The 121,896-nt window shown below is 36.4% G+C and overlaps 4 protein-coding genes and 3 long non-coding RNA genes across 10 annotated transcripts; 3 read left to right on the forward strand and 4 right to left on the reverse strand.

Annotated features, from left to right (window-relative positions):
* Window positions 1-52,356: 52,356 nt before the first annotated feature.
* LOC123877905 lies at window positions 52,357-54,411 on the reverse strand. The gene has a single exon (XM_045924855.1). It carries the CDS (start codon window positions 54,104-54,106, stop codon window positions 53,330-53,332), a length of 777 nt encoding a protein of 258 aa, XP_045780811.1. The 5' UTR covers window positions 54,107-54,411; the 3' UTR covers window positions 52,357-53,329.
* A 2,162-nt stretch (window positions 54,412-56,573) lies between these two features.
* Window positions 56,574-58,239, forward strand: LOC123877906. Its single transcript, XM_045924856.1, has 3 exons — window positions 56,574-57,085; window positions 57,172-57,582; window positions 58,035-58,239. Exons 1-3 carry the CDS (start codon window positions 56,876-56,878, stop codon window positions 58,167-58,169), a joined length of 756 nt encoding a protein of 251 aa, XP_045780812.1. The 5' UTR covers window positions 56,574-56,875; the 3' UTR covers window positions 58,170-58,239.
* Window positions 58,240-61,188: 2,949 nt separating this feature from the next.
* Window positions 61,189-73,230, reverse strand: LOC123877916. Its single transcript, XR_006798701.1, has 3 exons — window positions 73,220-73,230; window positions 67,062-67,071; window positions 61,189-61,270 (listed from the first exon to the last, which is right to left on the reverse strand). It is a non-coding gene; the product is annotated as an uncharacterized LOC123877916 (long non-coding RNA).
* LOC123877903 lies at window positions 65,344-66,793 on the forward strand. The gene is made up of 3 exons (XM_045924853.1): window positions 65,344-65,794; window positions 65,880-66,068; window positions 66,420-66,793. Exons 1-3 carry the CDS (start codon window positions 65,398-65,400, stop codon window positions 66,704-66,706), a joined length of 873 nt encoding a protein of 290 aa, XP_045780809.1. The 5' UTR covers window positions 65,344-65,397; the 3' UTR covers window positions 66,707-66,793.
* On the forward strand, window positions 66,818-88,563 carry LOC123877917. Its single transcript, XR_006798702.1, has 4 exons — window positions 66,818-66,830; window positions 77,715-77,717; window positions 82,755-83,006; window positions 88,553-88,563. It is a non-coding gene; the product is annotated as an uncharacterized LOC123877917 (long non-coding RNA).
* Window positions 74,284-76,578, reverse strand: LOC123877914. Its single transcript, XR_006798699.1, has 2 exons — window positions 74,746-76,578; window positions 74,284-74,550 (listed from the first exon to the last, which is right to left on the reverse strand). It is a non-coding gene; the product is annotated as an uncharacterized LOC123877914 (long non-coding RNA).
* LOC123877884 (equilibrative nucleoside transporter 1) lies at window positions 77,356-119,491 on the reverse strand. Of its 4 annotated transcripts, XM_045924828.1 has the most exons (10): window positions 119,316-119,491; window positions 116,670-116,803; window positions 94,466-94,579; window positions 85,799-86,039; window positions 85,257-85,402; window positions 83,563-83,795; window positions 82,360-82,558; window positions 81,069-81,184; window positions 79,860-80,062; window positions 77,356-78,768 (listed from the first exon to the last, which is right to left on the reverse strand). In XM_045924828.1, the coding sequence occupies exons 2-10, from the start codon at window positions 116,767-116,769 to the stop codon at window positions 78,633-78,635; spliced, it is 1,488 nt and encodes a 495-aa protein (XP_045780784.1). In that variant the 5' UTR covers window positions 116,770-116,803; window positions 119,316-119,491; the 3' UTR covers window positions 77,356-78,632. The 4 variants fall into 4 exon arrangements, with proteins under 4 accessions (XP_045780784.1, XP_045780783.1, XP_045780786.1 ...); XM_045924827.1 differs by lacking the exons at window positions 116,670-116,803; window positions 119,316-119,491 and adding an exon at window positions 96,653-96,840; XM_045924830.1 differs by lacking the exons at window positions 116,670-116,803; window positions 119,316-119,491 and adding an exon at window positions 96,082-96,154.
* Between the last annotated feature and the right edge of the window lie 2,405 nt (window positions 119,492-121,896).

The raw sequence follows: 121,896 nt of genomic DNA on the forward strand, positions 1-121,896 counted from the left end.
CACCGACCGAGGGTTCGTTGACCGGACATATTTTATTTCATCGCGCGCTTCCACGTACACACACAGGCGCGCACACACGTACACGTAGATGAAAGCACGCACACTAGCGTGGCAGATCTCCGCGTGTTTGCACCCAGTTTCGCAAAAACACAGCGCTCATTTGTATTATGAATGTTATCGTTAAATTCGTTACAATTAATTTTATTCGAGACATTATGACCCTTGAAGATTAATTACTATTTGACTGGACGCTTAGAATAACCACCCTGGACGATTTTCAATAGAAAAGTCTCTAATGAGTTAGTTAAAAGGGTATTACATTTTTTTTTTAATTTTATTAGACAATCTAAACCCTTGCTAATAGATTGAGCGTTAGGGTTATGGATTAGTAAATCTGCCATACCCCTTACAGTTTAAACTGTTTTTTAGGCATCATCAATTCAGATGAGATCGCAATCAAAGATGTAGGTACTAGGTAGGTACCTACCTACGTGTTTTCGTTTAAAAAAGTGTGTCAACTATTTTGCCCCGCGACACTTATTTCATAAGCTTCCTTGTTATAATTGTTGTGCTTTATTATATGCGTGAATTCCAAATTTCATAACGAGTCCACGGCCGAGTGTCATAAGACCTCTTCCAAGTTCCAGTTGAACAAAACGTAATGCTACCAGAGCTGGTGGAAAATTTTCAGAAGGCAGTGACTCTGAAAAAAGCCACATGTTTCAGAGTTCTCCGTAATGTTCTCAAAGCCGTATAAAGTCTTGGCCAGAGTTGTTGAACAAAATGTAATGTTCCAAGAGATGATGGAAAATTATCAGAAGTAAAACGACCGCGAGGAAAGCTTGCCTGAGAGTTCTCCATAAAGTTCTCAAAGGTGTGAAATGTTCACAAAGGTGTGTAAAGTCTTGCTTAGTGTGGTGGCGTATGGCCAAAACCCTTCTCCGAGAGGAGACCTAAGAATATTCACATAATGCCAATGAAAACGATAGCTTCTTCATTTATATTATGCACTGTCTATTTGTCAAATGCCAGTTACAGTATTACGATCGCAATCCACCCTGGCTGGCACGCTCTCTGGCCACAATGCATTTTTACACCAATTATACCAATGACATTATACTATAGAGATTAAAAGTTCTCATTACACGGCGTATAACATTCGTATTTGGTGATGAGTAAGACAGAAAATGCATGAGAGAAGAAAAGATAGCGCTCTATAAATGTGACCCAAGTGTCACAATTTTTAAGTATTCACTTTGGATACACTTGTAACATAATATCTACTTTCTTTTTTACATATACCTATAATGTCATTGATAGAGTACCATTAATTCAGCCAATCACAATCGAAATTGTAGCAATGACATTCGCATTCGGCCAGCCGATTTCATGTCCCTCTCAAAATTAACCACCAACTCCTAGCCTTTAGTGCCCTGTTTGCCGAAATATACCAGTTCAACAACCCGGCGGACGCCCGATCGGGAGTTCAAAATAGACGTGGACGCTCCTCGGCGCTTGGGCGACATTCAAAATTCACCTCGTCGCTCTTTACTTTGACTTCAAATACACAGATTAAAATTCACGTGCATTATTCTGTGGTAATATTCCACTGGCTTGGTAGGTAGATATGCATTTATTATGGATGTGGGTTACGATAATTTTTCTTTGGCTCTAGACACTTATTCGATTACGCCTACATTTTTATCCAAAACACGTTTTCTTGCTCGACATTTTAGAACTCATTATTAAATTAAAAATATAATTATATGTGCACATTTTAGTACAACTTTACAATAATTTTCGAATACTTAGGTACATTTTTTTAAATAAATCACGTCTAATTTCCATTAAGTAGGCAAGTATCTAAAAAAAACGAACTTGTATGACTATATTTTTAAATTTAGAACCATTTATTATTCTTGGCATTAATTTAAAATGAGCACATAGTACCACTTAATCTATGTCTCCACAGACTGTCTACATCCTACATTTTAATTTTAGAACACATTTTCGAACACAAGTTTAAAAATAAAATATTATTTTTCAATTTATTTATGCGCTCGCCATGTTGTGACTTGTGATTTGATTTAAGTAAATTCTGTTTTGGATTTTTTGTGCGGTGGCGATGAATCAGGGGCATGATAAGATTCGCACATGGCCAGCGATATTTCGGGTGACCTTCCTTGACCCCGCGCGGAGGTTCCAAATACTTCCAATGCAGTGTGGCCTGTTTTTGGGATTACGTCATCATAGGCCACTACCTCCCTAGCCAAACTTTGCAGCCGATTTTAAAAAGAGTGTTTTTTTAGTCAGGATAGAAAATAAAAAACCTACTATGAATACTTTTGTTAAAAATAATCGTCCTTACCCTAATGTTTAACTGCATCAAAGCTAAAATTTTAATAGATTTACGGCTGAAATTAATTATAATAATCAATCCTATCTGTAATGTGTCGATAAATTACTTAGCAACATTGTTATTTGTCAAATAGAGCATAATTTTTTTGACAAATAACCATATTGCTAAGTAATTGGTTATAGACAGATTAGGTATAGATTGGTTATTAATTTCGGCCGTAAGCTGTTATTATTGATTAATTACTGGAAAATTGCAGCATTTTTTGTCTATGTATCTAACAGTTGTTGAAAAAAAGAGTTAAATAAAACATTTTTAGTAATTTAAGGGCTGATTTTTCACTGGTCAAATAACTTTTATCTGAGGACTTTTGACAGATTTCCTATCGAAAAATGTTAAAACCTCTTTATTCGTCAGATAATAGTTATTTGACGATTGAAAAATCAGCCCTAACTAACCAGATTACCTATAATTTGCGTAGGACAGAGGATGGAGGTTACAGAAAACTGATTTAATGAATATTGCAAGCGCAGCGAGAGCGTAATTTTTTCTTCGTATGTTTCTATTTAAGCACTAACGTATCTTGCATCACAATCGCGCGTCGCGTCGCGTGCTCCAAAATATCATAACATGGAAGCCAGATTTGCTTTTTTAAATGATATTAAAAGATTGCGTCATCGTAGGTCACTACCTTCCTAGCCATATTTTTTTGCTCATAAAGATATGCCGCACACGTGGCCTCTCTTCCTTTGTTAGACTATTTAAACTCATGCCAGGTATTTCGGCAACTTTAGGCGTCGAACCTACTGCTAATGGTCTAGAGTTCTGAGTTCAGAGTTCTTATTCCGCGTTCAAACGGAAATTTCTAATGGAAATCTTCATATTATCTGCATCTGCCTCTATTGAATAGAGCGTGACAATTCTAAGGTAGGTTGCAGTACCTGTTTTGATATTTCGAACAAAACTGTTTATTGGCTGCAATTCGTTTTTGCTTACAACAGCCCTACAATGGCTCCAATGTTATTACTAATTTTGACAGTTTCACAGAACACGATTTTTTTAAATAAATAGCTCTTTTATCGGTTCTAATTTACTTCATTGGTAGAATCCAATCATTTACGAGAAGTTTAGAACTTTGAACTCTGAACTCTGACCGTCGGATATGTGATCATAGCCTCAGCTCATTTAAACTCATACCAGCTATTTCGGTGACTTAATATGGCTAAGACGGGCTGTGTCGTAACTTAATGTGGCGTAATTTGATTGTGATAACACCAGCTACGCTTTTATCTTTACTTACCTTGTTAGGTTTTGTTTAGTTCACGTCTGGATTCTTCTATCTATGTTGTTCTAGGGAAATACTTTACTTTATGTAGGTAAGTTGAAGAGAAAATCATTTCAAACCATCACTGGCTCATGAGCGCGGGTCTCAGAATGAAAAAGGCTTTTGATACCGGAAAATCATCATGCTTTCAATACGGAAAATCGAAAAAAATCCGCAGGATTGTTAAGGCTCCATACGTCTAACCAATTTTGACGTATACAGAAATAGCTTGTATTCCGGAGACAAATATAGGCTCCTTTTATTCCGGAAAATCAAAGAAATCCCACGAGATTTTAAAAAACCTACATCCACGCGGAACAATTCGTGGGAGTCATAGGAGTTTTTAATAAACATGAAAAATTCAATTTGTAAATAAGTTTAAAGTTAGTACCTATAATATAACTACTTATCTTGAAGTTAACGTCTCTCAACTGTGCCGATACCATATTTTATTAAAAAAGAATAAGTATTTCAGATGAATTTATAGCAAAATTTTATAATAGGACATGTCTAAAGACGGCTGATATAATATGCCATTTGTCCGCTATGCAAATAAGCACTTAAAACTTATTACCAAAGCGTCCGTAACAATATAATAATCGTTGCATTTTTTGCTTTGCGTGCAAAAAGCATTCATGAATTGATGTTGAAAATATGCATTTTTTTTTCGCCGATGCAAAATACAACATGTCGTATACAAAGGTGCAATACAAGGTCGGGGGACAGCTGTAGAGGCTAATTAAAGGTTTTTTTATGCTTAAATAATTAAACACTAGGCATAGCGCCGGCAGGTGTACGCTACTTAACGTGAAATAAAATCATTATTTAAGATAATACCGAATTACGTGAATTAATATCTTAATTCTTAACATTGTTCAACGATAAACTATTCGACAGCGGTTAGTTGCTATTTATGTTGGCTCTCCAATGGAATCGACGACGTTTCAGCCGTAATTAATAATTAATTAATTAATCAATTTATTAACCCCCGGCCCAAAAAGTATATAAGTAGGGTATTATAAGTTTGACGTTGTGTATCTGTGTATATGTCTGTGTATCGTAGCTCTTAAACTAATGAACCGATTTTAATTTAGTTTTTTTGTTTGAAAGGTGGCTTGATCGAGAGTGTTCTTAGCTATAATCCAAAAAAATCGGTTCAACCGTTGGATAGTTATCAGCTCTTTTCTAGTTACTGTAACCTTCACTTGTCGGGGGTGTTATAAATTTTTAATTTACACATGTTGACAAATAACAACGCTAAGTAACTTATGGACAAAATAGTTAGGGTTGAACATTTTTTTTTTTAAATCATTCAATCAATCAAGTCGATTTAGCTTCATTAGTTTAACGGTCATGGGGTGTACTTAAACTGAAAAGATCGTGAGCAAATGCAATTTAGTTGCAATATATTAGGTACCTATTCCTAGCACAAGGTTATTTATTGTTAATTTTCTTTTTAAAAACAATCCTTGATATAATTTATCATTCAATCAAATTGGATTATGTGTGCGAAACGTTGACAATACCTTCAGTACGCTTATGAAACTTTTTTGTTAAGCATTTACTACACTCCCGTATATCGAGCATTGAAGCTTGCTCGTCGAGCTTGTACTCGTATATGCGTAGAGATGTAAACCTAGCTTAACAGGGCTCTCTCAATCATTTACTCCATACAATCGTAGCCCCAATTTCATTTGAATATTAAGCAACCAAAGTCCATGAAATTTTGCAAACATATTCTAGAGACTAATATCTGTGCCTGTGGTGTTTTAGATTTTTCTAAAAATATGTAGTTTTAAAATTATAGAGGTTCAAAGATTTGTATGTAAATTTTTAAGACCGCGTAACTTTGAAACCGACTATTTTAACTGGAAAACTACAGCCATAGATATTAGTTCCCGGAAAGTTTCTACAAAATTCAATTGAGTATGATTGGTTAGTATTCCAATTAGAGACGAACTACGTTTATATGGAGCGAGTGACGGAGAGACCCCTCTTAAGTTGAAATTTTTTTATCGTTATTTGATGTTTTTTTTATACTATATCAGGATCATTTCATTTACATTGTACCAAATATTCTTTGTAAATAATATATTCGGCATTTAATCCTCAGCCCTACTTTATTACATTGGCAACTGCAGGATATTTATGCCGCCCTAGTATGTACTTACATTTTCTTACAAGACTTTGTGCCTTTAGGAGGTTGCCTTAACTTACAAGTGATTTTTTTTATTAAATTTTTCTACTTTGTTTTCAATAATATAAAAAATTTCACATTGAATTAAAGTTTTACCTAAACGATTTTTATTAATGTTATGTTTAACAGATAATAAAAAACTATGTGATTATTTACATTGTTCTTGCAACATAATTTTTAATAATTATTTTTTTTAATCTATAAACATTTATATTTTATGGACTTCACAATTTATAGTAACAAAAAATCTACTACATATTTTTTGTTGTGAAATTTTGTTGCGTTCAAATAGAAAATAATGATAAAATTCGTTAAATACATTTTTTAAATTATATTCTTTTTTAGATAACAATTATTATTGTATTAAACTACATAGGTATTAAGTATTATTTGTTTGTATAAATGACGTATCTAAAATATAAATTTTTAACGAAGAAATATTTACAACGATATAATCTTTCGTCGAGAAATATTTTCAAGGAGTCAACAAACCTTAGTCAAGGAACTGGTTTTTTATTAGTTTGAACTCAAATATTTTATTTGACTATTCTAATGTAATCGAACACAAACAGCGATGGCTGTTTTTGGAGTTCAATAATACTATAATTACTTTTTTTGCCTCTATTTCACTAATGATTAAGATAAATATCACAAGAATCTATTAACTCCTTATAAAGTGAAGATTGTCGTAATTTTCTTCTTGAAATAACTTTTTGGTCCGGATTTTTTTGCGGTTTTAATTATTCTAATATAGCTCTATCTACCTAAAAAACTTCAATAGCTCAATATTATCATCTCGCGCGTGCTGTCTTATTTTGCATATTAAATTGCTTGATAGAGTTATAACAAAAGGAAAGTAAATATTGATGTGGTGAAAATGCCCAATCAAATTTTAGTATCATTTTATTCATTAGGTATTTAAGAAATCTAAATTCATATGGCACTTTTACCATAGTTGACTCTGAGCTTTCTTATGAGGTCTATTTTTAGGGTTTTTATCATTGACCCCATATTCGAGTAAAATGTCATTGGAACACGAGCGAAGTAATGCCCGGTACACGGTGGTCGATAATAAACTTGATTTAAATGCACCTAGTACGTAATTCACGTGTATTCATCGATATTGCTTTGTAAAAGGTCTTAACCTCTTGCTCTTTTCATGTTGTACTGGCATACGATAAATATAATTTATATCGAAATTAAATGAAGCAAATCTTAACCAAGTCGTTAAATATAAGTACTGAATGCCATGCGGGCCATGCCACTAATTAACATAATATGTAACTACTATTAATTAACAAAATGATACTGTAATGATAACGTTTGACCTTTTTTATCGCAATCATCATCATCATGCTTAATTCATCGCCGGCCAACTACTGAACATGGATTTTTTCTTTTTTTTATTCTTGATTTTTGGGAGTTTTTTCCGTTTGGAAAATGCCAAATGAAATGGAAGACTGGGAAATCAGCTATTTGCATATCTCCCATCTCTACGCCTCGTTCCGCACACATTCCACCAATAAATAGTGTACGTCCTCCGGTAACATGGATTATGGACTATCAGAATGAGAAAGGTTTAAGCCATAGTCCGCCTCGCTCACCCAGTGCGGATTGGTAGACTTCACACAGCTTTGAAAACATTATGGAGAACTCTGGGATATGAAGGTTTTCTCACATGTTTTCTTTCGCCGTAGGTACCTTAACTTCGAGTATTTAGAGGTACATGCTTGGGATCGAACCCACGATCTGTCGAAGAGGCACCCACGAGGCTACCGTCGTTAAATAGGCGATGCATAAATCGAAATTGCAGATGCATAAAGTAGGTATTATGAAATGTAGTTTCCCAACTTGACCGTTCGAGAATCGAAACGTGGAGTATTCGAGACATCAAATAAAGGCCGAATGCAGTTAGTGGGTCAGTCCGGACGCAGACTAAGCATTACATATATTTTATCAACAACCTTGCTTATGCCAATCCAAGTTTAGTTGCATAAGTCACTTGCATAACACTTGTTGCCGTAACACAGCGCGATGTCGACTGTGCTTTTTCACTCTACAATGTATTTACATTTTAATTACCACATTTTATCGATTTCGACTCTATAAAGAACCTACCGATATATCGACTTATTGAATAATCCTTGACAATTAAAATACCTCGGGCAATTTTCGAGGGCAAAAAATACAATTTTGGTAATTGCTATCGCTATAAAAATATGTATTGTACGTAAATGACGTAACTTCATCGGGTCGCTTTGCATTTTCATTATTGTATGTGTTTAAAATACAAAAAATCTATCCATATTATATTATAAATGCGGAAGTGTGTCTGTCTGTCTATCTGTCTGTCTGTCTGTCTGCTACCTTTTCACGGCCTAACAGTTTAACCGATTCTGACGAAATTTGGTACAGGGTTAGCTTATATCCCGGGGACGGACATAGGCTACTTTTTATCCCGGAAAATCAAAGAGTTCCCGCGGGATTCCTAAAGATCCATCCACTTAACCGATTTGTATGAAATTTGGTACCGAAGTAGCTTGCGTCCCTGTAATTGAAATTATAGGCAACTTTTTATCCCGGAAAATCAAACAGTTCCCACGGGATCTATAGAAATTGAACGAATACATGCACGCGGACGAAGTCACGGGCATCCTCTAGTTGTTAATAAATCACAAGTTTATCTTTTCTGATAGATCAACGCAATAATCGCACACAAAATTGACTTTAAAAAAACATGCGACGGGACAAAAGAAGAAATGAATAACTGACTTTTACTGAAAATATGTAAAGTTATTTTTTCAAATTTGGAATTCATATTGAATCGAAAAATAAAAAACGTATCACGTGTGAAATATTACCAACTTCATACAAGTTAAAAAGTTTGTGTTCGTTCACGGAGTAAACATTTCCACTCTTATCGGTTATGCGCATGGTTATTTGTATTCATGAGAATTTTATTGGTCGCGGTTACTTGTAAACTTACTCCTTGTTTGAAAATTGTTAAATTTTAGCATTCTTTCCTTTATGTAATTATGGGATAATTTAGTGTTATTGTTTTTAAATATATTATTATCAGTTACATACATTATTATTAAATACCTTTTTGCAGAATCTGAATGTTATTCCATTTTGAAATAAATATGTAAAATTACGAAAAAATTTGACTATACCTACGCAATGAGTTCACTTTTATATCATTACGTCCGATTTTTTTCTGGTTTAGGATAAACTTCTCACAATTTTTTAAACTCTGCCTTTATTTGACGGGGATATTATAAAAGTTAAGAGTATAAAAAGTAATGATTTAAATTGGAACTTATAAATTACGAAACAAGATACATCAGTCAAAGTAGGTATTCCTTACTCTATCGCCTATCTAGTATGTAAAGAATCAATCTATCGATTCGTCATCTAAGTCATTGACACCGCTGCACCAGCGTTACCGGGAGATGATGAGCTAGAAGAGGTTCAATCAACTCTGCATCTCTAATCAGAGTAATTCACCCATGCGGACCGTCGCGCGCTTCCCGGAAGCGGAAAAAAATAATTGGAATAAAAATCACTAAATATAATGCGTAAAATGTGCATGCATAAATTATTATATTCAAATTTGCAAAAACACTTTTACAATGAGATGTTAAGTAGGTACATACAGTGTTTTCCAATAGAAATACTTTACCTTACATAACCAGACATGCTATTTAGAGGTAGCTCAATAGTGTCTCCCGTATTGATTAATGGCTGAAAGTAATAAATAACCAATCCTAGCTGTCGATATAATATATGGATAAGTTACTTAGCAACGTCGTTATTTGTCAAAAATTGAATAGTCCAATATGTACCCAAGTAACTTAACGACAGATCACAGATAGGATAGCCAACTGCTTGCCATAGGCAAACAAAAGTTTTTTATTCAGAGAAACAGATTCAGAAAATGTAATTTCCATTTCAATTTATAAAAATACAAAAAGTGTAGGAAGATACTTATTGATTACATAACTAATAGCCAATAAATAATTAATTAGTGAAATAAAATCACCAAAATCATTTGTTGAAAGTATTCAAATTAATATAAAATGTGTTTATCGACTAAAATCTATAATAGCGTCGACAGTTTTATATTGATTTTATCATTTGCGGTGACTTTTAACATATCTATTAAACGCTACGCTACCTATTATTACCTACGTACCTACCTATATTTTCTAAAAACTGGAAAATTAGATATTAGGCATAAGAATTAAAGTTGCCTTATCTGGTAACTAAAGGACTGGCTTATTAGCCGACTACGGCAAAGCCGAAAGGAAGGGTGTGATTTTAGCAGTCTATGTGATATGTATTTACCATAAAGAGTCAGTCAGTACGGATAAGCTGCCAGTATTTTCGGCACCATTCCACATGAGCATGATTTGTACACTGAATTAAGCTAACTATCAGTTTTATTGTAACATTTTTAAAGTATAAAATAATTTGATTATTGTCATCATACTATGTCTAACATAATAATAATTAATAATGTATGAGTTCTTTTGTGTTCAGTTCCTTCTAACCTTTGCTCTCCTAGTACATGAAACACAGTTACGACTCACTAGCAAAATATCAAACACAAGTTTCGCATGTGAGTCCGTAACTCCCTTCGAACACATGCGAAACTCACCGACTCACAACAACGTGGTGAGAGTTTTGACTCGTATTTTCAGGGTCTTTGTGTACGTGAAGAAAATGTTTTCTCATAGTATCTATGAACCTGACAGTCGTAGTACAGCTAATATGTTAGTGGTAGTATCTCATAGCAATGGAACGTGTGTTAATAGCGACGCTGTTTCCGCATAGGCAGTTCTGAGAGGCAACGAACACGTTAAGCGTGCCCCCGTGTGAGCATGAGATCGTCAACCTTACAAATTAGAAAAAAGTCACCCAACACCACTCGTATGACGTATCTACACTTATCAAATTAAATAGGTAATAATGCTTATCAATGCACAGTACCTAATGGTTTTTTATGCGAATACATAAAAATGACATGTAGATAGTCTTATCGAAGCAGATTATATATAGCCCAGTAAAGGACAAAAAGTGTTGTGATGAAAATGGAATGCGTCAAAATGTCGTCAGTGGCTGTGATTGTGACGCGCCTACACGCGCTCACGCACACCTCCGTCTGCCCTCACAGATACACTCCTCCACTGTATATGATTACATTGAAACTAAGTACGTCATAAGCTGGCCTCCCGCGATATCTGCCAGCCTGGTACCTCGTCTCCCCGTAATAAGCTGAAGATAACTTGCTTTTCTTGATCTGCTAAAGGAATGGCATTATTTCTGTTGTACTTCCGCGTATCTTTTCGCCTTCAACGCTCTTATGTCTACAAGCATTAGATTTTATATAAAAGTTTTAGGATTCAACTGTTTCGCTATGATGGATTTACAAATAATTTTATATAAAATGGAGTTAATTGTGTATATCAATGTTTATTACATAATTCTATTGTTTTATAATGAAATGGACTAGATTGACAGGTCAAGGAAACCTGCCACTCATTTTAATGCATTTACATGATTACTCTCATTCACTGTCGTTAGTCCGGCTTCTCTAGCTCGAGTCGAATTAAACTTCACGCTATCTCTGATCCCCTGGTACAAAGTGTTCTAGTTGACGATCGTGCGGATCGTCGAGAAAAGGAAGGGATGCAAGAGATGATCATGAGAAGAATTAAAAAGTCGCTAATGATCAAAATTACAATAAAGCGTGAATATATCTCACGGTCCAATATCGTTAAAGCTGAAATATTGCGAGGTGCCTGCTGCATGGAATTTGAAAAGCGGATTAACGTGTAGCGCCATCTGTTGTCGAATGGCGGACAAATATTTATTTATGGATGTTTCATGTTTGAGCTGTAAAAATAAGAAAAACCGGCCAAGTGCGAGTCAGACTCGCGCAATGAGGGTTCTTGCTCGGGTATTTTTTCCAACATTTTGTACGTTAAATCAAAAAATATTATGCAGAAAAATAAATAAAAATCTGTTTTAGAATGTACAGGTAAAGTCCTTTCATATGATATCCCACTTGGTATGGTTATCTTACTTTGAAAATTGAAACACATTATAAAATTTTAAATGATGTAACCACAAATTCACGGTTTTTGGATTTATTCCTTTACTTGTGCTATAAGACCTACCTACCTGCCAAAGTTCATGATTCTAGATCAACGGGAAAGTACCCTATAGGTTTTCATAACAGACACGGACGGACGGACAGACAGACAGACAACAAAGTGATCCTATAAGGGTTCCGTTTTTCCTTTTGAGGTACGAAATTCTAAAAATATATTGTTATGCGGTTATTTCGAGGGATAATATATATTTAAGGCACATGTCGCGTAGTTTAATTGAACAGTGACAGGTGCAGGGAGCCTGCGCAAGCCAAGGATGACCACAGGCGGGTGCGCTCTGGGGCAAGCGGCGTGTGCTAGCAGGTTTTTGCCTGGGGATACGCTGCGCTTCTATTATAATTAGTGTCTTTATCAGACGATTGTAATTACTGACCTAATGATAGGAAAATACCTTCCAATACAGATACCGAGCAGATAACTAATTATATACGCCTTCTTCATAGTGTCCTGCCTTGTGCTCTTTATATAAGACATAATAATATTTTCCTTAGTAACTGCGAAGAATACGTGTCCTATCTAGTATCACTTTGGATATCATATTGCGTTTTAATTAATCTAATTTATTTGGAACTAGAAAATATTATATTAAATAACATACAAGAATGCAGTTACAACATTATTAATATCAACCCACGCAGTAATTTAATTTTTAAAGCGTTAAATATACATATAAAATTACTATAAGATGCCCGCAACTTCGTCTGCGTGGATTTACGTTTTTAAATATCCACTGGGGACACTGATTTTCAACTCAGAAATAATGTAGCTTTCTATTGGTGAAAGAATTTTCGAAGTCAGTTCATTAGTTTCAGAGATTACCTCTTACAAACAAACTTACAAAGTTTACCTCTTTATAATATTAGTGCAGATTAAATAAATTGTGTTTACTTATTAGTTATTACAGTCGTAAGTTCTAACTTGTAACAACATAAATATGTCATCGGGCGAACAAGAGCGTTACAACTTACAAGTTACAACTTCCAACATAAAAACCGGTTAAGTGCGAGTCGGACTCGCACACAAAGGGTTCCGTACCCTCGCACAAGAAAAATAACACTTTAATTTTTTTTTGTAATATTACCACAAATTCACGGTTTTTAAATTTTTCCTTTTATATTACTTGTGTTATAAGACTTTCCTACCTGCAAAAATTCATTATTCTAAATCTAGGTCAACGGGAAGTACCCTATAGGTTTTGTTTCTCTTGATAGATCTTAACAAAAACGACAGACAGACAACGAAGTGACACCACAAGAGTCCCTTTTTTCCTTTTAACCTTAAAAGGTAAAAAGGGACTCTTGTGGTGTGGAGGTCTTGTCTTGTGGTGGTGGTGACGGAACCCTAAAAAATAAGACGAGTTTTTTAATTACCCCATAGCTATTCCATAACATCGTCGCTTTAAACATACCGCATTCTAAAAACAACAATAGGCATATCCATTTAGGAACAATTGACTTGCGCAAACAGAAAAGGTATCTATTTTTGTTTCAAACAAAATGTACACTTTTTGCAACTAAAAAAAAGTTTGCAGAAAAAGTTTCTACGCATAATAAAATAATTAAAAAGGCTCGCATTAGATAGGTTTCTTTTTAGGTGGTCGCTTTTTGACGCAAATATTTTTTTTTTTTTTGGGAATAACGTGTCTTATTGTTTCGTTAGCAAAAAAAGACTCCGAGACAAAGCTGCAAATTTGAACAATGTAGAATTGCACATTCTAAAAATATTATACTTTTAACAATAAATGTTAGAGTCAAGCGCCTAAGTTAAAAAAATCTAATAAGTAGGTAATATTTTATAAGCATTTACCTACAATTTATTTATTACAATCCGGGTATTTTTAAACAAGAGTGAATACGCTGGTTCTAGGTAAACGCGTCCCATCTTAGGCCACAGCATCACTTTCCATCAGGTGTGATTGTGATCAAGCGCTTGCCCATAATAATTAATAAAATAAATAAAAATTATCGACAAGTGCATAATTAATTATGCATAATTGCTTAATTATTCACAATTATTATAACACCTATTACTATGACAAAAATGTCGTAAGTCGTAACCAAATGTCTAACACGCATTGAAAAACAATATTTTTATAACTATGTATACCTACCCAACTATACTATATAACTATGTTATAAGTCAATAATAAACACGTTTATAAAAATATGCATGTGCAAAAATAATTTAGATAGAAACAATGCGTTTAATATTCAGAATTATTGACGTTAAAAAATGTTAGAAGTCAGCCTTGAGCCTGGTAACACCTAATACAGTGTAAACTTTTAATATTTAATTATTAATAACTACACTTAATATGAACATATTATTAAAGTACACATGTCTAGAAAAAATTGTGCTTAAAAATATTTGCAGCTTAAGTAGAGCATGTTATTAAGGTCAGATAAAAAAACGAAATATGCAAACTCCAAGTGACCACCTGACGCGCATTGCAGGCGATTATTGACCAATGTAAAACCGGTCAAGTTTAGACCGAGTATTATCTTACATCACGTATTATTTAAGGCAATATGTTCGGCAAACAAGTCCCTTCAATGTGTCAACAAGCATGAATGTATCGTAGGCCATTATGAGTTATAAGTCAATAAAAATGATACATGTTTCTACAGTAAATATTATAAAGCATAGTTCTATAATAATAATTATTAAATATTTAAGTTTCAGTATTTTTTAAGTTATTAACTTTTAGTTTTTTAACTTAAATAGGTACGACCTACATCTGAGTTCATTGGATTGAACACAGACAAGATCCCATTGTTTTAATTTTTAACCGACTTCCAAAAAAGGAGGAGGTTCTCAATTCGTCGGAATCTTTTTTTTCCGTTTAAAGCATGTTTGCATTTCATATAAATTGTCAAACTGTATGAATGCTACAATAACTATATATTATATCTTTATATAAAGAAAACAAGGCGTTGCAAGGTTATTGACATGTTTGTTTACTTAAACTATGAGTTATTTTTTTGCGCCGATAATAATTAATATATTATCATAATCATTTATATCTTGATCATCTTAATAACTATCATCGTAAATCATGAAGAATATCTCAGATTCCTGTTGGAAATTCCCTGATTTCTATTGTTTTTTTTATTACTGTGATGAAATCATTAATTTTTGTTTCTTTTTTTTTCAGGTAATTGCAAGTCGTTCGCTCCGCACATCGAGCTTTCCAGTTTCGCCAACTCTTTAACTTTGGACCCCATTTTTATATTCAATACTCACTAGATGTTAAGTTGCTATTCGACTGAATAAATATTTTTCTCGAGAACTTACATATCTTTCATGCATTTGTATTTTAATTGTATTTAAAAAATAATTTAATTGTAGTTGATGCGGCTTTGTTGGCAGATTTGAATTGGATTGTTCTAGATTAAGCAGTATATATATTTTTTTTAATTTTGATTGGTTAAAATAGCATAGAATAGATGTAATAATTAATACAGATTATAAAATAAAACATGCAATCTTTTTCGTGTCAATAAAGTAGCATCGAATTATAGAGTAAGAAAAATCTAAGGACAAGCAAAAAGAGGCAAAGGGTTTTTTGAACGGTTTTCTTTTTCTGACTGTACATTTTATGAGAAACCTTCAAAATTTACCGTATTTATAAATTTAGAGATTTTTTATATGTTTTAGGTCTAAGTGTATCTTTTAATATCAGCTAATTTTATTTTTAATTTTCTGCATAATTCGAGTTACCAATTTGACTTTGCTTGAAGAAAATGTAAATAAAATAATGCATCTTTTGCCACTGCTATCTACTCTTGTTTTATTTTTTACTTGTGTATGAATAAATTATATCTAATAAGACTGCGTTTGGCCGTCTTAATAAATTTTGATTCAGTGTTGCCATTTAAGACTGAATAAAAATTATATTATGTAGTTTAACTAAAACCCAAGGATGTCCGTCGCCTTTTTTTATTTAAAAAAATCCAGAAGGGATCCCACCCTAGTGTAAACAAATTATATATTTGTAATTAACTACTATTGCATAGATTTACTGACTTAATAAAGATGTTTATATTACATGTAATATGGTATTTTTTACTTCCGATATCCTTATGAAAAATTTCCCTAACGCACTCCCCAGTGCTCCCCTGTAAGGCGGGATCTAAATGAAACACGGGACGTTCGATAAAATACTGTCTTTATTCTAATGATTACACGCCTTATATACTTACACTCTACATCTCCCATCCTTTTATAAAAAAAATTTGTATGTAAACATAATTTTTTTTTCGATATACAGATTGGTTAAATACATTATTAGCTTAATAATAAAACTTACTCACTAGGATTGAATAATTTTGTACGATTCTTATGAACTATATCTAATTTACCATTTTTATTAATCTGCACATTTGGTGGCATGTCTTTGACCACTTTGTAAGGGCCTAAATAAACACTATCCATTTTGCTACAATTTTCGTTTTTTATTAGAATTAAATCTCCTGGATTGTATACTATAGGATTAATACATTTATCATAAACAGATTTTCTACATTCTTTGCTTTTGATTAAATTTTCCCTTGCTTCTTCTCTGAAGAACTCTGAATCGCTACTTGATACTTTGCCTTTCTTAATATCGCTTGATATTTGAGATATATAATCAGTATATCTTATAAAAATATTATTTGCTTCACTTAATTTTTTACTCAGTAAACTCTCAGTTCTACGACTTGGACCTACCTTAATCAAGTATACTCTTACTTCTTTAATTTCATTACATAATAATTCTAAAGTAGATGCCATAACTTATAATAACAATAACATAAAATACGCAGTTTATCTCTATCGAATACATTTTATTAATTCTACACTTAAGTATCCATACCGTAATTTGATGCGTGATTGTCTCTTCAGTTCAATGCACTTATAGAATAATAGTGTCTGAAGTTATTAGTTAATTATACTCGCAATAGTTCTACACACGTTTACGTTATTGGAATAATGTTATTGTACCTCTGTCACTTTTTGCACAAATTTTGCACTATTTCACTTTTAAACTTCTGCGCTGACCCTAGGTGCGGAATTGCACGCAGGAACGAACGCCGCAGGGTGTGATGGTGGAACTGCTGGTCTATCCACTCAAGATGACATTTCTTATAGAGTCTGTACACTGCATACAATACACCCAACAGCATTATTAACAACATAATCATTAAAATAATATTTGTAGTGTTAATATGCATCCTTAATTCTTCTACGGATGCCTCATTTGAACTGCCGCCGGCCGCGTTTTGGGCAATTACAATCTCTTCTTTGGAACTGCCTGCCCCCATTTTTCCTTCTAACTCTTCAACAGTCTTTTAACTTGTATTTAGCGTCGCCGTCCGCAGCATGATAATACAACTATTATAACGAGTATTATAATTAATGCAACACTTAGAAAAATTGTAGCCCAGTCTTTAAAAAAATTATCAATGTCCAATAGAACTTTTTTGCTTGATTCACACATGATGATGATGGTAGGTACTGCGCGGATGGCCCGGCTGCCGTTTAAGGCAGCCGGGCACCCCAATCCCCATACAAATAAGTTTGATTCACATTTTACACTAACCCATGCCCATTTACATCAATAAGTAGTTCAATAATATGAAATATACTCTATCATTTGCGCTTGACCTTTAAAATAAGAACAAAATCCAGAAATAAAAAACCTATAATTTTATCAGATACAATTTTCGATTTCGTTTCGTTAAGATTTTACCAGAAGTTTTAAAGAAATTAGCAAAAAGCTGAACTATCTATTTAGGTCTACTTGCGGTTAAAGTTACTTTTCGGTTTGTTAATTTTGGATCAATATTTTAACTTTAATCTTAATCATGGGAGGTATGCATTCTAATTTGTGCAACCCATTTTGCTTTTTAATGGTGGTCACAGTTTAATTTACCATAACTGCAATCTAACTTTAACCGCCTGTCATACAAATAAACCAAGGTCTAATATACTTTAGTTTTCCTTACCTGACTTAGGGCCGGTATCACCAACGTAGAATAAGTCTTACCCGAGAGAGTAAATTTGATATTTATACAGGTTACCAATACAAGAATTGTCATTAGGCACAATTGATTCCTCGGTTAAACGTCACTCGATGTTGGTGAAATCGGCACTTGAAAGATAAACAAATCGCAGAAAACTTCATGGATAAACGTGTAAGCGACGTGATATGCCCAGCGCATTAGACTTTGGCGGCAAGCCATTGCTGGTAGGGAGGTAACTAGCCACAGCCGGAGCCTTCCACTAGACCAGACCGCAGATTTAGAAATTATAAAATTCCAAACCCCTGCCGGGAATCGAACCCGGAACCTTCCACTAAAAAGACAACTGCGCCATGGAGGTAATTCTAAATAAGCTACTACAAAGTATTTTTACTTAACCTAAGTTCATTAAAAACGTCTGCTTATCTACATAGTACCTACCTACTAGTGAAGAAAAATCGAAGAAATATAGTTCTACACAATACATTGAATGAAGATTATGGTTAGGACGTCCGTAGATCATCATTCATCCTAACAGAGGATTAAGAATGATCGATCGTTATTGCATCGAGCATCATCTATGATATCCCATGTATCTATTACAACCTAACATACAACTTTGATCTATATTACATAGGTAAATCATCAATAAGGTAGAATATACCTGTATTAGTTTTATTTTATTTTTTTAGTATTTTTTGAAAATTCTTTTTTTTTTCTCTCTCGTCTGGCTTTACAAAGATTAGCCAATGTCAAGTTTGTAGTTATTTGTAACAAGTTAGTTAAACTATACAAGTGTGGACCCGTCTGTGCCGGCGCTCGCCGACATACGCACGGCACCCCTTAGAGCGCTTTCCAGTCAGTTTTAACAAAAAAAACACTCCAAAAAGGCAGAGCACGACCGCCAGCTAACACCAACACAGACGAAGTCTTGAAAATTCTTTCTTAATGGAGAGCTTTTATGTTGTAGAGAAAATCTGAAACTACGCGGTTTGAGTTGTACCTATACGTTGTTAAAACAGTCAGTCAGAGTATTCTTTTATATGCAATCATATCATCATCATGATCAATCTATCGCCGGCCCACTACTGAGCACGATTTCCTTTCAGAATAAGAAGGGTTTGGCCAACGCCTACCACGCTGGCCAATGGAATGGCAGACTTCACACACCTTTGAGAACATTATGGAGAACTCTCAGGCATGCAGGTTTTCTCACGATATTTTCCTTCACCGTTAAAGCAAGTGATATTTAAAATGTTTAAAAGGCACATAACTCCAAAAGTAAGTTAAAGTTATAGAGGTGCATGGCCGGAATCGAACCCTGGACTTCCCGACACGAGGAGGTCGACGTCAATAAAACTACCATATTGCTTCCACGTTGGCTGCTTCCATCTTAGACTGCATGATCACTAATTACAACCAAGTGAGATCATAATATACCGAGTACGAACTAATATACCTGCTTCGTACTTACCGCAATTTACTTCCCCCCTTTAACAACATAAGTACCAGTTACCACTATCTTCTGATTTCTGACTCGCCTTACCAAATACAAGTATCAAACTGTCCCTAACAGGCTAAGAGTAAATAAATCTAACAGAGAGAACACCTTTAAAGGTACGTCGTACCGTTATTACCTACATACCGAACCGATATGGTATAATCGCGACCACTTACGCGTAGATTTAATATTACCGAAGTACTAACATTTGATGTATTGCCTAGCGGTATCTATGTGGCTAGTCTATGTAGGGCTGCGGGCCCGTTAATAGCTGCCTAGTGATGGGAACACCGCCTCACGCCGATATATCGATTTTCTTCTTTCAAAATCGTTTCACAAAATTTAACACATGAAAGTGTAAGAATTTGTCAGTGATGCTCTCAAATTGTTGTAGTTTTAGGTTTATAACTAGACTAATTTTAATTTAGATTGTACCGATGGGGATAGCATATGACACCTATTAAAGTCCCTTAAAAATATTGGAACAAAAAAAAATTGTAACAGTATAATAAGTTAGTTTTAATCCATAATATGTAATTGTTTACTGTCCTAAATAAATAAAAATAAAATAAAAACTATTCTTCATTTTTAACACGTTCTTCTTGTCGATCTGTTTGTTTATTTAGTCATTTGTTTGACTCTTCGATATTTTTCCAATAGATATAAAACTAACTTCCCGATAAACTACACGCTTGAAATTTTAAATGTATGTAGGTTGAGGCTGGATAACAATGTAATATTATCTTGGTTTCTTGTTTTAACATGTTTTTAATATTTTACTCGATTTTATGTAAAAAATCGAGTAAAATATTAACTTTTTCGACGTTTATGTAAAAAAAAGTTTCAATCAATAAATTAACATGTAATAAATGCGAAAGTGTGTTTTTTGTTGGTTTACTGGTTTGTCCTTCAATAACGTGACAACGGAGCACCGGATCAACGTGATTTGACCCCAACATCTATCGGTTTTTCAAATTGTGTCCTGCCCATTGCCACTTCAGCTTTGCAATCCGTCGAACAATTACTCTAGTTCCCCTACGGATTTCCTCATTTCTCATTTAATCACGTACAAAAACTCCAAGAGTAGCTCTCTCCATCGCCCGCTGCGTGAGCTTTCTGATTAAGCCCATAGTTCGCGACCACGTATTGGATCCATATGTCATGGCAAAATTTTGGACGAGAATATTATTTGGACGATGTAATTTTTTTTAAATAGAGATAATATTTATTTTTCTAGTAAGTAGCTTATTGTTATAAATATTTTGTGATTAAATAAAGTGGAACAAAACACCTGGAACGAGAAGACTTTGCAATAATTTAAAGTATGCAACGTAACCTTCATAATTTTTTAACAACAAAATTATTTTCTCATAATACAAGAATTCGGGAGCCTTAATTCGTACACTACTTAATTAAAGCAGGTATTGAATGCCACGAATAGTATCACTTGATCACCTTTTGAAAGTTAATTTGGTAAGAATGCAAGGTTTTATCTGTTTACAAGTCACATGTATCGCTTGCACAATGTCAAAACTTACCCTGTAATGCCCGTTGTAGACTTCTGCCATGAAACCGTAGCAGCGAAATCGCTGAAGTTTCGCCCTCCCTTGTCAACGGAAGCGAAAATGTCTGTTCTGACGCAGAGTTTTGATTATAAGCCCTTTCTTTCTTGATTTCAGTACTCTGTCTAGACTCACTAACCAAAAAACCCATTAATGACCTAAACGTGTTAAACATGTGCTCATTCTTCCATGTTAAATATTGTATGCACTGCTCCAAAATAATAATACCTATCTGAGTACCTACTCGTAATTAATTCTGAATATCATTAAAATTTCGCTGGACTCCTTGTAACTTTACAACCAGAACCTCTAAAACTTTACTATAGCGATTCCTAAAGTGAATTCCGCAAAGCCATTGGATTCACTTTAAGAATCGTTGCCCTAGAACATCTCCACCACGATATATTATTATAGGGACATCATGCTAGGTACTCTTGATGCTTAGCGAAACTCAATCGCATGGGAACAAGATGGATTCTAAGGCTGAGATCTATAGAGCGTACTTTGACTTTGCTTCAGTTAAAACGAGACGGTTTTATGTCAGCAGTATAGCGCTGTCTCGTTTTAAGTGTCTTAAGTCTAAGCAAAGTCAAATTGCGCTTTATAGATCTCAACCTAAGTCAAATATTGACATTAGAACGGGTAGTTTCGCTGGTGTTACGCAATTCGTACACCACAAGTCATTGCGGAACTTCAGTGGTTTCGCATTCATGATTTCGCGGAAGTGTGTTAAAGGCTTAAGGGCTCACCGCCACCTGGCGAATAAATTGGATGTCATAGACTACGTTATACATGATCCCTGTATCAGAATATCCCGCCGTCTAGGTATTTTATCGTTGAGCGACGATGGCAAAATGAAAAAGATATTTCGACAGGACTCAGCCAGGTGTATTTTGAACATCTGTTTTTTTAAACAAATTAGTACTAAAATAGCGCTGGTCGAGTTAATTTGAATGATTTTCAGCGAACAAAGTAAAGATATTAAGAAAAATAAGGCCAATTATTTTATGATAGACATGATGATAACGTAAAAATATTGGTAGCAAAATTTCTGTGCAAGGATGGGATATTATATGACAGTTCCTTTAAAATTGATGTGTTCCTAATGGTCCCTTCTGTATTTTTTAGTTGTAAATTAAACTTAATCACATAATTTTTCACAGACAGACGCAGCACCATCAAACGAGTTACAGGGAGCCGCTGGATTCAGGCGCAAGGATAATATGGCGTGTGGAAATTCCAACAAGAGACCTATGCCCAGCAGTGGACGTCAATCGGTTGATAGTGATGATGATAATGACATAATTTTTAAATATCTAGGAGCACTTTACAGGTGCATCAGATAATGATAGTAGGTAATTCAAGACCCTATGTTATGGGATTTCACACATTTTCCTACAGCATAATAACCGAAATCGGTTTCGGAGATGGAACTGCGGGTAATTCAGTGATCATCACTAAATGTCAGCCATCGAGCTCGTTTGACATTGTTTGTTTCTATATTGTTGCTTCACTGAGTCATGTGAAACATTCAGTGGATTAAAAATAAATGTCAAATGAGCTTGGTGGCTTTCATTCAGTGATGATCACAGAGTTAGCGAATTATTCCCCCGATCGTGTTGTACAATATTTAATTTAAAATACATAATCTTAACGTATACCTACCATAGTTTTGGCATGAGAGCAATACTTTGTACCAGGTGAATATGTAATATTGCCTTAATTGGTCCATATTTTTATCTTTAACCTGAATGAAATATATCGTCATGGAAAGTACCTACTTTAGGCAAATAACTTGCTGCCTTATTAGGTAGACAAGGCAGTTTACATTATTTAAATAAGTTAACTTATATTAAAGAAATGCTGTTAATTTTTTCATAATATATTACTGAGGTCAGCCCGCAAATATATCTTTACACATATTTTTCAATTAAAAACTGGATTGAAATTGGAACTAGGTATTTCCTTAACAATGCAAAAATTCTTCAGCAATGTTAATGTTATACTTTCTTATACTTTAAACGCTAGGTGATTATATAAAAGTGCGTGTATAATGTATATGTAATAAAAATTTAATAAGCATCTACATAGTACATGCTTTTCCAAAAGATATTGGTAAAACATGATAAGGAGACTAATAAACAACTCAAATAGGCACTCTTTGGGCAGCCGCTGTACCTATCATGATATCAAGAGAAGGTATAACTTCTTATATTCAAAATTTGTGTCACAAAACCATAGAACTTTTTTTGTATAATTCACTGAACAGCACATTATCGTCTACCATGAAATTCGGGACATGAATGAATGTATGAATATATTTTTATCGTGCAACATAAAATTAGTACAGAAAAAACACATGCAAATCAAAACAAAAATATAGGCAAATACAGTTACAGAGATATAGGCAGATAGGCAGATACAATTTGGGCCGCCAAATTGTATACTGCCTATATTTTTGGTTTGTCTATATTATCGCCAATGGTGTCCCTACAATCGAAATTAATTTAAAATTAATTTAATATATACTTTATCGATAGTATAATATTGTCGCACCATTTTGTCTAAGTATACACATAAGAAACATATAATGAACTAGCTTATACCTGCGAATTCATCCGCATGGACTGAACAAATTTCAAATCTCCCCCCCCCCCCCCCTATTTTACCCCCTTAGGGTTGAAATTAGGGGCTTAGCGGATATCAACGTCATATCTGCATACCAAATCTCAGCCCAATAGTCAGAGCGTTAGTTTTGTCGATAGTCGCTAGTCCAGTATAACACGGTTAAGTTTGCACCTCGCTGGAATGCGTCACCTCTTCCCCTTCCCCGCGCACCTCCCCGCGGTCGTCTTGTCGCGTCAGTACGGTTCGCATACCGTACCTAAACGTCAGTGTGACGTAATCGACGCGAGATGCAAACTAGCTTGACCGTAGATATCGAGTATCGACTATCGATAGATCTCGCGCGGCGCATCCCGCAGCAGGATCAGGGATACGCGGGCAGTGGCGCAGTGGGTCGCCGGCCGCAGGAATGCGGAAACCATCCGTCGCTACACACCGGACCACACTGGGATTTGACTGCGGACTTATCTTCAGATTTTTATCAAATTTAGATCCCAACATAATAATATTATTAAGTCGTATATCTAGCTGATGTAACGTGATTTTTCAGATGGGCACAGTTATAGACCTGGAAAATGATATAGTGATATAGGCTACTTTTTATCCCGGAAAATCAAAGAGTTACTAGTAGACGGATCAGGATGAAATTCGGCATGCAGACATACTATGACGTAGACATCCGCTAAGATTTTTTTTTGAAAATTCAACCAAAGGAGTGAAATAGGACTGAAATAAATATTTAAAATAGGACGGGCATAAGCTTGTTACCATATAATATACGAGCACAACAAAAAATCAAATAAAAACTGACCAACAATTTATAAAAATGGAATAAAAACTAATAGGTAAATCCAGAAATCTTAAGATAAATCTCCCTGACCGCACGACCGTGTGTATCCCTTTTTAACGGGACCCATATAACAAAAATCAGGCGTTAGAATACTCGATAAAAAATGGAGCCCTCCACAAAAAAAACCTTAAGGTCCTGTTAGGGGTACTGACCTTAAGGGGTGGATGACCTATTTAGTTTGAATGAGCTCATTATCTAAGGCGATATTTCAAACGAGGGGATCCTATTGTGTTTTCTCTATCTTATATTACTCTGTGGTTTGTTTTGATAGGTCGTTAATCGTTAGAGATTTTCTATAGGTAGGTATTTCTATGAAATATATTTTTTATCTGCTACATCTAAACGCACATAAAGTTATACGCCTATAAGTGTCTAAACAGCTCTAAACGCACATAAAATGAAATACTAACTGTTGCCCGCGACTTCGTCTGTGTGGATTTAAGTTTTTGAAATCTCGTGACAACTCCGTAATTTTCCGGAAAAAAGTAGCCTATCTCCCTTTCCAAGTCTTTATTTATATCCATGCAAAAATCACGCCGATCGTGATTGTAGGACAAACCAAAGAACCAATAAACCAACAACCAACACATTTTCGCATTTATAATAGGTATGGGTAGTGATTATATTATGTAGGTAGGAACTTATTTAAAAAAAAAGAACAATGTTTTAAAACTAAAAATGGCGAATTATTTGGCAAATCTTCAAATTGGTACTTTGCCAAATAAAAAACAGATACCTAAGTAATACCAGTCACCACAAAGCTCTCTTAATCTAAAAATATAGGGTAGTAGAGGATGCCCGCGACTTCGTCCGCGTGGATATAGTTTTTTAAAGATCCCGTGGGAACTGTTTGATTTTCCTCCTGGATAAAATCCCTATGTCAATTACAGGGACGCAAGCAACCTCGGTACCAAATTTCATACAAATCGGTTAAGCGGATGGGTTTTTAGGAATCCCGTGGGAACTCTACTTCCGGGATAAAAAGTGGCCTATGTCCTTCCTCGGGATATAAGCTAACTCTGTACCAAATTTCGTCAGAATTGGTTAAACTATTGGGCCGTGAAAAGGTAGCAGACAGACAGACACACTTTCGCATTTATAATATTAGTAATAGATTTAAAAACCGCTCAAGTGCGAGTCGGACTCGCACACAGAGGGTTCCGTAACATCGTACAAGATATTATACTTAACTACTTTTAAATTGAGTTTTATTATGTGAGGTTATAGTGGCAATAGAAATACACACTGGCAATTCCTAACAAAAATATGAGACCCCTATTTTACCGCCTTAAAGGTTGAATTTTAAAAAATGCTGTTTTGCAAAATGCTGTAGTCTATGTATATTAGCCATCTGCATGACAAACAGCCCGATCTTCCATTAGTTTGAGCTGTGTGTACAGATCAGTCTGTCAGTACTCAGTCGCACACGTAGGCCATTTAAATAGATATTTAGATTATAATAAAATTAAAATAAAATATACAAAAATTTAACCCCAGCGAAGCGGGGGCGGCCAGCCAGTATAAAAACATTTCAATTACGTAACTTACAAGGCAATTCTAGATAGACTGGATCGCTAGATAGCTAGGTATCAAATATTTTTACTTATCATTTGGCATTGAAGTACCTAATATGCGTGTAATGAAACCTAAGTAACAAGGTCTAGATTTTAACATTTTAATAAAGAGCTAGTTTCGCACATAGCTAGACATTTAGTATTTAGGTCAATCCAGTTCCTAGGCTATCATTTAGTCCATTTGAAACCTAACCTTAGATTTTATATCTATAATTATTATCAATGAAATCATTGATGATTTATGCTTTTATTTTATTTATTTACAATACGGCACTGGATATGGTTTCTAAGTCTAATTAATACACACGATATATATCAATTGCAGCAGCACAGAATGCAATCGCAAAGCTATGAAGAAAATCGATTTTTCAACTTGATCGAATAGACAAAAGGTTCTGCATACGAGTAGGTACGTAGTATTTTGTTTGTAATATTAGTCTACAGATATTAAGATTACTTCTTATTTTAATCTATATCTATATACATATATAGAAGGAAAACCTGACTGACTAACTGACTGACTGTTCTATCAACGCGTAGCTCAAACTATTGGACGGATCGGGCTGAAATTTGGCATGCAGATACCTAGTTATTATGATGTTAGACATCCGCTAAGAAAGGATTTTTAAAAATTCAATCCCTATTTAGTTGGTTAATATAAGTAAATTAAGGTTTCAAATTATAGTCCACAGTAGATAAAGTCGTGGTCAGTTTAAGTAACCCTCCTGGAGAATGACATAGGCTACATTTTATCTCGTGAAAACAAACGGTTTCTGCAGGACGGCACGTCTTTTTTCACGTATGTGTCAGAGTGAGCTACAGTGAAGATGGAGTGAAAGAACTCTCGGTTCAATCCTGAATATGCCAAATATTAGGCTATTAATGTGGATCATGGGCAATCACGACAGTTGTGATTGTAACAATGTACTTGGATATTTTATTTGCGAGGCATTATCAGGGCTTGTGTTTATCGAGCGGAAGCAAAGCCTTGAAGGACGGTCAAACTCATTTTGTAGTTTTAAATAGATATTATACGTTTGCGATAATAATAAATTTTATGGTCGAACTTAACGTCATGGATGGAGCAAACCGAAATAACTTCAATTGAACGCCGCATCGCTAGTTCAATCAAAGAGTTAAGTCCTTCACCGGCGCCATAAAAACTCCTATTAATTGCGTAAGCGTTAGTAATAAACTTTTGGATTGCTTAAAAATAACCAGGCGAACGCACCACCTCGCAGGCACAGAGTATAAATTCTTAAAAAACATAAACTTCACCGACTAAGCACAGTATTAAAACGCCTTAAAAAATTTAAAAAATAATTTGAATTTCGAACAAATCCTAATTCTTGTAAGAGTCAAATTGGAATTGGCGGCGAAACTGACGTGTGACGTTTTCGTTCGGAAATCATTACTAAATATCTATGATTAGAAGTAGATTCTAAGACACAAAAAATAAAGTTTAATATAGACGCTGGGCGTTGTTGCGGTTCGATCTTTACTCCATGGCTCGATTCCGGCTAGGATATAGGTCATTGCTCCCCTAAACCTGCGGAGTAGTCAGGGCAGTTCTTAAGTACTTCCATGTTTAAATTGCCCAACTCGTGTGTACACTCTGTACAGGATACTCGGACGTTGCGTAGGTACCTACGAGTACGTACTGACAGGCGCCGACAAAATAACCATCCTGCCACGACACCGCGGACGGGTTTTTGAACGATTCTTCTGGGACCAATGACTATCATTACATGGAAGACCGATAACATTTATTTTTGAACGATCGTCTATAATTTGTAACAAAATATCGATAGTCAAATATTTTTGTGGTAAAGTCTTAATTACTTAGTTTATCACCTAATTTATATTTAAACAGGCATTATAAAAATTAAATAATAAAAATGTGATTAAAATAGAGTCTCGAGCAACAAGTGTAAATTAAAAATTCATAACACCCCCCACAAGTGAAGGTTACAGTAATAACTAGAAAAGAGTTGATAACTTTCAACTGCTGAACCGATTTTCATGGATTATAGCTAAGAACACTCTCGATCAAGCCACCTTTCAAACAAAAACTAAATTAAAATGGGTTCATTAGTTTAGGAGCTACGAGGCCACAAACAGATACACACGTCAAACTTATTACACCCCTCTTTTTGGGTCGGGGGTTAAAAATAGAGTTTCGTGCAAGAATAAGTTTAATGCAAAATCATTGACTATCAACATTTATGCGAGTAATAAATAGCCCTATCATTTATGTGACAAAGAAATAGGCATATCGTAATGTAATTTGTCTACCGAGCTACCTTGAAATGTCATTTTCCAAGCAAGCAATTTCCATTTTCAAAAAATTAGCTACATAGTGCCCCTCCACGTAAGTGATTTCCATTTTCAAAAGAATACCTATTGCTTTTTGACGTGACAACGTCTTATAATTCGATAAGACACGCACGAAAAAACATGACTCATGCGGCGTTACCGAGGTAACGCCGCATGAGTCATCCTTCAGCCTTACATGGAACGCCTCAGAGCGAGCTCTGAGGCGTTCCATGTAAGGCTTGAAGTGCAAGCGAGAGCGCGGAACGAGCGACAAAGAAGCACAATCGGCCTTTGTTGTCACGTTCAACTATCGTCAGTAAACCGACTTTACAGACAACCAACTTTTTCAAACAAACAATTTCCATTTTTCACCAATTTCATCTCTCAACGTGCTCTTTCTAAGCAAGAAATTTCCATTTTCCAAACATTTTCTATTGTCATTGCTTCTAAAATTTCAAAAAATTTAATTATCTAAGTGCCTTTTCCAAGCAAGCAATTATTTCCATTTTCAACGTGCCCTGTAAGAGCAAGCACGCAATTTTCATTTTTCTATTGTCCTTGTGGGTTATTTCTATATCATTTTCATAAAATGCGCCTGCATTCATACCATACACCTTTAAAAACAATTTTCGACACTTGCTTATATCAAGCACGATTAATCGAACATAGCATTTAACGCGTGAGGAGATCAGAGCCAAAGACAAACATCAAACGGCTCGTTTGCTTTTTTTCACTCCCTATACACTCATGCTCATGACATATTGCATTTTAAACTTGGAACAAAAATATTCAACCTGGCGGGGATAAAAAACCCACCACGCAATATGGAACTTTCCTGCGCAGATTATTAAGCATAAAAATATTTGGTTTTGGCAAAAAAAGACATTCAAGTCCGAATAAAACTTTGGTGTTAAAGGTTCCGTGGGTATCCTTATACCATATCTGACATGTCTATAAGAAAAGTAAGATTTAATTTACCTATTTGTAATAGGTACTAAGGTATAATATGGTGTTTTGTAAATGCAGTTTCAAGATTATAGGTCAGGAACAGAATTCAACTTTTTGATTTTTGTCGATCGTATCTAGAATGCCTAAAAAGCATGCATTTACTATGCCCCTTTGGTTTCTACACGTCATCGTACCGGAACGTTAAATCGCTTGGCGGTAAAACTGTAACTCACCCACAGTCAAAGCCTTCCACCAGACCAGGCCAGAGGAAAAAAAATTATAAAATTCCAATTTTCCTCTGCCAGGAATCGAACCCGGGACATCCCTCTGACAAGAGCACATTTTCCCCGTTTTGTGAAAAAGATTTGGGCTGCAGAACCCTAAGAAGCGACGTATTTCCGGGTGTGAAATGTGCCCCATCCATTTCGTTTTGGATGCATTTGGAGTCTCGAAAAAAAGTTTCGTAACACCGTACGTTTCCGTGTAGTTTGGCTTAGCGGTATATTTTGTTTTTGCTTTGAAATTTCACATGTTTATAGTCTGTGGGGAATCGTGAGAACTGGGAACAGGAGTATCTATGCATCTTGTATTCTAATAAGGAGTGAACGAGAATATATAAATGTGTAAATGTTTTATTAGTCGTAGAGAGGAAAAACATATAGACCACGAGATAAGGACTATTTGTCCACTTTTTAGTTTTCCCTGTAGAGTCAATTTTAGCTTCAACTAAATAAATATTATAGTATGTATTCAGAAAGTTTAGAAAGAAGCCAAGTTAGAAACTTATGTCAGTATGTCTCATAATAAAATCAATGGTAGTATATCGGCAGAAATTGCTTCCAATACGTTGTTCCGCATTGTATCTAAGGTTTGCATTATATCCTCTCTCTTAAAAAAAATTTTTGTCCACTTAAAAAATCTTTTGTCTGCCTAAAAACAATAAGAGTCTTATACAGGGAGTTTGGTAATTAGTATGTAATGACGACACGTACCTATGCTACTTTGATCTGATAAACACAATGCTGAAGTATAATAACGAAATAAAATTATAAAAATTTCCATACAAAATTTTTAAAAAAATTATGTCAAAGTTTTCATGACCCTAACGTGCCCTAACTCACTGAGATCGTTGGCCATCTTTAGATAGGCTGAGTCCAACGATCTCAGTGAGTTAGGGCACATTAGGGCCATGAAAACTTGGTCATAAAAATAAATTAAAATTTTGTATGGAAATTTTTATAAATTTATTTCGTCATTTTACTTCAGCATTGTATTTATCAGATCTAAGTAGCATGGCTACGTGTCGTCATTATATACTAACTACCAAACACACTGTATAAACGCTTATAAGATTTTGTTCACTCGATGGGCGATTTGATCGCACATAAAAGTAAAATCAACAGAAGAGCACGCGGTAACTCGTATTGCTTATTCAATACCTAGGGACTGTAAAATGCGTAGCTTGAGTTCGTCTCCTACAAGATCATCAAGATGGTCGTCTCTACCTTTTAGGTAAATCTCCATGGTTACGGGGCATGTCGAAGACTCTTGTCATAGAAACCGACATTCGTTATCTATATAGTAAATCGCATTTTATACATTCTGCCCGCGTAAAGTGTCGTCATACTGTGATGTAACAATATTGGATATATGCACAAATGCATGAGTTTTAAGTCGGCATAAATAGTATTTTCTAAGGTTGGGTACAGATGGTGTAGAAATGAGTGAACGAGTCGATGGTTGTAATAGGACTGACTTTTATTTCATGCCACATTGGTATACATGAATGTGCTTATAAACTATTGTTACACTGTACCTTAGAATTTAACGTAAAGCACGTCGTCTGTGTTAAAACTGTTAACACATTGTCCTTTTGTTCTCATTAGTTATACTTCGCAGCTATATATCTTAAAATTGTTATGTACTAATAATATGTGATCGGACATTTATATTATACAGGGTGTTTGGTAATTAGCATATAATGACAACACGCACCCATGCTACTTTGATTTGATAAATATCCTATCTAAAGATGGCCAACGATCTTAGTGAGTTAGGGCACGTTAGGGTCATGAAAACTTTGACATATTTTTTTTGTATGGAAATTTTTATTTATTTTTATTTCGTCGTTTATTTTATTTATCTTTGAGGACAGATGTTATACGAACATTCGCCACTTCTCCCTGCTGGCCGACAGCCTGGTACACTCTTGCAAGGGACCGCCTACAGCAAACTTAATTTGGTCGGTCCATCGCATGGGCGACCTTCCTCGCCCTCTGGTTTAGTGCTTTAGGCCTTTAGATAAATAATTAAAAGAAGAGAGAACCATTTAAAAAACAGTGCGACTAACAAACAGATGCCTACATTTGATAGATAATATTAAACAAGTGTAAATTAAAAATTTATAACACCCCTGACGAGTGAAGGTTACAGTAACTAGAAAAGAGCTGATAACTTTCAAACGGCTGAACCGATTTTCTTGGATTATAGCTAAGAACACTCTCGATCAAGCCACCTTTCAAACAAAAAAAAAGTAAATTAAAATCGGTTCATTAGTTTTAGCTACGATGCCACAGACAGATACACACATACAGACGTCAAACTTATAACACTCCTCTTTTTGGGTCGGGGGTTAAAAAAGAAAAGCTGACTGACCGATCAGTCAGCTTTCCTATTTTTGCATCGGGATTTTCTAGAAACTTAACCAGTTTGTGCATGATCAGGAGAGTCAGGTAGTGAGTAACAATCACTTTTTAAAAATATTGTTATAATTATATATATTACTAGCTGATACCCGCGACTTCGTTCGCGTGGAGTAGGTTTTTTTAAATTCCCGTGGGAACTCTTTGATTTTCCGGGATGAAAAGTAGCCTATGTGCTAATCCAGGGCATAATCTATCTCCATTCTAAATTTCAGCCCAATCCGTCAAGTAGTTTTTGCGTGAAGGAGTAACAAACATACACACACACACACACACACACACACATACAAACTTTCGCCTTTATAATATTAGTGTGATTATAATTTAGAAAAATAGTTAACAAAACAGATGATATTTGATAGATAATATTAATAAATCATCTAGCAACGGTTACGCAAGTTTATTCGCATCTGATACTATCTGTGCAGATGAGGTCTACTCTATAGGCTCAAAAAACTTATGATAAACGATTCAACGCAGGTGATACTTTATTGATTTTGTTTTTTTACCGGAACGTGCTCGCGTTTTTTATTGGGTATTTATGATAGACATAATATTTTACGAGTTTTTTTTAATTAATTGAGTTCGGACGAGAGTTTAAAGTTGTATGCAAGTTGTATGCATGGAACCAGTGCTACTTCACACTTCACACTAATATTATAAAGGCGAAAGTTTGTGTGTATGTGTGTATGTGTGTGTATGTTTGTTATTCCTTCACGCAACAACTACTGGACGAATTGAGCTGAAATTTAGAATGGAGATAGATTATACCCTGGATTAGCACATAGGCTACTTTTTATCCCGGAAAATCAAAGAGTTTCCACGGATTTTTGAAAAACGTACATCCACGCGAACGAAGTCGCGGACATCAGCTATAAGTATAAGTAAGCTATAGGACATCAGTTATAGTAGTACAATAGATGCAACATTCCTAAGCAGAGAGAAAGATACCAAGATGAGTGAAAATTGAAATAGATGTACCTACCTACTTGTCCTTCAGTTCGGGTTTCTACCAAGGATTTCTACAGAACACGGCCTACGCCGCTTGTTGCAGCGGATGCCAGAAACTCGCTGGTGATGGTCCATCTTCTTACGGTGTCTCCATTGCGTTATTGTTTGGAGTCTGGGCGGGTTTAACTAAAGTTCGGGAAACAGCAAACCTTCTGGTCAGTAGCCAGTGTAGCCACAACATTCTTGATTTAGCGAATGTTTTTGTCTAATCCGGCCGATTGAATGTGTTTTTAAAGAACTTAATTTTTATGAATAATACATGATAGTACAATAGATTACAGCAGGGTCATCATTTGACATCCCACTTGATACATAAAAAAAATTTGGAGATCCCCACTTCTTTTGATGTAACATCCGTTAAGTCTATTTTTTTCGCATAAAATATAGCCTGTCACCCGGACCACTCAACGAACCCAACGAATCAATTGACACCTCATCCATCAAAATCGGTCCAGTAGTTTAGGCGCTACGGTGGAACACACAGAATCTGGATACAAACATACATACATAGACTGCCAAAATCATAACCCTTTGCCACAGTCGGGTAAAATTGCAATTAGTTCATTAATTATGCAGCCCTCAAGTATTTTAACCCAGGGCCCCACCAACTCACGGTCCGTCCCTGGATGGCGCTAAACGAAGAAGAAGGTATAGCAATCTAAATGCGCTGAAACAAAGCCACGTACACAGGCCAAGTAAGTACATAATATAAAATTTTATCTGTTGCTTATTGATAAAGGAGTAAAAAACGTCAATTTATATGGTAATGTATGTACATGCGGCACAGGTACTTACATTCTGGAATAGATGGCGCGATTAAACACAAATACTCGGTAGCGACTCGATTTTTTTTTTTTACTAACAGGTGTAGGAAATCGACATTAATAGACTGATTTTGATGGGACAAGTGCATGAGAACAGGGGAAGGAATGGAGTAGAGGCTATCAAAAGTTTAACAAATATAATCCTTGGTTTTCGTAAGCTTTTCAATATTGATTTCATCTATTGTTATCACGTAGCTATGACAAAATATAATATTCGGGTTTCTATACCCAAAACATGTTTTATTTTTGACAAAGCTACTACGTTATCCGATAATATGTTATGATCATACAAAAGGTACTAAAAACTTGAAAGAGGCATGACAGTTATATTACTAACTGTATAGACCTCTGCAACCACTTTTGATTTTTAAGTTGTAGAAACCTTCATATCAGAATAACAAGAATAACTTCAGTCAATTTAATTTAGTGATAATGCTCTTAGCTTGCATCGTAGAGTCGGACATAGGCAACTTTTTAGTCTGGACAATCAAAGATTTCCCATGGGATTTTTAAAACCTAAACCCACGCGGACGAAATAGCGGGTATCAGTTAGTTTATATGTGTATGCATTAAAATAATAATAAACTGTAAAGTTTCGACCAATATCTTAAGAAACTGTCGCTTAACTGTTGGATCAAGGGTAAGATACAGAAGGCAGTGGTTCTTGAAACGGCACGCATAGTGAGGAGGTTCCTCACTCTGGAGCTCTGATCACTGGCGGCTTGGGTCCAACCCACCCCGCTGCTAGTGGGACCCATTTTACCAAATTTTTAACTAATGTTTTTTGTTTTTTTTTTTTTTGTTTCTGTTATTTTATTTTTTAAACATTTTTTAAAACACGGTAATAATGAGATAATAAATAAATGAGAGTAAACTGTAACAAAACATAGAGAGTATAGAGAGTATAGAGAGTATATAGAGAATAATTAATAGAAAAACTTTACAAGACATTCGACTCTACATATTTGAATAGCGCGTGCCACAGAGCATGTGCTAAATAATTGTACTGCATGTGTCAGTACGTACGACGCTTTTTTACCTTCAACCTTATTGCCGATCAATAGAGGCTAATTCATCCAGAATGAAAATGAATTGGAATGGTTTTATGTGATGGCGATTCACCTGTGCCAATTACGAGCAATATGTGTCTTCTATCCAATGCTTCTCAACCTTTAACAGGAACCGGCTTATGTCCGAAATTAATATAATCCGTTATCAAATTGAGCTGGAATTTAAATAATGTCTAACGGCCGAAATTAATAATAATCAATCCTATCCGTAATCCGTCGATAAGTTACTGCAACAAGCAAGAAAAAATAAAAGACGAGAGATATCCTTCTATACTCGTAGAAGAATATCTCTCGTCTCTCTTTCTTTTTGAAGAAACAAAAAGAACAAATTTCGTGATAGTTATCTAATGGTATTATTTACGGTATGTACCTTGATATCTAAGAGAGACGCGTTTAGATATAACACTGGAATTCATAGTCAAGATAGGAACTTCTTTATGGGACTGCACTGTTCAGACAGCATATTATTGTGTCATTTGCGAGTTCCAATTTTAATACATTGCATAAAGATTGAATATGACACATCATCTGAATGATCCCTTGAAGAACACTCATTCACTCTGTTTAGGCCCCTATCACACTAATATTATAAAGGCGAAAGTTTGTATGTGTGTGTGTGTGTGTGTGTGTGTATGTTTGTTACTCCTTCACGCAAAAACTACTGGACGGATTGGGCTGAAATTTAGAATGGAGATAGATTATACCATAGATTAGCACATAGGCTACTTTTTATCCCGGAAAATCAAAGAGTTCCCACGGGAATTTTAAAAAACTTACATCCACGCGAACGAAGTCGCGGGCATCAGCTAGTTTGACTATGAATTCCAGTGTGAGTACTAAATTCGAACTTTGGAAACCGATGTCCAATACATTAGCATGAACCTGTATCAAAAATGTTTTACAATTTTTTTCATACAAAAACTAGGTAGCCAAGCTATTCGTTGCGTGCACGCAGTAAAGAGGAAGTCCTCTAATTATAATACCGTGGTTTCACATGCACACATTCTTTGATAACTATTTATATAAAACGTCCATTGTCTTTGTAAACTAGAGCTCTGTCTGCTTATATTCCTCATTGCTGACGGTCGTGACCCTTTTCCATCACACTAATATTATAAAGGAGAAAGTTTGTATGTGTGTGTGTGTATGTGTGTGTGTGTGTGTGTATGTTTGTTACTCCTTCACGCAAAAACTACTGGACGGATTGGGTTGAAATTTAGAATGGAGATAGATTATACCCTGGATTAGCACATAGGCTACTTTTTATCCCGGAAAATCAAAGAGTTCCCACGGGAATTTTAAAAAACCTACATCCACGCGAACGAAGTTGCGGGCATCACCTAGTTTATCATATAGTGGCAGGAGTGTTTACTTGAGATGGCCATGCGGTGAGCTCTCTGGTCTTTCCGCATATGACTCGCCTATTTCGACTCTAGGTTTCACGATTAGTTACCTGTTACCTCCCGGCCACATTAACGGCTAATAACGCGATGTTCAACGCCGTTTCATACATAGAATATGCACTCAAAATGCCGTTTGGCGTTAGACAATTTTAAGCCCAATTCAATTGGAATTAGACGTTAACCGTTCAAGTGTGGCCACTCAGTTTTAACTTTTAACGTTGTTTGTCGCGATTATTATGGCATTGTTGGGCACCTTAATTTGCTTGCAATTTATGAACTTGTGACTATGAAAATTCTCTGAAAAACATGCTCTCTCACAGCTTGGATCTACAAAATTCTCTGCAAAACACAAAATAGCTCATTTAATTTTATATATTAACTACTGAACAATCAAAATTTATTCTGCTTAAAGAAAAAATCGTTCCCAGATCCTTGGCGAAATTTTTCAAAGGCGTTAACCCATCGTCTCTTTCGACCCGATTCTAAGCATCTTCCTATATAAGGTAACGTTGGAAATTCCGTACCAGGTGATTAGAGTAACCAAATATCCAAGAAAATATTGAGGATTAAACTAAAGTAAATAAAGATTTTTTTTTAATGGTAGGTACGAGTCAAGTGTCGAGTGACTCGGTGTGTTTATTAGTATAAGGTATTAGTCATATACGTAAGCACACCTGTTCTAACAAAGGATAAGTCATTTTATTTTCACAATTATTTAATATTTCATTGTTAGCAATCCAGGTTAAAATTTAAAATTCATAAATAATACTTGCTGATGCTCGCCTAAATTTAGGCCCAAAAATCCTTTGTGAACTCTTTTCCGCAATAAGAAATAGCCTTTTTGCTCTCCAGATCTTAATTTACGAGTGGTTTGAAGAACAAACCAACACACAAACACACTTTTTATTTTACCAACAAAAATTTCATCGCCTCTGAATGTCGTATTTAGTACTTTTGAGATTTCTAATGTAAAACATACATCCATTCCATAGGCATAAAACTTCAAGATATGACGTACCTTGTATTAGTTATAGAAGAATGGAATTTCATCAGCATATTTATATTTTCACAATGACATTATTACTATACACACCTATTATTGTTACTCATTAATATTAAATGGCGTAAAGATATCTACGTATGTGATCCAAATGCAATTGTTTTAAATCTTCTCTTTAAAATTATTTGAGATATTTTAATGTAATTATGGGATACTCAAAAACTGAAAAGCATCACACAAATTGAAAGATCCCGGAATGTCATCAGATATGGCCACCTCAATCTCGCTACTGATTTTTCGCCGGCCGATCAATCGCTGATCGAATTTGATTCGAAGTATCGATTTTAAATACAATAGGATTATTTACAAGGTATCGGCTGTCAGAGATACGGAATAATTTGTAATTTCAGCTTTGTTATCTTTGATTGAATGTCATGGAAAGGAATCCTCCTCAAACCCAGTGGCTCAGTGATCTGCACTTTTTATGTCATTTTTTTTACTTGCTTACGCAGTGATAGCCAAGTGGTTAAGACGTCGTCGTCCTTCTCTTCGAGGGGTCCATAGTTCGATTCCGTTCAGGCGCCACTAGCTTGTCGACATGATGTGGGATTTAAGCAGTTAAATAATCGCTTTAACGGTGAAAGAAAACATCGCGAAAAACCCTGCATTCCTGAGTGTTCTCCATAATGTTTTCAAAGGTGTATGAAGTTTGCTTATCCGTACTTGATCAGAGTGGTGAATTATATGGCGCAAACACGGACGCAACCCTTTTTCTTTCTGAGAGGAGACATGTACCCATGGCCAGCAATGGGTTGAGATGACGATGATGATGATGATGATGAATATGCTTGCTTTAATTTCTGCTTTTATAGTGCCTACTTTATTTTGGGGAGGAAGCCATTTGGGCTACCTAAACTTTGGACGTGATGCGCGGTATATGAAATCTGGTGTACGAGTTAAACACGTGTTCGGAATTACGCTAGATCCATACTTAATATTAGAAGTAAATGCGAAAGTGTGTCTGTTTCACAGCCCAGCAGTTTAACCGATTCTGACGAAATTTGGTACACGGTTAGCTTATATCCCGGGGACGGACATAGGTTACTTTTTATCCTGGAAAAAAAGATTTCCCACGGGATTCCCAAAAACCCATCCGCTTAAGCCATTTGTATGAAATTTGGTACCGAGGTAGCTTGCGTCCCTGTAATTGACATAGGCAACTTTTTATCACGGAAAATCAAACAGTTCCCACGGGATCTTTAAAAACCTAAGTCCACGCGGACGAAGTCGCGGGCACCCTCTAGTTGTAAAATATTTAAACGTTGTAAGTATACGAAATTTTAAACCGCAGTTTTGCAATTGCTGGTGATAGAATTATCAGCTTGACTGTTCAGCGCAGAAATTCAGTCAATATTCTTAGCAGTTGGCACCATTCCATGAGAACATAAAGGTGCCCACGCACTCGAACTGAACTGCAGCTGAACCCCCTCACGATATTCTCTCCAGCCGCGACGCGCGTACCGCGTAGCGCGTCACTGCCGCGCGTCGCGGCTGGAGAGAATATCGTGCGGGGCGCTGCCGCGACGCGCAGTTCAGCTGCAGTTCAGTTCGAGTGCGTGGGCACCTTAAATTGTGCAGTAATTAAATAAGGCTAGCTTTCAGTTTTATTGTAACATGCGTGAACAAGATGCTGAGGAAAATTTTCGCAAACGTTTTTCTGATCGAGGAATTCCTCTAGCCTTTTAAGAATGCACGTCAGTACTGAGTACTTAAGTGCATTCGTATTGGTGCCAGATTTCTCAATATGTGACATCAAAACAGGTCAAATTAAGCTAAAAACAAGAGCACTTACTTCTTATGCCAGCAATGCCGTGGGATATCCCTTTCATCTCCGAATAAGGCAGTCGATAATAGAATTTACGTTGCGTGCCATAGTATGAAATTTCCACTATAAAAAGAACTATCGTAATCCCAACATGTGTATAAAATAAACTCTATTGCAAAATAATCAAGGTTCAAGTTTAAACAGCATATGTAATAAGAGAGGTAATGTGATAGTGGTAGAATGTGGATCGGTGGTTTTAATGACTTTTTGCTAAGTATTTGGGAAGGACATTTCTTCATACTTACATACCGAAGGCGTAATAATCCGGTTCGGTTTATAAATCGTCGACCAGTATTTCGCTGTGGTGAAAATAATGTGATGTATTGAAAAGAGAAGGGTGTCATTTACAACCGAATAATTGAAATGAAATGTGAGAGAATAAATTCACTCACTGAGAACCTTTCTCAGTGCGTGAATCTATCGTTTGAGTTTCTCGTCGTGGGATCAAAAACTCATTGACGCAAGAATCCTGCCAGTTCTGTAATTTTTGATAATGTATTTAAATTTTAAACAAGTCATAATTTAAAAAAATTAAAACCCGACTGTTACAAAACCCCAACTAAAAAGTAAACTCTACATGACACCATAAAGCATATTGAGTTTTTTTTTAAAATAATTATAGCCACTGTCACATAGGGATTCTTAGGCTACCCAATACTTTCAAATCTGTTCAGGCGTTTAGAAGTTATGGTGGAATAAAGAAACTCAAATACATATACACATGAACCCCGAAAACATTAGACTCCGTTTTTGGGCAGTCGTGTAAAAAATATTTTGTTTAATATACGTACCTTACTTAATAATATTTTTATCAATGTTCCACTATGAAGTTATTGAAATACATGCATCTGATTCTAAACATGTTCAAAAGGAACAGCCCTTAATATTTTGCTATGGCCAATGGCTTTTATCTAAATTAATGAGCCTCATTTGTTATATTCGTATCATGATAAAAAAAAAACAATTTCCTCCCAAAAAGAACCTATTTAACACATCAAACTATTAATATAATGACCTGAAAAGAAACTCTTTATCTCATATAATAGCGTAATTCAAACAGTCGCTCCATAACGGTTTATAAACTTTTTAAATCCATTGTTTACTGATGGGTCCGCCATTTTTTATCAAATCCTATCAAACCCTTTCTATTTGTGGACATCTGCTGAAATCGATTTTGCATTTTTTGGCGGTAAAAAACCCGCGGGTGCAAAAACTCAAAAAGGTTTTACGTAGTTTTTATGTCCAACCCTTTGATCAAATACGGTGTAATCAGATTTCGGCATGTGCTATCTTTTTTTTAAATAATTTTTCGGCATGTGCTCTTTTTTAGAGTTCCGTACCTCCAAGCCATTTACAAAAACCTAAAAGTCTTTCTTTGGTTGGTTGCTTGATTGGTCACACAACAAGACTGACCACGACGCAGGTAGAAGCAGTGTCGCGCGTGTGTTGCGCGTGTGTTTCGCGTGTGTGGCACGTGTGTTGCGTGTGTGTGGAGCGAGAATAATTTTCAATTAAAATACGTAATAACAAATGTTAAGGTTTCTTCATTAAATTTATGGGACGATAAACTATCTTAGCCCATGGAGCAAAGTTTTTTAAGAAACCCCTGCTTATACACAAGTAAATGGAAATCCCAAAAACAATTTTGTAGTTATATCACTTTATTTGCGATTAAACGCTTATATTTGCAGTTGGAGGTAATTTAAGCAAACAAAATAATTACACAAGTCTAAAAATTAACTAATCTTTTAAAGACTACGATATTTATCAGCTCTAGCACAGACTACGGTCTATTTGGCCTGAAAATTGCAAACACCAGTCTCAGTTTTCATCTAGTGCTTTGGTCTACAAAGTTTGGTGTAAAATGTTCACTTTTAATTAAGCCTAAATAAATAAATAAAAGTATCCTTCCAAGGTACGAAACCCTCCATACGCGAGTCTAACTTTGCGCTTGCTCGGTTTTTTTTTAATAATTTTTCGGCATGTGCTGTTTTTTTTAAGAAATCCGATAGTTCTTGAGTGGAGCGTGCCGTTCTTTGTGGCTGGATGATGTTTGCTTTCGCCTGCGTAGTCTTCCGCGTGAAAAAAAGCGCACGAGCCCTTTTGCTGTTTGTATTGTTGAAGTATTTGATAACATCTTTCGTTAGAAGGCTTATGCACCTTTTCGATGTCTCCACTTTTTGATTAATTGCCTTCTGATATATTTTTTAATAAATCCCTAATATTAATTAATTGTGTCTACTCAAGGCTTACATAAAAAGGTGGCGTAATTTGTATGGCGAACTAAAGATTTAAATTTAGACTCTGGAGGCGCCTTTTACTATCCCCATACATACATAACACCCCGTAAGAGAAAACTTGAGTAATGAGTTTATGATTACTTTATAAACATTGTAAACTGTTTAAATATTATTCTTGAATATTTTTTGGTGCACTATCTATAACTTCAATTAAATTTACTAAATATTTTAATTATTTACTAAATTTATTTTAAAATCCTTACATTTTAACCTAACCTAGCGTCTGCAACAATGAGATGCAGACTTTCACATTATGGTGACCCAAACTAATCTAATCTAACCTAACTAGAAACTGCGTCGAGGTTGCACCACATAGTTTTTACACCTTAACAAACATCTAATATTAAAATATATATCAGTCCCAATTAGTTGATAACGTATTACGACGAGGTGATATCTTGCTGACGGTGCGGAGGACTCCAGACCTAGTTAGTGCCTAGTTTTTTTTATTTGTAACAAGTTAGGGGAAACTATACAAGTATGGACCCCGCATGGACACGCACGGCACCCCCTTAGAGCGATTTCCAGTCAGTTTTAACAAAAAAAAAAAACACTCCAAAAAGGCAGAGCACGCCTGCCAGCTAACACCAACACAGACGAAGTCCAGTTAGTGCCTTAGCCTTCGAGGCTGGTTAAAGGAGGATTTCAACTATGTCGTTGGAATATGTAACACACTACATACCCAGATAGCCGTGAAAAACATAACCCCGTCTGCCGCAGTCGGGTAAACAATATCTGCAGACTCCGGGATCTCCAAAGAGCACACCCGGTGTGCAGAATAATCCTAAAATAGATCCTAAAAACAAAGAGTATTTGCAGTAGTCATTATAATCCTTTGGTAACCACTCACTAGTCACCTGCCAAAACAAGATGTCTACAGGTGGCCGGCCACCTGACTACACTGTCCATACTAAAAATATCGGCTCCTATGTAATGATCAAACTTTTTTCTCAACTATTACATGCTTGGTGTCTGGTGGAACTATAATGATTATTGTAATGTTGCCCAGTTGCGATGGCATGCACCTATTTACATGAGTAGGACTGGCCAAAAAAAGGAGTGTAATATTTACAGGATTCATGTATTTCCCGATTTCATGTAATTCATGTATTCTTGAAAAGGTTTGGATGTATGGATGTATCGTCCCGAGCGACACTGGCTATGAATTTTTTGGAAAAATTCAATATGGCACCTCTGTAATGTATGTATGCTTGGTGTCTGGTGGAACTATAATGATTATTGTAATGTGGCCCAGTTGCGATGACATGCATCTACTTACACGACTATGGACTGCCCAAAAAAGGAGTGTAATATTTACAGGATTCACGTATTTCCCGATTTCATGTAGTTCATGTATTCCTGAAAAGATTTGGATGTATGGGATATAATTAAAATCCTTACATCGTCCCGAATGAATGGCTATGATTTTTTTGGAAAAATTCAATATGGCACCTCTGTAATGTATGTAAACTTTTTTAACTATTACATGCTTTTTGTCTGGTGGAACTATAATGATTATTGTAATGTGGCCCAGTTGCGATGGCATGCACCTACTTACATGACTATGGACTGCCCAAAAAAGGAGTGTAATATTTACAGGATTCTTTCCCGATTTCATGTAATTCATGTATTCCTGAAAAGGTTTGGATGTATGGGGTATCACTAAAATCCTAACATCGTCCCGAGCGACACTGGCTATGAATATTTTGGAAAAATTCAATATGGCACCTCTGTAATGTATGTATGCTTGGTGTCTGGTGGAACTATAATGAATTATTATTGTAATGTGGCCTAGTTGCGATGATATGTAGCTATTTACACGACTAGAACTGACCAAAAAAAGGAGTGGAATGGAGTCGTGCAATATTTTCAGAATTCATGTATTTCCTGATTTCATGTACCTATTCCTGAAAAGATTTGGATGTATGGGATATTATTAAAATCCTTACATCGTCCCGAGTGACACTGGCTATGATTTTTTTTGGAAAAATTCAATATGGCACCTCTGTAAAGTATGTAAACTTTTTTAACTATTACATGCTTGGTGTCTGGTGGGACTATAATGATATTATTGTTGTAATGTCGCCTAGTTGTGATGATATGAAGCTATTTACACGACTAGAACTGCCCAAAGAAAGGAGTGGAGTCAATTTCAGGATTCATGTATTTCCTGATTACATATAGTTCATTGTATTCCTGAAAAGATTTGAATGTATGGGGTATCATTAAAATCTTTACATCATCCCGAGCGAAAGTGTAAGGCAATGATTTTTATCAAATGAAAGCGGAAAATTCATAAATATAAAATATACCCAAAGTACAATGTTAAAATACACTGAGCGACAGACAAATAATTTTACCATATCTATCGCTATCTGTTGGAGGTTGGCGGGTAGTAGTCCAGTTTTAGTGCTGTTTTCATCTTGTTAAACTTTATATTATGAAGTTTGCTCTCCAAGATGACCCTATCATGCAAAGTTGTCCGACAAAGTCGCCTTATAGTGAAGTGTGATTTAGTTTGGTGTAAGTACCAAACGATTGGCATTTGGCATCAATCTACCTACCTTCTAATACTGTGTAGGTAAAGTAAGGTATTTCAGAAATAAGCGTCCTATGTATTATTTATGAACACAGACCACGTAGCGTATATAGCACAGCCTGGAACACAATAGCCGTGTCTTTGGAATTCCTTCAAAATCTGGAAGGTTCATCAATATACCGGCAAAAAGCGGGACAAAAACCGCTCTCCCGATTTTTATTTGAAGGAATCCAAGCTCATAAGTATGAGAGCGTCCAACCATCGCGAGAAACCGTCAAACGGGCCGCGTCGGCAAAAATGTGCATAATTGGCCTCCGTCTTAAGAAAAAACCCTTCAAAAACCCGACCTCTAAATGTTTTGAAAAAGTGCACAGTACAGGGTGCTCCTACTTCTTCGTCGTCATTTTCGATTCAACTGATAAACGTCCGCTTGCAAACCGTATGTCTTGCAAGGATATTCGCCGAACACCATCTTGAGTACTTTCCAGTATAGGGTGACGTTCCATTACGGACGGAAGATCTTAATCAATTCGCTGGGAGCTTGGGCTCAATGGCAGACTCCAAGTTAATCCAGCATTAGGTATTGGTGTCTCCAAACGTTAGGAGACCTATACTTAGCGGTTCAGGGTTGTGTTTCCAACACTAGGGCCCACATCGTTTAACGTTCCTTCGAGCTTCCCTACCCATTAGGAAGGTCCTACTTTATTTACTTTAGTGATTAGTTTTGCTATGTTGAATAACTACTGATTTCTTCTACAGATCTCATATCTGATTTGATCACATACTTATAGATATAGTAAGTGCGTAAACTATGGTTGGCTTCTTGGTTCCCCGGGGACTATGGTACAGTACTACATCTGTTTGTAGTTTTTGGATGAATAAAGGATGTTTATTTATTTATTTCATCACCTACCATCATACTTTTCACACTTATACAAAATTGCGTACTAAAACTTTGTTATAAGAGCACCCTGGTACATGAACATATCCTAATATCATCTTATTAAAAAATTTGAAAGGATCTAAGTTCTAATCATCCTGTATAGTGGTGCATTTCTATAAAGGATTGATTTATTCAAATCAAAATCCCTTTGATTGTGGTCTCGGCCGCGGGCTCGAGGTATTTGTTTTTGAATAGCAATTATATTTTATTTTATTAAACGCATCGATTTCTTTCAAAATACCTAACGTTTCCTCGAATCCCGTCTGATACCACTAAACGCGTTATCTATAGGCCTACATATAAAAAGCAGTCTCGTCATGTCTGTATATTGACAAAAAGATAGCTAATGATTTTTTTTTGCCAAACTCTTTTTTTTTGAAGTCTGGATCAACCCTGATAACCGGCTGCCATTTTTGAAGTACGATCGTAGGTGTTAACCTGCGCTAATATCTATGTTGTCTACATACACAAGCCTACAAATTTGTCTTCATACTTATTTTAAAATACTTAAATGTATAACCTAGTTGCCCATTTGGAGTTTTATAGTATACTAGCTGATGCCCGCAGCTTCGCCCGCGTGGATTTAGGTATTTAAAACTCCCGCGGTAACTCTTTGATTTTCCGGGATAAAAAGTAGCCTATGTGCTAATCCAGGATTGACTTTATAATATTAGTGTGATTTGGTATGGATATAAAATATACATCAAAATGTAAACACCTTAGTATAATAATATTATAAAAGGAGCAGGTTCTTATATTTTCTATTCTTAACCATCTACCTAGTGGTGATAGCTATCAGAATCTGACCATTTTAGTTCGGGAGATTACCCCTATACATCGAAACTTACAAACTTGACCTCTTTATAATTAGCTCAGATAGGTATAGCTTTTGTCCTAAGGTTTTGTCTTTTTGTTATAATATGAAGTCGTTTTTCACGCGAACAAAGGCCGGTGCAAAGGCGAGTAAAAGTGTAAATTAAGTTAAAATAGCGTGCAACATTCCTTGCTGATAATAATTATATGATTATAATCCACGGTTAGCTGTTCCACGAAAATGGTTTCGACTTTCATTATCAAATGCCTCAGCGTATAATCCCACATTATAAAACTTCATACGTATTATAAGGTACCCATCTATGTTTCAGTGATGTGATTTTTTACAATTTTCGTTTTTGATCCCATTTTATACAGTTTAAAAATGCGCATATGCATGCAAACACCCATTTTTTAGCATGTGAGCTAGTTCAAGATATAAAATTTGTAGTTATGAGGTTTTGACCTTAAAATGTGTCTATTGAACTATTCTACACCCATCTTCGCCTTGATGAAAGACCGTGCCTTAAGCCACTCAAGTTTAACTGTATTCAGCCATAAGAGAAGTTTCATTAGCACTCCCCAGTGCTTCCCATACAAACGTAATTTAGTTCTCATTTAAATAATATGAATATTAAGCAACCAAAGTCCATGAAATTTTGCAGACATACTATAGGTATACTTAGTAGGTACATGATAGCTTCGTATCTTTAAATATTTAATTATCAAGGGTGATAGTAAACCTGTCAACGATAAAAAGAAAAACAAAAAATAGGAAGGTGCCTACACATAAAAAACTAAAAGATAAAAACTTAAATTAAAAGTAAAAACTACTTGTAACTCAATGTTATGCAAATTCAGCTCCACAATAAACTAAGTACCTTCATATAAATCGATCGGATAAAAAAAAGAAATATGCAAAACATCTGCGCCCACGAAAAAGCACCTACGAACAGAAAGCCCACTAAAAATCGCACTTTGTGAAAAAAATGTCATCTGCATACAACATCTGGTCACTATAAAAACGCTAAAGTGATGTTTATAAAAATTGAAAAAAAAAAATGGAAAAAAATGGTTGCTAAAAAGCTTACAGATCAAATAAAACTATAGGTTTTTTGTCGTGTCGATAGTTACGCGATCGCGGCATGTGCCAAACTTCCGCTAGCATATCGCATTTTTTTTTCTATTCTTCGTATGTTGTAAAAAGTTATGCATTTTTACTAAGTATATTAATATTTTATTTATAAGTTGTAATCACTAAGTCCAACTGTCCAAATGAAAAGAACTCAAACAGGTATATTATATTACCTACTTGAGATCTTTTCATTTGGACTCTTCATTTGGACCTTTCATTTGGACTTTGCATGAAAAGAACTCAAATAGGTGTATTACCTATTTGACCTGTTTGATTTGGACTCGATCATGAAGTAAAAAAATTATATTTTTAGTAGTTAATTTTTTTTAAATAGTAAGTTTGTGTTTTATTTTAGGGAAACATAATACAAAAGTTATGATAGTTTAATCTAGAATCGCAGAGATATTCTAAGCACTTTTCACCATCATCGTTTCGACCAATATGTGCCCGGCCTTCCAATGACCATTAATTACTCCTTCAATCTCGGAACACGTTGAGCTATGTATACTATCCTCCTCGGGCTCTCCTCGATCGGAAGAAGAGAAGATGGTTCGGAATGTCTTTCACCCGCTAAGCTAAGCTAAGTTAGATTGTACTCATTGTATTAGAAATACAGCTATTTTTTTTAATGCGGATAATTCCCTTGAGAGAAAAACATTTAAGTATTATTTATTTATTTAATGTAATCACAGTATTATTCTTAAATGATAGGTAATACAGATATTTAAAAACATGCTTGGAAAATCTCTACCATTCATCTCGAGTCTCGACATATTTTATTTCCACTGAAATCAAATGCCTACGAGACAACAGGAACCTAGGTTTTATTCACCCCATCTGCTGTTTCAATTCTTATTATTAGCCACATGTCGCTAAAAAAATAATTTCACTGCAATTTCGCTCAATAAAAGAAAAAAAAACTCTTATCATTTATTTCCGTGAAAAACGAGAGTAGCACGAGCCATTTTTTTTTCTTTTCATCTCAGACGTATGGTACTGAACAATTGCTGATCAAATTAAGAAAAAGTTGAACTCTGGGTTAGAACTGTGTGGATATGAATTTATTGGGTCTATTTCTATTGCGTTCGAGAAAATACCTAAGGTTACTTTATTATCATCACGATCACTGGCCCACTACCGACTATGGGTTCTCATTCTGAGAAGGGTTTAGGCCATAATCCGCCAGGCTAGCCTAGTGCGAATTGGTAGACTTCACACACCTTTGAGAACATTATGGAGCACTCTCCAGTATGCAGATTTCTTCACAATGTTTTCCTACGCCGTTTAAGCAAGTAAGTAACAACTATTTAATTGCTTAAAATGCATGTTAAACTCCGAAAATTGATTTCACTTACAATCGTTTGCTACACAATACATGACACATCTAACTCGCAGCGATGAGAATGTTCTCGTACGCACAATATTTAACGTCTGAAAAAAAATCGCAAGTGAATGTAAATTGATAAATTATTTTAAACTTTGTGAGATTCTACTTTGTGATTTTTCAGTTATTACCTGTGAAACAGCCCATCTTTATACAATAGTAATAGAGATCGATAGAAGGTCCATATTAATCTAAACATGTGCAGTAAACCGCGGAAGTGCCCGCAATATGCCGCCTCTTCCTGTCTTGTTTTGCCGAATTGCTTTTTTATCAGTTTTTTTTCTCAAAAACAATTAGGAACGTATGGCTCGTGCTATCCAGGCAGCTGCTCGGACATACTTTTGCTTTTTATCAATTTCGCGCTAAATAAAAATAAAACTAAGGTACATATAATGATTAATGAATTGTGCCTTTTAAACTCAAACATCAGGATTTTTTCACATAAATATACTATGTTGATACGTTCATTCGTTACCTCCAATTCAAGTAAACTTCAAGTAGGCCCTAGTTTTAATTTATAGTCCGTTGAATATCACTATAGGGCATATCCCTAGTTACATCAGCCAACAGTCCATGTTATTTGATTGCACTGGTTAAGCAACATTGACCCACGTCGGTAACTGGATAAGTGACTGACTTTGTGGTCGGTTGTTTTCAATGGCAATCGCTAAACCTAGTCGAAACTCTGAAACCCAGGAGTCGAAAATCTTAAATCCTTTACTTAGGTACTCTACTTGAACCGTTTGCAAAAGAATCTGGGAACCTAGACGTAGCGCCTTTTATCCCAAGAAAAATACTACCATTATCTAATTATTATTGGAAAGTGGTCATGTCCCTCGGCGAGCAATGAGGAAATACGACGCAAAGAAAGTTGAAGTTGAATATTATAATGAACACCCTCAACTCACACCAAGCGTAAACCTAAAATTAGATCAGTGCGAAAAGATATATAAAAGAATCTCTATTTTATTTATTTATTTAAAAATCTCTATTGCTTAGTATTTAGACTAATAACTATGGCTTAGTACTAATACAGAATATACTTAAAAACAAACGCGACGTTATCATTTTACTGTAAAAACTACAAATAAAACCATTGAAATTCCTTTTTTAACCCCCGACCCAAAAAGAGGAGTGTTATAAGTTTGACGTGTGTATCTGTGTATCTGTCTGTAGCATCGTAGCTCCTAAACTAATGAACCTAACGATCAATCCACCTTGGCTTGATCGAGAGTGTTCTTAGCTATAATCCAAGAAAATCGGTTCATCCGTTTGAAAGTTGTCAGCTCTTTTCTAGTTCCTGTAACCTTCACTTGTCGGGGGTGCCATAAATTTTAATTTACACTTGTCAACATTATTTCAAATTGAACCATGAAGAGAAATTATTTTTTTAACCCTGTAATGGGTTACCTTAATTAAAAAATATAAAAACGTCCTGTTTAAGTTATAAGCTGTTTTTGAAAGCAAAATGACCAATAAAGTAATATCGAGAGCTATTCCGCGTAGGTATTATATTTCTAATTTATAACATTATTCTAAAACACAAATCGGTTCTGCCAAATGGCGTGGAAGGGCCGAATTGGTAAAAAACGACGATCTCGTGCCAAGATAATTAAGGCTTTTGGGGAATCATTTTATTAAAAAAACGTTTTGCTTTACCTGACATATCAAAAAATGTGCTCGTATACAGGGGGATTGCTGTTTCTTGACTTTTTATAATATCTATTCTAATACTTTTATTATAATAATATCTTCTTCTTGTCTTCTATATCATCACACTTCACACTTAATATTATAAAAGCAAAAGTTTTTGTGTATGTGTGAATGTGTGTATGTTTGTTACTCTTTCACGCAAAAACTACTGGAAGGATTTGGCTGAAATTTGGAATGGAGATAGATTATAGCCTGAATAATACATAGGCTGCTATTTATCCCGGAAAATCATGAATTCTCTAGGAAGGATTTAAGAAGGATTTAAAAAAAACTGATATTCACGCGAACGAAGTCGCGGGCATCAGCTAGTAATATATAAGAGGAAAAGCTGTCTGACTGACTGATCTATGATTTGGCACTATGCCGGAATGCATCCGAATTCCGAACTAACAAAAGGAAAAAGTTTCAGATATATTTTGATTCAATATAATATTTTATATGGATTTTGTAGGACTGAGACTTAGTTTTACCTATTATAGAGACACATCATCAATAATAATTTAAGCAAAGAATTTTCCGTGCAAATCGTAATTTCAGTTAATTAACAGACGAACCACCCTATACAGTTAATCTACCAAACGCCATCGCACGTCGCAAAGTTACGCCGAATATACCGATATGTGATATGAAAGAACCATCACCCACTTTTTTACTCACCACCAAAAGAAACCCCGGTAAAAAATACCGATTTCGCAGATGTTGGTTTTATAAATTTCTTGCACGTGTTTTGGGAGATTTTTTTTGCAGCGGCTTGTGCGGTCCCCGCGAACGTTTGTGAAATTGTCTAAAATTGTTTAGTAGGCCTAATTAGGAATAAATTGCGGTCAAAGAATGCGAATATTAGATGCAGCTGCCAAGATGTAACGACTCTATAAAAGAAAATTGGTATTATGATAAATGGGCAAATCGGTGAGAGACGAAGACTTGGGAGCGAGTCCATATCATGTAGGTTCATTTGGTAAGGGAGACTATGAGAAATATCTCTTTGTATTTAAAGGTAAATGGGTACTTAAGTATGGAAACCATACCCGCTGCAGCGGACACAAACAAAATTAACAGCAGGTATGTATTCAAATACGGCTCTGATCTGCACTGACATAGGTCGCGTTGTTATGGGTCATAGGAATCACGAAAAAATTCAAATGATTTTTGTACCATGAAAGAAGCCCCTATTGTTTTTTCTCTTTTTAATGTTTAATTACTTTTTAAACTTTTTTCAATGTTTAATTAAAAGCCTAAATATAAAGAGCCATCTAGCGTGATCTCGTAAAACTATCTAACGAAACCGATATCGATCCTAGATCATTCGTTGTAAGTAATCCAATCAACAACAGATGGCGCTGGTAGCAGTAAATCTTTTACATTAAATTACTTTAAAATGTTTCGCTTACGCAGTCCGTTTCTTAAGATTTGCCGTTTAAGTTATAATATAACAAATTATAATAGACTACAAAAAATGATGCCCGCGACTTCGCCCGTGCGGATTAAGGTTTTTGAAAATTCCAATTAACTCTTGGATTTTCCGCGCCTAAGTTCATCCCCGGAATGCAACTTGCAAGTTATCTCTGTTCCAAATCGAAATCGATGCGTAGAGCCGTGAAAAACTAACAAACAGGCAGACTTCGCATTTATAACAACAGTATATGGATTATTATTGAAGTTTGACTCATCTTCTTATAAGAAATATTGCAGTCTGAGATAGAAATAGGCTAAGAAAGGTAATAATATACCAATTTCAGTGAAACTCATTACCTCGAATCGGTTTCTGCAGAGAATCGTACTGGAACGCAAAATCGCTTGGCGGTACGACTTTCCCGGTTCCCGGCATCGGGGCCGGGAGACCCACTTTAAGGAACCCTTAAAGTGATCCTTTAAGGGTTCCTTTTTACCTTTTGAAAGAAGAACCCTAAAAACAGAACTTTTATTTTAACCACGATATTGGACCTATCCATCACTAAAAAAACGCAATTGATTAGGTAAATAGGTACGCCAGGAACCAAATCCTTAACCTCATGTTTCAAGGAGAAATATCAGTCACCATTTCTGCTAGATAAGTAGTAAGACAGAATACTTATTAAGTCATTATAGGTACCTTAACCACCTACAATAGTATTATGACCAATGGAAGACCTTGACTTTTAATTCTATACCGTATACACTTACCTACATTTAGAGTAAAGTGATGAGAAAATGAAACAAAAAACAAAATCACTTTATTTAATTAAGTTGTTTTAAACTTACAGACTACCAAATATTTCTAAATCGACCTGAATTCTCAAATGATTTTGATAATTATTCATTGCGAAAATAAGGTAAACTAATATATTACCTATGTTACCGCTAAAATACAGAAGTTAATGTTGGGAATTTCTACACTTTAACTAGGTAATGCGCACTTTAACGTATACTAATCGCGGAGCATAGTTATAGTTAAGTAAAAATATTGTAGTAGTAGTAAAGAAATCAGACTCATTCATCGATTTCTTTCAAGGGTGTCAAGTTTTATGAATGTGCTACGCCAGAAAATTTGCTCCGTTGTCCCTTTATTGACTTTCACCTACTCAACTTGCATTCGCTACGAATAATGGAGACTTGCTACGCTGGCCACTTCCCCTCTCGCTCCATTCGGTTTCGTAGACTATAAGACAAAGCCTTCATTTCTGTTCAGTTGTAATCAGGGCTTCTTTTGCAAGCTACTGGCTCCACGCTTTACAAAAACACTTTAGGTGCAGGATAGACAAGGCTGTGTGGAATCGAAGTATTCAGATCTTGTTCTGGGCTACATTTGACCTAATTGTATGCATCACTTACGAAATAAATGATAATTTATTCTTAGACTACATTTTATAATTACATCGCACATTTCCTAGTGTGTGTTGTAAACAATCACTACTCTAAACTAGAATGAATGGTTTAAATATATTGTTATCCCTTTCATAATGCTCCCTGCGGAAAAAGATAGCAATAGATTTAGATCTGTCAATTTAATTTAGCTTAGAAATTGTGTACAATAGAATTAGCCAACATCTCACATTAACTAGTTAATCTGGGAAACGAAACAAGCTATCACACTTTAGCGGACTCAACCAAATAATCTGCGAATTAATAAGCTAATCTCAGTGCCAAGTGGTTTACGCACATTAGCGGTAACATTTACACTAAATACTAAATACATACTACTTAGCTATTTCCGTCTCGTCACTATTTATTGCGTCAGAGTTACTAATATCGTGAGTCGAGATACCAGAATCATAATTTAGCGAAGTGTCCTTAAAACTCACTGCGCCTGAGTCATCTGCGTTATTTGAGATGTTCCTCGTCAAATCCAGTTCGCTTCTCAACTGCTGCACAGACTGGATCACCTCATTTTGAAAATTCATATTCAACTTATACAACTGCTCTGAATGTTCTCTTTCCCTTCGCACTTCATTCCTCAAATGCGTATCCTTAAATTTATCGAATTCTGTCATTATCCTCACTTTAGATTCGTAAGCATGTTGAACCATCGACACTAATGTAAACATCTTCTCTATAACCTTTTCTTTGACCTCTTTGGAAATGTTCGGATCTGATTCGAGGTCCGATTTTGCGTCTAGTGCTAAATCATTAGCCGACGATGGAAAGCCTATTAAAGATTTCGAACTGTTTGCATTATTCGCTTTTGTGGATGGTGGATCAATTTTAGGTGATTTCTCCTTCTCATTTTTCTTAGAATTAAACGCACCATGAGCTACGACTTCAGTGAACACACCCGAACTCGGTTGCTTGGACTGATATTCCGCTGTTTTCTTATTAACTTTCTGGAGTAACTCGTTATTCTTTTCCCTCTGTATATCATGACTTGTCTTCTGTAGGACTTCTTCGTGCACTCTGCTTTCTTGTCCATCATTTTTGTCCTTACTGTATGGGCTTCCGGTTCTGTTGCTAAAATTTGTGACGGTTGGCTTAGACATGTCTCTTCCTTATAAGGGGATTGGAATGGATAAGAAAGTTCTTCAAATAGGCCACTGAACTGATTTTTCTTGCGATCACATAACTCTGTCCGCCCTGCCTGATGACGGTAGCAGAACTAAGTTAGTTTGCGTTGAATTATTACGATCGCCATATGAGTGTAGGTTTCGCTCCATAGTTTTGGTTTGTCAGCGCTTCCTAAGTGTGGCAATGAATTTCTGATTACGTTTGAGCTCAGAGCCAACACCGCGTAGGCTTCAATGCAGTTTGCATTGAATATTTGTTGACTGTGTAAGCGAGGTATTTAGTCAAGTGTTCGAACAACGAAATGAGCATGTTTGGATAGCGATACAGCATGACGTCATCGCAAAACCGGCTTAGTTGATGGCTGCACTAAATTGTGAATTCAGTAGATAACTGAGCTAATTAATTCTAGGTTAATTATTATTACATGATAGTAAAACAAAATGCACGCTCAGGTACAAAGTACGTATGTCTTAGGATTTTGCTTAGGCGTAGCACTGGGTATCCTGTGTAGTACCCCTAATTCGGCGTAGCACAGGGTATCCTATAGTACCCGTAGCCACCTCTTTATCCTGTGCGCTACGAGAATGAAAACGCTTCCGTCCCCACGGTAACCTCATTAGTCATTACTGCATAACTCTAATTAATATCCACTCTATTATTTTGCGTAGCGGGCCCAGAACTCTACAGAATACTAATGTTACAAGCTTCCATATTAATGGTGTGGTCGATTGTGATCGAACAGTTCCGCCATCGGAGAAAGTGATCGACTTTGGGCTTTAAACTTTAATTATGAGATATTTAACATGACTTTTGCAATTCTGCATATTCAGCGGTCCCCTTAGTAGTTAGCATTTACTTAGTTTGATAACCAGTGTGAAGAACGCAATCGCCTTTGATTAGCTTACACTCATTCAATGTAAAAAAGCGGCCAAGTGCGAGTCAGACTCGCGCACCGAGAGTTCCGTACTCGGGTAATTTTTTCGACATTTTGCGCGATAAATCAAAACCTATTATGTGTAAAAATAAATAAAAATCTGTTTAAGAATATACAGGTAAAGCCCTTTCATATGATACCCCATTTGGTATAATTATCTTACTTTGAAAATTTAACTCACTACTGAGCACGAGTCTGACTCCTCTCAGAATGAACGTGCTGATCTATCCATACTAATATTACTATAAATGCGATAGTGTGTCTGTCTGTTTGTCTGTCTGCCAGCTTTTGACGGCCCAACAGTTAAACCGATTTTGATCAAATTTGATATAGCTGTACCTATATATAGCATACATCCCGGAGACGGTCATAGGCTACTTTTTATCCCGGAAAATCGAAGAGTCCCCACGGGATTCTCGAAGACCCATCCGTTTAACCGATTTATATTAATTTTGGTACAAAGTAGCTTGCGTCCCGGAAATTGACATAGGCAACTTTTTATCCCGGAAAGCAGAGTTCTTATAGGTACGATTCTTTAAAAACCTATATCCACGCGTACGAAGTCGCGGGCATCATCTAGTGTTAAAAAGAGTGTTTTCAAAAAATCCCGCGGGAACTCTTTGATTTGCCGGGATGAAAAGTAGTTTAAATAAAATTTTTTTGTTAAATATAATGTAATATCCATAATATTATTATGTTCCAAGCAATGAACTATGAAATTATGAGTGTCTAGGTATTCTACAGAAACCTGTCGGGTAAAAAAATCTCAAATAAAGGTATGTCTCATTTCAAAGAAAATTAAAGCCTCTCCAGTATCTCCAGTAAAAGTTTATAATAAAATACCCATCCTTTAAATAATCTACCCCCGACCCAAAAAGAGAGGTGTTATAAGTTTGACATCGTAGCTCCTAAACTAATGAACCCATTTTAATTTAGTTTTATTTGTTTGAAAGCTGGCTTGATCGAGAGTATTCTTAGCTATAATCCAAGAAAATCGGTTCAGTCGTTTGAAAATTATCAGCCCTTTTCTAGTTACTGTAAACTTCACTTGTCGGGGATGTTATAAATTTTTAATTTACATTTGTTTTAAGTAAGTAATGTAAATATAATTGTATGGACGATGGCCTACTCAAAACTTATGAAGAGATGTGGACTTTGGTGGTTATACGGATAGATGTGGACCTAGACAATATTAAAAAAGTCTGAGGCTGTAATCCTACTTAAATCGTGCCCAAAACTAATACTGCAACAGATCTCATAAAACAATGAATATTACTTAGCAACTCAGATAAATGATATTATCTCTAGTGACAAGTTCAATGATATCAATTTAAGAACGATTACGTATTCAACCTGCGCGTGCGCTGCGTCTCCTCTTCCATATCAAACATACTGCTAATGCATACGTGATTTCTCTCTTTCTTTCCTCAACAACTTCCCCTCTGTTCGAAAGAGACAAAACAAATGGATCACGCCTTCGACGATTCAGGGTATGGTGTCACAAACAACAGAAAAGGCGCCTGATGTCGACGTTTCCAAAACGCCAGTATATCAAACAATGATGGTAGGACATAAGCCTTTTCAGATCCGGAACTGATTGGAGGATTCGTATCAAATAGCTTTCCCTTACACTTCCACTGCCAGCTGACAAAGATCGTAAGTACGCGTTTGAGGAGTACATACTAAGACAATCCGTACCGGAACTGAAGACTACGTGTTGAATTTGAAATAGCTGTATAAAAGCCAATGGGTCCTCGTGGAAACTATCACAACCTCACCGACCGTCCTCCAGTGAACACCAGGAGTCAATATGGCATCAATAACAGTGGTGTATCTAGTTTTCATATTTGGGGGTGCGATAGCCCAGCCCTCCAAACAAAGCTTCTTCAAGGGCACATCTTTGGAGAGCATGGTCGAGGAAATGAGATCAGGCTGCGTCGAAGGCTCGGATGCAACCGCCTGCATCAAGTACAAGGTCATGTCTTTACTGGACAGCATCTTTAAGCAGGACACTTTCCAGGTAAATTTCAAAGCTTTCACTAAAATTTCACTGAGATTTCGAACATTTGAGATATCGAAAGTTTTCTAATTGCGAATTTTCAACAGATCTCTGATGCAGTGGAAGTGACGAAGAATGGTGCAAGCAACGAAGCAACCGGTCGTTCTTCCGATGACTTCATGGACACTATTGAAAGCTACATCCAGTCTCACGACGTGACCTTCCAGATGCCTATTGCTGATACGAAAATCACTGTTAGCCCACGGAACTTGGACAATGATGAGCTTAGCTTGAATATCAAGTTCAATAAGGAAGGAGCTCGCTCGGTCGGAGAGGCGCGTAAAGCTAAGCTGAAGAAGATCATTGTCCCGATCCTGGTGTTCGTTCTCCTCAAGGCCATGACCCTCATTCCTCTGGCTATTGGAGTGCTTGGACTGAAGGCCTGGAACGCCCTGCAACTGTCTTTCTTCTCTTTCGTCGTGTCCGTCGCTCTGGCCATCTTCCAGCTGTGCAAAAAGGTGAGTCTTTAAAATTGTCCTAGAATGTTTAGGTTAGTCCACAATTTGCAGTTTCAGGTTTTCTTTCCAAGAAAATGTAAAACTTATTTGATCAAATATTTGCTTGCAATTGGTATAGTACTTTTGCAGTATAAAAATTTTGTACTTCATTCTGGAAATCCTATTTCAATCATGATCATAAAAGCTTGCCAAATAAACTGAGCAAGCACATTTAAAAATCCATCTCATACGGGTTTTATGAAAGAAACCAAGATAAGGAATAAAATCACATTTAGAAACCATGTATTTTGCACAAATCCTGCACCTAAAAATGTTAAAAAGAAACTTCTAGGTATACGCACTCTTTTCGCACCGATGTCAAGTAACTTTTTCTCGCACAACCCATTATAGGGCCTGCATCACACTAACCTGCTTTGTAATTCTACCCTCGAGTAACGTTATAGTTTACCCAGATTGCCGCGGACAACTCCCATCCGCAGATCTCCGCTCATGGACCCTGGGATGCTGCGTACGCCGCCACCCGCCACAGGAGAGAGGCTGAACCTCAGGACCTGGCTCAAGAGCTCGCGTACAACGCCTACCACTGAGAAAAATGACGACAATGCGAGAGTTTGTTCTAGTCCTACCATCCTTTGACTGTTCTAAACAAGCGCATAATCAAAGACCTAAAAATTACTGATATTAGATGATAGATAAGAAAAAAATGTATGGAGTTTGTCTTGAAATTCCAATCGGTAATTTAAATAAGAACTTTTAAAAAGTTTCGGAAAATTCATACGATTTTTCTGTGATCTGAGATATTGCGCTTGTTAAGGAATAGCTTTTATCAATTGTTTAAATGTATTTTATACTTAGTCCATTCAAAAACGTGGCGAACTCTCGTGGTATATTGAATAGGAAACGAAAACTGAGCGATTTAACCCTGAACCGTATGTATTGATTCATCAATCGAACGGGTAGAAACCAAATAGGTTTTTCGGAACCGAGTATGTAAATAGAGTGAATTGTACCTAATTATTTATTTAATTGTGTGAGTGTGTGTGCTTGAGACGCGTGATTGTTATTTATTGTTTAAATAAATCATATTTTAAAATATTATTGTTTGATTTCTTGAGTACTTTCAAGGGAATTACCTATGCATCTGACAAGTGCGCTTTCCATCAGGCATGATTGTCGTCAAGCGTCCAAAATAATTAAAGTAGCCTTCATTATTTATTTTCCACAAGGAATGTACGTACACATTTTTATAGTGCTTAGCTTTCTTTAACTTTTCCACCAATAAGCTAAAACAAGCTTTGCTGAAATGGAAAAGCTATGAAAATTAAGCGATACTTATGCCCAGTTTTACGCATATTCCTAGTGATCTATTAAATATTTGGTAGAAACGTAGCCCTAATCTGTTCCATTAAAATCTACTCAGGAAAATGTTTTTGTTTTTATCAAATCATGTCATTTAAAACAAAAATAAATCCATCATCTATTTAATTTTTGACTTTTGTATAAAAGAAAATCAGCAAAAATACAATAAATCAGTCTTTCATTTATTTTCCTCATTTCTTCCTGAAATAATTCTTCCTGTATGAAAAAGACAATCCTGATTAACAGCTGTTCCTGAAAATTGACGCTCACATTGATTTTTTTAAAGCAGGCTTTGACTACAGAACAGAATTCGAATAGGTATGTATTGGATTCAAAATCTGATTTTTTTTTCTACTCACATAACCTGACCTCATTAAAAATGAAATGTACCTATGAAAATGAATGCCATATTAAATTAATGAAGAGAAAATCAATAACCAGCAGGATGTTATTATTATGCGCACTGTACACCTCTGGCTGCGCATGAGTCGAATTATGTATGAAAAATAATTAAAAATCTCTCCGCACACTTTTGCACGCGACTTTCTCTATTGAAAACTTTGAAACTATATGTTTAGGTATTCTGTATGCTGCTCACATAAGGGTACTGCCACAGTGTAAATACATACAGTGAGAAAATACGCGATGTTTGCAGACTTTACGATCGTAGAGCATCTACGAGTAAACGTAAGTATGTACCTACCCGAACGACTGATCCGCTAGCAGCAAAAAAGTAAACACAACCCCACACATTGGTCCTGCAAAAAAAAAAACAAAAAAAAAACTCCAGTCGTTGGTTCTACCGACTTTACTGTTATTATTATAACAAGTGTAAATTAAAAATTTATAACACCCCCGACAAGTGAAGGTTACAGTAACTAGAACTTTCAAACGGCTGAACCGATTTTCTTAGATTATATCTAAGAACACTCTCGATCAAGCCACCTTTCAAACAAAAAAAAACTAAACTAAAGTCGGTTCATTAGTTTAGGAGCTACGATGCCACAGACAGATACACACGTCAAACTTATAACACCCCTCTTTTTGGGTCGGGGGTTAAAAAGGCTTTTCAAGTGATTTTTTCCACTTATACCTGCGTAATAGTCCATCTCTATTTAATTATAATCCTTGAAAGGGTAGGTAATTATATACAGATTTTTTTTTGTTCTGCTGACTCTCATCGATTGGTATAAATCCTCCTTCGTCTCGTCTCGACCCCTGAGACCTCGCAGAATTATTTTGTCTAGACGTCTCCATTGACCGACCGTATGAAGCGGTACGAGGCATCCTCTTCGGGCTGTTATACTACTGAGTACCTCGATTCAGGCTTGGATAAAGCGTGGCATATAAAACGTGGCAATAGCGACTCGCGTCAACAGCACCCCAGTAAAACTTTTTTTTATTTGATGACAATTAGCCCTTGAAAGTGATCTCACCTAAGTAAGTGATGATGCAGTATAAGATTGAAGCAAGCTAATCTGGAATAGATGGCAGTTTTTATTAAAACCACACCTCTATTTTTTTACATAGCATCTGCAAATTCAAATTCAAATTGTTTATATTCAATTAAACTTTTACAAGTGCTTTTGAATCGTCAAAAAAAAATTACCACTGGTTCGGAATGCCGTTCCTACCGAGAAGAACCAGCAAGAAACTCTGCAGCTCCGATGCAGCAAAAACACCATAACCATTATTGTCGATTTGTGATACAGCTGTTGAGTAGCTAACCACCCAGATTTCCTCGTGGGTTGGCGGTTTTCAAACACACTACCAAGAGATTTAAAATAAATCAGAAACACGAATGGTGCTCTAGAAAGGTTGAAAACATCATAAATAAATAGTGCTTCCTTAGCTAGGAACAAACCTAACTGACCCGCACCGGAAATCATCTTATAGTCCATACAAAATGACTTCTCACTTGCTTGTACTTAACTTACAATCATGGGTCAATAGTCATCAGTCATGTCAAAAGTACGGTCTTTATTTTTCTTTCTCTCGTCTGGCTTTACAAAGATTAGCCAATGTCAAGTTAGTAGTTATTTGTAACAAGTTAGTTAAACTATACAAGTATGGACCCCGTCTGTGCCGGCGCTCGCCGACATACGCACGGCACCCCCTTAGAGCGCTTTCCAGTCAGTTTTAACAAAAAAAAAACACTCCAAAAAGGCAGAGCACGGCAGCCAGCTAACACCAACACAGACGAAGTCCCAAAAGTACGGTTCACCTTTAAAAAAAGTACCTACGAAAATCGTACATTTGACATGCCATTTGACACATAAAGTCAAAATGGCGCGTAAGAACTCATTTTTTACGCATTGTACACATCTTGCTTCGCACTGCAGATAAGGTGCTTGACTATATTATAGGTTGTACTTATAAGGCATTAACTACTTAAAATTTCAACTAATACTAGCAAAAACTGCACGTTTGTGGTATTTGCCAGGGGTAAAAGTAAAAGTAAAATATTCTTTATTGTACACCAACAAGACAGTAATATATAAATAACATTATAGATAATAATAATCTCTTTAATAATAATATCTCTTTTCCACTGTATTAACTGTAGTTTACTGTGTTTTGCCCATGATAAAAACTGAAGATTTCATTTCAAGGGCAAATAGATTTTATGGGATATGCCGGCCAACTTGACCCATCATTCTTTCCCACAATAGATCATAAAGTCAACCGTTAACAGCCTACATCCAACGTCTAAACAATCATATTAACGACCTTTAATATAATAATCGCGGCATACCAACAAGGGTCTCATTGTCATTCCGACTGAACGCTAGGATCCGTCGCGTAGCTTCCTACCCTGATGACCTACTGCGCTACGACGACGCATTAGCACGGATTGACATCGATATAGGTACACCGATAAGGAATGTAGAAAAGTTCCAAATTAGAGCCTCGATAGCTCAACGGTTGAGGAGCGGACTGAATTCCGAAAGGTCGGCGGTTCAAACCCCACCCAAGCACAAGCTTTACGCTTAATTGGAGGGGAAAGGGGAGTATTAGTCATGATTAGCATGGCTAACACCGCACTACATCGCACCGCACCGTAACGCACCACATCGTATCACACCGCACCGCATCGTATTGCACCGCATCGCATCGCACCATACCACATCGCATTGCACCGCACCGTATCGCATCGCATCGCATCGCACCGCATCGCATCGCATCGCACCGCATCGCATCGCATCGCACTATACCGCATCGCACCGCATAGCACTGCATCGCATTGCATCGCATCGTACCGCACTGCATCGCACCGCACTGCATCGCATTGCATCGCATCGCAGTGCATCACACCGCATTGCACCGCACCGCAACGCACCGCATAGCAAAGGTTAACAGTCAGTTATTGCGACGCGTTAAATTAACCAAATCTAAATCTAAATAGTAGTAGTAGTAAATTCTTGATTCCTGTCCAATTCCCCGATGGTGATAACCACGACCAATCTGAAACAAAAAGAATTTGGCTAAAGCACGTGGACGAGCTGTTGTTGACACTGATGACATAAAAGCTACCTTGTTTTTGAATTAAAATCAAATAAAAACGCAGTAAAGAGGTTAGGCCGTCCACATAAATATCACAGCACGAAAGCATGTCTAATAAACGCCTATTTTGCCGCCAAAACGGAAGTGAAACAGTAATTTCACAATCCGGACATGGCGGCTAATGCAAATGGCAGCGCGTGGTGCGAATGCAAAATGGCGAACAACCCTTATTGCATAATGAGGATTGGGTAAACGCTTTAACAAGTGCACGCGAGCTTTTTGCTAAGCGAAGTACGAACAAGTTTCACTTTCCTAGAAATATGCTTGATAATACTTAGACCGAACCAGCGCAGCCAAGGTTCTTGAACTTTGCCAGGAATATCTCTCACACCGAGGCTATCGCGGATATGTTTGTTATAGATTCTGTCCAGACCAGTAACGTTACACATCCATCTAAGGACGTAAGCCAAGCATTTTCATTTCGTTTTTAGGGTTCCGTACCTCAAAAGGAAAAACGGAACCCTTATAGGATCAATCTGTTGTCTGTCTGTCTGTCCTTCCGTCCGTCATGTCTATCAAGAAAACCTATAGGGTACTTTCCGTTGACCTAGAATCATGAAAGGCAGGTAGGTAGGTCTTACAGCCAGGTAAAGGAATAAATCCGAAAACCGTGAATTCGTTGTAGCATCATTATAAAAAATTAAAATGCGTTTATGTTTTCAACGGGTCGTGTGATGCTCTTGAATAATGTATAAGAATTAAAACTTCACCAAATCTTTTGAAACTAATTTACTACTTAGTACTTAACTTACTACTGCAAACCAAGAAAGTCCAATCTTCGGATTCTGCTACTGACTGCTGCCCAAGGCGTTCCTATAATAATATGTGCCGGAAGCATGCCGAAAGTGTAAAAAATGGACGTCCGTTATGCTAAGTATTCACATAATATTTAAATAACAAAAACTTTTGCATATATAATTCAACTTAGTATTGGCGTCACTCAGAAAAGCAGGTATTATTTAATTATTTTTATGGAATTATTGGAATGTCCTCTCATTTACCAACACAAAAAAACACAAGTTTAATGTGTAAGGTTATCCGAGAGTTTTAATCTAAACAAACTAATGCCAAAATAAATAATTTAATTAGAGCGTGATTGCTATCACAACATCTAATTATTCAGTTCACAATCCAAATACCGAAAATATGCGATATCGCTCCGAATCTCAGAAGGAGACTGAACTAAAACCTTCGAAACACCCGTATTTATGCAAGTTCAATCTTGTCGGCCTCCTAGTAACAGATTGTATGACATCGAATGAGCGAAATATCGATTTTATCAAACTACCTGCATTAGATAAATTAATAATTTTATATTATTTTTGACAACTCAAATCAATTTTTAAAAATAACCTTACAGTTCGGCCGTCCTGAATTTAACACGTCCTCGTGTTTCTAATTAATCATGTCATGTCAGTCGCGGGCTTCCTTGCCCTAAGTCAAATCCAAATCATGGGCTACCCTGCCCTCCGTCAAATCATTAAAACCTACCCTTGAACTGCCGAACTCTCAGTTTTAATATCAAATCAACAGTAAATCCAAACGACTAACTTCTCATTCGATGTATACGAAATCTGAACCACTTATTGCAAATTACTTTCCACTTCACAAAAGACTAAATTCTTTAAAAAAAACTTAATATTTTAATCCCCAAATTACCAAAACCACCGAACTCATTAAAAAAATTTATCAAATGTGGGTTGGTTCGAAAAAGATACCAAAGCGAAATTAAGACAACGTGAGACACGTCCCGCTTCTGAATTATTGGCGTCACTCAGAAAAGCAGGTATTATTTAATTATTTTTATGGAATTATTGGAATGTCCTCTCATTTACCAACACAAAAAAACACAAGTTTAATGTGTAAGGTTATCCGAGAGTTTTAATCTAAACAAACTAATGCCAAAATAAATAATTTAATTAGAGCGTGATTGCTATCACAACATCTAATTATTCAGTTCACAATCCAAATACCGAAAATATGCGATATCGCTCCGAATCTCAGAAGGAGACTGAACTAAAACCTTCGAAACACCCGTATTTATGCAAGTTCAATCTTGTCGGCCTCCTAGTAACAGATTGTATGACATCGAATGAGCGAAATATCGATTTTATCAAACTACCTGCATTAGATAAATTAATAATTTTATATTATTTTTGACAACTCAAATCAATTTTTAAAAATAACCTTACAGTTGGTATGTTTTTAATTTCAGACACCATCGACACATAAAATTACCTTATATCGTAACTGTAGCATCAAGAACTACGTAATTCGGAAATAACGTGTTATATAAAAGCGCTGACTTGAATTCAAATGGCCAAAATGTTTTATTTTTATCATGAGAAGAGTTAAAAATGTGATTGATTGGTATGTAGGGGCGGGCGGTGAGAGCTGCGGCCTAGTGCATAACAATGCCTTGATTTATTGACTAACAATGTTATGTGACTTCACACCCTAGCTATGTGATCGCAATCAGGAGAATCCTTTTTGGAAAAGCTTTAAAAATAATCACCGATTAAATTTTTTCTCATGGCGTTTTAATTTGAGATACTTTCAGGAACATCACGTGTGAATTCTATATTTTGGGCAAATTTTCAAGCTTTTTAAAAGGCTAAGTGCTTTGATCTAGTCCAAGAAATACAAATATGATATTATCAATAAATCTATAGTCACTCTCACCATCGGGACTTTCTTAAATGAAATTAAATACTTCGCCAAGTATGAAAGCAATTCGTATGCTGTAAACGCGCGCGCGCCGCGTGCCTAGCCGCCCAAAGGATCACATATAAAAACCAAGCCCATTGAAAAATTAAATCATTGTTGTGCCATTAATCGGCCGGGCCGTACGTTTAATTAATCAAAACTAATGACAAAGTGAAAATCGGGAAAATGAAGTGTTTTTGCCTCCTCCTGGCTTCAGCGGCCCTGGTGCACGGTTACGCAATCAAGGACAATGAAATCGAAACATCCCGTTTGCGCACAAGTGATGATCTCCTGAACAGTGTTATCAGTGATTGTTTTGAAACGGAATCCCCTATGTCATGTCTCAAAGTGAAAGTCCTGTCGTTCTTGGACACGAAACTTGGTGTATCATCGGAGTCTGCGAGGGCTTTGGATGAGAAGAATATCGACAAAGTGATCTTCGACCGCGTCGGAAGGATTTTGAACCAGAATGAGTTCAGGTTCCAACTGCCTGAGTTCATTTTCCAGAGCGCTGAGGTTTCTTACCGCGCTGACAGAGGATTCGACGTGGATTTCCCTGAAACCGATGCTGAAAATGGCGAAGGTAAAAACTCAGCCAAACATATCCCCAACATTAGTCATTACCTACTGAATCTGACAGATATTTAGATGGAAAATCTCTTTTTCAGCTCGTGGCATCCTCAAGAAGAAGCTCTTGCTGCCAGTTCTTCTCCTTCTCAAGTTGAAGATGAAGGCGCTGATGCCGATCCTTGTAGCCATCATCGGCATCAAAGCTGTCAAGGCTCTAATTCTGAGCAAACTGGCCATTACTCTTGTCGTAGGATTCCTTGTGTACAATCTGATCATGAAGAAAGGAGGTAAGGTTAAAATTAGGTCAAAGAAAACTAAACAAAACATATAAAACCTTTTTAAAATCACTGCTTTACACGATAACTCAAAATGTATCTAAATTTTAACAATAAACAGAATTAAATAAATTTCAAACTGCTATAAAATGGGAAATAGAAGAAATAAAAAAATACTTTGCTATGGAATGCACTAAATTGGTCCTACTCTTAAGTTCTCACCGAACTAACGAATTGGTTTTTTTCTAACATTACAAAAGGTAATTGTAAAGCCATCAAAGTCCCAATAAATCGTAACAAAAATGCTACTCAGACTATATTGATCTTGGATAAAATAATTAATAGTTTAATTCCACCTTTCAGCCATGCCAATGATGATGGCCCCGACAGAGCCGCCTGCAGCCCAGTACGGACCCCCGGCCAATCAATACGGACCTCCATCAACCCCTGCCTCAGCGCCTCAAGATTCCTACAACCCACAATGGGAGCCCGCCGGCTCAGGACCCTACGCAAGAGTCTGGGACCCCTCCCAACTTGCATATAGCTCATACTACCCTGGTGATTCCAGTGCGTCATCATCATCCCATCAATCACCAAGCTACTCAAGCGTCGCCTCAATCTCATCATCTTCATCTGCCTCATCACCCTGAACACTACCTCATAATTTCATCACTGTAAATATGTTACGCCCTCGAACGAAACGGATAGAGTATAGATAGTTATTTATTGACGTTATTTATTACTTTATTTATTACAAACACAAATAAATAGACTGTGGTTTTACAAATTTATTTATTAGCTTGGCATTTAGCACCCTTGATTGCTAAATTAGCAAATCGTAAGTATACCAATCCGCATTTGGCCAGCCTGGTACTAAGTATTTCCAACCCCTTCTAATTCTGAAAGGCCGAGCCGAGAGCCGAATCGCCGAGTTTCTTGCTAGTTCTTCTCGGTAGGAACGGCATTCCGAACCAGTGGTAAATTATTTTGACGATTCAAAAGCACTTGTAAAAGTCTACTTGAATAAAAATCTATTCTATTCTAGAGGAAACCCGCGCTCAGTAGTGACTTATTTAGAGGTAAAGGATGTCCCAATATCGGTCTATATTATGCAAATGAGCAGTAGAAACGACAATGTTTTCTCCCGAATAGGGCAATTTGGTCCTTTGGGTGAGGGCACCCAAATAGGCACCGAAGTGACGGGAAGTGAAATCGGTATATGAATGGCAAGCGTACCTATTAGTAATGCATATTTCGTACATTTTCTGTTATCCCGAATTTCCATCAGCTATGTACCAAACACCAATAGGTCAACGACCTCTATCTATTCTACGTATAAAATGTGTCATCCCGAAGAAAATTTTTTGCGGACTGCAACTCGTTCAAATTGCTTACTTCTTCAGCTCAGCCCCTAAGATTTGTATAATAAGTAGAACACGATTTTCGTTTGAACAGTATACCTACAGGTAGACATGGCAATTGGTGTGGGCCACCCCGCACAGCACCCGCGCTTACCCGTTACGGGATAGCGCGTGCGGGTGTGCGGGGTCTCTCCCCGCCTCCTACCCAGATTGCCATGTCAACCTGTCGCATACTATACTTATCTAATATACACTAATTTATGCTGACGTATGCTAGCCCGCTACGCCGCGGCCGCGTTGTAGCGCGCTGAAGAAAACCTGTAGAAGGACCGCTGCGGTGATGATGAACGATATACATATTTAGATTTTTTAATGGATTTTCTAGCTACGTATCTGATTCCTATATTTTTTATGCAAGTAAAATACCTACTCATAGATTAAAACATTTGCAATTGAAGTGCGTAATTTTACTCGTATTGGATTGGGGAGAAAGATGGGAAGATTTGGTTTTTGGGAAAATTAAATAAAACAAATGCCTCTCCATAGTTAAGTATTTGTATTTTATTAATTTTTCAGTAAGTCTATGAACCAGTAGAACCGCGAAATATTATTATTATATTTTATTAATCGTGTCAAAAACTTTTACATTGTGGAAAAGTGGAAAAATATTACAAATTGGATGTAAATTATGTACGGATTACTATTATTGTCACAACGTTTCTTTTCTACACAATCCCAATGTCTCATAAGTGCATTGTAAAGTCGATAGACTTATATTTTGTATTATGGCTTACACGGGTGCGAAATTCCGACCGGAACTTTCGCAATCCTGATGATATAATACCTATCGGGCATTCAAGCTAAATTGTAAAGTCCTGGACACACATATCGCGTGACGTCAACGCGTCCAACGTACCTTCTAGAAGTTTTAATATAAGGGACTGTATGAAGGCGTTCACTGTAACCGTATGTTGGAGTAGAGTTGCTGGATCCATGTTGGCGCAAGTGTGGGGAATCTATGTAACCCCCCGTCTACACACTGCCCGTGTGGCATGGGAAGGAGCAAGGAACGGAGGCAGAGACGTAGTGTGGCCGCGTTACTCGCATGCTCCTCGTTCATGCGTATTGTAAGAATGCAATAGCGCGCACGCTACCACAGTTTCGACGTCCATCGCGCTGCAAAAGCAAGCGACCTAGTGCGGCGGTGTCGCGATTAATTGCGCGAATAGAGCAGTGTGTGGACGCACAGTAAGGTTAACGACGACGATGAAGACGTTTAAACTAATGACCGAGCAGAAAACACGCTTCTGCTATCGCGAACTGCTGTGTAACCATTCTTCATACAGTTCCCTATTATTTTCTTATCGTACAAGTAAAGGCGCGTCCTCAAACTTCAGTGTAACATCCTGGGTCCTGCCATGCAGTTTTTCAGTAGGAATTTCGTACCTGGGCAAAAGACGCCTAGAAGACTTTTAATTATATTAAAACAGAACACTAAGTACATATTTAGTCCCTATTTAACTCATAAAACTTATACAAAATCCAGTAAAAGAACTTAGTAAACTAATTTTAAGCTACGTACACGCTAAAGCGAAGGTACATTAAAATGATCGACTTAAATCATTTTTAACCAAATGTTTTTTGTAATAATGTTATGGCAGGTACACACACATAAATAATTTTAGTATACATTTCAATACATATTATATCTTCAGCTAGAGACAAATCTGCTATAATTTATATAATACATCGAAATGTTAGGTAAGTGTCGCATACAATATGCGCGCACAAAACGTCGAGATTTAAGGCGCGTTTTTCCGCTCACGGAATTGCGATAGATCTGTCCCTAGCCTTATTCGGTTATGTACTTAGACTTTTCATCATTGAAATTGCTGTAAAATGACAAAAACTTGAACGGATTCTTCGTAGCTAAATATGTCGGAAAGTATAATGTGTTGCACAGTTTACAATAATAATTAATACTAAGTATAACTAGGTATATTTTTTGCGCCTAATTCAAACGTACCTAGTACAGATAGAATGTGAGATGAGTGTCATCTTGAGGAATCCGCTAGTACTGTGATAGGTATAGTAAACGCAAAGCAAGTAGTGCCCTTCAGAAAAGATGGCAAATCCAACTTTAGAAAGAGATAACGGTTTTGTAGAGCGTTGTCTCTGTCGTTGAGGACTACAAAACGTCACACAGGTATTCGTGACAGAGACAACGCTCTGAAGCCGAAATCTCTTTCTAAACGATGTGTCTTTCCTGCCGGGTACTTTAGCCCAATCTGAACACGAGTCGTATGACCACAGAATACTTAGGTAATCCATATCCATACTTCCATACTAATATTATAAATGCGAAAGTGTGTCTGTCTGTTTGTCTGTCTGCTAGCTTTTCACAGCCCAACAGTTTAACCGATTTTGTTGAGGTATCGAGTTAGCTTACATCCCGGGTAAATTCTGCTTAGCTCATATTATTGTGTACAATCAGAATATACATAGATGCAGTGCCTAAGTACAGTCAAAGAGATTAAATTATAAATACATAGTTCAAAATCTTTGGGTACAAAAGGTACAATTATTATAATGCTCTAGGTATACAGGTACGCACTTACCTTCTAATAATCTAAAGGTTCATAAATAATAATTACCTGTTCAGGCAATATTTTGTACTCGAAGGTGTGAATTATGGATTAGGGAATGTTTTAACTGAATGCAAAACGCTTATCAATCTACCTTTTTCAAAACCACAATCTTATTTTGTGAGGATACGAAGAGGAGTTTAAAAACCGAGCCGCAGGCGAGGCGAGTTCATGGTATTTTATATCTACGTGTATAATAAATAATAAAAGTATAATCTGAATGACTGACCTGATTTATAATAAATTCAAACTCAAAACATATTTTATTCAAAATGGTTACCAACTACCATTACCCCTTTTTGGTTATCAATTGTGGAATATGTACCTAAGTAGGTAATGACAAATAATGTTTGGTGATAATTACGTAAACTTAAAACTAAAGTTACGAGGGTTCCAAACGCGCCCTAGTCCGAGAAAAAGCTCACAACAAATATCTTACTTAAATTAGCCTGTCTAGAGACTTGCGGTTTTGCCGGTAAGTTTGTTCTATAACATAAACCCCACTAAGAAAAGATTTTCAGAAATTTCACTCGATTAACGGTCAAAATTAATTCTCAATCGATCTTTAACTTGTCGATAAGTTACTTAGCAACGCTGTTATTTGTCAAAAAGCCTTTTGACGAAACTTATCGACAGATTACAGATAGATTGATTATTAATTTCGGCCGTAATCAGTTACAGGTAAGGTTTTAAGCGTTTTCCATTCAAATAGATAGATAAAAGGCTTCAAGGGGTGTGGTATCTACAGTGGGAAGGTAAAGGTTAAAGCTATTACTTCACAGCCTTCGACTCTACGAGGAGTGCATAGTATAATTCAGTGGCATTTTAGCATATTAAGTATAATACATAAATATTGACCTAATATAGAGAAATATTAGGGCAAGCCTGCACGGTGAAAATAGTTCAAGCAATGTAATTAATATCGCTGAAATCGAACAAGTAGTTTCGAGAGAGAAGAGACAAATAAACATCCATACTAATATTATAAACTAGATAATGCCCGCAGCTTCGCCCGCGTGGATTGGTCAGATCCTCTGCAGCATCAGGATTGAGGAGTTGGAATCCAATTTTTTAGGAACAATGTCGCAAAGCTCCCTTAACAATTAAAAAAAATTACGCCAATCGGTTCAGAAAGCTCGGAGATATCAGTGTACATAGGTAGAAAAACCCAACTCCATTTTTCAAAGTCGGTTAGAATGTAGCCTATGTTACTCTTTGGTTAATCCTCTACTTGTCCGTGAAAGTCCCGTCAAAATAGGTTTAGCCATTCCGAAGATTAGCCCGTTCAAACAGACACGACACTTCAATTTTATTTATTAGTAAGTATATAGATGCGAAAGTTTGTCTGTCTGTCTGCAAGCTTTTCACGGCTCAACAGTTTAACCGATTTTGATGGATACAGAGTTTCCTTAGACCCCGGGGAAGGACATAGGCTATCCGTTTAACCAATTTGTATGAACTTTGACACGGAAGTTGACATAGGCAACTTTTTATCCCGGAAAAGCAGAGTTCCCACGGAATTTTAAAAACCTCAATTTATCAAATTCAAATTCAAAATATTTTTATTCAATTAGACTTGTACAAGTTCTTTTGAATCGTCAAAAGCATCTACCACTGATTCGGAATGCCTTTCCTACCGGGAAGAACCAGCAATAAACTCGGCGGTTGCTCTTTTCAAAGATTTGATATACAATATCATGCCATGTATAAAAACAATTGAAGTCCCGCGCATTGCTGGAGCGAATTGCAGGTGAAATCCACTATATTTACAATCTATACTAATAAATAAAATTGAAGTGTCTGTCTGTAATTTCGAAATAACTACCTCATATTAAGCTCATATGGTTATTTGAACGATACCAACACTGAATAACACGTTTTTAAAATTTTTGTCTGTCTGTCTGTTTGAAAAGGCTAATCTCCGGAACGGCTGAACCGATTTTGACGGGATTTTCACAGACAAGTTGAGTATTGACCAGGGCGTAAAATAGGCTACTTTTTTAACCGACTTTCAAAAAGGGAGTTGTGTTTTTCTACCTATGTACACCGAAATCTCCGAGATTTCTGAACCGATTTGCGTAATTTTTTTTTAATCGATAGAGAAACTTTGCGACATTGTTTCATAAAAAATTTGGAGTCCAACTCCTCAATCCTGATGCTGCAGGGGATCTGACCAATCCACGCGGGCGAAGCTGCGGGCATCAGCTAGTATTATAATAAGTAATACCAAGTTTCCATATTCGGTTTGTAAAGGAAAACTAAAATATTTCGCAGTGCAGGCTTGCCCTTAATAAAAATTAAAATAAAGCTTTATACAGATTACAACAAGCACAGAGCTTACATACCCTACCTTATAACTTATTATAGAACCAATTTATTAACAGCAGATTGGAATCGAAATTTATTTTACTAGTAAATAGGTCCTTGGTTAGTTGAAAAAGTTGTTACGAGTTAAGGCGTATTATATTTTACGTTTTATAATATACGTATTAGGTAATATTTATTTTAATATACAAATGGCAATATAAAATCTTAATCATTATCAGCAATATTTCTCCATTTTGGAACTCACAACTTACATTGTAGACTGTAACTTATATGTATTGTGGTCGTGTCTAGGAATCTATTCTAATATTATAAAGAGGAAACCTTTGTATTTTTGTATGTTTGTATTGAATAGGCTCAAAAACTACTGGACCGATTTCAAAATTTCTTTTACCACTACTTAGAGGGATTCTTCCGAATCCGTATAGGCTATATTTTATCCCGGAAAATAGATAGGATTTTTCGTGGTAGTGTCCACCCGTGCGAAGCCGGGGCGGGTCGCTAGTTAATAATATTCTACTAGGGCCTATTGCATGAAGAAAACTCAGGTTTATGTGAACCCACCGCTGACTGAGACGGCGCGTGGGGTAGGATGCTGTTTCGAATTCCTAGGTTTTTAGGGCCCCGTACCTCAGAAGGAAAAAAGGAACCGTTTCAGATCACTTTGTTGTCTGCACGTTTCTCTGTCAAGAAAAACTCAGGGTATTTCCCGTTGACCAAGAATCATGAAAGGCAGGCAGTTAGGTCTATCACAAAGGAAAAAACCGAAAACTGTGTTCACGAAAAAATTAATTTACTAAATCACATATAGATGGCGCAGTCAATCATTAACTAGCAGTGTACTACATAAAAATATTAGGAAGTTTCTATGATGGTACGGAACCCTTCCTGTGCGAGACCGACTCGTATTTGGCCGATTTTTTAACTTTTTACCGTTAACTATCACCCTACCACAATCTGCACCCTACCCCACGAATCGTCTCCGTGACATAATAAAACGTAATGCCTGTACAAATAAAATAGGTAAAAATAAAATAAAACACAAAAATAATTAAAAAAACTTTTACTATGTAATAAATAAAAAATTACAACAGCTACAGTGTTGAGGAAAACAAAAAACATTCGTGATTTGTTCACTATAATTTGGTATTAATATTTTTTAATATCAGAGATTATTATTTGGTCTCTTTATTGAACACAGTAAACAAGATAAAGTTGAAAACAAAAACCCGACTGCGATCGTCTCAATAAACGCTGAAATATAGTAAAATTGTTTTTCTGTCGCTTGGTATATTTTAATGTTGTAGTACATTTATATTTATAAACTCTTTCATTTGACACCCCACTCTATATAATAGCAAAAAAAAATTTGGAGACCCCCCACTTCTTTCATGTAACATCCGTCAATTTTTTCGTATAAAATGTAGCCTATGTCACCCGGACCTTTACGACGAATCGATTGACGTCATTCATCAAAATCGGCCCAGTAGTTTAGGCGCTAAGGTGGAATACACAGAATCTGGACACAATCATATACACATACATACATACATACATAGACTGCTAAAATCATAACCCTTCCTTTTAGCTTTGCCGCAGTCGGGTAAAAAAAATACATCTATAATGATAAAGACAAAGCGGCACAAGATTGTAAAGCGTGGAAATCTTTATACCCAACTGTGGGCATTCATCATTGATGACAACTAAATACTGATAGTAAGGAAAACCTACGGGTTTTCATTTACTCAACAATATTTTTTTTTAAGAACTTTCTTCTTTTTCATATTAAGATCGCAAAATAAAATGAGACATTGTGCGTTTCCACATTTTCTATTATTTTGAATGTATTAATAAAATAGGGATACTTAAACCAATTATAATAAAAAACCAATACTTAAAAAACTTAAAATTATTTAATTAATAGTTAGTGTTAGTGAATCAGTCTGTAAGGAAAACTAAAATCAACAGGGTTAGGGATACTTTCTGATTTTTTAGTCATAAATGATGCTTCAAATGTAAGGATTAAGGACTTGATTGAACTCAATCAAAGCTAGAGTTACATTTAACAATAATAAAAATCAGTTATTAAAAATGGCTGGGTAATTTGATTAATGTAAAGAAAAATTTCATTTTATGCAACTCACATCATTAAAATAAAAATTCCTTTTATTGTATAACTTCATTCATTTCAAACAATCGAAAATTTTACTTTTATTTTAATTTTTCTATTTACAATGTTTAACACAAGTTAATGTATTTGCATGCCAGTTTGGCGTGATACAGCTGGACCAGTATTTGTATAATTACACCTATAAGATGATCTGTATCAGCAAATAAATAAATTGAATTGAATTGAACTTCTTTTGCATTAATCACTTTGCCTAGCCATTTCGAATAATCACTTCTATCACAACATAATAAATATTTATATGATAATTAATTATAGTTTGTGACACTATCTGAAAAATAAAGATTGAAGCATCATTTAATCTATTCATTAAATTTTTAGCCACCCAATGAAGATGTCATTTTTTTACATTCTTATTAATACAACTTAAGTTACAGCCAGCTGTAGTTCTTTTTGATATAAAAAGTTATTCAATTAATTTACACCTCCTATCATTAGTTTTAATTATGAGTTATCTTAATTTTTCTCCTTTAATTTTAAGCCTTATAATTCTTACATAATAAAGCTGGGCACTCACTTTTGAGGTGTAACATGAAATGTATCTCCTGATAATAAAGATCCTGTTGTCTTGTTGCATTGACATTGCGATATGGAAGTTGAAGGATAAATTGGTACACTTTGAAATAAAAATTCAAAAATAAGCCATCTGGTCCCCTACCTTCCCAATAAAATGTCACTACAACAAGATAACAGTCTAATTATTCTTGTTACAGGTACATTACTTGCTACACCTCTAATGTTATCCAAAATTATCAGCAATCTGTCGATAACTAATTCAGCAATACTGTTATATGTCAACTGTTTTCGAAGAGTGTGTTGCCATTGATAGCATATGGAGTATGGATCAGAACAATGTTGCTTAGTTACTTATCTACAGTTTACAGATAGGTTATAATATTTTCGGTCGTACACAGCTTAGTAGTAGCACTTTGGATTAATATTTTTTACATCTAAATCTACAGGTAAGATTGGATTTTATAGAAGTTGTAAGTGACCTTAATTCGAGACGGGATTCATTACATTATAATATTATCTAATAAAGGGGACGAAGTATTTCATGCTAGACTGCGCCTGTGAGAAATGCTTGTCCAGAACACAGAGTAGCATAGATCATGCCTTATTGATTTAGAACTCCCATAAAAACCAACCTTAAAAAATGCAACCATAAAATGATAACAGAACCCAGAACTACCTTCTTTACCAATGTAGTACATACTTAATACATATTAAATTAGTAAAGGTATTCACACATTACACACTGAACACTAACTCCACTCTGACTCAACTTCCAGTAGAAACGTGAGTTTCCAACATTAAAGCATACCATTCGTACGACGCATGAGTCATGTGTAGTCCACGCGTCGTATACTTCTTTCAATTCAATATTGAAAATTGTACCATAAGGAACACAATATAAAGCTTAAATTTCCATGCTTAACTGTAACTGGAGTCAGAGTGGAGTTGGTTTGAGTCTGCAATGTGTGAAGACCTTTAATTATTTTGTTATAATTTTAACAATTTGTACTAAATACAATATAAACGTTCTTATAGCTCAAAACTTTAACAATAGATAATAATATTCATTTCCACCTTAATATAAACTCAGGTTACATCAAAATCCAACTAAGACTCAAATCCATATTCAGTATATATTTTTCATACTCTATTCCTTAAATTATTCAATCTTCATAAACACTTCTATGCAATGGGCATTTTATAATCTGTAGTATATTATAAATAATAATCATCTTTGAAACCCATGTCCCTATAATACCAAACTGGATGCAATATTGTAATAAATCTAATAATTTACACTGTCTATTGCTTTTTACTACAGTATATGTATATTATATCTCAAAAAAACCTGTAACTGCAAAAATATAACATAATACTATGTAATAATTGGACCTATTTATACAAAAAAGATCCAACTTACTAGCTAGTTTTAAACATTCAACTTAAAATTCAAACTTTAGAGTTGAATATCAAAAATTGTGTGGGTCGAATCCGTAGCGAAAATTCGTATGTCTATGGTCGAATCCTTTTTTGCGTAAATAGGTCCAATTAAAAATATCATTTTGGAAATCTGTTACTTAATTAGAACCTAAGTTTCTTATTATATTATTCTGTGTGGATTTAAACTATGGTATATATCAACATTATCAATTCCTTTAGATTTATATACTTTTATAATAAAAGAGGTTATTCTGTGGGCACAATAAGTTTATTTTTGCAGGTACAGATTTCTCGTTTACAAAAAATACCCGACTGCCTTGTCTTTGTTAATAGTAAAGTCTGTAATATGTTTTTTGCAGTCTAAGTGCACATTATCAGAAATTGTCTATCAAATTTTTCCTACAGACAATGCAAAAGTATGTCTGTCTGTCTGTTAGCTAATGCAAAAGTATGTCTGTATATCTGTCTGTCTGTTAGCTTTTCACGACCCAATTGTCTAAATGAATTTGACGTTTTGGTACAGAGGTAGCTTACACAGGATACTTTTTATCCAGGAAATAGACTAGTTCGCTTGGAATTCAGAAAAACCTAAATCCACATTGTGGGTATTTTTTCCTATATCACACTGATGCATATAATGTAACGTGTGCATGTACAGTTGCTTTCTGCATGTCTCGGCTTAAAAGACTGCTCTTATTCTTGTCCAAAATCTATTTCGGTATATTCAATACACATTCGTCCATTTTTCCATTAATAATAAATTATTAATAAGATATAAAAATTCTACTTTACCAGTACAGTAAATTATTGCAGCAATGGATGTATGTTAGTATAGTTTTGTTAATATTACTAACTTTAATAAGTCATTTGTAATGATAAAGGTTGTCACTGACTTATCAATACAATGCTTTCCTGCTTTTTTAAGCAAAATGCTACCCATTTTACAGAATGAATGCATCATATTTTTAAAACATAATTTCAGGGCCATGATTCTGTAGGTTTTTTTATATTTAAGCTTCAGTTAAAACTGTCATGGTCACATGATCACACAATCATTAAATTTTGTATAGTGATTAAAAGTCGCAACTTTAGCAAGCTGTGAAAAAAGCATTGAAAAATCATACAATTATTATCTAACAGTACTAAAAATTCGTACTTGAACAATTTAGAAAAAAAGATTAAGAAAGTCATAATATTATTTTATTTCATAAAGAATATTAGTCATTATTAAGTAAATCATGACTAATACTCCCCTTTCCCCTCCAACTAAGCATTAAGCTTGTGCTAGGAGTAGGTACGACAACCACCAACCTTTCGGATTTCAGCTTCTTTAGCCATTGAAGTATTAAATATTTTTATAATTATATAATTATGTATTTATATTATTGTGGATAATTGCAGGCAATGCTAAAAAATTCGCTTGAGCACGATAAGTCAGTGACAATTATCACATCATCAAAGTCATAAATGCATTTTAAATTCCACTCTATTGTATTGTAAACAATGACTCCTATGTACTGCTAGATAGGTCAAAACTAAAGCCTACGAGTCACTTCTGCTTTGCACATGGCCAGGCTAATACATACACAATCTCTAAACTAAAATGACATGTCTAAGGCTGAGGTCTATAGAGTGCACTTACTTTGCTCAGACTTAAGGCACTGTTAAAACGAGACAGCGTTATACAACTGGCATAAATCTGTCTCGTTCTAAGAAAATTCAAAGTGATCTTTATAGCTTTCAACCTTAATCTAGTGCCATCCTTTTCCACAGGGAGTGTTATGAAAGGGGTAGCAATATATTTAAACCCATCATTTTAGTTTGGTTCAAGAGATTGTGTGTTGAATTAGCCACATTGTCATACTAATTTCAATAGTCATACTACTTTATGTAACAGAATGACCCATCTATACAGTACATAAAGGTCATTGATTGTTCAAGGAACTTTACTTATATGTAATAATATCCAGTCAGCGTACAGTCACTAAGGCTTATACGTAAAAGGCAGTCCGACACTTGACGTCACTTCACTTTTACACTTCATTCACTTCCCAATACGCACAAGGACATCCCAGAATGTCCCAACGTAGGACACTATGCGCTACATATTGGTCCACGCGTTGAGAGACACTAGTGCGGGGCAGAACTTGGAGAAGGTGATACCCGCCACAATGCCTGTCACTAGTGTTGCGCCTCCTATCATACCCGCTGTCATCGCATTCTCTGGGGCTACGGTTCTGCAAAATAAAAAAAAATTGTTAAAAGTTATTGTTAAGACTAGCTGATGCCCGCGTGAATTTAGGTTTCTAAAAATCCAGTGGGAACTTTTGATTTCCCATGACAAAAGCAGCCTATCCGTACTAAGAGCTGGGATGCAACATGTTTCTGTACCACGTAAAAACATTTAAATGGATGATCCTAAAAAATTCCGGAAGATCACCAGGATTTAGGAAGGCAATTCCTTACAGCATTAGGGTTGAGGAGTTGAGGAGATGAGGAGTTTCTTACAGCGTTAGGGTTGAGGAGACCTCGAGGTCAAGGACAAAGTCTTTACTTGGTATAGATACCTTCAATATCAATCAATTTATAACCGACAGTTTCTAAATCCCATCAGTTTTGGTGGTCAGGTCCCCTGCAGCATCAGGATTGAAGAGTTGGAATCCAAATTTTTTATGGAACAATGTCGCAAAGTTGTCGATTTTAAAAAAAATATATGCAAATCGGTTCAAAAAATATCTCGGAGATACTGTTAAAAGGAGACAGCATTACATTGCTGGCATAAATCTGCCCCATTTTAACTGAAACTTAAGTCTGAGCAAAGTCAAAGTATGTCCTATAGATTTTAGCCTAAGTTTTCAGAGTCACAGTCAAAATAGTTTAAAACACCACTGTTATAATGACATATTGGTTATAATGAACCAAAAACCGAGACTTCCAGTTATTTGTAGCGTAAAGAGTTTAAACTGGTTTTCTTTTATTCAGCTGCAAGATTCGCCCAGTCACCGTTCACCCATATTATCAAAAGCTTTATGGTCCTTTAAACATAGTTACAAAGCATAAACAGAGGTTTGCAATTTTTTTTTTTACAAACCTGACATTGGCTAATCTATGTAAAGCCAGACGAGAAGAAAAAAAAAATTTTTTTTTCGTTTCCAATAAGTCCATCTGCGATCGGCCCTCCGGCCATAATCAGATTTGGGGAGTTGTGAGTTCGTTAGTTTAGGGGGCATTCCAATAAACGTCCACTCTTTTCGTGCTGTAAATTACGGAGCATCAACTCTCGTCCAATTCCAATATGTGTGTAATAAAATAATTAATAATCACTTACCCACTGACATACATCATGCCCAGAGAACTGCCATGGCCCGAACTCCAGCCCAGCAACACGGCCATCCCCCAATACGCCCAATCATTGTTTACCCATACTGGCAGTGTACGAGTCGTGTACATCGGTTGGTAGTTGCATAGTAAGTACAGGGGAATGAACAAGATACGGATTGTCGTGAATATGAACAACCATTTCTGAGTGGGCTGGAAACAAAAAAAAACAATGAATAAATCTTTATTATCTTAGCAGAACATTATTTACAGACTTTGGTGTGAGGCCCTGCCTCCTGATGAAGTGAAAACTGTGTTTCAGGAGGCAGTGACTTCCCATAATATAATGTACAGCACAATATAATAATATAACCACTTATAATAATTTAATTTAATTTAAAAAAGCAATACTTTAAAGAAGAACTGGTCAAGTGCGAGTTGGACTCGCACATGTAGGGTTCTGTACTATTGTACAAGAAATAACAGTTTAATTTACTTTGTCATGTAACCACAAATTCAAGACTTGTGGTATAAGATATTGCTACCTGTCAAATATCATGATTCTATTTCAATAGGAGGTAACCTATAGGCTAGGCTCCTTTTTCTCTGAAGATATGGAACCCTGAAATATCTATTCATGTAAACACCAGCTGTTGCCCGCGACTTCGTTCGTGTGAATTTAGGATTTTAAAAATCAAGCGGGAACTCTTTGATTTTCTGGGATAAAAAGGAGCCTATGTCACTCTCCATGTCTTTAATTATACCCATGCAAAAAATCACGTCGATCCATTACTCTGTTGCGACGTGATTGAAGGACAAACCAACAAACAAACAAGCCATAAACCAACAAATCAACAAACAATAAAAAAAACACGCTTTCGATTTTTAATATGGGTAGAGATGGATTAGAGCTGTAATATAATAAAGTTTTTTTTTATTTTTTTATTTATTTGGGACAATAAACAATTACATATTATATATATTAAAGCTATGACTTAAATCTATCGTTCAATATTAGTAAATATGTAATCAACTACACTATCCACAGCTTAACAATAGAACTAGGGCGATACAATGTGAATAAACTTCTTAACCTAATATTAACAAAGGACTGTACAGTAATTAAAAATATAAACAACTAATAATATTATGTGGTTTATACAAAACAAAAAAAAAAACAAAAACAAAAAGTGACAAAAGTGACAGAAGTTATACTCACAAACTGCCAAAGACTTGCAGTGATGTTGCCAATCATTGCTGTAAAGTTGAATGTTAGGAAACATGTTATCCGGACAAAGTTACTACCAAGGAAGCCTGGTGTGATTGGTTGAATATCTGAAAACAAAGGGGTTGGGGTCTTTTTTTAGTTAAAACGAGATTTTTTTGATATTTTTACATCCTATTCTTTGTCATATCTACATAATTATAAAGATACTAGAGGATGCCCGCGACTTCGTACGCGTGGATTTCGGTTTTCAAAGATCCCATGGGAACTATGTATTTGATTTTTCAGGATAAAAAGTTGCCATATCAATTGCAGGGTTACAAGCTACCTCGGTTCCAAACTACATGCAAATCGATTAAGCGGATGGGTATTTAGGAAACCAGGTGGGAACTCTTTGATTTTCCGGGATAAAAAGTAGTTTATGTCCATCCCAGGGATGTAAGCTAACTCTGTACCTTTCGTCAAAATCGGTTATACTGTTGGGCCGGGAAAAGGTAGCAGACAGACAGACAAACAGACACACTTTCGCATTTGTATGGATTTGGATATGGAATATTCAATTAGAAAGTGCAGATAAAATTGGTATTCACACTACAAGTTTTATATTTTAATTTCAAACATCTCAGCTCCATATCACACTAAAAGCACCAGTGGCCACCACAAAAAAAATGACGCCACTCATACAAAATTACCAAACCCCTTATAAAATAAGCCTTTTCAATTTTTATGGCATAAAGTTGAAATAACTTTAATGATTTCATAAATTAAAATTGAAAAGTATAAGTAATGTAAATGTAGCAGAACTTAGGTGCACACAAGTTTATGAATGAAACATGTATGTGTTTTAGTGGAGCAATAATGTACCCACTGTAGATATAGTGGTGAGCACCACATAGGCGACACCACTGCGTTGGAAAGTGGGATATTTTTTTTATCAGACACAGAATTGCCTTCATAATAATATGTAGTAGCTAGTAGAAATCCAGTGCTGGATTTATTCACTGAAATAGAAGGCTGGAATAATTTGAAATGGAATATATGACATCTGTCTTATAAATCTTGTATATTTCTTTATCCCCTTCCCTAAATGCACTGCGGGGACGGGGGGACTGCGGGGGAGTGACGAAAAACTCTAATGTTGTATGAAGGACTGACACTAAAGTTCGTATGGTGTTCATTTGTGGATCTGCGTTCTGTTGATTGCCACCAACACGGGGTTCTCGCGTAGATGTCAGAATGAAGACAGTTCTAAGAAATTAAAAACATATCTGTCTCTTTTCCTCACCTGAATGCACTGCAGGAAAGACAGCAAGAGTGACAAAGAAGACTATAAAGATGTTGTACAGCTGTATGAATGACTGCCTCACTATGAGGCCGTATGGCGTCTTCTTTTGGACAGGATCCGCATTCTGATTGGTCGCTGCTAAGGCGGGGTTCACACGTAGAGTTCGCTCTTGTAATGTTTCGTGGTAGCGGTAGAATCTCTGGAATTGGAATAAATATAGTTCAATATGTTGGTTTAACTTTTTTTTGGGTTTGAGTTCTCCCTTGCTGGTGCAGTCTAAGATGGAAGCGGGCTAAGGTACTCATTTTGTGGATTCATTGTGCATTCATGTATATCATAAAATATTATAGGATTAATGGAATTAGGAATGGCAGTTTAAATAACATATGTTTAAGGCGCCATGTCCATAGATGAGAGAACCGCAACGAGTCCGTCCTACTATCGTCGGATAATCTCTACAGTAAACGATAATTCCGGTAGCGTGTCATTGCGACTCGCAACGAAACGCCACGAGACCGCAACGGATCGCCGCGTGACGGGACGGCAACGACTCCTTCCGCCCTCAACTGTGGCGGTATCGCCACAAGACTCAATGGTATCGCCGCGAGACGCGACGATACTGTGACGTTATACCCGTCCAGTCAATCGTATCGCCGCGACAATATCGCCCCGTAGAGTTATCGCCCATAGGAGTTGTATCATATTTGGTGCCACAGCGAGACTATCGCCACGATTGTCTCGTCCATGGAGATAACGCCTAAGTGAGATCGATTAAAGTACCCGTATGAAATACATGTAGCAGTACTTAGGTGCACACAAATTTATAAATGAAACATGCGTGTGTTTTAGTAGAGCAATAATGTACCCACTGAAGATATAGTGATGAACACCATATAGGCGACACCACTGCGTTGGAAAGTGGGATATTAAATTCAGATTATGTTTAAGTAATTATTATTTTGTCATTTTATTGGTCAGGTGACGTCGTTTCAAGTTTTAAAGCGTCTCTAAAGCTGAGATCTATAGAGCACACTTTGAATTTGCTCAGATTTAAGACACTGTTAAAACGAGACAGTGTTATACCGCTGGCATAAATCTGTCTCGTTTTAAATGAACTGTAAAAATATCTTAAAGTTACACGATAAACAGAGTGTATGGGGCGCTACGAATACACCCCTCTAAGAAAAATATGATAAAACTCACGTTTAACGGCAAAGCGAAGTAGGTGTCAAAACATATGAGCAGCACAAACATTCCAGCAATGAAGTAGTATATCGCGGACGTCCTATAGCTGCTCGTGAATACGTCAGAGGCCCAGCTGATGAACACGACCAATGTGCCGCAAATGTTTGAGCCAAGCACCACCGCTCCAGTGTATTGGGGAGGTAGACGCGCGGCCAACCCGTAAACGGAGTTTTGGAAAATTGCGTTGAAACCTGTGATAAAAAGAAAAAAGAAAAGTGTAAGCATCTTTTCCTGACCGAATTTCAGCCAGCCACGACTGCCAATGTCGCTAATTTTACAGTACACAATCTTTATACTAAACTAAATTGTTAAGTCTAATGCCGAGATCTATAGTGTACTTCGACATTGCTCAGTTTTAAGTTTCAGTGAAAACGAGACAGATTTACGCCAGCGATATAACGCTGTCTCGTTTTTATAGTATCTCAAGTCTGAGCAAATTCAAAGTGCGCTCTATAGATCTAAACCTAAATCTAGTGATATCCTTTTCTACAGGTAGCATTATAGCATTATTTCATAAACAGAATTTAAAATTCGTTTCGTTTGACTCATTCGGCTCGAATAAGTGTGCGTTCACCTTTAAACCGAACTTGAGCACCTTAAACAGTGTTTACTCTGGTAGCCAAGAATCCAGGCATCTAAGAACTCTGTGCATGGAATATGGAAGTATAAAGAACTTTTCCGAAGTCATAGATCTTTACCCCGATAGGAATTTAAATAGATGCGAGCGAATAATTGTGGTTCCGCCATACTTACGGAATTTCCGATTCGTAATTATAGAGTAAATTGATTTCCGATTTCCAAACTGGCCTCAGCTTTCGCATACCGTAAATTTTTCAATCCAATTATTCATTACAAAAAAAATAATCAAATAACAGAATTGAATTCTGAGACAGGAAAAGCTTTGTTAGAGAAAAATGTAGCAAAACTTAGGTGCACACAAATTTATGAATAAAACATGCGTGTGTTTTAGTAGAGCAATTATGTACCCACTGTAGATATATAGTGGTGAACACCACATAGGTGACACCACTGCGTTGGAAAGTGGGATATGTATTTTTGTATCGATTTGATAGTTTTAACGGCTTATACGCTTGGTTTAGATAAGTGAACGATAAGTGCTTGATTGTATCAAGGACGGACCTGCGGATTGATTGGCTAACTCAGTGTTCAACACTAAATGAGAGCTACCAAGGCCATTGGGCATTAATTATTAATCCATTGAAGGTTTTCTACGAAAAATTATTTTTATATCACTCAGTGAAGCAGCAATATGTCACTCCCTGAGATTGATGCCTATTTACATTTTTTTAAATATAAATAGCGAGCAAAGGAGCAGGCGGGTCACCTGGTGTTAATTGATTACCGCCGCCCATGAACTTTTGGAGCACCAGAGGAACTGCCGATGCGTTGCCGGCCTTTCAGGAATTTGTTGGTCCGTCCCTTGAATAACCCCATGTTGTAATCTAGTGGGAACACTGCCGATGGGAGTTGATTCCACAGTTTACATGTGCGTGGAAAAAGGGAGCTTTAGGAATTATAAAATTCCATACTCATGCCGGGAATCGAATCCGTGACCTTCCACTAATAAGGAGAGGTCGTCAAAGTTCCTCTTGCTAATCCTTTCATCAGGTAATAAATAATTGTTAGCTTACCATTCAAAAAGAAGACAGATATGACGGTCAGTATAAAGAAGGCCTCCGACCACTGCGAGCTGTCCACCATGGCGAGGACCACCGTCACCACAAAGATCAGCACCTCCATGCATAGCGACCACACTATTCGCGTCGTCAGGTTACCCCTGTCAACCAGAGAAAGAGTTTTTGATATGTTACCCTATGTGAACCACAGAGAGCTTTTAATAGGTTACCTCTGTGAACCAGAGAAAGAGTTTTTAATAGATTACCCCTTTGGACCAGAAAAAGAGTTTTTGATATGTTACCTATGTGAACCAGGGAAAGAGTTTTTGACAGGTTATCCTGGGAACTGGAGAAAGACAGTTTTTGATAGGTTACTCATGTGAACCAGAGATAGAGAGTTTTTAATAGGTAACCCCTGTGAACCAGAGTGAGTTTTTGATAGGATACCCCTGTCAACCAGAGAAAGAGTTTTAATAGGTTACCCATGTGAACTAGAGAGTTTTAATAGGTTACTCCTGTGAACCAGAGAAAGAATTTTTGATTACAAATAAACTTACCCAATCTTAACAAATATGTTGATCCAACTGAACAGCAAGTTGGGCACTTGGCACGCCCATCCAACGTACGTCATAAAGTCGCCCGAGTATTGCGGGGCGTTCAGCAGCTTATACTTCACGAAGTAGTCCTTCGCCGTTATGAACATATTCCACGCGGTCAGCGTGCCTAGACCGTGCAGTAATAGAGTCAAGTAGATTAGGTTCCATTTGTCTTTGGGTGGCGCCAAGTCCATAGCTATACCTGGAATAGAAGTTACAGGTATTATAGTTTTCATTTTATCTTCAAAAAAATCGGACAGGAACGCGTCGGACTCGTACAAGAAGAATTCCGTACGATGGTACGAAATCCTTCTCGTAGGAGTGCGCGGTAATTTTGAAGTATTTATTGTTATAGCGGCAACAGAAATACACATTCTGCGACAATTTCAAGTCTCTACCTATTATGATTCACGAGGTACAGCCCGCTGACAGACAGACGGACGAACGGACGGACGGACGGACGGACGGACGGACGAACGGACGGACGGACGGACGGACGGACGGACGGACGGACGGACGGACGGACGGACGAACGGACAGACGGGCGAACGGACAGACGGACGAACGGACAGACGGACGAACGGACGGACGGATAGACAGCGGAGTCTTAGTAATAGGGCCACATTGGCAACCTTCTAGTATGGAACCATGAGAACTGTCTGCATGTTTTGTAAAACTAAAAATGAATTGAAAAGTCTACTACCGATTTACGTGTAACTAGAAAAAAAATCAAGAAGGATCTTGATTCAGTAAATATTTTGTCATTATCATCATCAACCAATCGCCGGCTCACTTCTAGGGAGGATTCTCCTCTCAGAATGAGGAGAGATATTTTTTTTAAAGAATATTACTAGGCATGTTTATCATGATGAAATCACATTAATGCACGCACACTGAAAATCTATCTCAAAACTATCTTGCCAATATTTAGCAAACCCATTTACCTTTGGAAACCATCGAATATGATTTAAAATGGAACTAGTTTGAAAGAAACTATTTGGAATAATTATATTGAAAAAAAAATATATGAAAACACGAAGACAAACCACCAGAGACTAAATTGCACAGACTACTTTTAATATGCACAAATTAATTTAAGAATTAATGGAAAATTCCATATAGGACATAGGTACATATGTAAAGCATCCACAAATCAAAAATATGTTATATTGTTTAATACTTTTCAACAATGTTGGTAATTAATGCATAATAAATTTAATTTAAGTAAAAAATTAAAGTTACTTAAAATCTGATTTATTATTATGATTATAATTTATGTAGTAGAGTTAAACAGCCTTCTTATTCTTTAAAATAAAACCGGCCAAGAGCGAGTCAGACTCACACACCGAGGGTTCCGTACTCGGGTATTTTTTCCGACATTTTGCACGATAAATCAAAAACTATTACATTAAAAATAAATAAAAATCAGTTTAAGAATGAACAAATAAAGCCCGTCATATTATGATACCCCACTTCTATTTTTTTCTGTGATGTAACCACAAATTCACTGTTTTCAGATAAGAGCTACCTTACAGACAGACAACAAAGTGATCCTATAAGGTGTCCGTTTTGCCTTTTGAGGTACAGAGCCCTAAAAATATTTTCCTGTAAAAATTACTCTATTTCGTGTTAAAAATTGAAAAATATTTGTTGTTTACGCCTAGTGACGCCATTATTCGCTTCTGTACAGCGTGACGTTAATAAATATTATGTTAAAATAAATAAAAATCTTGATTTTTTATTTATTATTCTCGTCCAAGACCCCATTGTGTTAAATTAAGTACACATGAAATTATATGTCGCAATACTTAGGTGCACACAGACTTATTGAATAAACCTGCGTGTGTTTTAGTAAAGCGTTTCTATACCCACTGTGATAATGTGCGCACAGCTTTAGAAAACTGAGACACTGCGTTGGAAAGTGGGAAGGTTACCTATATTATTTTATAATATTATAACAATCAGGTTTCAGTTTGTGTTACTTTTTTTGGCCCTAATCTCTGAAATATTAAAGATCCATATATTAAAATCAAAATAATTTGATTTTAATAGGTTTAATTAAAATAGGTTTTTTTTTATTTTTTTAGATTTGAAAGATGATATAATGGTGATAATTAGGTACGTAAACTTAAAACTAAAGCTATGAGGGCTTTAGCTCAGACTTAATTAAGATAGAGTTAAAACGAGCCGAATTTATGTGAGAGATATACATCTGTCTAACTTTAACTCCGGTTTTGTTTGTTAGTTTGTCCTTCAATCACGCCACAGCGGAGCAACGGATCGACGTGATTTTTTGCATGGCTATAGTTAAAGACCTGGAGTGACATAGGCTACTTTTAAACTCGTAAAATCAAAGAGTTCCCACAGGATTTTTAAGCGGACGAAGTCGAGGGCATCAACTAGTAATGTAATAAAAAAAACGGGTAAGTACCACAATTAATATTGAATGATGATATTGAACTATCGATATTTCGACCCAGTTGCATTAGCCCTCACGACGGGACTACAGTACTGCGGGAGATGAAGTTTTGATGAAGTCATAAGCAGAATCTTATTAATCGTTGTATATACCTATTTTTCCATCTAGAAGCTTGGAAGCTCTACGCTATATTTCATTACCTTTATTACTAGACACATCTTTACTGAAGCCCGCGTCTCTTTTACTGGCATCAGCAACAGTTTTACTAGTATAAGGCACTGCTTTACTAGAATCAGAATCATTTTTAGCGGGTTCAATCACACTGGTATCAGACACTTTTTTCGTAGGATCAGTCATATTGCATACATGGTAGCTGTATCCTGTAGTATATATTACACCAAATCCATGATGAATATCTAGGCTCAAAATACTAATTGTAGTAACTATGTACTATAGGCTGTAAAAACTTAAAAGCTCTTCGTTTAATAAAAGTGAAGGATAAATATATTTTTAAGTCACTGACAACACATCACATTTTGTTAAATAAATAGGTACACTTTTATTTAAACAATAGACCTTAAAATTACTATATTTTTGTTCTTTTATGAAAACTTTAGTTCAAAACGAAACGATATAGACTTGCGATGGTTCTTGTTTCGCAATGAGCTGTTCAACCTATGCTTATTTAGTTTAAATTAATCTGTTTTTCAACTATAAGTCAGTATTTCGAAGAATTCACAATGTAATTATTTTTTTGCATCACTGAAGATCCCCATGAAATTACAAAAATTCTCCTCGATAGCGTTTGACTTTAAATTGACTTTTAGACCAAACGTCAATTCTCCATGAAATTCTACCATAGAGAAAATTTGCATACAAAAGCAGTTTAGCTCAGCCTATAAATCCATACTAATATTATAAATGCGAGAGCTGGGGTTTGGGGTACTAGAATGGCGACCTCGCACCGGAAAGTGCAGGACCTTCCACTAGTATAGACGACATCAAACAAGTCGGAGAGAGCCGCTGGATTCAGGCGGCGCAAAATCGTGGCACGTGGAAGTCCCTACAAGAGATCTATATACATACGACAGTGGACGGCAATCTGTTGACAATGATGATGATAATTATAACTGCGCAAGTATGTCTGTCTATGAACTTTTCACGGTCCATCCACTAAGATGAAAGTTACAGAGGTAGCTTGCTTCAAAGAGACGGACATAGGCTACTTTTTATTCCGAAAATATTAGCTTCGTAACAGTTTAGCTGCCTATAATATCCATACTAATCAAACTAATATAATAAACTAGCTGATGCCCGCGATTTCGTCCGCGTTGATTTAGGTTTTTGGAATCCCGAGGGAACTCTTTGATTTCCCGGGATAAAAAGTAGTTTATGTGCTAATCCAGGACATTATCTATCTCCATTTCCAGCCAAATTATTATTCGTCCAGTAGTTTTTGCGTGAAGGAGTAACAAACATACACACACACAAACTTTCGCCTTTATACACACAAACTTTCGCCTTTATAATATTAGTGTGAAGTGTGATGTGATTCGAAAGTGTGTCTGTCTGTCTGTTACCTTTTTAACAGTTCATTCGCTTAGCCGATTTTGACGGAAATTGGTACACAGATAGCTTGCATCCCGACGGACATAGGCTAATTTTTATCCCAGAAAATCAAAGAGTTGCCAAGGATTTTTTAAAAACCAACTTATATCCACGCGAACGAAGTCGCGGGCACATCACGCTCATGCCTACAGAATTTTATTTATCGTAGCGAAGTTATGGAAATGGTTTATTACTTGTTCTTTTCGTTTATTACAAAATGCGGTAGGAAGTTGAATGGCAACATTTAATTTAGGAAAGTTTGCCATAAAACCGTTTTCCGCAGCGAAACGGCCGCAAGCTCACGCATTGCAGTGAAAAATGTTACAGTACCTCGTGCCTAGCGATAAATAATGGTTATGGCGCTTTATTCAAGAACACGGCTCCACGGGCCCATCTGTTCAGCTGGCAAATTCCATATTAGACTACATATACTATGCGACAGGTTAAGATGACAATCGGGGTATGAGGCGGAGGGACACCCCACACACCCGCACGTCAACCACCGCACCGGGTTAGCGCGGAGGCTGTGCGGGTGTGCGAGGCGTCCGCACCCCGATTGCCATCTCGACCTGTCGCGTACCTACTATAGGTATCACTATTCACTACCCATATTATTATAAAAAATGCGAAAGTGTTTGTTTTTTGGTTTGGTAGTTTGTCCGTCAATCACGCCACAACGGAGCAAAGGATCGACGTGATTTTTTTTCATACAAAAAATCAGAGTGACATAGGCTAATTTTTATCCCACAAAATCAAAGAGTTCCCGCGGGGTCGAAAAAACTAAATCCACGCGGACGAAGTCGCGGGGCATCATCTAGTTGACAGTAATAATAAAACAAGATCGGTCCTACATCAATCGTGAAAAGATTACAGGGACTTCGTCTGTGTTGGCTTTTGCTGGCGCGCGTGCGGTGCCTTTTTAACCCCCGACCCAAAAAGAGGGGTGTATAACACCCTCGTGAGTTTGACGTGTGTATCTGTGTGTCTGTGTATCTGTGTATCTGTGTATCTGTCTATGGCATCGTAGCGCCTAAACGAATGAACCGATTTTAATTTACTTTTTTTTGTTTGAAAGGTGGCTTGATCAAGAGTGTTCTTAGCTATAATCCAAAAAAATTGGTTCAGCCGTTTAAAAGTTATCAGCTATTTTCTAGTTTTCTTGTAGAAAAGAAGGTTAGATAACCCTTATTAGGTTCATAATATTCAAGTGTCAATTGACAAATGTCAAGCTGTCAAGATGGACGTTGCCTAGATATACATAATTATTTATTTGAAAATGATTTGTCGGGGGTGTTGAAAATTTTTAATTTACACTTGTTGGAGTGTTTTTTTTTTTTTGTTTTGCTGGTGTTTTTTGATAATGGAACTGACTGGGCAGCGCTCCAAAAGGAGACACCGCGCGTGTGTCGGCGAGCGCCGGCACAGACAAGGTCCATACTTATTTAGTTTCCCTAACTTGTAAATAACTACAAACGTGACATTGGCTAATCTGTGTAAAGCCAGACGAGAGAAAAAAAAATTACATTTATAATTTATATTATTACCGCATTTATAATATTACCTACTAAAACCTAAAACTGCTTAGCAACAAATTGTATAAACGGCTAAAATAATATACTTACTGAGCACATAATTTTTTACACTAATAAATAATACGCACTGTTCATTAATGTTTAATTTATTCATGTTTAAAGTGTAGAATCTATGTCTTGTAACTTAAATATTAGCACTATTTTTTTTGTGTTAATAAGTTTTTTTTTTTGTATTTAATATAATTACAAGTTTTTGTTAAATTGCACGGCTTTTAATTTTTAGGGTTCCGTACCTGAAAAGGAAAAAAAGAACCCTTTACCATCCTTTGTTGTCTGTCTGTCTGTCGTGTCTGTCAAGAAACCCTATACTTCCCGTTGACCTAGAATCATGAAAGGCAGATAGGTAGGTCATTGCACAAGGAAAAAATCCGAAAACTGAATTTGTGGTTACATCACAAAAAAAAAATTAAAATGTGTTCACAAAAAAATTAATTTACTAAATCACATAAACTTGCAGTGTACATTAGAGTTAGCTACGTATATCTTGTACGGAACCTTACGTGTGCGAGTCAGACTCTCACTTGACCAGTTTTTTTTAGGACTACAATTTTAAACCCCTATTTTTCACCCCAGGATAAATTTTCTTAGCTTTCTTAGGATTAAATTGTCTACGTCGTTTAGACTCGTACTGGACCAAGTTGTTTCTAGACTAATATAATGAAAATATGCAAGTTTTTGGTTTCATAACCACATTGATTGAATAACCTTGATACCAGCGTGGTCATCTAGAGGTAATTTGAAAAACACATATCTTTTAAATATTTTTTAATTTAATAAATCATAAGCATTACTCCTGATTGAATAACCTTCACACCAAGCCTGGCCATCTAGAGGTAATTTTAAAAATAAATATCTTTTAAATATTTTTAATTTAATAAATCATAAGCATTACTCCTAGTTGAATAACCTTGACACGTGTGGTCATCTAGAGGTAATTTGAAAAACACATATGTTTTAAATATTTTTAATTTAATAAACCATAAGCATTACTAATGGTTGAATACCCTTGACACCAGCCTAGTCATTTAGAGGTAATTTGAAAACCAGATCTTTTATATATTTTTTTATATTTAGGTCGGGGGTTCGATCCCGGGCACGCACCACTAACTTTTCAGTTATGTGCGTTTTAAGCAATTAAATATCACTTGCTTTAACGGTGAAGGAAAACATCGTGAGGAAACCTGCATGCCTGAGAGTTCTCCATGTTCTTAAAGGTGTGTGAAGTCTGCCAATCCGCATTGGGCCAGCGTGGCGGACTATGGCCTAAACCCTTCTCATTCTGAGAGGAGACCCGTACTCAGTAGTGGGGCGGAAATGGGTTGATCATGATGATGATGATTACCCGTGTTAAATATAAATGTGCTTATAAAGACCTAAGTAAATATTATAATTATTAAAATGTTATATAATTATTAAATTTTTATTCAAATCTGAATGATATAAATCTTCTGTCAGGAAATTAATATTCACCTTGCTTGATATTTAAATATAATTTATGTTTAATATACCTAGTAATTAATTAGTATTAATTAAGTTAATAACTTATACATATTATAGAGTAGAGTAGATTGGAAATTAAAATACAAAAGGAACAACACAATTTTAAAGAGTTTATTCGATACTTATGTTGTTTAGAGACCATTAATTTATGGTTAGAAATATGGAATACAATGTAAAGAGCAACCGCCGAGTTTCTTGCTGGTTCTTATCGGTAGAAAAGGCTTTCCGAACCAGTGGTAGAATGCGTTTGACGATACAAAAGTACTGGTAAAAGTTTAATTGAATAAAAAATATTTCTAAATCTATAAAGGAATATAATATTCTCAAAATGTCCTTTCTCATAATGACCTTTTTGTCATTTCTCATAATGTCTTTTCCTCAAAATGTTCTTTTCTCATAAAGTCCTTTTCTCAAAGAAGACCCCAATAGAGGCGCTGGGATACAATATAACATTGCCCCGGTAATCAATGAAAGGCAACTAGTTAGCCGTTAAATAAATTGCTAGAAGCCCGCCTCGTTCCGTTGCTAATGTGATCTATTTCGAGAGCGCGTGATGAATGAAGCAATACGGTACATAAAGCTAATTGAATATTGAGATGTTAACGTACTTATCAATGTAGTTACTCTCCGGTTTTCTTTGTTTTATTAAAAACTAGATGATGGCCGCGACTTCGTCCGCGTGGATTTAGGTTTTCTAAAGAATTCTGTGGGAACTCTTTGATTTTTCAGGATAAAAAATAGCCCATGTCCACACACGCATAGCCCCCGCGCTAACCCGTTACGGGTGACGTGCGGGTGCACGGGGTCTCTCCCCCGCCTCGTACCCCGATTGCCATCTCAATCTGTCGCGTACTATATACGTTGTCGCTGCGGCAGAAAGTATGGCGCTGCATCGCACTACCCCTCCCCGCTTCGTCTTTCTGCTCCCAAGTCCGTCGCGCGTGCGGTGCACCGCACAACATCGGAACGCATCGTGCGGCATGGTACAGCGATTTCTATGTAGGATGACGCAGCGGAACCACCAACGCAACGCATCGCAACGCATGTGTGGCTTCACTCTTGACTTAGATCTACAGTGCGCACTTTGTCTTTGCTCAGACTTAAGACACTGTTAAAACGAGACAGCGTTATACCGCTGGAATAAATCTGTCTCGTTTTAACTGAAACTTAAGTCTAAGCAAAGTCTAAGTGCGCTCTATAGATTTCAACCTTACTGATTTTACTATTTATAATTTTTTATGATAGTGTTTTACCCACACACAAGGAAATTTCTAAATAAATTTTTAAATACATATCAAAAATTGCGGTCGGTAACAGTCGCTTCAAGATTGGGTGAACTGATGAACATACATATCTCGAATTTCGGCGCTAGCAGCGAGGCGAACTGTGGGCTAATGGTCAAGGCATCTGGCGCGATTCCCAGAAGATGCAGGTTCGAATCCTGCCGGTCCCACAATTTTTGATATGTATTTAGAAATTTAATGGTTTTAGAATGATGGTGGTAGTTACCTTTCAAGTTAAGTGTGTCATTGGGCAGGTTGGAGCCCTCCCAGGCTGGCGTCAGTTTCACGGGCTCGTTTCGTAAGAAGGGCGCCTTCTCGCCCTCGCCCTTTGCATCCCAACCTAAAACAAAAAAAAAATTAACACCAGACAGAACTACGCAGTGGCAGGTTATAGAGGCATAAGGCACTGCTTATCCTAACTGAAATAGCTGAATGCTCATTTATTATGATCTGCCAGTAAATAGGCAACTAACTCACGAGAACGCCACTGAGAACTTAGGTAGAGACTTTTTTATGATGTTGCCTAAAATTAAGAGAGCATGTAATCAGAGTGTGATGTTTTGACACGTCACACAATTGACTAAAATAGACGATCTATTTTATCACTTAGGTTGAAATCTATAGAGCGCACTTTGACTTTGCTTAGACTTAAGTTTCAGTTAAAACGAGACAGATTTATGCCAGCGGTATAACGCTGTCTCGTTTTAACAGTGTCTTAAGTCTGAGCTTAGTCAAAGTGTGCTCTTTAGATCTCAGCCCTAGACGTAGACGCAATACGCACTGTCGACTAGTCGCCGAACAACTAATCAACAGTGCGTATTAGGTCTTATCCACACATACGTTCAAGGTCTGCCTAGCTCCAGGCCAGGTTCTAAAAAAAATTCTTCACTTTTTAAGGTTTTTTTTTAGATGTAGCAGAACTTAGGTGCACACAAATTCATAGAAGAAACATGCGTGTGTTTTAGTAGAGCAATAATGTACCCACTGAAGATATAGTGGTGAACACCACATAGGTGACACCACTGCGTTGGAAAGTGGGATATATATGTAAAACCTATGTTCTTCATTCTCCAATAATTGTTCTTATGATGGTGTGTGTGTACGATATATTAGGTAATACCTAAAACTCATAGAAAAAAACTGATTTCAACTCCGTAAGCGTTGACAATTTAGGGGCTGGCGAACAAAATGGTATAATTGCACGAAATTCAACACGACGAGCAAAAACAGAATGACAGCAGTTGAAACTTTACTGTAATTGTGCCGTTTTGCTCAATATCAATGTTAGCATAGTTTTAGGCCGTTTCGTTTGCTTAACAGTTTGGATTTGTACTCTGTGGCCGAAATCACGAACTTTGATGTACGATGATTAATACAAAGAATATCGAGAGATTTATATAATAGGTAATAAACTAATGAAAGAAATCGTCTTCTAAATTAACTAAATTTCATAGGGAAAAAATTAATTTCATCTCCGGGAGCGGTTGACAAGCTGGCGAACAAAACAATGTAGTTGCACAAAATTCAACACCAGTAACAAATAACTGTTTGACAGATGTTAAAGCTTTCGTAAATGTACCGTTTTGATCGATATCACGAAAGGGCTCAATTTTAGCACAGTTTTAGGCCGTTTTGCTCGGAAATACGTTCGGATTCAGATTTAGTGATCGAAATCACGAATTTTGGACGTCTGAGAAATGGCCATATTAACTAAAAGCTAGAAATATAAAAAGAAAATCACTTTGATATTCCTCTCTTCTACTTGAACCGTGACCGATAGAATTTCTAAAAATAACTCTTTGAAAATTCTTGCAACAAAATTTAACAATTAATTTCACGCACCACTTCCACAATGGAGGTTTGGTTCGATTATAACATCCAATCTAGGTAAGTATATCCACGGAACAATGAGGTACCTATTATCGCGAACGCACTGGTTGCAATACACCTATTATATTTATCAACAAAAAATTAGTACAGGCACGTACGTCGTGCATACTGAATACTAAGAACAAAGAAAACAAAAATAACAGTTTCAATAACAACAAAGAAAAGACTTTAGGGCATTCGCCTATGGTAAGGAAAATTGTAGACTGGTTTACCTTTGACCTTATCTTCCCTGGACCTTGACTGAATCGATGTAACAAAAAATTTACTCTTATAACAACTGAAAACTAACTGATAGACGACGTGAAACTGCTTATACTTTTGGAAATCACTGAGAAGTGAGATCGTGATACGAGTAGGTGTAATCCTTTATTTCTGGCACTTCTATTCTAGCATTCTGATTGGTCGTACATACTGAATATCTGTATTAAGGACAAGGAATACAAAAATAGCAGTATACCAATAACAACAAAGAAAAAACTCTAAGGCATTCGCCTATAGTGAAGAAAATTGTAGACTGGTGTACCTTTGACCTTAACTTCCTTGAACCTTGACAGAAATCGATTTAACAAAACGACGTCTACATAAGTGATAGACGACATAAAATCCTTAGTTTTTAGGAAATCCCTGAGTTTGTAATATTTACTATGATCCTTTATATCTGGCGCTTCTATTCTAGAATTCTGGTCGGTCATACACAGTACAGTACGAATATTTAAAGTACTAGCTGATGCCCGCGACTTCGTTCGCGTGGATGTAGGTTTTTGAAAAATCTTGTGGGAACTCTTTGATTTTCCGGGATAAAAAGTAGCCTATGTGCTAATCCAGGGTATAATCTATCTCCAGTCTAAATTTAAGTCCAATCCGTCCAGTAGTTTTTGCGTGAAGAAGTAACAAACACACACACACACACACACACATACAAACTTTCGCCTTTATAATATTAGTGTGATACAGAAATAAAAATCTGTATACTTTATTTATAATACGTTTACCTATCACGGAACTGCTGACAACTCCATACATTTTCCGTAGTTCATAATTTAGCAATTTATTATGGAAGTATTATAAAGAGCCCTGGTATCAAAGGTGCTCTTCCCTATTAAGCTAGACGCCTAGCATTCGTAACCACAGATAAATGGAAAAAGTTGAGTAACATTAAAATTCTTTAGTTATTTCAAAACAAAATAAAAAATGTGTATAATTTTTATTTATATTTGTGTAGGAAGAGTTGAATATCCTCCACAGAGCTCTCGGGGAGGCTTCATTTCAAAATGGAGGCTCTGGTTATGCCAGCATAGCCACTATTTACACAAAAGCAGGATGAAAATGCAATTTGCATTAAGTCGCACTAGAGCGCTGCGAAAAATCCATTCAAAGGAATTATCCAACTAAAAGATTTGCTCCAAATTGGTTTTTAATTTGTGCTGATTTATTTCGCGTTTAAATCCAGTCCATTTAAAATTTAATTCACTGGAAATTTTTGGGGAACGACCTAATACTGGGTACTGCAAATGTTTATGGGCGGCGGTAATCACTAAACATCAGGTGATCCGCCTGCTCGTTTGCCCGCTATTATTATTATTATTTTATTTACTACTCTATAGGAAGCGTTGATGCAGCAGTACGCAAAACACTTGTCAGAAAGAGATTCGTCATTGATTTCTTCGTGGCAATGTACCGAAAGCTAAAAAATCGTAATGAGAAGATAGAGAAAAGTTCAGAAGAGACTAAATCCTTGCGAAGCTGAAGTGGCAATGGGCGGGGAACATAGCTCGAAGGACGTTGAAGTCCCAGTGTCCAAGGTGTGACGGGCCTGTACCGATCGGAAAATGCAATGTTGATAGACCACCAATAAGAAGACAGGCAAGTGGCGAAAATGAATCGTAGGAAGCTGCTGGACACATTCTTGCTAGAAACCTGTATCCAGAACTGGATGTCCATGGCTGAGACAAAAAGAATACGCGCCGAAACCATCCACCAAATTAAGTTACGGTACGAAGAAAGTCATAGCTCAAAGGTCAAAGAACAGATTACCATACAAGATACTACATTATCACAGTAAAGTAATAAAGATAGTACAATTACGTCAACTATGCCACTGACTTAAGAGATAAACGGACAAATACTTACAAAGTTACACAATTACATCCAAAATTCTAAGAGTTCATTTGGTGAGTCTGGAACGCATTTCAATCCTCATAGTAAAGATTATAGTGAGAAGAGAGGACAAGGGATCTTTGGGATGCACTTAGGTTGAAATCTATAGAGCTTACTTTGACTTTGCTTAGACGTTAAAACGAGACAGATGTATGCCCTGGGATATAAGCTAACTCTGTACCTTTCGTCAGAATCGGTTAAACTGTTGGGCCATGAAAAGATAGCAGACAGACAGACAGACAGACAGACACACTTTCGCGTTTATAATACTAGTATGGATATGGATTTGAGCACTAGGGCTGACGTGAAATCAAAGCTTTTTAAATAATTAAAAACTCTTTGTCGAGCTGCCACGACGACTTGGGTCGCATATCTAGTCGTTTCATAGCCTACATTTAACGCCTGATGATAGTTTAAGGCTAACCATCCAGGTTTTGTTACAAGTTTCACAACTAATCGTGGACTTTAGTATGAGTGACAGACGACGCTGCCGATTTTATCTCTTTCTAAAATTAATGCGTAATCTTTCCTGCCGGGTGCTCTACCAACGCAACGTCGCACAATCGAAGCAGAATTTCCGCTCAGATTTGTCGCGCAGTTGTTCGAGCGGACTTCCGCTTGCCGAATTTCCGCTAGATTATCTTTGGCCTAAGGGTCCTTCATAATACTGATTCACACTTAAGTCAACATCGCAAACCTAAATAACCAAACACAAGTTTATTCAACAAACACTACCGCATCACTAGCGGAATGTAACTACTCGTAAGTTAAATGAAATAAACGTCGCATCACAACCATTTACAATTCAAGATTCAATTACGCCAATTGCTGTACAAATTTATGACATCGTTGAAGTAATTTTGGATAGGAACAGGCGTTACTTTGTGGAATTCAATTATACATAAGGAACAGCAGTTCTGCTGAGAACTTGGTTTATCTAATCTGCATTGGCGCAACCTACAGCATGCACTATGCACTGACCACCGCCCTCCTAATTACACGGAACACCATATAGATCCCCAAGACATACTCAGAATCTCTATGCATGTTTCACTCCCGACACTAATTAAGGGGACGCTCGACCGAAATTGCCGGCGCGCGTGGGTAATCTGTTTGCTATTTCACCTAACATGGTGTGAGATAGAGATCCCCAGTATAAAGATGCGCCGGCCGACCCTTCCCTTCACCATCTGTGCGGAGGCGAATGTTTTGGCCACGATGATTATCACCGAAATAGAGCGCGCGAAAAGTTTCGGGAAAAGTATTTTGAGAAAAAACTACTATGTCTGCAACGTAAAGTTATTATAACTAATGAATAAATAAACTATAGTTAAAGTTAAATTGTTTTAGAACTATCATACTGCTAATCTTATCTGTTTACGCACAAAGTTGTCATTTTAGTGTTTAAAAAAAAACTAAATTAAAATCGGTTCATTCGTTTAGGCGCTACGATGCCACAGACAGATACACAGATACACACGTAAAACTTATAACACCCCTCTTTTTGGGTCGGGAGTTAAAAATAGGAATCTTTCGAGGCTCATAACTTGAACATCAATATTTTTTTGAATGTTGAAGCAGTAAACAAAGATTCAATTATGTCAATTACAGTGTAAATACATAGTAGGAGCATATTTCTGTTCCAGCGGCACAGGATGTCGGGATTAGGCACAAATATGCTTTGTGAATTGTGTCGCTTTGACGGCATTTCGTGTAAATATTTGATGCAGATACGAGTACGTGATGTACGGAAAATTCGAACATTTACGTAATGTAAGGCGCTTTGCAGATAGAGCAATTATTGCAGCAACTGGCAAATAGCCGTTTACATATATCTCAATGGAACGGTACACACGTAGCAACTTGAGTTCCGGTTCTGGTGATCGATGACAGTTTTCAGTTGCTGCAATTAATGACTAAGTTAGTTCCTAATTGCTGCAACTAGCAACTCTAGAATTCAATTCAAAACTGACGATTGGTGTGAATAGTTTGTCGTTGTTGACGCCGTCGATGGCGGCGACGTAATAAGAGAGAGACGTAATAGGAACAAGTGCTGCTTCTTCGATATCCGTTATCGATGTACGTAGATCGAGCAACTCAACAAAGTTGCTCACAGATTTCCATAAAAATTGCGGCAACAATAAACCGGGCTATTTGGTTGTAGCAACTAGCAACTCTTAAAAAATTAATAGTTTCTTAAACTGAAGTTGCTCCATCTGCAAAGCGCCTAAATAGTAAATATTAATATTTGTAATATAAGTAGGTACTGGATACATTTTAGGAAAATGTTTACGCTTTATGCTAATGGCTAAAACAATTTCGGAGCGCAAAATTTTCAACAGTAAAGTAGGTCTGTACTTTATAGTTGTTAGGTCTGCAGCGCTTTAGTTAGATTGGTAGGCCGCTGCATTATTATGCCAAGAAAATCGATACTATTAAGTTTATTAATTAATGATCTCGACTTAATAAACATTGTCATTTATGTATCAAAACAGTAACAGATCCGAGTCCGTGAAAACACGGGTATAAAAACTCGTACTGAACGCGGATAATGCTTACGCACTAATCCGATCTCTGATCCAAATCAAAGCTATTCAGATCTTTGACATATCTACTTCATACGTCCGATTTTAATCCGAGGCACATCCGCGATATTCTCACGGATGACGTAGATAAATCGGATGACGGAAGTAAGCTACCATACAAATAGTATGACTACTTCGGAACGTATTTTCATGGATTCGGATTGGATGAGTGCGTAACCGCCCTAAGTCTTATTGAGACGTTTTTCTTCTTATTTAATTTACCTTGCATAACGCAAATAAATCTTGTATCTAGGTCTGCATTCCTACTGTTCATCCCGAACTAGAAAGTAAATATAATAATAAATTGTTAGATAAAGTTTTTATGCGCACTTTCTCCAAGGAGACAACAGATCCGGCGAAGCGTATAGCTCAGTAAAAACAATTGTAAGAAGTCCGTTCCGAGAGTTATTTCCGAATCCATGATCTCGACGAAGTTGACAATAAGTTATTTATACACGAGTTGAATTATATTATTAAAGATACCTTTTGAGTTGTGAAAGACAAGTTTTGTGTTGGAAATCGTCTGGATTGCCGCAGCATAGCAAACTGCAGCTACCAGCGAGTTCGAGTACCTCTAAGTTAGTACCTCTATTATTATCTATAGCTATATCCTTTGGACCATTTTGGTTGCCTGGAAGAGATCGCTAGGTAGCGATAAGGCCGCCAAATTGTTGCTATATTTTGTTGAGCTTTGTATGTGTTTTTCTGTACTAATTTTGTGGTGTACAATAAAAGTATATTCATTCATTCATTCGAGGTGGGTTTACATTCAGGAGGAATTTACAAACTAGTCCGAGTCGTCTGGATCATTTCCCATTTCATGTTTAAGGCACGGTTTGTCACCTTCCGTTTACTCACACCGTACGTAATTAGTAAAAATAGTAAACATAAACCTAAAATAAACATGTCAAGGTCCGGATCAGGGTCCCGGCTAAAAATCAGCGCTGTATGCTCTTGTGTGTGGAATATAGCATTATGCTGGATTGGAACCTTTTTTTTTTTTTGTTTTGCCACACATGACACAGTTTATTCGTCGGAGGCTGGATCGGAATAACTAGTCAACAAGTCTATAAATCTCTATATAGATAGATATCTATATGAGACACGTAGAGAGAGAGTGGATACCTATGCAAACCTACAATAGTGCTTTTACGCTGTTAAGAGGGCTCTCTCCGTCACTCGTTTCATACAATCGTAGTTCCAATTTCATTTGAATATTAAGCAACCAAAGTCCATGAAATTTTGCAGACATATTCTAGAAACTAATATCTATGTCTGTGGTTTTCCAGATTTCTGTTAAAATATTCGGTTTCAAAGTTAAAAATTTTCACACAAATCTTTGAGCCCCTGTAATTTTAAAACTACATATTTTTAGAAAAATCTAAAACACAAATTCAAATGAAATTGGAACTACGATTGTATGAAACAAGTGACGGAGAGAGCCCTGTTAAAGTTGTATGTTCAGGTGTTTATAGAAGCTAATAGAGTAATGAACAATAACATGATGTCAGATCAGAGACATAATTGATTCAATAATGTAAACATTAAAGCCCGATAGTTGATACTTCGACGCAAACGTTAGCATTTCAAATGTTTGATGATTCAGAGATCGTACTGACCGCGGGGCATAGGTCGCTATTGTTTGCTCGCTATGCATTCCTCGTCGGCTTATCAATTGAGCGTAACCAGTGAGATACAGATGATTTCTATAGAAGAGAAAACCTTGTCAAGAAAGTCGGAAAGTCATTGGTGGGAGTGAGTGTAATATCTTTGTGTCAGACTTTTTAACCCCCGACCCAAAAAGAGGGGTGTTATAAGTTTAACGTGTGTATCTGTCTGTGGCATAGCTCCTAAACTAATGAACCAATTTTAATTTAGTTTTTTTTTTTTTTTGTTTGAAAGGTGGCTTGATCGAGTGTTCTTAGCTATAATCCAAGAAAATAGGTTCAGCCGTTTGAAAGTTCTCTTTTCTAGTTACTGTAGCCTTTACTTGTCGGGGGTGTTATACATTTTTAATTTACACTTGTTGACATTGTTTTAGACCGACTTTTGCTAGGTCAAATGTCAGAGTCAATACCAACCCTAGAGCTTTGACGATTCCAAATATACTGCAATGAATCACCTGAGTTTCTTGCTTGTGCCTTGAACTAATGCTCTAGTAAATTAACATCTCTTAACTTATAGATAGTTACGCAGTTATGCATTACTAAGGGTTATTGTATTGTATCTCGAGGAATCAATTTTAACATCTCAAAAACCATTCCTATAGTACGCGACAAGTCGAGATGGCAATCGGGTGGGGACGCCCCGCACACCCGCACAGCCCCCGCGCTAACCCAGTGCGGGATAGCGCGGGTGTGCGGAGCGTCCCCCCGCTTCATACCCCGATTGCCATCTCGACCTGTTGTTTTATCATGACTTACTAGCTGATGCTCACGACTTCATCCACGTAGATATAGGCTTTCAAAAATTCCGCGGGAACTCTTTGATTTTTCGAGATAAAAGTAGCCTTCAGGCTGTACCTCTCCAGGTATACAATATATAATTATAGCTATGCAACAAATTACGTTGCGGCTTGATTGAAGGACTAACCAACAAACTATCTTTGTCAATTCAATGCTATACTTATAAATTTCAGATCAAATCTTTATTAATTATAGAACTTTATAAATAAATAGAGCATTGCACAGTTGGCATCGAATGTACTGAAAATAAAAAAACCGACTATTAAATTCCGTTTTAATGGCAATTAAAATTGTGTGCATAACCAAATAGCTAACAAGAGTTGTGCAAAATCCTGAATAGTTCGTAATAGCAAATATAGCATTTTTTTTAAATAGCAATTATAACACTATCATCATCACGGCCAACCCATTGCCAGCTCACTACTGAGCACAGGTCTCCTTTAAGAATGGGGGTTTGGCCCAATCTACCACGATAGCCAGGCGCGGATTGGCAGACTTCACACACCTTTGAGAACCTTATAGAGAACTCTTATGCATGCAGGTTTCCTCTCGATGTTTTCTTTCATTTGATATCTCACTCGATACAATAGCAAAAAACATTTTTTGAGACCCCCACTTTTTTGGATGTAACGTCCTTCAGGTAATTTTTTTTCGTATAAAATGTAGCCTATGTCACTCGGATCATAATAACGAATTGTTTAACAAACACCTCATTCATCAAAATCGGCTTAGTAGTTTAGGCGCTACGGTGGAACACACAGAATCTGATACATACACACATAGACTGCTAAAATCATAAAACCCTTCCTTTCTCGGGTAGTCGGGTAATAAAAACAAAAGCCATCTCTTGGTGGTGTATATTTTGTATGGATGCTTGGATAATTCAATCTGACTTGCACTCAAGTCATAAAAGCTATTCCAATTTCTGAAATGGAAGGGAAGAGCATTGATACCTATAAAGCGATTTTAGAACTTTTAGTTAAAGTGACTATACCTAAAAAATTAGTTTTCATGTAAAACTTTTATATCAATATATTTTTAGGGTTGCGTACTAGAAGGGTCCATCGGGACCTTTACTAAGCCTCCGCTGTCTGTCCATCTGTCTGTCCGTCCGTCCGTCTGTCTGTCAGCAGGCTGTATCTCGTGAACCGCAAGAAGTAGAGGGTTATAATTTTTCACAGAATGTGTATTTCTATTTCCCCATAACAACTAGTGAAAATTTTAATATGGCCGCCATGAAAATTAAAAAAAAATGTGTTATTTCTGATACGATAGTACGGAACTCTTCGTGTACGAGTCCGACTCGCACTGCGCCAATTTTTTAAAGATTCTAAAAGGAATTGAAGCCCGTATTCGACCTGACAATATTATCTTACTTATCAAACAAATGCTGTGTCATCGATTTCAAGCTATGATCATAATATACAAATAACAGAATTTTATCCTCGAATAGATGGAGGTAAACATTCTGGTATAAAACCAGTATGGCTCGAATCCTTAACAGAATATAACTTATATCTCGCAATAACCAGGCCATTTCTGAGCGCATTTTAAACGGCCTGACATAAATCTACTTTAAATAAGAATATCCCGGGCCTGGAGTCCATTTTACAATGGACATCGCTTTTCTGATGGTACGACTCCACTGTCGGGATTTGCCGAATGATTTATGATATTGTGGCAATTATCTCCCAATTTAATGAGTGAGTCTTTCCTGTGTTGACGTATGGACGCTGAAATGTGGATACTGACAGTTGGCCCTGTCCACAAATTCAAAGTCATATGGAGGCCTATATGTTGGGTGTCTCTTACATACCCAACATAGCCCTATGTTGGGTCTCTTAGGGACTAAATTCGTAACGAGAAAATCCGTAGAACCAAATGGCAGTGGGCAAGCCATGTCTGTATATCTAATACATCACGCGGAGAACTGTTCGCTGTCACAGAATATACTTATTTGAAAATTCGGCAAAGAAAATATTCGTCATAATCCGAATAGTATGGGCTAGTTGATTCGCCGAATGCCGAACTGTCGTAAGAGCCCGAACTCGAATTATTTGCCGAATGCCGATAGTGAAGCCGTACCATAACAGTCAACGCAAATATTATATTCCTGGACTTGGCATTCGCATTGCAAGCCGCAACCAGCCTGAGTTTATTTATGCTGGATCAGCGTGCGGTTGACTACAATCAGATTTCATTAGGACAATGCTGTTCTACTTTACGGACAGAGAATGAAAACTTTTTCTCTATGATGTACAATTTTTAGTTTAAACTATCCCATTTTTTTATACTATCGCTGCACTATCCCGTTTCAGTGATGTAGATTCTTTAAGAGAAAGGTCGTCTAGAGGAGATCGCTTTTAGTAATAAGGCCGCCTTTGATTTCAAAAACCTAAATCCCCATCAGCATCAGCTAGTAGCTATTATAAGTGGAACTAACTCATGAGAAAAGGCCTCAAATTAATTTTAAATCAATAATCATTTTTATTTTTATTTTATTTAATTTAAGGTAATATTCAAACACCAGTTACAGTGGTAAAATGTATAAGGCTCATCAGACAATATTTCAATATATTGTATCTACATTTTATTGAATAAATAAATCATTCATTCATTCAATAGCCCGAAAACAAACCCATTCCGGTTCCTTATCCTCAATCATACTTGTACATCGATGTACTTGGTAAGTTTAAATTGATTTCTTATTCCATAAAGACAGATCTTTAACAAGTGTAAATTAAAAATTTATTACACCCCCGACAAGTGAAGGTTACAGTAACTAGAAAAGACCGAAAAGACCTGATAACTTTTAAACGGCTGAACTGATTTTCTTGGACTATTCCGCGCCTACGATCTAAAATCTGAGTTTTCCAAAACATCATTTTCAAATAAATAATTATGTATTTAGGCAACGTCCATCTTGACAGCTTGACATTTGTCAATTGACATAATATTATTATGAACCTAACGGTTATCTAACCTTCTTTTCTACAAGAAAACTAGAAAAGAGCTGATAACTCTTAAACGGTTGAACCAATTTTTTTGGAGTATAGCTAAGAACACTCTCGATCAAGCCACCTTTCAAACAAAAAAAAGAAAATTAAAATCGGTTCATTCGTTTAGGCGCTACGATGCCACAGACAGATACACAGATACACACGTCAAACTTATAACACCCCTCTTTTTGGGTCGGGGGTTAAAAAAAAAACATTAAGTCCAAGAAAGTTTTCTATTGTACTTTTAAAAACATTTTACAAATTAGCGTGAGTTGCGAAGGTGCTAAAACAATAGCGCTTTTGAAAGAGTCTACGACGCGCATTGACCTGTACACTGTGGATGCTGGACTAGTTTTGAATACCTCTCTCATGAGAGTCCTTATTCCTTTGCGAAGTGCTTGGACTTGGAATGATTCCAAGCTCCGTGTGCAAAAGGACTGTGGGTCTGTCAACTTTTAATTAACGATTCGACTCCAATGCATTTCAGAATTCAATTTCCAGGCAAATAAGTGGTGCCTGAACTGATTTTCGGTACTCGGGCTTTGTACCATGAAAGTAGAGAAATTGCATTGAATTCACGTGTCAACAAGTTGTTGATATCGAATACTTTTGACTTTAGTTAATTAATAATGCCTTTTTAACCCCCAACCCAAAAGAAGGGGTGTTATAAGTTTGACGTGTGTATCTGTGTATCTGTCTGTAGCTCCTAAACGAATGGACCGATTTTAATTTAGTTTTTTTTTTTGTTTGAAAGGAGGCCTGATCGAGTTTTCTTAGCTATAATCAAAGAAAATCGGTTCAGCCGGTTGAAAGTTATCAGCTCTTTTCTAGTTTTCTTATCTTTCTAGTTTTTGTGTCGGGGATTTTTTAAATTTTAAGCTGATGTTCTTGCCAATCTATAGGTTCATTATAGGTATCTTACCCTCAGATCAAAACTGTTTCAACTGAAAATCTTAGTCTTATAACGTCAGGTTCTGATCCCTGACTAATTTGTACGGAAAAAGTGTAGTAACTACGCAGCGTTTTTTTTGAGTTGAAACGATTTTCATCTAGATTCTAGGGGTACGATATTATATTATAATATACGTAGGTAATGAGGGCATTTTACAAAGTTTCCTTGACGGTATTGGAAGGGTATTGGAGTTCACTTCAAACTGCACGACGGACTTTACGTTAGCGTTTGAAATGTAAATTTCTTTAGTATAAAGGCTTTTGTGTGAACACGGTAGTGTCGAAGAAATATTTTAAACTAGCTGACGCCCGCGACTTCGTCCGCGTGGACTTAGGTTTTTCGAAATCCCGTGGGAACTCTTTGATTTTCCGGGATAAAAAGTAGCATATGTGCTAATCCAGGATATTATCTATCTACATTCCGAATTTCAGCCAAATCTGTCCAGTGGTTTTTGCGTGAAGGAGTAACAAACATATTACACACACACACAAACTTTCGCCTTTATAATATTATATAGTAAATATGAAGTATGATGGCTGCGTCAGGTTTTCCCTGGTACCTACATATTTCAATAAAATAAGCATATTTATGCAATGCTGAACAACAACTTATATCTAATTAGCTAAAAGGGTCTAAAAAGTGAAAATTACAACGCAAAGTTTAGGTAATTTTGCTTAAAACTTACCTCCTAACTCGTCCAAAGTTTGGAGTGGTAAACGTTGAGTTTTAGTTACGCGTATACGGGTGGAACAGCAGGCTTTTATAATATTTCGTAAACGCAAATCTTTTTACGACATTAACAGGAGGAACAGTCCCTTTTCTAGATTTTAGGCTACTTTAGGCACTTGATGTTTCAAAAAATCATCCAATAAGACGAGTATAACAGAAAATTCGAGCAAAAAATATATGCTACATGAATAAAAACTAGGACCGCCCATATTAAGTGAAGCACTCTATATTTTGACTATGGTTTGTATTGAATATTTTTGTTTGAGATTGAAATTGGTATATGTATTGAAAAGAATGCATTTCTTGTACGATGGTACGGAACCCTTCCTGTACGAGCCCGACTCGCACTTAACCGATTTTCCTCGACGCCTTTTCTTCTTTAGAACCTCAAAGGTTCAAGAAGCTCTCGATCCTTTCAACGCACAATAGCGCCCAGCATAGACAATACCTTTTTGAACACGTTGCTCACTCTATTTCCTATTCTTCCGTATTGTAGCTACTATGATCGAAGCTATAAGTAATAGCTAGATTAATGAACGTCAGGGCGATAGCTTTTTGAGCTTCAAGCTTTCATCAAACAACGTAGACTATGGTCGAAGGCTTATAGTATTACACTATAAAGACTGTACTTTGATCAAGTTTAAATATCTTCAAGGAAAAGGTGACTGACTGACTGACTGACTGAGTGATCTATCAACGTACAGTTTAAACTGCTGGACGGATCAGGCTGTTTGGCATGCAGATAGCTATTATGACGTAGACATCCATTAAGAAAGGTTTTTTTGAAAATTCAACCACCAAGGGAATAAAATGGGGGGTTGAAATTTATGTAGTCCACGCGGAAAAAGTCATATTTCTCGCTTTCATACTCCTTCTTGAAAACTGAGTGAACTTGACTGACTCCGAGTCTACTTGGATGAATTTCTCCATATGCCAGAGCCTCCAACTTCTGAATGAATGCAATAATTCTAAGTAATTCACAAATGATGATATTATTATGTGATTCAATGGCCCCAAGTCGAGCTAAAATTAGTCAATTATTATTAAATACACATAAAATTGAAGCCCCAAAAATAAAATATATTCATTCACAACTCAAACGCAGTGTTAATTTTGGCCCGTTTTTCTACTACTAAGCTAAGGGGTAGCCAGTGAAGAAAAACTTTGTGATTCAACAAAGGCAGATAGGGGTTGGCAAGCACTCCTTTTCATTGAGATAGCGCCCCACTAACCTATTAGTATTTAGGGTACGCGAACATTGTGATGGGGCAGGTCGCTTGTCAGTCGTCACACTGTACAAACAGACAAAACGTATAGCTTTTTGGCTAAGGGGGCCCGATTACTAAGGCTGAGATCTATAGACCGCACTTTGACTTGGACTTTAAAGACACTGTTAAAACGAGACAGCGTTATACCGCTGGCATGAATCTGTCTCGTTTTAACTGAAACTTAAGAAGTCTAAGTAAAGTCAAAGTGCGCTCTATAGATTTCAGCCTATGACTCAGCTGTCCGTCCGTCCGTCCATCCGTCTGTCTGTCAGCGAGCTGTATCTCGTGAACCATCATAGATAGATACCTGAAATTTTCACAGAATGTGTATTTGCCACTACAACAACAAACACCAAAAACTTCAAAATTACCGCCGTCCAAAACTAAAAAAATATACAAGTGTTACTTCTTGTACATCGGTGCGGAACCCCTCCTGTGCGCGTCCGACTCACAATTGACAGATTTTTAATTATATTTAGAAAATCTAAGGATACACATCATTTCGACTGCCAAACGAATTCAGTCCTGTAATAAGCTCATTATTCTACTGAAACGCAATGCCGTGCTTACAGGGCATTATAGTTTGCGGATAAGTAATATAATACTGAACTTTCCACCTAGCTTGCATGTATCTAATTAGGTTGTACTAATATTTATGTTAAATTAATTTCTAATACCTACCCCTTTTCCGAGTATCGCCAACGCTATTATGAATTTTGCAAACTTTAACACAACTGCATTGTTTAATTTTCACATGACAAACTACCAGTCGCCCTCGATTTTGTCCACGTTGGATTTACATAATATGGACTCACTTTTCTACCTGTTTTTCTGTTTTTTTACCCGTTCCGTACCACAAAAGGGAAGCCTTATAGGATCACTTTGTTGTCTGTCTGTTCGTCTGTCGTGTCTGTTAAGAAAACCTATAAAGTAATTCGCGTTGACCTAGAATCATGAAGTTTGGCAAGTAGGTAGGTCTTTAGCACAAATAAAGGAAGAAATCCGAAAAGTGAATTTGTGGTTACATCACAAAAAAAATGTATTCATGAACAAATAATTAGTACTTTCCATTTTCAAAGTAAGATAACTATACCAAGTGGGGTATCATATGAAAGGGCTTTGCCTGTACATTCTTAAGCAGATTTTTATCGTGCGAAATGTTGAGTACGTAATCCTTGATGCGCGAGTCTGACTCACACTTGGCCGATTTTTTAATGTTGATTATGTCAATTTCTCTTTTATGTTACTGCAAAATCTTTGTTTAGTTCGGGTTATTAGTGTAGCATATTCATTCTGAGAGGAGACAAAAGTAAGGAGGAGAAATCATTTATTTCTAATAGCTTTTATCTACAAGTTCTTTTAATATGTCAAGTCTGTTTGTACTCTGTAGTAACTACAACCAACCGGTTCCAAAAGCAGATTATACGGACAAGAAGCGAGCAAGAAAAGCCGCTCTTAAAAATAAAATACAAAACATAATGATGTACCTACCTAGTTATTTACAAGTTACAACCATCCATGGTTACAATCTACTCAATCGCTTATAATAACAGCTATCTCTATACAAACCACAAGAAAGGCTTTGTTAGATATTTCAACAAGTATGACATCATAGCACCTTAAAAGGTTCCGTAACAGGTTCTGGTGAAAGGCGCATCAAGCTAGAGAAAAATTCGTAGGTTGTTACCTACTTACGTATCGGGCTTTTCTGAATCGAATTCGGGATTTTTAGGTTGCTGTTCATAATTATATACGGAACCCTAAAAGATCGAGGCCCGACTCGCACTTGACCGGCTTTTAAGAATTGACCTGGCTTTTTTGATAGCCTAGTTACTAGTTGTTTCCAATCCAGCCTTTAGTTCGGGGGGGCCCCTTGATCTATCTCGGGCACGTTTTTAACTTTTTGGAGTTATGTGTGGCTATAAACGCACGAAGTTATATTGTTTTGAGCAATTCAATATCACTTAATATATTATATCACTCAATATCAAGAAAACATCGTGACGAAACATACATTCTTGAGAATTCTTTATTATTTTCTCAAAGGTATGTGAAGTCTGCTAACCTTACTTAGCGTGGTGAAACATGGCCTTAACGTTTCTAACTCTCTATTTCCAACTCTCTCTGCTCAGTAGTGGACCGGCGCGGGCCGAATTGAGAATTTTGAGATAATGATGATAACCTGACTTTACTCTTGAATTTTACGCAGCCATTTCAATTGAACTAAGAGTTCAATGAATTCTTAAGAAGGCTCTCTCCATCACTCGTTTCATACAATCGTAGTTCCAATTTCATTTGAATATTAAGCAACCAAAGTCCATGAAATTTTGCAGACATATTCTAGAAACTAATATCTATGTCTGTGGTTTTCCAGATTTCTTTTAAAATATTCGGTTTCAAAATTACGCGGTCTTAAAAAAATTCATACAAATCTTTGAGCCCCTGTAATTTTAAAACTACATATTTTTAGAAAAATCTAAAACACCACAGACACAGATATTAGTTTCTAGAATATGTCTGCAAAATTTCATGGACTTTGGTTGCTTAATATTCAAATGAAATTGGAACTACGATTGTATGAAACGAGTGACGGAGAGAGCCCTGTTAACATTTCTAACTCTCTATTTCCAACTCTCTCTGCTCAGTAGTGGGCTGGCGCGGACGTTGGATTGAGAATTTTGAGATACTGATGATGACCTGTCTTTACTCTTGAATTTTACGCAGCCATTTCAATTGAACTAAGAATTCAATGAATTCTTAAATGTTCTTCTATTCGGGATCAATGCGCAAACTTTAGGTTGTTATCTATACATATAATAAAATTGTAGAAAAGTGGTGTCTGTACAATGGAAATATATAAAAAAAAAGTAGCAGGGGTTGTTATTATATCGATGCCGAACCCGAAATTGTAATTATTTTTTTTTTGTCTGTTTGTCTGTTTGTTTGTGCACGCTAATATCAGAAACGGCTTATTCGATTTAGATACGGTTTTCACTAATATATTGTAGTAAGCTTCACTTAACATTTAGTGTTTATTTCATGTCAATCGGTTCATAAATAAAAAAGTCAATGTTTAATGTCAATTTAAAGAATCACGCTGCCCGAAAAGTCACTATTCCACGCGAACGAAGTCGCGGGCACAGCTAGTCATAGACTATGTAGGTATTTAATATTTACTACCAGTGCAATAACCGTGTAGTAGTAGAGTTCTATCATGTGTAGTAAAGGTTAACCGCAAAACCGAGCTAACGGATTAGCTTGGGAGTCTTCATTAGTCATGTATTTGTAGAGGTTCACATGAGAATCGAAATATTTTGGGTAGATTATTTAAATAAACCTTGAATTTGAAATACGCCATCGTCCAAATATTTAGACAAGTTGTATCTAATTAAAAAAAAACGAACTGCAAAGTATTTTTTTTTACATTGGAAAGTGGCGAAATACAGCCGCCATTTTCATTTTTTTAGGGTTGCGTACCTCAAAAGAAAAAACGGAACCCTTATGATCTTGTAAGGGTTCCGTTTTTTCTTTTGTGGTCTTTGTTGTCTGTCTATCTGTCAAGAAACCTATAGGGTACTTCCCGTTGTCAAGTGCGAGTCTGACTCGCACTTGGCCGGTTTTTTTTAAATAACTCATTGCCACTGTTACTCCGGACTATATTCTAACAATACCCCGTAATCATACATCCAAATCTGCTAAGGCATTTAAAATTTAGTGTTGTAGTATTTTGGCCATATTATCAGAAACAGCATATTATCAGCTCATAATTAAGGGAGAAAAGAGCTGGCAGAAGACCACCTGGCCGAAGAAGAACGTCTTGGCTGAAGAATTTTCACTAATGGTAGGGAAATATCGGGTATATGTCCCTTATATTCGGCGCAGCGGCTTTGAAGCTGCAAATAGTCCTAATGGTCGCTAACCTCCAATATACTACAAGAAGAATGTATTATTGTAGTGAAGAAGTAAGATGCTACTGCACTACCGTATATCAAGGTTGTCTATAGATAATGCTCCTTGAAATTACTTACGTATTGCGCAATCAATCACTGCTGTCAGAAAGAAAAATAAGACAATAAACTAAAGGAAATAACCATTTATGTCTCATCTTCAGCTGCGAACATTGGTAATGTATTGTTTTGTCGGCAAAATAAATGAAAAATGCTCTTCGGGCCTTCGGCCATTACGGTTTGCGTTGAAGAAAATAAAAGCACCCCAATAATTATTATAAAGGCGATAGAGCGTGTGTGCGTGTAAATGTGTGTGTGTGTGTGCGTGAGTGCGTGCGTGCGTACGAGCGTGCGAACGTGCATGCGTGCGTGTGTGTGGCCTACTGGTTTTGGCTGAAAGGAAGAGAGATAGATTATACCCCGGATTAACACATAGGCTACTTTTTATCCCGGAAAATCAAAAAGTTCCCACTGGATTGTTAAAGACCTATATACACGCGAACTATGTCGCGAGCATCAACTAGTAGATTCAATAGTTCAATGGAAAAATACGGGTAAAAATATTGTTTAAAAACAATCATCTTGTATACTCTGTATTATAATATATTTGCTATTAGACGCTGCACTGTACAAAACATTGTAATACAAAACATGTCATCGTGTTAGTACTTAGCACGTAGCACATTACAGTATCAGCATAATAGGTATTGTTTGTTAACCCCCCTTATCGAGCCACCTTGACATTACCTGGTTAGCGGTTAAGATAAATCGAAACAAAATCCAGAAATATTATGCTCAGAGACATATTAATTATGTTCTTTTGACTATACCAGATAGCAAAACAAATAGTGGTTCAATAGGAACATTCAAAAACTGTACTATGAAAGTAAAAAAAACGTGCTGAACCTCCTTTTTTTTTGGAAATAATTAGGTGCTCAAAAAATACCATACTTCAAAAATTACAGTTAATTATTTTTTGTTCATTTTTTTATTTCTTTTTATTAATATTTTAAACGTTTTTCTAAATTTTTAAATTTTTTTTTATTTTTTTTTTTTTTGCCAACGCTCCGTGGTTTGCTCGCAACGCGGAAATACACCAATATCTGGAGATGCCAACTGTGATCGAAGAAATCAATCAATATAATGACAAACATCGGGAGCGACTACAAAGACACCCCAATTTACTGGCAAACAGCCTATTAACTGCTAAAAAACTAAAGCGACTGAAGCGGGCAAATGTGCTCGATACTATACAGACTTGAGGGCAGTGGCCCTCCAGTCTGGTAAAGTCACCGTCAACAGAACTAACCTGCTTATAGTCTGTCGACTGATTGCAGCTAAAACAACAGAAAAAAAAAAAATTTTATTTAATCTGATTTATTTTTTTCATTTTTTCACTTCATCATGTTTCACTTCCAAAATTAATCAGCTAATAATCGTATTATTTCTGGCCTGGACTGTAATATTCTATTACATTCATATTTAATATGCATTTTTAATTTTAATCATCTAGTGAATTATACTAATGCATAGTGAATGAGTGAACATAGCGCATGCCGCATAGCAATGAGGTAATGTAAAGTCATCGAATTTGATGCAAAATTAAAACGAATGGCGTCATCTAAGAGTAAAGACCTTGTCCATGTTTGATTAGTGGCCAGCGTAGGCGTCATGCCCGGTTATCAGTTGCAGACGAATTAGGATACCTCATGCCTTTTTACAGGACTGCCCCAAGAATCGGTCAAGTGCGAGTCGGACTCGCACTCGAAGGGTCCCGTACCTCTACAAGAAATTATACTTTTTTTTTCATGGCGACCATTTTTTTTTACTACCTAAGTATTTGTTTCTATAGCGGCAGCAGGAAGTCTCTTTGGATATGGAATCCTAAAAAAATACTGTTATTATGTTTTCAGTGTTCCTGTATGTGAGTTTATTTATCCCACCATAATTTCTAAATGTCTGAATAGATGTGGATGTATGGGTACTGTTAGGATCATTACATCATCCTACCGAATAAAACTTTGCTGTCTGTCTGTCCGTCTGTCAAGAAATCCTATAGTTTACTTCCTGTTGACCTAGAATCATAAAATTTGACAGGTAGGTAAGTCTTATAGCACAAGTAAAGGAAAAAATTCAAAACCGTGAATTTGTGGTAACTTCACAAAACTAATCGAGTATTTACGAGAAAACTAATTTACTACTTAGATCACATGTAGATGGCGCAGTCCGTCTTTAACTTGCAGTGTTTTAAATTGATTTTTGGAAGCACTAAAGTGCTTTACATAAAAGTATTAGGTATATTTTGCATGATGGCACGGAACCCCTTTCGACCGGATTTTTTTTTTAATTACGACTTTATATGATACATACATATACTATTTATAATTACAACTTTGGAGTACAACGTTAATTTCAAGTCCCAACTTATAATTTTATGTCCTACTTTAAAATTATGGCACAATGCCACCAAGATAAGGCTTGGTCAGACAAATCACGAAACGTTAGCGACGTGCAATGACATGTTTATTGGGAGTACCATACTCTATCTACGGAAAGAAGTTAGTTGATATTTGACGCCTCCAGTGACGTCGAAGTTACCCAACTGTCGTGAACTGTGCAAAAGATCTTAATGTTTCTTACATCCATGTATTTCACGTCACCCCTAGCCTAATATTTGACAAATGTCGGTTTCAGGATCAAGCCAACAGTTTCCTCACGTTCTGCCGTGCCGCGGAGGTAACGCTTTGTATCTGTCGAGGCCTTTATGTTTGGATCGTATTCGCAGAATCCTGAGTCATCTGCAATCTGTTATCAGATTCTATTTATGCTGTTCGCGAGACCTGAATGACATCTGAGATCTGACACAAAGGGGACAGGTGAGAACATTTGTGATGATTATTATTATAATAGTTTGTATTGTCATTGCTAGGAGTTGCTTGTTACATAATCCAACGACAACATAGCTGAAATCACTTGTGTAGCAAACCAGCCTCGAAGGCTAAGCCACTAGGTCATGAGCCCAACGCGCAGTCAGCAAGATACCACCTCGTTGTTATACGGGACCAACTAATTGGGACTGATGTATATTTTAATATTAGATGTTAGTTAAGGTATAATGATGTGAAGAGTTGCATTCTATGGTCACACCTCGACGCAGTCTCTTACTTAGGTTAGATTGGATTAGCTTTAGGTCGTCATAATGTAAGAGTCTGCATCTAACATTGATACAGACGTTAAATTAGCTTAAAATGTAAGAACTTTATAATAATTTTAGTAATAATTCTATCTTCCTTTTTTACCTTTAGAGGGAAAGGGTGACACGCACAGATAACGTTGCTTCCGTCATCTGTGGAAACAGCACTATTTTAGGCTCCACCCACCAACGAGCTATCGCTTCGATGAAGCCGGTTCCAAGCACTTTATAATGTAGGTACTTACGTCGCTGCGGCGGCATGACTACGGCGCTCCGGTCCCCGCGCAAGAGGCTCTCGGCCTCCGTGCCGCCCTGGTGCGACATCTCCATTGCGCCCACTATCATAAAACTGGCACTGGCATCTGTGATGTGGGGGCGTCTGTGAACAATCCCCTACCATTATCATCAACATAACATAAAAGCAGAGAGAGCCTAGTGGTTAAGACGTCCGCCTTCTTTTCGGGAAGTTGCGGGTTCGATTCCTGGCATGCAACTCTAACTGTTCAAAGTTACGTGCGTTTTAAGCAGTTAAATATCACTTGCTTTAACGTTGAAGGAAAACATCGTGAGTACTGCATGCCAATCAGTTCTCCAAGTTCTCAAAGGTGTGTAAAGTCTACCAATCCGCATTGGACCAGCGTGGCAGATTACGGCCTAAACCCTTGTCGTTCTAAGAGGAGACCCATGCTCAGTAATGGGCCGGCAATGGGTTGATCATGATCATCAACATCTCAACCCATTACCGACCCACTACAAGCACGAGTTTGCTCTCATAATCATAGGGGTTGCTCTCAAAATGAGAAGGGCTGCTCTCAAACCCTCAGTGCGCGAGCCTGAATTGCACTAGGTCGGTTTAGGTTGTTCCTCAAAATATTAAGATAAGTCTCAGTGATCGCCGATTAGACTATTATCTTGTAGTATCTAATAATATGTATACTTATTGACTATAATAAATAACTGCATTAGCAAATTATCTTTTATATTATACTATATTATTGCCTCATAATTTTCATATCTTATCTTATTGCTATCCTAATTACACAAAACTACCACATAGGAAGGATATTATGATACATATTATGAGTACATAGAGGTTCAACAAAGCAACCTAGACGGAGCAAAAGTACAGATCTACAGAACCCTCAGTGCACGAGTCTAACTCGCACTTGGCCGGTTATTTGTACTATCTGTTCAATTTGTTTAATACTATCTCTGAATAACTAAATACAAGACATGCTGATGCATAATGCAGTCAGATCACAAATATTTATTTAGATTCATATGGACCTATAGTTTATCTTCTTATGAGGCATAGTTATTCTTTGTACACACAAAGGTCAGGATGTGCTTTATATGACCCTTGCCTCGCCATTTTGTTATCCGACTGTGAGTCCTAAGATCTGCATTCTCTAGTCAAAACTCCAGACTCATACAAAGCGTTAGCATTTGCTAGAATATGAAATGCCCCTCCGGCTCCCATTTTCCCTACTAACTATTATATACTGGTACCTTCAAAAGAAGAGTGAATAGCCACCGTCTAAGCAAGCGTGCTCCACCTTAGGCTGCATCATCACCTTATTTTGTATGATTGCAACCAACTCAAGTGTGTTAAGTCATGGCCATCATCTAATAATCTTATTGATGAAAGAACATGTGAACAAAGTGTATCTCTAATCAAGAAAGACTAATATGTGTCAATGGACAATTTCTCAGTACATATGATAATTTTTAAGCTTAGGTTAAAGTTACATACTTATTAAACATAAAATTGAGTAGCTTATTGGCATTCATATTAAGAAAAAATATGGACATATAGACAGACACATTTTTATCCATACTAATATCATAAATGCGAAAGTGTGTCTGTCTGTTTGTCTATCTGCTAGCTTTTTGTGACCCTACAGTTTAACCAGTTTTGATAAAATTTGATACAGAGTTAGCTTACATCCCAGGGAAAAGACATATGCTACTGTTTATACCGAAAAACCAAAGAGTTCTTATGGGATTTCCAAAACATCCATGGATGATCCACACGGATGAAGTCACATCCGTGTGGATCATCCATCAAAAATACAATATTAGGTACTAGAGGATGCCTCTATTGTATTTTTGCTATTGCGTACCTCACTAAGACTTGAAAAAATTATAATTAATTAAATCATATTGTACCGGCTATTTGTATTTCTTTGTATTTCGTGGTTTTGAAATAAATACATTCTATTGGTCCAAACGTGTTTACGCTGCGCTGTGCGACGCGGCAGCGCCTTGCTCCATACAAGCTCATACAAACTATATTTGCCGCGCCGCGCGGCGTCGCTCATGACCGTACAAAATTACAAACTCATATAAACTATATTTTCCGCGCCGCGCCGCGTCGCAGCGTGTATGTGCGTTTAGACCTTTATAAAGTACATATTTCTAGATACTTTTTATAAAATAAAATACCTACTAGTGTTTTTACGTATTCGTTTGAGTATCTAAGTTGTACATATTTCTAGATACTTTTTATAAAATAAAATACCTACTAGTGTTTTTACTTATTCGTTTGAGTATCTAAGTTGTACATATTTCAAATGGATATCATCTGTTTATAACGCAACAAATAACAGCGCTCTGAACAAAAAGCGTCCCATAGAAACGGGATCACGAAAACGGTAAATAGATATCTGACACGGGACTCAGAAGATAACATGAAAGTACAATAAAAATATTTCATTAAATCGCTAAGTATCATTCAGTATCTTTTTAATCCTCTCAGTTATGATTTAATAGTTTAAAACTGAACACTATACACCTCAAAATATATTTAAAAATATATGAACACCTTTTTGAAACGTGCTATGCAAAGCGCGTGGTCGTCCTAAAACATTTTAACTGAAGAAAATGCTTACCAATTCATTTAAACGCTGCACGAACTATTGTCAGTAATATTTAAAACTCAGTTCTTTGATCTTTCACTATAAAATATTACACATAATCGATTAATAAGGTTATTTTAATAAAACTACACGTGCACTTCTCTAAAGAACGACCGCCTACACCCGCGTCGCAAATTCACTTTTCGTTTTTCAACTGATTTGACATTTAGCTTTCTTTCACGACAGCTGGGTTTTTTTTAAACTGGATTTACGACTCTGGGCTCTAGCTCTTTTGAGCCTAAAAGCTACGGCAACTTTGGTTTTTTAAAACTGGTTTTACGGCTCTGGGTTCTAGATCTTTTGAGCCTTCTCACAGATTGCAATAATAAATTTGTCATTTGAAAAGCATCGCCGTCGTCCAAATGTCCAAATAGCCATACATTTTATTTAGCTACTGGCAGTCTCCAAAGTTTAGAACATTGGCGTAAAGTTGCCAGTCTATCGGTATTTTACAGGATATATTTCGGAGAGTGTGCACAAGAACTCTTTGATCTGGTTCCTCCTTCACCTTTCTACCATCGCACTGCAAGGCATCGTCAAGGTCTGCATCCGTACGTAGTCGACATTCCTCGAACACGTACGAAACGATTTGCTTCCTTTTTCCTAATTCGAACCGCTAGGATATGGAACGCCCTTCCGGCGTCAGTTTTCCCTTCTACCTATAATATGGGTACCTTCAAGTCAAGAGTGAATAGGCAACTTCTAGGCAAGCGCGCTCCATCTTAGGCTGCATCTTCACTTGCTAGCAGGTCTGATTGCAGCCAAGCGCTAGTCTGTATAATTAAAAAAAAAAAAAAAAGTCATGTATCATTTTGATTAATTTATAGTACATCTTGGTTGTTGTTGTAGTTTCTGGGCTAAGTGGGTTTTAGTAGTGTAACCACAGCACAGTTTACTTCGCTATTATTATCGCGTAGCTTGAAGAAAACATGAAGAAAACATGATTTTGACAGCCGTCAATTTTAGCCATGCTTTGAAGGTTATTTTAATCATAGTGTATTACTCTGTGGAGGGTTCATATGTTATTGGTCTCTGGTACACATTTCATGGCTCAAAAGGTATGAATCCAGAGCCGTAAAGCCAGTTAAAAAATTTAAACCAAAGTTTAGTTGTCAGCCTGCTGGTCTACGTCTTTACTCTATGATCTCGATCTCTGTGGTATTCCTGTGGTTCTATTTTTAAATTTTGTTACCATTCCTATTATTATTATTTAACAATATAAAATTGGAGTGTTTCAGTTGTTTCAGTGTTAACTTTTGCTCTATTTTAGTTACCAAAGTTCTTTACGAGTTCTTAATTCAAATTGTTTTACCGATACAATAATGGTGAATTCAAGCTTAGCATACGAAATACTTCTGTACATAAATTCATTTTACTTCGGACTCTTTGCTACGTGTGAATTAGGCACATTAATTCTCAAGTCGGTATTGATCGGGGGAAAGTATGACGACGAGAATACAAGCAGGGCTAAATTGGGTCAGGATTATGGAGTGCTGGTGGCTCTTTTCATTGTAGAAGCTGCTAGACTTTTCTTGGGCCGTAAGGGGAGTCTCAGTGAAAAAGGTAATCTAGCTTTAGTCTATTTTTGGGCACTCGTGTTTTTTTACGAGATAATGATTACGAACCTTCAATGTACAAATCGGACCAGCCCATACTACCTACCTGTTGCTACAGGTTTATCTAGTTGAACTAGCCTAGTGATGCCAGGGTAGTTCAACTAGGTGTTCCGAAAATCGTTAGTGAGTTGATTAAATATGTGCAAAATCACTTTTACACCTAGAACTTTAACTGTATTTTAATATGACAGTTAGGTCATCCTTTATAATATACCTAGCTGAAGCCAGCGACTTCGTCTGCTTAGGTTTTTAAAAATCCTGTAGGAACTGTGATTTTCCAGTCTAAAAAGCAGCCCTATGTCACACTCCAGGTCTTTAAAATAGATAAGTAACATTTGCTAGTACCATTACTTGATAAAAAGAATGATCTGATGGAGCCAGTGAATTGTTTCACTGCTTGGTTCAAGATGTGTGATGATTCAAATTTTTTTTTGTCTACAGATGTACCAGTAATGTTCTCCGTTCTACTCACAGTTCCTTCAATATTGGGAGTGATATACTTATTACATTGGCAAGTGGTAGTTTTAAGGATTGAGTACATCTGGTGTACTCTAATGTTGACCATACAAGTGTGCGAGTTCGTTTTTGCGTCCATGTTTATTGTGACAATGTGTAGGGGGCCTTCATATGAATAACATAACAAATATCAGTATTTTGAGCCATATTTGTACTTAAAAAGAGCTTATTAATGCGATAGAGTCTATGTTTATATTGTATTGGATCATACAATCACATTTTACCTTAATACTGAAGTTAAAAAAACTCTTATTTTTTTTTCTTAGAAACAAGAGTTCTATATACAACTAAGTAGCTGATCTGCCTGGTTTTGCTTAGGTGAAATTTAAAATATGAATATACCTATACTATACATAATAAAATTATTGACAATGTCTATGTTACTTATATGGGAGAATAAAAAGAGTTACTTAATCCTAATT

The sequence above is a fragment of the Maniola jurtina genome, chromosome 24 (genome assembly GCF_905333055.1).
Source record: "Maniola jurtina chromosome 24, ilManJurt1.1, whole genome shotgun sequence".
In the NCBI taxonomy this organism is placed as follows: Eukaryota; Metazoa; Arthropoda; class Insecta; order Lepidoptera; family Nymphalidae; genus Maniola; species Maniola jurtina.

What these genes read in the sequence shown, in the direction of transcription:
- LOC123877884 (XM_045924827.1), bottom strand. Translation starts at nt 96,821, where the DNA reads ATGACCGACCAGAATTCTAGAATAGAAGCGCCAGATATAAAGGATCAT. An exon ending in CAAGGAAGTTAAGGTCAAAG is followed by an intron (nt 94,580 to 96,652) that starts GTACACCAGTCT and finishes TTTTTGTTTTAG; the next exon opens with GTTGGGATGCAAAGGGCGAG. An exon ending in ACTTCGCTTTGCCGTTAAAC is followed by an intron (nt 82,559 to 83,562) that starts GTGAGTTTTATC and finishes TTCCAATTCCAG; the next exon opens with AGATTCTACCGCTACCACGA.
- LOC123877905 (XM_045924855.1), bottom strand. Translation starts at nt 54,106, where the DNA reads ATGTCTAAGCCAACCGTCACAAATTTTAGCAACAGAACCGGAAGCCCA.
- LOC123877906 (XM_045924856.1), top strand. Translation starts at nt 56,876, where the DNA reads ATGGCATCAATAACAGTGGTGTATCTAGTTTTCATATTTGGGGGTGCG. An exon ending in TTAAGCAGGACACTTTCCAG is followed by an intron (nt 57,086 to 57,171) that starts GTAAATTTCAAA and finishes AATTTTCAACAG; the next exon opens with ATCTCTGATGCAGTGGAAGT. An exon ending in TCTTCCAGCTGTGCAAAAAG is followed by an intron (nt 57,583 to 58,034) that starts GTGAGTCTTTAA and finishes TAGTTTACCCAG; the next exon opens with ATTGCCGCGGACAACTCCCA.
- LOC123877903 (XM_045924853.1), top strand. Translation starts at nt 65,398, where the DNA reads ATGAAGTGTTTTTGCCTCCTCCTGGCTTCAGCGGCCCTGGTGCACGGT. An exon ending in CGATGCTGAAAATGGCGAAG is followed by an intron (nt 65,795 to 65,879) that starts GTAAAAACTCAG and finishes TCTCTTTTTCAG; the next exon opens with CTCGTGGCATCCTCAAGAAG. An exon ending in TCTGATCATGAAGAAAGGAG is followed by an intron (nt 66,069 to 66,419) that starts GTAAGGTTAAAA and finishes TCCACCTTTCAG; the next exon opens with CCATGCCAATGATGATGGCC.